Source organism: Zingiber officinale, chromosome 3B (genome assembly GCF_018446385.1).
Source record: "Zingiber officinale cultivar Zhangliang chromosome 3B, Zo_v1.1, whole genome shotgun sequence".
In the NCBI taxonomy this organism is placed as follows: Eukaryota; Viridiplantae; Streptophyta; class Magnoliopsida; order Zingiberales; family Zingiberaceae; genus Zingiber; species Zingiber officinale.
The window spans coordinates 1,585,737-1,726,190 of record NC_055991.1 but is presented as its reverse complement, the minus strand read 5'-3'; the positions used below and the strand labels follow the sequence as shown (position 1 = coordinate 1,726,190).

Genomic DNA, 140,454 nt, shown 5'->3' with positions numbered 1-140,454 from the left:
GAGATAATTTCGTCACCACGCTCTAAAATTATTGTGCAGAAACTGCTATAGTTCAGGCGACAGAAATTCGATCTGCAAAAGCAAAAAATATAGAATATAGAAGAAACGCGATTGTTAGCAGATAGCTATTGCAGAACATAAGCATCAACAATATATTACTTATTGTTAGAAAAGCAAGGAAGAGAAATATTAGCAAGCAGGTACTCATGGGATAATAAAAAACATTAGGTATTTCCAACTACTAAAAGGGTGGGCACTGAAGCATTGTAAGAATGAAGAGGCAGCAGGTAGGAGCGGTGCTGAGGTTTCTAAAATTAACTATCCAATTTGCATTAGATAAACAAAAAATCTATCAGCTGATTAGTAATCAAGACAAAGACAGGGCAATATCTAGGGCTGTAATGAAGCAAATCTTCATGAACCAACAGGGTAAAAGCTCATTAAACTATATTAAACAAAGAAAAGGTGTAAGAAATGCTCATTAAACTCAACAGGACGTGAGTTTGGCTTGTTCATGATTGTGAACAAATATTGTTTAGAATGCCTATTTTTCAATTCACAATTTTCCCATGAAAAATAAGGAGGTGTCATATAAGAAGTATCATGCATTGAATTACTAAGAAAGGTGTAAGAAATGCTTACCCACAGTTATAGACAGCATTATGAATCAGATTAAAACCACTTCTCTGGTCAACAATTGGCAGAAAGCACTCATCCAGAATGGCTAGAGCAATAGCAATCTTCAAGTTGCATTCTGCCATTTGATGCAACTCCAACTTATATATGGAAGGATTCTCATCAAATCGCCTAATAATGCTCCATGAAAATCCTGCTCCCAAGTCATTCTTGGTCCCCCAAATCTTCTGCAATCCTTCAAAAACCTGCAGTTAAAAAAGGCAGTGCCAGATAATTTATTAGAGCAGCTAAAGCTTGGTAGATAAGAATGAGAGATTAACTTTTGTAACCTCAAAATTTGACTTTTTTTTATAATCTCGGTTGGTCATACATACCAACAAAAGTTTATGTGAAATATAATCCCGTTAAACAGATGTTGCAAATCAATCACCACTCATAGATTTGCATTTAGTAAAAAACATAAACAGAAAATTTCCATAATGCATTTCAGCTTGCAAAAGCAAGAATTGGAACTAAACCATTGTTTCTTACAGAAGAAGACAACAGTAAGGAAAAGAAAGTGGGTAGGGAAAAACTCCTAGGAAAAAGGAAAAGGATTGCAAAATATTTTCTGTCTGATTGCTTACTTGGAGGGAAGGAAAGAGAAATGAATCTTAAAATTTTATTTGTTAAAATCATTAAAAAAACATTGGCAAAAAATAGATTTGGAAAAAAAATTTGACTTTTTAAAGGTTAGATTTAAGCTTCATTACACGTGAAGATAAATTTTCTGTCCAAATCAATGAAAGCAATATAGAGGAATACTAAGCAATTATCTTCCTAATCTTTTCCTGTCAAAGGAAACAAAGGAAAAGTGTCATTGGGAAATCTTTTATGTCACCCTATATCCTACCTAGTTTTTTTTCCCTTGTAGAAAACACACCTTAAATATTTTCACATGAGCAGCTTAATTGTCGAGCTAGGTATAATTATCAACATCCTTGTAAATTGTTGAGGCATTGTAAAAAATATATACAACAACAGATGAATGATTTATGCAGACATAAATCTGAAAGGTCAGGCCTATTTTCTCCAAGCCCTCTAGAAATGTTTTGCAAAGCACCAATACCTAGATTGTAACTGAGCAATACAAGATGAAGAAATTGTCATATTTTATCCTATATGGAAATGTAATGATATGGTAGGTTGATCTAAAATATCCTTCATTCAATAGAAAATGCACAATACTGATATGCTTGTAAAAGAAAACTATGTTTGACAACAAAAAGGGTATTCTCCAATGGATGAATAATCAGGTCTGTTACAACAAATATTTCATAAGATCACATTATTGTTCATAAGTAGGCAAATATTGTGTTACTGTAAATTTTGAATACATGTCATTCTTCAAGATTTGAGCTATTACAACAACTACCTTAAAAATCAAAACAAGATAAATTATCAAAACTCAATATAAAATCCATTGTATACCTTCTTGCAACTTTGGGTACAAAAAGAACTGCTCGGGTTTGATGAAATGGAAGAAACTGATTCAGGTTGAACAACACAATCCTGGTGATCTGCAAAATTCAAGTGACCAATCACCAAGTTTCACTCTTTGAATGTTACTAAAGTAAAATATGAGAAATATTAGAATTTGCTGATTCCGTACATTTTGCCTCACACTGGTTGCATGACAGTAACGAAGAATCAATTCCATTGTTTTTTTGAGTAGCATCTGCACAAATTTCACCACAGAACCTGCAGCGACAGTGTTTACAGTGCCACACTCCATGAGGAAGCACCTATGAATAAGACAATAGGAAATTGGTCAAATAGGTATGTGTGAACCATATGACTACTACTTACCAGTTCAAAGAAGAGTAAGGTTTAATCTTGCTTGTCGTACCTCCATACCCAAACAACTGAGATGGGATGTTGAAAGACAATCATTGCAACAAATCAATTCACCATCACCACCACCACACATAGCACAAGTATCATCATGGGGGTGATCGCCACATACGTCCACACTGCAAAATCCTTGTTGTCCCAACTCTTCATGTTTTTTCCATGCTTCCAATTGACATTGTAAGAGGGAAATTCCTCTGTCCACCAAATATATATTTTGTGATGGCTTGAGAAGTTTGCTCCCAGCATGAAGCTCAAACTTTGATGCAGAAACAATTTTAGTACAGCAGATGCACTTAATGCCATCTCTTGTTATCCAGCCTTTCAATTTTGTTTCATTTCTCTGGTTCATGTATTTCACTTTTCCATTTACAGACAGGATTCCAAGATCTATCATCCATGAGAAAACTGTCCTCTTCCATTTATATGGAACAAAATCATTGGCTTCAATTTCTGCGTCCTGATAGCATCTACGAGCTAATAGAGCACATACTCTATGCTTGTTTTTTTCTATTGGGAAGTGATTATGAGCTACAAAACCAACTATTGTTTTTGAGTCTAAATCCAAGGAGCTGTTTAAGTTCTTTCTTCCCATAAGTTCATCAGGCATCTCTGTGGTTTCCTTAATTCTAGGTTGCCTCCTAGTGTCAAACATTTTCTCTGATTTCTTCTTTTCAAAACTTTGGACTTCTTCAGGTGCTTCCTTCCTTTTTCTCTTGTTAACAACATTTCTTTTCAGTACATTTAGGGAGTCCATTGGTATATTATAAGCACTACCAAGAGATGCTTTAGACTGCCTTTCAAAAGCACCCTTGGTCTTCCCATTGCATTCCCTATTCAGTCCTTCCTGATACGCAGCATAAGCCTTTGTGATTGACCAATAACTACCTCGTCCTTTAGGAGGTATGTAAACAGAATCTACATATTTGCTGCCTTTCCTTGGCCTTAGGTCTATTGTCCAACCAGCATTTATAAGTATTTCTTTTAGCTGATCTTTCAATTCCCTTTTATGAATGTTCGAATTGGTAAAATCCCTTAATTTAGAATCAGTCTTCCTGTTTTGCATCTTTGTTCTCCTTTTTTCTCTTTTCAGAGGTAAAATCTCCGACTCTGGCATTTGCTCACTGAATCTGCTTTCCACACTTATATCAGTGTTTCCCTCCCTCAATGTAGCTCCCGCACTTGATCTTTGCTCATAAATATTATTGGAACAGAGACGTTCAAGTCGATCCGCTTTCTTATTGAGGAAGACCCTCAAGACACCACCCTTTCCTTGCACCCTCAAAACACCACCTTCGTGTTGAGAAATGTCAGTATGCACGTTATTATCAGCAACAGCTGATTCTCTACTCTTCCCCGCCAAATCTGGTTCAATCGCTTCTCTCATGTCAGTGTCCAAGATTTCACATTGCTTCGCAGCATGGTCCCTCGAAACACTGTTCCTTTTTTTCTCTACTGAAACAAATCCATAACTGTCACCACATTGCGTCCTTTCCCCTTTCTGCACATCACGAGCCGCCCTCCCCTGCTCAGCGTAACAATCATCCGAATTGGAATCGGTCACGTCCAACCTCACCTTTTCGTCAACCTCCCCGCTTCCTTTCCTGTTCTTCATGCCACCTCTCTCCTCCGCACCAGGTATAACAGCGAAACCCCAATCCGCCAACGATCAAACCGACTCCAAATCCAATGCGAACCAATCGCATCGGCGACGAGGAACCCCGAACGACGACCACTTCCTCCCTCCTCGATCAAAGATAAACACCGGAACGATTCTGGAAAACAAACATCCACTTTAATAGAGATACAAAACTCACCTCCAATAGAAGAGCAGAAAAATCAATAACCAACCAATGCGAATCGCAACAAAGCATTGTTGAGGAATCGGGGGTGCGATTGGGATTCAGAGGCGGCATCGACGAGGAGACGGATGGCAAGCCCTCGAGGAGACGAAGTAGGAGTTCGATAGCGATAGATTAGGGATTTGTGACAAGATCTTAACCTTTTTCTCCGCTCTCTCCTCTCTCTCTCCTCTCTCTCTCGTGTTCTGTTTGCCTACAACGCCTCGGCCCTCGGTGTGGATTTATCATGCCGTTTATCATTTATTTGGATTTGGAAATTTTCGTAACTGAAATTACGCCGAAACCTACCAGGCAGATGAGTTGGCAAATTCGTGGGCCCCGGAAATCCAAACCCAGTGTTTCCGGATGACAGCTGAACGCTTCGTAAACTAACCGTTTGCTATATACATCGAAGTTCACCTGACGCCTTACTTTAGTTTAAACTACTGGGGCCCGGAATGCTGATGAGTCGTGTTACGGGTAAAGTGGCGATCGAGGGAGATATTAACGTGTAAAAGTTTAGTTAAAATAAGAAGGACTATTTTCGGGGTAGGGCCGTAAATGAGTTGAATTGAGTTGAATTTGAAGGTGTTCAAATTTATTTAATAAGGTAATCAAGGTAAATTGAGCTAAGCTTAAAATGAATTAAACTTTTGAAATGATTGTTTAAGTTTGGCTTAGTTTATTTTTTTAGAGCTTTAGTTTGTTTGAAGCTTGGCTTGTTTAGATGTTATCGAGCTCTGAATTCAAGTTTAACTTGAGCTTGGTTCGAGCTTAGCTTGAGATTGGTTCAAGTTTTATTTGTTTAGATGTTATCGAACACTCAATTCAAGCTTGTTTAATTATTTGAAAATTTTAGTTGTTTAATTATTTGAAAATTTTAGTTGTTTGAATGGTTATTTGAGTTTGATAATTTAAATTTATCTTTTTACTTTATTTTATTTTATTATTTATTTAGTGATACGGTGTGTGAGAAGAGGGTCCGGCGGATGACGTGGTCAAAGGTCAAGCCCATGGAATAATCAGAAGTTTAGCCCATGTGGAGATCAGAAGTCAAGCTTGCGTGGCCATGATCAGAGTCTCAGCTTGCATGGCTATGGTCAGAAGTCAAGCTTGCGTGACCATAGTCAAAGTCTCAGCTGACGGGGCAGTCAAAGGATAGGATTACAAGTTGGACAAGATCCAGCCTCGATAGCAATCAAGGGCAGGGCTCACAGGCCAAGTATAGCAGAAGACGTCACGTGTCACCCACCGCTAGACAAAGCCTGACATCTGACGTTCCCTGACACCCGTCAGAGTCCAAAAGAATCTGTGGCGATATAAAAAGGGATGCTTTGTCCCTTACGCAGATATGCTCACTCGTCACTCCTTACTCGTCTTTACTTTTCATCATTTCTTTGTGTTTCTGGGAAAAAAGTACCTGACTTGAGTATCGGAGGGTCTGACCCAGGGCCTTTTTCCCTAGTTTCTGATCTCTAACGACTCGTGGGCTCGTCTGAGTGTGCGCAGAGTTCTAGCGTCATCATCCCGGTCATCACCCTTAGTCATCCGCCCGTGTGAACCCTTCCGGGGAGTGCCAGGTAGATCAGACGCTGCAACGACTTTCTGTCAACCTCCAGTACATCGAGGTTCGTCTTCATCCGACTCAGCTTCTAGACGGGATCATTTAGTAATATTGAATTGAGTTTTATTAATAAATATGATTTGTGAACATTATTTACTAACGTTAACGAGCTGAACACATATGTGTTCAAGTTTATTTGTTTAGTTTAATGAGTTGTTTAAATTTGTTTATTTAAGTAATTTTATGTATATTGAATGAACATAAACAAGCTCTTACCAAGCTGAACACCAAGCTTATTCACGAACGCTTGGTTCATTTACAATCTTAATTTTCAGAATTTGAACATGTAACCTTTTGATCATAAAATAATAATTTTATAATTACGTCAAAACTCTCTTTTAAAATTTGTTATACAGATAAGATAAATAAACGGGATAAAATAATTTTTAAATGCTAATTTTTATCACTATTTATTAAACCAAACTGAATTTTTAATTTCTAATTAAAGAATTTTAATTAATTTAATTTTTGATAAATTAATTAATATTTTATTAGTTGGATTTATTTATTTGTTATTAAAAAAGTTAATTGATTTAGTTAATTTAAAAAAAAAACAACTCAATTTTATTAGTTTGATTCGATTTTAATAAAATACTTATCCATATTTACCAATTGTCCATACATTTTATTTTAAGAAATAAATGTTTATTATAAATTAATATGAAAATATATAGAAAATATGAAAAATTATTATTAAATTAATATAACTTAAACTTTTATTTCTCTTGTTTTTTTTTACTGATTTTAAACTTTTTTTTTTTAATCAATTGATTGTGAACTTCTAATATTTATCTATATTATTAGGAGAAAGTAAAATAAATACTACATAGACTCTCATATGAGTGGATATTTTTCACCTTTCCCCGGTATTCTCACCGTCCTTGTCTCCCGCCACGTCTTCGCTCCTCGTACCGTTACGGCTCACCGCCCTACACTTTACAGTGAATAATCTCCACCTGTCAATTTCCTATTGGCTTGACTCAGACCGTACTCCACCACCATTTTCTTTTGTCCTCCTCTTCATCCTCTTTCCCTTTCTAGGGTAGGGTTAGGGCTGGCGTCGCCCTTCTCCTCTTCGATTTGTCTTTCGCCTGCGCCATCGACCGCGAAAGTTGAGGCCTTTGAGATCGATATGGCATCGGAGGCGGTGTCCGCCACCCCCGCTTCCCTTGTGCAGCAGAGCTTCGCGGAGCTGGACAAGCAGCGGGAGCTCATTACATGCTGCACTCAGCTATGGAAGGAGCTCTCCGATCACTTCTCCACCCTTGAGCGACGGCTCGAGAAGAAGTCCGAGGCTCTTAGGTCCAAGCGTCAGTCGCTCGATGCTTCCTCCCGCCGCACCCTCAGCGTCCTCCGACGCCGCGAACTCACCATCGATGCCTCCGTCGAAGTTGCTCTCTCCAAGCTCGACGCTGTCAAGGCGATCCAGGTCGTCTCTTCTGCAGCGGAGGGCGACGAGCTCGATCTCACCTCAAAGCTACGATCTTTCTGCACTAAAGTGGATTTCCATGGATTCTTCGACCTCGTAGTTGCTAAAAGGAAGGAGGTGGAGTTGCTTCGGTCTGAGCTCCCAGTGGCCCTCGCAGACTGTATTGATCCGGGCAAGTTCGTCATTGACGCGTTATCTGGGATCTTCCCCGTCGACCGGAGGCCCGTGAAGTCGCCAAATGATCTCGGTTGGGCATGTGTGCTAGTGTTGGAGTCATTGGTGCCAATCCTTGCAGATCCTGAGCTGGGGCCAGCGAGGCCGTTGGTGACTCGAACCATAAGGGAGCGTGCTCAGGACATGGCAAAGGAGTGGAAAGAGAGTCTAGAGCTGCGTGGAGGGATTGAGAACGTGAAGCCACCTGATGCGCACACATTTCTCCAACATGTGGTGACCTTTGGAATCGTAGAGAAGGATGACAAAGAGCTATACCGAAGACTTGTTGTAACTTTCGCTTGGCGAAGGCAAATGCCCAAGCTTGCTATTTCATTAGGACTTGAGGATAAAATCGAAGGTATTGCTTTCTTCTCCTGTTTGTCCATTTTGGTAACTTGTGTGGTGTTCTAGCTTATATGGTAATTTCTGATAATTTAATATAAGGCTAAATCTGTTATCCATTTCAAGAGCTCAATGTTCTTATACTATAAATCAGAACATTTCTAATGATCCTAGCATTGGAATCCTATAAGCGGTTAAAATGTCAGCTCTATTTTGTTTGCCAAAAGAAATTTCTCATCGTCCGTCCAGCTTTTATATGGATTGGATGAGTCATTTACTTCTGCATTCAAGTAATTGAGTTCTCAAAGCCAATTCTTTTTTCCCTTCTTCTTTGAGTTCGATATCATGGCATGCATCTTTGTAATAAGAGTTGGTATGTCTATACATTGAGTAGTATTGAAGTTCTTTTAAAAAATTGTCTTTATTGTGGAGGACCAATAATGATTTAGGGTGAATGCTCGAGTTAGGAGCTAATATGTGTTAACTTTTACCCCGAGGCTAGATAGGAGTCGTTAGATGAGTGATAGAAGAGTTGTTTTCTCCCTTATACAGATATCATCGAGGAATTGATCAACAATGGACATCAGCTAGATGCAATAAGCTTTGCTCATGAAGCTGGTCTGCAGGAGAAGTTCCCTCCAGTTCAATTGCTAAAATCCTTCCTTGAAGACTCAAAGATAGCAACTTCAACTGCAGAAGACAGCAACAACAGTGGGCAAACTGCAGTATGTCAACTCATTCTGGATTTCATTCTTCTGTAAAGCTTTAACTCATTGAAAATGCATAAAGTGAATAATTAATAGTTCTGTAATACTTAAAGTATTGTGTCTATAATGTTCAATGTGAATGCTACCATTTGTTACAGAATACCACAAGCCGCAAGGAACAGTCAGTTATTCGTGCCGCTATCAAGTGTATTCAAGAACATAAGCTTGAAGCTGAGTTTCCCATGGAGAGCCTTCAGAAGCGACTCGAGCATTTGGAGAAGGCCAAGGTGGAGAAAAAAAAGACGTCCGGTGGCAGTCCTACCAATGACCGGCCTAATAGCCCAGCCAACAAGCGAACACGAGCCAACAATGGGGGACCGATGCCTCCTGCCAAGGCCGGCCGGCTGACGAACAATGCCTACGTGTCCTCCTTCCCTGCTCATCATACCTTTGTACGATCACCTTTGGTCCACACCACATGCCCCGGAACATCTCCTTATCCTTATGACAGCCCACCAGGACATGGGGTCTATGGTAGCAGGAGTCCACCAGCTATCAGAGATGCTTATGGATACCCAACTGAAGCCACCCCTGCTCCACTTGCTGCATCATATCCCTCGCCACCAATGAGCTACCCACCATACGGAAATTACAACAATGGCATGGTAGGCTACCACAATGTATTGGCACCAGTGTATCAGCCAGCTTACTACAGGTAGGATGGATTCACTTCAACTCTGAAACTAGTAGATCTGGCTGGGCGATATCTATATCCAAGTGCTCAAAATATACAGTTTGTTGTTTCATGCCCTACTTTGCAGTAACTGACTAAAAAGTAAAGACATAGGATGTGTGTACTAGATGGTATGCTGTAGTTTCTGTTTAGATCAGCTCTATTCTGTGTTGTCCTGCTGCAGTGTAAATTTAATCGGATGTTATGTCGAAAATGTTTATGTTTAAGTGATGTATGTGATACTTTGTTGTTCAATTTGACTTGCTATCTCGGTAATTCGATGAACTCGTCTGCTGAACATGGAGGATATGTTTTTGCATCTTGCATCTGTAGTGTGTGTTCTTTTCAGTTTACTGGGGAACCGAACATGCTTTCTGAACTCACATGCTTTTTCTGATTCATTGGCATACTGCCATGATGCAAGCTGTTTGAGTTAAGTTTATCACTGATTGCAGTATTGATTATATACTAGGCTTAATTGTAGTTTTAGCTCGAAAAATACTTAATTTGAATGTGTATGATATGTAGACATTTGTAGTTTTAAATAAAAGAATTGTACATGTACAATAACTAATCTACTCAGTGAGGTTAAGTAATCTACTCAGTGAGGAAAAACGAGAACAGTTCTTGTCTGCCCTTTAGCTATTGGCCACCATTAGGTACAAAGACTATGGTCGATTTTTTTTTGGAATGTACATAAATTGTATTCCAAATTTACCGGTATGCGAATAAAAAAGAAGTTCGTTTATCTCCAGTTGGGTTTGTATGATACTCAAGTCATTCAAAAACATAACAACCATAAAAAGGGCCGCTAGGGTTATTAATGAACTAAAAATTTGTAAACAAGTTTAGTATTCAGTTGAATAAGAACTTGTTTATGTTCATTCAATATATATGAGATCAATTAAATAATTAAGTTTGAATAGTTCGTTAAACTAAATAAATAAACTTAAACACATATGTATTCATTTCGTTAATGTTCCTGAAACATATTCATTAATAAAAATGATATACTAAATAAACAATAAAATAAAATAAATAAATAATTTTGAATTATCAAATTCAATAACCAATCAAACAACCAAATAAGTTTAAATTGAGAGTTCGAACCAAACTAAAATCAAGCTTGAATTGAAAGCTTGATAACATCCAAACGAACTAAGCTTCAAACAAACTCAAGCTCATAAAAAATAAATCAAACTAAATTTGAACAATCATTTCAGAAGCTTAATTTATTTTAAACTCGGCTCAACTTAACTCAGTTACCTTATCAAATAAGTTTGAACATTTTAAATTTTGGCTCAGCACAGCTTATTTACAGGCCTATACATAGCTCGATAGTTGGGCCAAAGTGGCCCAATAAGGTAGAAGAGGCAATGAATTGGGAGCTAGTCAATGGATCATTAAAAAGGCCGATTTAGTGGACCAGTCCAATATTGCCATGTAATGGACCGAAGCTTGATTCAAGCTCGACAATCCGAACCCGAAATGCTATGTAACCCTGGTTTCCTTTTAATTAAGCCGACCGAGCGAGTCAGATGCAACTCGTACTGCCGAGAAGAAGAGGGATAGCCATGGCGGCGGCGGCACTCTTCTGAATGGATGCCCCAATCTCCAAGGGCCGGCATGGCCGGGATATTCTTCTTCAACCAGTTGTGGTTCAACACTTCCCCCCTCGACCTCAAACTCGTCTTCGATTACTTCGCCTCTCTACCTTTACGATTCGTCCTGTGGCAACGAGCAGCTTCGATCTCGATCTGTCCACATCCTCGACCTTCCCCAACTTTCGTACGATGAGATCGCCTTCCGGCTTCATTTATTTTTTTTTCTTTGATCTAAAGGTCTCGTATTTGAGCTGTTCGTGTATATGCGTGTGCGAGCAGGAAGACGACGGATACGGAGTACGCGCTGGGCGAGGTGATGGAGCCGCACCTGTTCTTGATCCGGAAGCAGAAGCGGAACTGGCAGGAGAAGATCACTCTCATACTCGCACACTACATCCTTGGCGGGTCCATCTACCCGGCGCCGCAGCTTGCTAGTGGATTCGCGTCACGGATTGTGGGTTCTTCTTTTCTTCTCTTTCGCCCTTTACATTCTTCGTCATATTAGGCTCAAATTTACCTTTTTTGCTGAAGGAAGGGCGCTTTATCATATATCGAAAGCCTCAATACTGCATCCTTGAAATCGGAGAAGATTGGTTATGGTATTTCACTGAGTAACCATGCTTTCTGCTCTTTTACGAAATTTTAATTATAGACAACTTGATCTACTCTGGCTACAACTATAAGAGCTATTCGAAACCCTAGCTACAAGTACAAGAACAATTGTTTAACACCTTAACTATAAATGTGCCAGTTACAAGCAACGAAGACCATTCAATTGAGTTACATACTACAACATGCCCTCTTGCAATATGCTAATAATCTTCATGCATGTCTATTTTACATTAACCTTATAAATATTTGAATTTTTCAGTCATGTATGTTCTTGTTAGTTATTCTATAAGAAATATCATGTTTGTCTCCTTCATGTTCTATGTTTTATTATTATTATTTTTTCGTATAAATGTTATCTAGCATGTCATCGATAGTAAAGAACACAGCTACTATCTTCTAGGTTATAATGCCTTTATCTCATACACAGAGGTTGAGGGAGGGGTGGCTCTAGAAGCGGTGGATCATGGATCGATGAAGAAAAATCCACCTTGCTTCAAGCAGTATCTAACATCAATTCATGATTCCCTTGGTAGTTTACAATATGAGTTCCTCTATCCATTGCTCGAGCCTCAACATTTATTGCTAGAGACTTAAATATAATACACCTTTGGCTTGTTTGCAAAGGTTGTGGGAGGGGCAGCTCTATATATAAGCCATGGATCATGGATCGATGAAGAAAAACTATCTTACTCCAAGCAATATCTGATGTCAATTCATGATGCATCTGATAGTTTTCAATCTGAGTTCCATGATCCGTTGCTCGAGCTTCTACCTTCATTCGGCCTTAGCACCCATAGAGACTGATATAATACGTCTTTGGCTTGTTAATAAAGATTGAGGGGTCGCTCTAGAAGCGGTGGATGATGGATCAATGAGGAAAGAACACATTACTCCAAGCGGTATCTGACATCAGTTCATGATGCCTTTGATAGTTTTCAATCTGAGTTCCTCAATCCATTGCTCGAGCTTCTACCTCTTTCTAATCTCACAATGTGGAAGTGATTTTTCACAATTTATCTCCAAAGGCCTTGAAATTTCTCTTTTATCCATCATGATTTGAACAATTTTCTCATAATAAACACTAGTTCTTGGAGTGATCCCCTCTTTTCTGCTCGTAATGATGGCTCAGCTATGATATAGATATGAAAATGCATTACTCTTGAAAATCTAGGCAAGTTAATTGTCACGGTGTCATAATTGTTGCCTTAAAGCCTTTGATTCCTTCACTATTTTTCCTTTTTCTTTTATTATTTTGTCTATTTTCATGTGGTTTGATTTAGAATCTTCTCTTGTTTTCTTTCCTTTTTTCAGGTTTTGATTTTATTTCGATTAGTGATGAAGACCTTGCTCATATCCTGTGAACAAATTTAGAAGTGACTCTTCACAAAGATAATATATTTTCTTTTGTTTCATGCAGTAAGGGTGTGTCTAGTTGGATGCATGGATAGAATGTTTGAGCAAAGCAACATAAACTGCACATGAGGTAAAGAGCTTTTTGTGTAATTTATTAAGAGTCTCGCTACCCTCCTCTCCATAAAGTTAGTGTGTCCATGCTGTCATGAACCTCTCGATTCTTAGTTATGGCACACTAATATTTTTCTCTCGTAGAATAATAAATTTGGTCGATGAGAAACTTTCGTGAGACCTAATGATCTCAAGATTAGTCGACTCGAAGGGCTGAATACCTGATGCTAGCTTTTTAGAAGAAACTAAATGGTGTTATCATTTTTTTTTTTTGGTAATTTAGGTATCTAGCTCTTCGAACTAACTAATTTTAGAGGTGACCTATCCTGTCCTACTGAAAATTTTTTATTAGTTTCCACGTAAATTGGAAAGTGCTTACGGAGGCTCATCCTAATGGTCAACGTTTTTAGATTTGTCATCTGAGAAAAATTCCTGCATTGTCCCGCAAGTGGGATTCGAACTTTAGATGTCTAATTAATTGTTTGGATGGTCCTCCTACCTATCGGGGCAAATGATATTATCATTGTAGTAAAAAGAAGAAAAAAAGTGATTATGCTCGCCCTCAGCGTCCCTCATATTTCGTTCTCAGGTTATATGAAGGGGAATACATCACGGGATCAGCTTATAGCCAACCGCCAAGTAGTTAAGGGGGTGAGAGGACTTTTTATCCGAGGGCATGCGCTCGTCGGGAATTGATCCTGCAAATGATGCTATCATTGTAGCGAAAGGTTATTATGCCTCAAGCGCCCCTCACAGCCCATCCCTAGGTTATGTGAAAGGAGGTAAATAACGGGGTCAATTTATAGCCGACCGTCAAGTGGCTAGGTGGTGAGAAAAGTTTTTTTTCCTGAGGGTATGATGTTATCATTATAACAAAAGATGATTACGCTTACCACAAACGTCACTGAGTTCGTTCTCAGGTTATGTGAAGGCATGATGTTATCATTGTTCTTCATGTATAATGCTTATTGACAAATAATGGAGTTAGGAATCTTCATCATGATCTAAACCTGCATTTCTTGTTCTTTTATTCGTAGATTGTGCAAGAAAATGTCTTATATTCTCCGGTTTTTCTGTTATCTTGGGGGAAAAGGCAATAGCCTTGGGCTAGTTCTTTCCTCTTTTCAAAGAAAATACAGGATTTTTTTTTCTCTCGATCATTTTTCTTGAGGTTAGGTTGTGTGATTTGCTTCTCTTATTATGAGAATTAACAATTTCCTTTAATTGTTAATACAAGAATAATTAGAATGTCGTGGTGCTTTCAGAGGATCAATTCATTCCATCATCAACTGCAGCTTCATGGCAAGCATTGCGACCGTGAACATTGTGCTACAAGGGCCACAGCCATGTGATCCTGAAGGAACAAGATCTGCATTCTTGTGAATGACAACATTCGCCAGAAAGATGTTGTCTTGATTAATGCTGACTTGGAGCCATATGATGCTTTAGGTGCTACTGGTAGACAAGGCGAACTGTGCAAATTGGTTGCAGGCAGGTAGGTCGCATGGAATTATGTCAGTGACTTTCATGGAAGCATTACTGCCTGTGTTTTTTTTGGTTTTTTTTAATATATAATTGACACCGGGTATTCAAAACTGTGTTCAACTTCACAGAATCACAGGAATGAAAAATGAGAGGGAGAAGAAGGAAAAGAATAAGAGATGGAAGCAACTCGAGTAGCTTCCTTGTTAAATTGTGTGATATTTATATTGAAAATTTGGTTAAAAAACTCGGCAAGTTAACTTTGACACCGCACATGTGAATCATTTCCATCTTTGTGCTTAGTTTTTGACAATCACTTTTTGGTGTTTACTTTTGTCTTCCATGGCGGTCCATCTTCTCCTATGCTAAAAGAGAGCTTTCATGTTGTAAAAGGTGATTCGTTCGTCTCCGACGTCCTGTCAATCTGTCTCTAGGTCAATATGGAGGAGGTAAATCACGAGTGACTACTAGCCATTAGTGCAAATGACCAAGATATGGAGGAGGTTATGTTTGGTCATGCCGAGTTTCGACCCCAAGACCTCATGTGACAACATCCCATGTCTTAACCATCGCACCGCCCCGAGGGGACTAAAAGAGAGCTTCCATACCACAAGCCTGAGTGGGCTTAATTGTTCGACTCGGGTATGTCATTGACAATGTAATGAATTCATACAATAAAGGAAATAATAAAGGAAAAGACTGATACTTAGGGAATGATCCGGTAGTAAGAGTGGAGTCCCGTGCGGGATAGCGGTCAATGACACGTGTTAATTGTCCGACTCGGGGTATGTCATTGACAATGTAATGAATTGATACAATAAAGGAAATAATAAAGGAAAAGACGGATACTTAGGGAATGATCCGGTAGTAAGAGTGGAGTCCCGTGCGGGATAGCGGTCAATGATACGTGGAGGTCAAAACCAAAATAGTCAACCTAAAGGTGTGGCCGATCGGAAGGCCACCTGGCTGATCGGTCGCAATCGCGCTCGATGCGGTACAGAAACAGCTCGGCCGCGGGCCGGGTTTCCGACGCTCATGAGTCCGTCTAGAAAAGTTGAGCCACCGAGCGGCCTGGTCGCTCGGACGAGTTGCGAATCAACGAAGACACTCCAGTCCAAGTATGTGGCCAAGCGGCCTTTTCGCTCGGACCAATACATGTCCCCTTCCGAACTGCAGTGGGCCCCTGCATCCCTCTCAGTCAAGCTAGTAACAGACAAAAGGAGCAGAAGAGGATAAAAGGGGCAACCGGTGATATTCTTCTCGAGACATGTGTCATCGACGAATAGCATGGTTGGCGGTCGGATCGGACAGAGAATCGTACGGTGGAAGTTTCCACTGTCATATCAGAGATATGCTCGGACGGTTGAGGTATGGCGTCAGACACACTTTTTTGACATGATCATTTTTAGGTATGCTTTGAGGAGCGTGCACGCCTCGAAGAACGTGCACGCGCCTCCTGGGAGCCCTATAAAAGGGCCCCCAATCTTCGACGGAGGTATGCATTCTCATCTACTGTAGCTCTTGGCCTCGTTACGCTGTTTCGATTTCCTCTCACCTGACTTGAGCGTCGCAGGGTCGTTGCCAGGATCTCCTTCCTGGCTCGGTTTTGTTGCAGGTTCACCGAAGACCACGTCATCCTGGAGTCTACGCGGAGTCAACAAAGAGCGCCACGCCTCCAGCGTCCATCGACTCAACTCTCGGACAAGATCAGAGAAGAAAAAATAAAAGAGAACACTTCATCTATCATTGAATATGGAGAAACAAAGACAAAAATACTTTCTATTTACAATTAATATCTTTAAATAAGGGCATTTGAAGGTGTATAAAAGAGTATAATAGGTATGAAGAAAGGTAAGATTGATCTTTGTCTCTAGTGTTTTTATTTTCTCTTCTTCTGTTTCTAACTTGAGCGTCAGAGGGTCAATACCAAGGACTCGTTCCCTGATTTAGTTTTGTTTTGCAGGGAGAAGCGAGGTCGTCATCCAGCTTTCCAGCTTCTCGTTCTCATATAAGAATAAAATTATCACTTGTTTGATTGGTTATTGAGTTTGATAATTTAAATTTATTTATTTATTTTAAAATTTGATTTGTTTATTTAGAATATTCATAAAATTTTTATTAAGGAACATGGTTTAAGAATATGATACATAGATTCAAACTTATTTATTTACTTTAACAAATTATTCAAGTATTTTTAATTAATAAATCTTATATGTTTACTCCGCTAATACTAAATTTATTCACAAAAGTCCCGTTATTTACCGTCCTAATTAAAGTGATATTATTCTTTAAATATATTATTATAATGATATTGTTCTTTGATCAACGGAAAAGATAAAATATAAAATAAGTGTGATTATTGATAAATTTGAAAGATAAAAACGCCATTTAAAAACTATGTAACTTTGCTGTAAATTCTATGAAAAATCTTCCAGCTACACTCATGATTCATTATTCCACACGTTCCTAACCAAACTTTGACTATGACAAACCTCTTTCCATTGTGGCCTCAGTATTGACTAGTTGAGAGCGATACTAAACGATTGATTGACAATTCAATTAATAATAATAATAATAATTTATAATTGTCAGGTTGGTAAAAGACGTAATTTACATCCTCCGAATTCATCTAGGATGAATTGACGGAGATACTAAAGATAAAGTATTCATCATGATTAGAATGAAAAGTATAGAATTTAGCTTAAAAAAATTCATAATTACCAACGATTTTTTTAAGTAATTATATAAACTTAACAAAATCTAAGCATAGGAATTACAACAGTAGAAGTACACAATGATAAATGTACATAATGCTCATGAGTCATGATAACTACGATATTGTTCTTGCATAATTAAGCATTTGCGGTTCGAAATTACTACTCTAATCCAAATTCCAAAGTAATTATTTACTGCCGCAGGGACTGAATGTCTGTGGAAGGATCCGGCGGCACCGCCACCGGGACTCCTCCCTCCAGCATCCGCACCACCGCCGATATCGACGGCCTTAACCCTGGATCCTCCTGTATGCACCAGATGGCCACCGTCACGAACCTCTCCATCCGCTCCCTATCATCCTCCCCGTCCCTCAGCAGCAGATCCAACCTCCCTACCCTGTAGCAATCGTAGGCCCAATACACCAGCACCGCGTCCTCCGCCACCTCCTCCGTCTCCGTCTCCGTCTCAAGATTCCTCCGGCAGCTAACGATCTCCAGCAACATCACGCCGAAGCTGTACACATCCACTTTCTTCGTGATCGCCATGCTCTTGAACCACTCCGGCGCCACGTACCCCTTCGTTCCCCTTATCCCGGTGTTGGTCCGCGTCTGGTCCGTCCGGAGCAGCTTCGCGAGTCCGAAGTCGGCGATCCTCGCGACGAGGTTGTCGTCGAGGAGAACGTTCTTTGGCTTGATGTCGCAGTGGATGATCGGGACGCTGCACTCCTCGTGGAGGTACATGAGCCCCCTCGCGATTCCCATCGCGATCGAAGCCCTCTGCTCCCACGGCGGCCGCTCGCCGCCGAAGAGGAACTCCTGCAACGACCCTCTGCTCATGTACTCGTACACCAGCAGCCGCTGCGATTCCTCGTGGCAGTAGCCGATCAGCTTCACCAAGTTCTTGTGGTGCATCTGCCCGATCGATCTCACCTCATTAGTGAACTCTTTCTCGCTGTCGTCGTCGATCCTCTTCCCCAGCCTGTCCAATCTCTTCACGGCGACGAGTTTCGTGCTCCCGCTCGATGATGGCAATTCCCCTTTGAATTCTAGGCCTATTTCTCTCAGTAAGATAACTCCCGGTCAACCAACTCTAAGTCGGCTCTTGGATGATCTCTCTACAGCTCCCGGCTCCCCAAGGTTTAAGCTAAGTGTTATACCCGATAGATCACGAGCTGCCATATTCATACCCGGTCAAGACAGAAGACACTACATGACAACAAGGTCAAAGAATCGTAACCGCCTGTCAGAGAATAACTGCTGAGTGTCAGGGAATATTTCAACGGTTTCCGGTCATTTATGAATGGAACCTTCCTTTAGCCTATAAGAGGATATCACGTGTCCTCCATCACTCGACAGAATCTGACACCCGACATTCTCTGACATCGGTCAACCTCCAGAGGTACGTACTGTCATATAAAAAGGGAGGTCCTCTCCCTTGCGCAGAGACGTTCTCTCCCACATTCACACTTGTCTTTTACTTCTCTTTCTCCTTTGTACACTATTCTTCCGGGGGAAAAGTATTTGACTTAAGTGTCAGAGGGCTTGCTCCAGGGACTTTTTCCTTGGGTTCTAGCCTTTAACGTCCCGTGTGCTTGTCTAAGTATGCGCGGAGTTCGACTATCACCGGTGCAGTCATCGGCGCTCGTCAGCACCAATTGGGAGTCCCTTCTTGCAGGCGCATATGAGAGCGGTGTCTCAGTCACCCCTCCGTCAACACCAGCAATAGCTCATCCGACCTTCATCTGACTCAGATTTCGGACAGGATCAGTGGCATCTACCGTCAGGGGACAGAGCTACTCTAACATCACTCGCGGAACCACCCTCATTGCCGGCAACTCGCCCAGTTCCTGGCTCTCCCCCTCCGGTGACTTCACCTTCGGTTTCTTTCCGGCAGATTCCAATCGCCCCAGCTTAATCCTCGTTGTCTGGTTCACCACCACTTCTCCCCAATCGATCATCTGGTCTGCCAACTGCGGCGCTTCTCAGCTCCAACCGAGCGCCATTGTGCGACTCACCGGCGACGGCCACCTCTCCCTCCTCCACGAGACCGGCACCGAGACGTGGAGCCCGAATGTAATCGACGCTGTCTCTGCCTCGATACTCGCCACTGGCAACCTCGTTCTCGCAGGCGCCACCGGTGTCTTGTGGGGGAGCTTCGCAAAGCCCACTGATACGTTGCTTCTGGGTCAGGTTCTACCGGCAGGTGCTTCCCTGCGCTCCCATCTTACCGACAAAGACTTCTCAGAGGGGTGGTTCAAGCTCGTCGTGCAATCCTACGACAACCTCATGCTTTACCCTATAGTGATTCCTAGTGGGAACCAGTACAAAGCCTACTGGGTCCACTGACAGCTCCAGTGTCGGCGTCGAGCTCATCTACAACAACAACGGAAGGATTTACTACAACCTAGTAAACGACAACATGGCAACACGACAACACTGTGGTTATAAACCATGGGTTCAATTACTCCCCAACGAACTTTTACCAACGCGTGAGGCTCGACCCCGACGGATATTTAATTATCTGTTGCTAATAGCGACGGATTAAAAATGCGCCGCTATTTAATCCATCGCTATATTTGGCATATTACGGCTTGCCTACGACCGATCTTACCTTATTATTCTTCGGTTTCTCTAGCGATTTTCTCCTCCGGCTTAAGGTATATGACTTCCGATGTATCTGATGTAATTCTGTGAATGCGCCACCGGATGTATCTGATGATTTTCTCCTCCGGCTTAAGGTAAAAATGCGCCACCGGATGTATCTGTCGAAATTCCGTCGGTATATGACTTTACCGACAGATTACCTACGGAATTATAGTCGTCAGTAACCGATCTGTTGGAAACGGACTTACCGACGGAATTAGCAAATTCCGTCGATAATATTATATTGACGGACCTTAATTCTGTGAATGTCGAGTTACCGAAGGAAACAGAGTTTTCCATCGGTAATCTATCGAGATACCAACGGAATTGTTGATTTCCGTCGGTAATTTTTTACAATAGATACCAACGGAACGTGTTTTCACACTTTCCATATGTACAATTTTCAAATATCCAAACCATCACAGACGATGACATTATAATCCATTACATACAATCCACACATACATCATGTATATAATAATCATATATAAACAATCACATTTACACAATCCACACTTAAACAATCATATAACATTCTAACAATTCATTTATACTTCTTCATATAAACATATAATCCACACATACATTATATATATAACAATCACATTACACAATACACACTTAAACAATCACAATATCCTAACAATGCCTACTAGAATTGCTTAGGCGTCTCAGCCTAGGGCAGAGGGAGAGGGGTCACAACCTCTTTCCACCGATGCAGTTAATGACATTTATTATAATGTCGTCGATGGAAAGAAGAAGACGTCCCCTCAACAGGCTTGACTCTCAGGCCAAAGTTATGTATGAGTAGAAGAGGACTTCATGGGTCGTCCTACTTCCTCGTCCCCATCTAATGAAGTATGAGAATTGTGGGAGGAAAATGAGGAATTGCGGACTCGACTATCGTCATTAGAGCAGACGATGGCTAGGAGGAACACAGAGATAAGGGATATGCGGTAGCGACAAACTTAAACTGAGGCAATAGTTCGCCATATGCAATCATTTGCAGCAATGTTCTTTCTGGTTCGTTTGAAGTCCCAAGACACCTAGGATCCTGATGATTCACCTACGGAGTAGATTATTTTGAGACATGCATCATTTATTTTAACTTTTAATTTCAGTCAAAAAATAATATTTTTTTATAATTATATGCATATATGATTGTATTATACATTTTCATAATCATTTTCAGATTTGACATATTTTTATTATAGGGATGCAGGTATGCATTTTTAGAGAATGTCCGCTAGCTAAACTACTTATTAGTTTAAGATAAGTAGTTATATTTTTCGTAGTTTAATGTCGCATTTTCTATTCAACTAATCTCAATGAAATTTCATGCATGACGCAAAAATGATTTTGTTTGTTATTTTGATTATGATGTATTGTATTGGACAAACTTTATCTTATATTAGATTCGGATCTGTGTTTGTATTTACTATTATGTATCTAGTTCATTTTAGTTCAACTAGATTTTTGTGTTATATGTGATGTGTTGGGTGTTTGTTATGTTGTAATTGTTGATGTGCAGTGAGTTTATTGTGAATTTTGTTATTAAGTATCGCTTGTGATGATTGGAGTGATTTAGATTTATATGTAAACAGGAAAAATAGAAAATTAAAAAAAGAATTAGCAAACTATAAAATAGATTAGCGAATGATGTTTAATTTTCTATTGATCCTAATATTAACGAATATTTTTTAAAACCGTCGTTATTAGTGACGGATTTTTCAAATATCCGTCGCTATTAGCAACGGAAAATCAAATGTTTATCGTTATTATCACGATTGTGATATCTTTTACGATACGTTTCGATATATAAAACAAGAAATTAACGACGGATATTTAAATATCCGTCTTTAATAGCGATGGGTGTTTAAATTTTCCGTTGCTAATAGCGACGGATATTTAAATTTTCCGTTGTAAATACTTTAACAAATATTTTTATTCTATTTGGCTAGTAGCGATGGAAATTTAAACATTCATTATTATATATAACGATGAAATACAAATATCCGTCGCTACAGTATTAACGAGTATCAACAATTGAAATATGCATGACGAGATACTTTCCATTAGTATTTGGTGGCAATATGTATTTATCGACGGATAAATTTCGTCTCTATTTTTTTATTTTTTACAGTACCTCAAGTGCTCGTCCGTTGGCAACTAGCTGCCTACAATTGTAGGCGCATGCCGTGTAACATAACTTCACCCTATCTATATATACCTTATAAAATTACCATATTCTCTACTTTTACAAGTCTTCGTATATTTACTACTATACAAGTCTTCAGTTAATAGTGATTATCTATGAATATAGGCAAATTGTATAACGAAATAATGGCAATCCAAATGCTAACTTGAATCCAAATCTAATGTCATTGTCCCGATTGTTGTCACTGAATGTACTTGCGAATGCAACTGAAGGTCTTCTGCAGGAGGTAAGCGATAACCAAAAACCTCGTCTCAATGCATGGGAAAGAGAAGAAGAAGCTCTAATTTTAGCATGCCAAAAAGAAATTAGCCTTAATTCTCTTCCTATCCAAACCCATCCGGCAAGGACGATTTCCTTATTTAGCCCATAATCAGTTAACAACTCATTAATATTAACGAACCGAGTTATTAAGTTTTACTTGTACAATCCACGCTCATAAAAGAAGGCAACGAGACCCCACGGGTCATTCGAGATGGTAAATGAGAATTCGTTTGCCATTTGAGAACGAGAAGTCGAATCGTAGAGCTGTCGGGGCGTAATTTCTCTGACACTGTGCACCTCACCCTATCCTCACTTGCCCTCTCACTGCCATGATTTACGGCATGGAGTCGGGTGTGATGAGGGCATTGGGGACGAACGATTTTACCTTTTACCACATAAATAAAGGCAACAGGCTCCACACTAAAACGTCCGACGATTCGTGTATACTAGGCAACGGGCTCCACACTAAAACGTCCGACGATTCGCGTATACTAGGCAACGGGCTCCACACTAACCCTCTTAAGTCTACCATTATTTTTCTTTATAGAAATTTACATTGAATAAGACATTATTTTGAAAAATAAAAATAAGCTAAACATCTAGAACAAGACTCTCAATTATTTGGTAAGACAATAGCCATCCGATAATTAAAATTAAAATAAAAATTAGACAGATTTGATGTTTATACGAATTTTTTAAAAGAAAGTTCAATTAGAAATGTGAGGTTAAAAAAACTGAGAATGAAGTTTCTCTACAATTCTCTTTCATCTGACTCCTACTTGACAAATATTCAATGTGCATTTACTTGAGTAATGTCGACGTGTCGTTTTAGTATGAAAAAGAAAGATCTTACCCAGCTAAATTTAATTTAATACTTTTAGATTATGTTTGATAAGGTGTAATCATCTTATAATATAATCGAGATTATATTATAAAATTAATTATTTTAGTTAATATAATTTTAAAATTATAATGTAATATAATATGGATTATAAAGTAAATATTATGTAATCTGATTATATGAAGTCATCATTTAACTAAAATTTAAATGATAAATATACCTTTAGTTCAATTTTGGTATCAATCGATCGTCGAGAGTCTCTACCGTCGTCGATCGTCGACCGACCACCTCCGGACACCATCGTCGGCCAAGACCGTCGAACACCGCCTCCGGTAAAGGTACGACGACGACAGGAGGTCGAATGATATTTTTATCATTTTATAATAATACAAATTACATTACTTATAAAAAATATTAGACATCAAACACAATCACTCTTATAATCAAATATTACGTTACATTACATTATCAAACATAGTAATATAATTAAGATTACATTATATTATATTACAAAATTTATTATATTACAAACTTAATTATATTACCCCAACCAAACCTAATCTTAATTTTTCATCCTACATAATTAAAATCTCTTGTTATTAATCATTCAAGAAATACATGACAAAGCATTTATTGAGATGGTAACTATATAAATTTAATTTTTAATTAGATCTTATGCTTATGTTGCTATGAGTGTTGTTAATTATTTTATTTCATCGCATAGATAGAGGTGGTCGTCGCCATGGAGCACACGGCGGGCAAAGATGACCAGTTGCAACGAAGTAGTGACGAACCATTTACGATTGAAAAACTTATTCGAAATTTGACAAGATAATAATCATCTAATAATTTATAATCACTACTATTATTTTTTTTAAAAGACCAATTCCTCAACAATTTAGGACAGCGAAATCTAATTCCTCATCAATTTGAATGAATTTGTTGATTATTCATTTCATATAACAATCTCCCGTGCCAATTTCAGTGACTGTTACTACTATTTCAAAACCGGTCCGGTATAATTAAACCGGGCTTACTCGGCCCGGTTCACGAAACGCGTTTTATGAAAAAAAAATAAACCCCCTAAAAAACTAATAAAAATAGAGAAATTATAGTCAAAGTCAACACATAATAGTCAAAGTCGACGAAGAGCGTTGATATGCAAGAACACCGAACACAGACTATAAACCGCAACTTAACGCCACAACACAAGCGCCGACTCCATCCTCTCCGATCATGTTCGGCAGCATGCCGACTCCATTCCTCCTCCGTCTTCTCGTCCTTTTCTTCCTCGCCTTGGCCACCACCTCCGGTGGGCAGAGCTACTCTAACATCACTAGCGATACCGTCCTCACTGCCGGCGGCTCACGCCAATCCTGGCCCTCCCCCTCCGGCGACTTCGCCTTTGGCTTCTTCCCCGCCGACTCCAACCACTTCCTCCTTGCCATCTGGTTCAATTATACGTCGCCCAAGTCGGTCGTCTGGTCCGCCAATCGCAACGCTCTGCTAGCATCGGGCGCCACCGTGAACCTCACTGCCGACGGCCGCCTCTCCCTCCGCGATGAGAACGGCACCGAGGCGTGGACCACCCCTGGCGGAATGAACGCTGTCGCCGCCTCCGTGCTTGACACTGGCAACCTCGTCCTCGCCGACGCCACCGGCGGCATCCTGTGGCAGAGCTTCGAGCACCCCACTGACACGTTGCTCCCCGGCCAGGTCCTACCGGTGAACTCCTCTCTGCGCTCCCAGATCACCGTCACCGACTTCTCCGAGGGCCGGTTCAGTCTCGTGGCCCAGAACGATGGCAAGCTCGTGCTCTGCCCTTTGGCGCTTCCCATCGGGAACCAGTACCCCGCCTACTGGTCCGTTAACTTCTCTGGCGCCGGCAACGAGCTTGTCTACAACGCCAACGGGAGCATCTACTACAGTCTAGGAAACGGCACCACCGTGCCTATAATCCCGGGACTCAATTACCCCCCACAGAGCGTCTATCAACGCGCGAGGCTCGACCCCGACGGCGTCTTCCGGCAGTACGTTTACCCAAAAAACAACTCCACATGGAACGTGACCGCGAGAGTTCCTGAAGATATCTGCAGGACCCTTGTAGCCGACAACGCCGGCAGCGGTGTCTGCGGCTACAACAGCTATTGCTCGTCGGGCGATGGGCAAAGCCAGATCAACTGCACGTGCCTTCCGCAATACAGCTTCATCGATCCCGATTACGAGTACCAGGGCTGCAAGCCAAATTTTACGCAGACTTGCGATCGCTATGATCCCAACTCCTTCATGATGCATCCGGTGGACGACCTCGACTCGTGGTACTTCGATTACGAGTACTACGGCAACGTCGATGAAGGCCGGTGTCGCGATCTCTGTTTGGGGGATTGTTTTTGTGCATTGGCAGTATATTGGGATGGCGATAGCAACAGCTCAAGTGGGTGTTTTAAAAAGAAGCTGCCGCTGACTTATGGCCATTCGGGGAGCTACGTCAACCGCCTGGCGCTCATCAAAGTCCCAAATAACAACTCTGTTTTAGCTCCATTTGATAGGGTCCTTGAGCGGCAGAGGCCGATGAGTGTAGCGGGAAGGTTTCTTCTGGGGAGCTCCGGCTCTCTCAACCTGATCCTAATCGGATCGCTCATCGCGGTCCTCGCTTATCATCGGAGAAACAGAGCCCAGTACAGTGTCGGGAAACGAAGGAGCTTGGAGGAGCTAAATCTGAGAGCTTTCTCCTACAAGGAGCTCGAGCAGGCAACGAAAGAATTCAAAGAAGAGCTCGGCAGAGGCTCCTTTGGCGTCGTATATAAAGGGGAATTGCCGTCGTCGAGCGGGAGTGCGATGCTCGTCGCCGTGAAGAGATTGGACAGGCTGCGGAATGTGATCGACGACGACGGCGATAAAGAGTTCACCAATGAGGTGAGATCGATCGGGAAGACGTACCATAAGAACTTGGTGAGGCTGATCGGCTACTGCCACGAGGAATCGCAGCGACTGCTAGTATACGAGTACATGAGCAGAGGGTCGTTGCAGGGGTTCCTCTTCGGCGGCGAGCGACCGCCGTGGGAGCAGAGGGCTTCGATTGCGATCGGGATCGCAAGGGGGCTCATGTACCTCCACGAGGAATGCAGCGCCCCGATCATCCACTGCGACATCAAGCCACAGAACGTTCTCCTCGACGACAACCTCACTGCCAGGATCTCCGACTTCGGCCTCGCGAAGCTGCTCCGGACGGACCAGACGCGGACCAACACGGGGATACGGGGAACGAGGGGGTACGTGGCGCCGGAGTGGTTCAAGAGCGTAGCGATCACGAAGAAGGTGGACGTGTACAGCTTCGGCGTGATGTTGCTGGAGATCGTGAGTTGCCGGAAGAATCTGGAGATGGAGAAGGAGGAGGTGGGGGAGGCGATTTTGGTGGATTGGGCCTACGATTGCTACAGAGATGGGAAGCTGGAACTGCTGCTGAGGGACGACGAGGATGATAGGCAGAGGGCAGAGAGGTTCGCGACGGTGGCGCTCTGGTGCATTCAGGAGGATCCAGCCTTGAGGCCGTCGATCTCGGCAGTCGTGCAAATGCTGGATGGAGCGATTCCGGTAGCGGTGCCGCCGGATCCTTCCACCGCCGTCAGCTCTCGGCAGTAATCAGTAACTAATAACTAATATTGGATGAATAATTGGCGAGAGTCAGCATTATATATCTAGATTTTATTTTTTTTACTGAAATTATGCTCTTCCATGTTCACTCTTTTTCAGAGAAAAGCAATTATATTGTCATATAAAACCAAATCTTCATCACAATAATTAGTATTAATTAATTATTCAAGAAAATATCTTTTTTTTGAGATGATAACTACGTGAATTGAATTCTTAACTAACAGTTTATGAAAGCTCCAATAAAGAAGACCAGCCGAATCAATTAAATACAGTAATTATGTCTAAGAGCCGAGACGATGGATATTAAGAGTATAGTGCTCTTGTTGATCATGGGTAAACTTTTCATCAGTAAAATATATAACCATAACAATGTCAGTATCGAGCCAGGGAGGGGTTCTCTGATGATAGTCCTCCGACGTTCAAGTCAACCACTGACGATGTAAAAGAAGCGAGAAAGTAAAATGACAGAGTAACTGTAGCTATAGTAAAGAATATGCATACCTTCATCGAAGTCTGTGGGTCTTTATATAAGACTCCCAGGGAGCGCGTGCATGCTTTTCGAGACTCGCACACTCCTCAAAGCATATCCTGAAGAGACGTGTCAGAAAAGTGTTCTTGACACCATATCTTAACGACCCGAGCATATCTCTGATAAGACAGCGGAAGCTTCAGTCGTACGCTCTTCTACCTGACATGCCGTCAAGCATACCGTCTGTCGACGGCACAGGTTCCCAGAAGGATATCCTCTTATCCTCCTTTAGTCTGTTACAGGCCGAGCGGAAGAGTCGCTCGGCCAGCTATCGCTCGTCCGAGCGATCTTGTCCTCGGGTCGAGCAGAATGGCCGCTCGGCCAACATCCCACTATTCGAGCTCCGCTGCTATGCAGAACGAAGCTGTGTCTGAATGTAGTCTGCTTAATCGTCACTATTTTACCGATATGAGTCCGAGCGGACTGGCTGCTCGACACATACCTTTTCTGTTTGATCGCCAGAAGCTCGGTACATGAACGAGTTGTGCTAATATCTACTTCATGCAGGCTCGACGATTCTTACTCTCGGTCGAGAAAGGAGATTGCTCGATCGAACGATAATACCGAGACGTTGATCAACTTGACTTTGACCTCCACCATGTCATTGACCACCATACTGATCGGACCCCTCCTCATCACTGGATCAGTATTCTCTCTACATTATAGCCACCTTCCATGCCATCCACTCTTCTTTCAATTCGAATGAACACCACAGGTGACCTCATTCCTAGTGTATGCACAATCAAACTGATGATGCCATTTTTATAAAATAGTAACATTTTGTGAACTTGTGAATGTCTTATAAAACTATCAAATTCTCTACTTTTACAAGTCTTCAGATATTTACTACGAGTCTTCAGTTAAAATACAACATCTTTGTTTCCCTAGTTGAAGAGATATTCTTCAAATATGCTAATGTCACAGAAGCAACATCAGATCATTTGCCACTGGAGCACTATCACCTTTTTACGTAGGAAGATATCTTTTCACCCCCATGCATGTGTACTACTACGAACTCCTTCCTTTGATTTTGCAGTAAAATCCATTCTCAGCACGCTTATAAATCAAGGCAATTGGCTCCCTGTCTACACTTGAAACGTTGGGGCAGATGGCCAACCAACAACGCCCCAAATCCCTGCTCTTCAAGAGCCTCCTCAAGTCGCAGCTCCTCGGACAAGCCCAGCACGTGGCCAGAAGCCTGAGCAACGCTAAGTCCATGGTCATGCAGTTCGTAAACAAGAAGAAAACAGAGCAGAAGTTGAAGAAGAAGCTCAATCGGCACTCCTCTGCTGTAACTTACAGATTCACTGAAAGGGAGGAGTGCGAGATGACTGAAAGTGAGCATAATTCAGAGGAGGAAGACGACTCTGAAAGGGACGAGGAGGATGAGCGCGAGATCGACTGGCTCGCGGAGAAGTTCATTACGAGCTGCCACGAGAAGTTTAGGCTGGAGAAGCAGGAGTCCTTCCGCAGGTACCAGGAGATGCTAGCTAGAAGCATATGAGAGTGGATTGTTATGAACAGTTTGTGTATCTGTAAGGAAGATTTTGTATTTGTTTCTTAGATTCAAGGTTGAGCTCCTTCTCCAGGTAGTCGATTAGGGACGATGAGTTTTTTTTTTTTTTGTTTTCCTTCCGGCTTCTTAAGACGAGCGAATGCTCGAGTTGTGCGAACCGGACCGGGCTCATGTGATGCTCACGTGACGTGCAGGCCGAAGCCCATCGGAGCTCCGACCCGCATCGAGCCTGGAACTTAAAACAGTTCAAATTTCCTCTATAAAACCCGTTGGGGTCCGTCCTTTTGCGTCTTTTCCTGCGTCTCGATCCCTCTTCTGATCGCCTCTGCCCCTCCCTCGCTCTCTGCCCCGCACGCCAGCTCCTCTCGCTCCCTCTCGATCTCCTCCCCGGTTCCACGCTCTCCGTCCGGATTGCCGATCAGATTCTCTTCCGCATGCTCGAATTGGGCTGTTTCTTGGTCGCCGGTAACGGGAATCGATGATGCTGAAGCTGCTGATTGGGTCGCAGTGAGGGGAAATCGCTCTCTTGTTGAACTCGACGGGTTGGGGGGTTTATAGGCCGTTTAGGCACCGGTTATTTGGTGACCAAGGGATTCCCGGCATGGAATTCGATCCTTCCGATAGTAGTGGTAAGCGTTCTTTGGCATTTGTTTCTCTGAACGGTGATAATCTCATGATTTAGGGTTTTTTTCTCTGGTAATTATTTTCTCGAAGTTCATTGAGAATCATAGTGGGTATAAGGATTTGCTCGAAGATGGTGCTTCCGTAGGCAGAAGCATGGTTGGGAAACTAGGGTTAGTAGGGCCGGGACAAGATTGTGCTCGTTTATCTGGGCTTTTAGCTATTATGGAAATGAACGGGTGACAGGATGCTCTCCTTTTTTGAGCAAGGGGATGAAATCTCATCCAATTGCTCGGGATGGTTTGACAAGCTTAGGCTTAGAGTTATATGAATCGTACTCTTTTCACTAGAGAAGGTAATGCTGAATAAACAATAATACTTTCCTGAAGCTTAGGCTGAAAGGTATATAAGTTGCATTCCTTCTTCCAGAGAAGGTAATGGCAAATAAACAATAGAACTTACCCTGTTTCTACTCTTCATCATCCTACTCTGACCTAACTAGGGTATTAACTCACTCTTTCATAAAATCTCTCAAAATTTTAGGCCCTCAACACTATAAATATCATATACTTTATAGACATATAATAGCATATACATTATATACTATAAACATTATAATAAAGGGCAGCTTGGTACACGAACTCCTAGCAATGCGGGGTCCTAGAGAAAGGTCAGGTCATATTACATTCTATTGAATGTAGTCTTACCCTGCATTGTAAGAGACTATTTCCGCGACTTGAATCTGTGACCACAAGGTCACATGAAATCAACTATAAGGTCATGACTATAAGCATTATAATACTCTATAAAATTTATGATATAATGGTATATACATTATATACAAAATATATGATATACATTAATATTTATAATTTAGAGATTCTTTGTGTTCCTATACCTATTCTAAATTTGGACAATTTTTATGAGACCTGTGTGGCCACTTGAAAAAAAAAATCACATGTCAGGTGTTTGGATCCATATACGTATCACATACCCTATTCAAGTTCGAGTAACATATCCTATCATATGATGTGAATCGTAGAGTCTTCAATTTGGGTTGAGTCTGTTGGTTCCCCCCCCCCCCCCCCCCAAAAAAAAAAAAATCAAAAGAAAATTTAACAGGTTGGGCTGAAATTTTATCAACTCATTTAAAGGCGTGTCCAGGTGGGCCAATCACCCACGTGGGTTGGCCAACGGGTTTTGGAAAAAAAATCTCAACTTAAAATTGAAGTGAAAAATTCAATGGACTCGTGCGTTTGATGGTTAGTGGGTTTGAAGCCCTATCATATGATGTGAATCGTAGAGCCTTCAATTTTTGTTGGAGCCTGTCGGATTAACCCCCCAGTAAGCAGATTGGGTTGAAATTTTATCAATCCATTTAAATGCACGTCCAGGTGGGCCAATCACCCACGTGGGTTGGCCTGCGACGAGCTTGGGTTGGCCTGCGGCGAGCTTGGGTTGACCCACGGGTTGAGGGAAAAAATTTCTCTAAAACTTAAACTGAAGTGGAAATTTCAATGGACTTGTGCGTTTGATGGCTAGTGGGTTCGAAGGCAACTTCATCAGCTTATGGGTTTAACAACCATCAATGTTTTTATCCCAGAGCATATCCACTAAAACAAACATATTGTAATAATAAACAAGTTGAAAAAGTCTGTCACAAACATTGAGTGCATTATGGTGCAAATGATGCAATGGAATGCAACCAAATTGACTAAGATACAAGGAAACTGATGGGAGTATTCTTTCTTTTCCAAAGTATCATCCAATTTGCCTAATCCGTAACCCAAACATAAAAATTTTAATCTTTTCTATATATATATTTTTTAATTTTTTTGGTGGGCTCGTGGGTTGGCCTGCCTAACTTGCTACCCGCCTTGGGTTGGGAATTTCCCAACTCTCCAAGATGACGAGCCAGCCTGTCTGATAGCTCTAGTGAATTGTGAAACATATGACTCCTAGAACTATGATTGATAGTCTTTTCTTGTGGAATTGTAGTCATTTTTACTACTGGGAGATTTGTGGTCTAGATGCCTTTTTGGATCTCAAGTTCTTAACTATTAATTTCTATTGATGTTATGATGATGATGGGGTCATGCTTTGTGTTAGCCGGAAAGAATTTTATTTTAGCTTAATATTTGCATCTTCTTATTTCCATAATGATGAATTCCCATATATTATTAGTAAAAAATCATCAATTATGCATCAAAATCTCAGCTTCATTAACACATTTTATTTACATGTATGCTTGCTGTATGATGGTATTGCGCGGATGCAGGAACTGATGATGATCTTCCACCACCCCATCAGAACAGGGGTGTAAGAGGGCATATGACAGGTAATGGGAGGACCATTGTTGGTGCAATTCCATATGCTAGGGTGCAAAATGATATGGAAATCCAAATACACCGACTTGAGCAAGAAGCATACAGTTCGGTTCTTCGAGCATTTAAGGCTCAATCTGATGCCATTACATGGGTAATTGTCCTCTTGAATCATCATAGCTACTTCATTATTGGGGGTTCTTCATATTGAATGCCTGATGGAGCAATTTTTTCAGGAAAAAGAAAGTCTAATAACTGAACTAAGAAAGGAGCTCAGAGTGTCAGATGAAGAACATAGAGAACTATTAAATAGGGTGAACGCAGATGACATTATTCGAAGAATAAGGTATGCTAATGAATCAGACCCAGTTTAATGTATTTTGTTATATTTATCAACTTTACATAGGGAATGGAGACAAGAAGGTGGACACCAGTCTGGGGTTTTTAGTAATGTTCAATCAGATGTTCCTGCACCCAGTCCTACCATTTCCGCCTCTCGAAAGCGGCAACGAACACAGCCTGTTCCATCATTGTCTTTGGATGTACCATCTACTGGTTTGCACTCACAGGCTGTTGCAGCTCCCATGCAGCCATCATCATCAACTGCCAAAAGGGGAGCTACAACAGGAGCCAAAGGCAAGAAGCCTAAGACAGTAAGTTACCTGGTTGATAAAAACGTACTATAGTTATTTGTGTTTTAGACATCATATATATAATATACATATGCATCCTTCATCTTTGATCAAAGTGATACAGAAATTTCAGGGTCAGGCAGTACCTGGTGCTTCTTCAATAAAGTCTATGCAGTATCCTTCTTCGGGTCCTGGTGGAAGAGGCCATATGGCAAATAAGAATTCTTCTGGCGCACCTGCTCCAGCTGAACTAGCTAAAACAGCACCATATGACCCACTAATTGGGCGTAAAGTGAGGACTAGATGGCCTGAAGATAATAGCTTTTATGAAGCTGTTATTCTTGATTATAATCCGGTGGAAGTAAGTCCTTGCAATGCTTTTAGTTTCCTCTTGTTAATGCATTGTCAACTCTTGAATATTCTGGTCACAGGGTCTGCATGCACTTGTTTATGATGTTGGCATGGAGCATGAGACATGGGAATGGGTTAATCTGAAGGAGGTAAATTGATTGTTTCTTGTATTTTAAAACTTCCTGATTCATGTTTTGCTCTTCAACTGTTTCTAAATTCACTTGTAAACAAAATTATCACAATCATATTCCAGCCATGGAATCACATTATCCTAAGGTCCAAATCATGCACAATGATTAGAAACACAGACTAGATCAGAAATGAGATGGAATCTGGTTCCCACCAACAAGATCAGTTGGATTGGGAACCTAGCTGAATCAAATCTGTGAGGTGGAAGAGGGGTCAGGCTGATGCAAGCGAGGGTTTGAACAAAGGTCGTCCATGTTTCCTTCTTATTTTCACACCGCTGCTTATAAGCATCAATTGTTCTAGCAATCTAAAGATCTGGGACAGCAGTCAAAAAGTTCCCATTTTTGGCAGCTCTTCTCACCTTCTCTCTCTTTTAGATGGGTTGCTTATGATTTTTAAAATGCATTTATTAATAGAAAATAATAATGTTAGAAGAAAATTGTAAATTATGCACAAAGCATAAGCTACAAAATATATACAAAAAATTTAATAATCATGAAATGCTTATAGGATATGATGATCAATAATCTTCAAATTTTGACCCAGCAATGATTCCAAGTTACTTTAGCACAATTGTGGACATGCCACATTCTTGGTTGCTTTGTAAATAGGTATCCATGCCGGTGAATGCCTCAATTAATACGATGGATTGAACCATTGTAATTGAATTGGAGCTAATTGACAACAGGACGGATAGAAGTTTCTTTAATATGAATCAGGCTTCTTCTGCTCATGCAGGAGTTGATAAATATGATATAACTTTTTGAGGTTAGGTTACAAAGTAGATATAAGGCTTGCTTATTTACCAAGAATTAATTTTACATAATGATGTTGTGCTAATTGTGATTTTAGCATTGAGCTTTGCCTTTTGCACTGGCTTTGGGTGTGATTGTCCACTTCGTGACTTGCTTTCTTTAGTTGACAATTACAGCAGAGTTATTGTAGGAAATTTTAATTATAGTCAGAGACATGTGAATTTGGATGACTTACGAGTACTGGTGCAGTAGTGGTTAAGACACCTTCGATCACTACATGGTTGCTAAAGGTGTCCATCTCGACCTTAGAGAGTTGTTTTTTGCAGTAGTCATTTGTTGAATCAGAAATTGATAAATAGGTAGATCTGCTATAGGGGTGTTTGCATGGTTTTAGCTGTTGTGACACAATCTCTTGGATGTTTAAAACTATCACTCCCAGTGACTTATAACAATGTGGATTATTCCTTCAAATTGGCTCAAAATATTGTTTTTCTTATGATTTAATAGCTTTGCAATTGGTCTTTTACTTGATATATTATTTTTTAGCATTTCTTTTGATTCTTATCTTGGGGACAAATGAACAAGATAGTATGATGCATGTGAAAAAGAATGCCTCTCTTATTAATCTAATGCTGGAGATACATGTTCATACCGTTGGCACATCAAGTTTCTCTCATTTCAATTTCATCTTTTTTACATTTCCTTGCTAGCCCATACCATTTTCTGAAATTAAAGTTGGAGACCCATTTGTATTAATTACCGCCCACAGACAAAACTGGAGTTTTGATTTATCAAGTTTGGCTATGATTTGATAAATTTGTCATAACTCACCAGTTAGCTATTTGATACACTTTTTGAGTAGCAAGTGAGTATAACTAAATGTTCTCAGATTTAAGTTATTAATACGTCATTCATCAACTCATGTCACTCCCAACTATTTTGGGGCAACTTCTAGGTTTTTTGTACACTACTAATAAATGTCATATTAGCAACTTATTTGTGCTTGATAACATTTTTGGTGTGTCAGTTAATGCCATCTCTGAGCTTCTTAACATATTTAAGTGGCCTTCTTTTTCTTCCATTTTAATATACCTTGATTCTTTTTGCTTTTTTTCCTGGACCTTGGCGGATTCAGTGTTGACATCAAGGGGAATAGTGATTTATCATTTAACTGTTTAATATCAATTACTGTTTCTTAATCATATAATTTCGTAACACTACTTAAATCATCGATATGCAGATTCCCCCTGAAGATTTAAGATGGGATGGTGAGGATCCAGGAATCAGTCATCATCCTGGTCCGGGTGCACCTGAACGTGGAGTTAAAAAAACCTCGGGTCGTGGCGGTGCAATTCCAGGAGCAGGAAGAGGTAGAGGATCAATGAAAAATCAAGCAAAGAAAGATTTTCAACCACCCCAAAACGGCATTGGCAAGAAGAGCACCGGTGACATTGAGATTTTTGACACGGAGATACTTATTAAAGAAGTATGCTCTGTAAAATTTCACTGTGCTTTTGCCAGACAAGTACTTATTAACACAATGCACCTTTCGATCAGGTGGAGAAGGTTTTTAGCGCAAGCCATCCTGATCCTAAGGATATGGAGGATGCCAAGAACTTGTTGAAAGTATGAAAATTTTGCCCATTTCATGTATTTTGCATGATATGCACACGAATTAATGTTGAGGTCTATTCTCGCAGGTTCAAGAACAATCACTGATTGCTGCAATTGCGAGGCTTGCAGATGTATCAGATGGTGAAAGTGGTAAATCAATCAACTGAAAAAATCCTTTGTGCGATTGGTTTTGTGCCATTACACACTTATTCTCTCAGGATTTTTATTTCCAACTAATTTGCTCTCTTTTTCCTTGGCAGAAGAAGGGGAGCACCAGTATTCGCATGGGCAATCCATGGAGCGGGATCGTGGATGGAGAAACCGAATGATTGCTGGGGTCGGAGGACGAGAGGGCTATGATGGCGATCACTTAGGTGGGGATGACGATGACGATGACACATAACTTGGCCGAAACCGCCGTCTCCATTTTTATATGTGCTGGCACCTTGCCCCTGCTATAACTTAGCTAATGTTAAATTGTTACTTGGCGAATGGCCGTGCACCTATCTACTCAGAAGCTACAATGCCGATCAAATACTCACCTCCTACATTGAGTTACATTGTTCTATTACGTTGTAGGTGTGTAGCATAGGGTTCGAGTTCTCAGTAACCTTGTGTATCGTTCGTCGTTACAACTCTCAAGCTCGAGGAATGTATGCAGCAATGTAGAAAGATTAATGACCGTGGTGGTTTCCATGGACGTCAGTTCATGAAATCATGTAACGTTTATTGTTGTTGGTGAATCCATCCAGGGCGGCGATTAAATTACATATATTTAAGCCTCAATTTCAGATGATCCTTTCACTGCAGCAGCATTGTCTTTCTCTAAGCCTCAAATTAATTCACAAATTTAGCATCGTACTTTGCCTGTTAATTAAATCGGTATACAATTTAATTTAAGACTGGAAATAGAAATCTTCCTCCGAAAACACACTGCCACAACTAAATTATGTCGACTTAAATTGGAATAAAAAAGTTAGTTGATTTCTTCAGAACTACTCAAACAGCCGACTTGCTAAATTCTGTTCCTAAAAAAGGGGGAAAAAAATCTATGAGAAAATACCTCGCGAGATTTTTTTCCTAAAATTTCAGCACCCGCCAAAAATAAAGAAAAAGAAAATTATACTAAATTTGATACCTTTTTTTTACTTCTCAATTCAATCTAGCTTAACTAATTCGGTCAAATTAATTGAGACTAATATCGCCTCAATCTTATCAAATTTGAAACTAAAAAATCTAACAAACTTCTCGGATTTAGTTCCTAACGAATAGGAATCTATATGTTTTACCAAAAATCAAGGAAATCTAGTTAATTCTTTCCTAAAAAACAGGAAGAATCTTCCACCCGCCAATATTTACACTGTCTGTATAAATATACATCTATCTATTGTTTCCAACGTAACAAATCAATCTATTTGCTTCTTTCTCTGATTGGAGCATCCACAAGCTTTGGAAGTTGGAAGGAGAACAGAGATCATAGTCGCCGGCCGCCATGACAACTACAGGGAACGTCAGCGTCACCTCCCTTCCCCACGACCTCACCGTGGAGTTGTTCGTCCGTGTCGCGTCCACTTCCTCCACGCCGCGCAGAGACTTGAAGCGCCTACGGGAATCGTAAGTCAATTGTATAAACGTGTAGGGTTTATAATTTGTTGATTGATCGAGTTAATGTGATTGTACTCGACTTAATTATTTTCAGGTGTAAAGATTTTCACGAGGCCTCGAGAGCGAAGAAAGTGGGGAAATTCATGCATGTGAGGAGGGAGCTTGAGCTCTGTCTCAACTGGTTTGATCGGAAAGAGTACCTGGAGCTGCTTCGTGGTTGCGCCCGCTGCGACAACCTCGATGCCTGTTTCATCCTCGGCCTCGTAAGTTGATTTGATTCCAATTAACTATGATCAATCGTTCGATTTATTTTTCTCACGTTCATGTTGATTGTCGCAGGAAGAGATCTTCAACTCGAAGGAGAAGACGGTGGGATTGAGCCACTTGCAGAAGGCGAAGATGGGCGAGCACCCTGTTGCGGCGTACGTGCTCGGCATGCTGCTGTTTTCTGAGCCGGAGACGCGGCCGCTAGCGGTGCGAGTGTTGAGCGAGCTGGCGGCCGCGGAGAAGACGGGCGGTGCGGCGACGTCGCTTGGTGGCTGCGGCTTGATTCGAGAATGCAGAAGGGAGGCGGCGGCGACCATGAGGGACATGACTTGGGTCAGGCCGGAGAGAGTCGAGTTGGTGTGCCCGAATCGACAGTGTGGGAGAGCATTCGGCACCCACGACTGGGACCTATGGCTGCACGGTGAAAATCGGAGCTTCTGTAGCAACGTGTGTAGATGGAGACACGAGGCGAATTTGTTCGCTAATTCTTAATATAAAATCTTTAATGAACGACAACTATGTTCTTTATGATTTAGTATAACAAAATATTGAGATATCTTGAGAGAGATTTGCAGATCAAATTGGATTGACTGTGTTTGAACACTTCCTACAAAAAAGATCTTAGAACTCATAATGAATAAAAAAAAAATATTGATTTTTGTAATTAACTGATCTCACATGATTTTTTTGTACCTTATGGTCCTCTGTTCTCTCACCTTTAAATATACTTGAAGTAAAGTTCTAATAAAGAGAAGAATGATCGAAGATTTTCACATGATTGATTTTTTTTTTCACGAGAAAACAGATCAAATGCTGTTTTATAACATAAATTATGCTTAAGGGTGTTTTGTGGAAAAGGAAATGTTTTTCTGAGTGTTCTTTTTAGGGTGAGCAATTAACTCGTCAAATCGACCAATCCGCTTATACCAATTCGAACCGAATCGAAAAAAAAATTTACCGGATATAGAATCCTGATATTGTATTATCCGATTTAATAAGGCCGGATAATTTTTTATCCTAATAACCGAACCAACCCGATTTACGATCATCTTTACTTGTAGCAACTACTATTGATAAGTTGTTATACGTTGTAGTAGTTACTGCCGATAAGCTACTACATGTTGTAGTAGCTACTGGTGATTTACTGCTATAACATGTAATGAATAATATCTATTATCATTTTAAAATATTTTATTTTTTTGTTATTTTATATTTATATTTTATATTTAATTGGATATAGAGTCGGATATCTAAATAATTAACAATTCGTCGGATATCTGATACATAATAACCGTCGGATATAGGACCGGATTAGGTACTGATATTGTATTATCTGATCTAGTAAGGTCGGATAATTTTTTACCCTAATAATCGAACCAACTTGATTCACGATCATCCCTATTTTTTTATTTTTTTTTTGTTTGTATGTAGTTTCAATTGTTAGAAGGGTGTTTTAGTAAATTATCGATTATGATTTAGTATTTGTCCCGAGACGCAGCCCGTTCACTGAGCTAACAGAAGACCGAAGACCAAACACACCGCAGTGGTGGACGACGGCGGCGGCGGCGGCGACGGAGAGGGAAAAAAGGCTCAGAAATCATCCTTTCAAGATCTAACTCTCCCATTTGTTACGTTCCACGTCCAAACGCGGTGAGAGTCTTCGCTTTCTCGAGAGTCGAGACCTCCTCTACGAAAGCGCGCTCCTTTGGGGGATTTCTTTCCTTTAGTTTCCTGCGACTCTTGGCGCCGGCTCCGAATTGGTGCCCAGATTGCTGAACGAGGGTTCGTCCGTCGGGTTCGGTTGTTGTCGGTTCCCATTGCGTCGGTTGGAGTCGCGTCTCTGCGGAAGTCTGCTCCTTTTAATTTTTCTGCCTTTTGTTCACCTTGGAATTTTCATTCATCGTGTAGTTGGGCTTGGCAGGTTCTGTGCTGAAAGGGTTTAGGTTCATAAGTTGATGACATTTTGGATTTGTTGCTTGGTTTGTTTATTGGACTTTGAAAGCCACCCCTGGTCACTACAATGCCATAAAATTAAGATTTTTGACTGGAAAACATGTTGCTTCTTTGCTCCAACAAGTTCCTATCAAGATATGAACTGTTTCTATGAGCAAGAAAGATGGTGTTCTTGCGCTTTTGAATTTTCTCCCTTTTTTCCCTCGATTTCCTGAGTAAACAAACCTGGTTGTTTCAATTTGATCAGATTTATATTAGACAATTATCTAGGTTCAGTCTCCTGTTGCTGTAATTGCATCTTTGATTATTATGGAACTTCGATTCTGTTGGCCTTTTATTCTAAATTGGAAGTGAAAATTGGTGGCAGTTGCCCTACATATTCATTTTTCAGCCATAACTAATTTTGCTTCATCCTACTAACCATGGTTCAAGATCCTTTTCATTTCTTCACGCAGCAGCTGAGGCAACTATCACAGCCCAAGTCCTTTTCGCGATAAGCAACACTTGCCTCTTCTGCCTGTACATTGGACAGTTTGCATTGAAAAATATAGTCTTTTGATAGTGCAGGTGTTGGTGGAATTGTACATGGCAGTCACAGATACACTAAAGCCATTGTTAGTTGAAACCACATGTGGGTCGTTGCTGCAACAGCTACAGGTACCTCATGTTCTTATTCCTGATGCATGGAGTTATTTGGAGTTGAATCAATCACTGTCCCTTCGATTTAGATAATATGGGATGAGGTTGGTGAGAACGAAGAAGAACGTGACAGGATGCTCCTTCAGCTAGAACTGGAGTGCTTAGAGGTTTATAAGAAGAAAGTTGAACAAGCTTCAAAGACAAGGTCACTGCTTCTCCAGTCATTAGCTGATTCGAAAGCTGAGCTTGCTGGACTTCTTTCTGCCCTTGGGGAGAAATCTTTTATCAGCTTTGTGAGTCACATTGTTAAATCTTCCATTTTGCTTAACGATACGTATCTGTGGAAGCCAATATGTTGCTAAGTTTATTCGTGTGCATGCTAGACTACTAGTTAGAAATAGCTATGCTAAACATGATACCACCATTATATTCAATCATTGTTACTTCTTCCCCAATTACCTTCACATAATGTGAGATGGAAAATAGACTATGCTGTATGCTACATGGATATGAAGTCTGTTCCTTTACTTTGTAGGCAAAGTTGGCAATAATCCATGAATGCCTTCCTCTAGTTCATTTTTTAAATCAAAATATCACCATTGTATCAACCTCAGAAACCTTTATATATCGATTTGTCATGGTCTATAGAAAGTGTTGACTAGAAGCACAGTTCATCTTAGTGGAAGGAGTTTCTGACGAATGGTAATTTTCGCTGAAATGTGCTTGTTGTAGTCAAACATGGTTGTGGAGTTTTGTGGGAATGCATCAGTTGTTTATTAAAAATTACAGGATTAACCATAATATAAATTTATTGTTGTTGATTATTACTTTCAGTTAGGTTTTTTGTAATAGTATTTTTATTTGATCTTGTCAGCCTAACAAGTCCTCTGGTACAATCAAAGAGCAACTTTCAGATACAGCTCCACTTCTGGAACAATTGTCCCAGAAGAAAAAGGATAGGATAAGAGAATTTGCTTGTGTGCAATTGGAAATTGAGAAAATTCGAGGAGAAATTACCGGAACATTAAAGATTAGTGAGCAAACGGAGTCACCTAGAGTGGATGAAGACGATTTATCATCGAAGAAGCTGGATGAGTACCATGCACAGCTGCAACAACTTCAGGAATAAAAGGTTCCTTATCCTAGTATTATGACCTAGTTTAATTAGCAAGCATAAATCATGTGTTAACATCTAAATCTCTATCTTTGCAGAGTGATAGATTGCACAAGGTCCTTGATCTCGTTAGCACAGCGCACGACCTCTGTGCCGTTCTGGGTTTGGATTTCTTCAGTACCATAATGGAGGTTCATCCCAGCCTAAATGATTCCATTGGTGTACAATCAACAAGCATCAGTGATATCACTTTATCCAAGCTGTCTGCAAGGGTCCTAGCACTTAAAGAGGATAAGAAAACAAGGCTGCAAAAGGTTTTTTTTTTTCCTTCAAGTATCTCCTGTTTTATGCTAGTGAGAATATGCACGGCCAATATGTAGCTGTCAATGTGCACCATTTCGATTGAACATTCAGATAAAGTGGATGTTGATATATGGTCATGCCTTCCCTCCTCTCTCGTTCATGCTTTCTCATCTCTTATCTAGCTTATAATTTTTGTGCAATCTCCCTTGTCTTCTAATTTTTCCCATGCCTACAATTCATCCAGCTTTTGTCTCAGAAGTTGAAAAAGCATCTCAAGGGTATTAATAACTCCAAATGCTCAACGAGTATAAAATGGTTTCTTTGAATGAACTTTTGTTCATTCAACGAGCAATTTGCATGGATAAATCTAGTTAAGAATATTTTACTCTAGTTGTATTGTCCTTTTTCCCTAACATATCACTACACATTTTGTCAACTAACAAAATCAATCAAATACATGTATTTCCATGTGCTAGTTCTGAGTTCTGCTCAATTCATTTTCAGCTGCAAGAGTTAGCTTCTCAGCTTACTGATCTTTGGAATCTTATGGATACTCCAACCGAAGAGCAGAGTCTGTTTGATCATGTAACATGCAATATCTCTGCCACAGTCAAGAGGTTACTGCTCCCGGGGCTGTTGCTCTAGACTTGATTGAGCAGGTTAGTCATTGATGGAGTTTCGACACTTTTCCTTTCAAATTTAAGATCGGGTTTTTCCAGTGTTTTTCTATGTTTCTTGCTCTCTTACTGTGTCAAGGCTGAAGCAGAAGTTGAAAGATTAGATCAGCTTAAGGCAAGCAAGATGATGGAAATAGCTTTCAAGAAACAAACTGAACTCGAAGTCATTTACGCTCGCACTCACATAGAGATAGATTCTGTGGGTGCCAGGGATAAAATATTGGCTTTAGTTGACTCTGGGACAGTTGAACCTTCCGAACTACTAGCAGAAATCGATAATCAGATACTGAGAGCTAAAGAGGAAGCAATCAGCAGAGAGGAAATCTTGGAAAAGGTTGAAAAATGGATCTCAGCATGCCAAGAAGAAAGCTGGCTCGAAGAATACAATATGGTACTGTTAAATGTTCTTCCACTTTCAACACTTTATTGTCCATTTCCAACAATAGAATCTAGTATATCTCTGGTTTCTGGTCAAGATTCTTTGTTGATAGGAGGTAGTTAAAGACTTTTTCTTAATAGAGGTAGTACAAAACATTCTGTTCATTCATGTTAAACTCCCAGACAGTCTGACTTCTGGGGCATACGTACCGTTTTAGGATGAGAACAGATACAACTCGAGTAGAGGAGCACATTTAAATCTCAAGCGCGCAGAAAAAGCTCGTGTGTTGGTTAACAAAACTCCAGGTATCTCTGCACAGCCTTGTCGGAGTTGCCCTTTTCGATGTTTTTATACAATATATTTTGTGAAACAAGATTTGCACATACACGAACGAGAAATTTGTTTCTGAACCACATAAGTATGATTGGGTAATAGCAAGTTTCATAACCCTGATCCATTTATAATTCTTGTTTTCAACAGCTTGCCAGTTCTCTTGTTCATTAATATTTTTCTGGTACTGACACTGACAACTATTTGGTGGTCTAGCTCTTGTTGATATGCTGATTGCCAAGACTCGGGCATGGGAAGATGATCGAGGCATACCGTTCATATATGATGGAATTTCGCTGCTTGCTATGCTCGATGAATACACCGTGTTAAGGCAGGAAAGGGACGTGATGAAACGAAGGCAGAGGGTACTCTTTGTCTAGTCCTAATCCTTATATGTGAACATTCAAACTCACAAAGTTCATAATTCAATATCAGGACCAAAAGCGCATTCACGAGCAACAGCTACTAGCCACTGAACAAGAAATTGTGTTTGGTTCAAGGCCAACTCCAGCTCTTTCACTCAGTCCAAGAAAGATCGTCGGCCTTCAAGCAAATGGAAATGCAACTCCTAATCGGCGATCATCCCTCAACAGCTCTACATCAATGAGCAGGGACGGAAAGAGAGACGGTACCGGTAGATCAGCAGCTCCAGGGAACTACATTGTCATTTCAGAGGAGGATGTAGCTTCACAAGAGTCTTTTGCAGACCTGTCTTTGGCTTCTCCATGACATGAGTTGCAATAGTCAGTATCGATAAGTTGGCACTTGCTTGAGGAAGTCACATACTCAATAATTTGGCATGTTTAGTTCCTGCTATATTGTTTTTGATACAAACAATTGTTTTGAAAGCAAGGCATGAATTTTATTTCGATTAGGAAATTCAGTGTCTTTTAACTTTTAACTCAAGGCTCGACAAAGTTTCATGAGATCCTTTAGTTTAAAGAAGTGTTACTTGAATAATCCTGAGTTTAGATAAAAGTGGAGAGTTACATTAGGTTGTCAATATTAAATTATGATAAATATTTAATAAATGAATCTATTAAATTATTACTCTTACCATCAAACTCAAGTTTGAATTTATAAAGTTGAGTCGTATTTGGTTCACGAATCTTTTATTTATTATTTTTTTTTAAAAAAAAGAAATTAAAATAAAAATATTTGAGTCAATTTTGATATTATTTGAAAGGAAATATATAAAAACTAAAATTTTCTAATAAATATATTTTATAAAATTAAAAATTTGAAAATATTAACAAATGATATATGTGCAATTCTGATTTAAGTGTCAATTTGGATAGATTGGATCGAGTTAATTTTTTTTAAAAAAATCTAATCTAAATTCGATCCGAACTTGAATTCAATCTGAAATCCTTAAATTCGAATATGACCAATCCGATCAACCGAAAACCTGATTCAGATAATCTGAAAATCCGATTCAAAATGATTTTTTTTTTTTACTGTTTTCCTTATAATTTTTTATTATTATAATACTAACATTGATATTAATATATACAAGAACATCTTAATTTTCAAAATAAAATTTAATTTAATCCTTAAGAAAACTTATTAAACCTTATATTTAGATCCATCCGAATAAATCTGAACTCAACGTAAAAAATTTTCAACTTAAAAATGTTCCAACCTGAATCTGAAAATGTTTAATCCGAATCTTATTTTTTAATTTTTTTGGGCGATTTAATTTTTGACACCCCTGCCCGACTGCTCCTCCTCACAGATCTGGACCACTTTTTTGTGGTCCAGGAGATGTGTCACTCATATTTGCGGCCGGATCGTGACCGCGATTCGGTCGCAAATTATTGCAATCCCTTCTTGAGTTCACCGTCTCCATCAGATTATAGTTTTTGTTTGGAGCAGGTGATCATATGTGACCAGATTACTGGGCGCCGCCGCGCCGAGCTAGGGTGTCCTCCGGGCGGCCACTCCAAACAAAAATTATAACTTAATGGAGACGGTAAATTCAAGAAAAGATCGCAACCATTTACGATCGGATCATGATTATGATCCAACCACATATACGAGTGGCACATACCCTACACTGTAAAAAATAGTCAAGAGAACCTGCCTCCCACGTCCTCCTCTTCCAGAGTTATAGTTTCATGGCTATGGAAGGAGCAGAGCTTTAAGCTTAGCATGGAGAAGAAGACAGAGGGCGACAGCCTTTGGCATGTGTCCCATACGCAAACCCTGAGAAATCCTCCCGCAGTGCCTTCCACTCCTCCGCTTCCCTTTATTCTGCCCTCCCACCGCGGATTCGTTCCTTACCGTGCTCGATTCCGGCTTCACCCCTTAAAGCTTCCGTCTTGATGCAATGGGACGCACGGAGGTGGCGGTGGTTGCTGACTTGCTGGGTTGGATGATCGCAGAGTGCGATGGCTGGAGATGGTACGACCGAAACCCTCGAGCAGACCCCGACTTGGGTGGTCGCAGTGGTCTGTACTGTCATCGTCTTCATCTCCCTCGCCGTTGAGCGGTCGCTGCATTACCTTGGAAAGGCAAGCTTTTTGCACTTAGTTTATCCTACTTATTCTCCCTTCTTCGTTGTTTGTTGATCGAAACACGTCTTATTTGTCCGAGTCCTCCTGGATTGTTTGGATTCAACTATCATGAACAATTTTCAGGTTCCTTCATTCCCTTTGGTTCTTTGAATATTAATTGCGCTAATTCTCCTTTTGTGTTTGCTTTACTATTATCTATTGCAATCATTCATGAAAACTAACTCATACTGAATTTTCATCTGATAGTTCCGCAATGATCCCTTTTTGACAAGTTATGATGGCTACTAAACTAATTGTGTTGTATATTACTCCACTACCAAACCTTTTCCATTAGACAATTATTTTCAGCATTTAATTCCACTTCCAAATTAAATTCTTGATTTGAGCACTTTTACTGATATTAAGAATGTGTTTGAAGAATTTTCTCCAAGTTTATCATTTGCCTATATTGCATCATTTGCCTATGAGTAATGGTAGTGCCAGTGTCTTGAACACCGTCAATGCTTGACCCAACTTGGATGATGAAGATGGAGGGTTGGTTGCATTAGGCCTTCTAGTGAGTGTGCAAAAACTTGTCATCAACCTCATGCAGATAAATCATAACTGTAAATTTTGTCAGGCTAGATTGTCACCATAATATGCCGCTAAATAGAGTTTGATGGTGGGATAATATCCAATTAGCTAATACAAAATATTTAGGACAAACTTTTTTTTTTTTTGTTGTTGTTAGGATGGAAGTGTCTTCTTCAAGGCCACATAGAAGGTGGGCTATGTGGCTGCCCATAAAAGTGAATCCATTATGATAAACCAAAAAGCAACTTCAGATGCAGAAAAATTACAGTTGGTACCTATGATCATTAGGATGAGAATAAACATAATATGCATTATCAGAAAAACAAAGACTATATTGGTTCCTCTTCGAATGCATCTTCTTTGTTTTTTCTATACTTTGTCGCGTCAATCTCATCTTTTATTGGTTGATTACTAGACTTTGAAGAGGAAAAAAAAGATGATGATAGACTATATTTGTTTTTTGATTTTTAAGAGCTAAAGACCTAACCATCTAAGAACAACTCTTTGCACATTGTATCAATTTGATTTTTGGTGTCTCTTCTTTGTTTTTTCTATACATTATTGTGTCAGATCTCATGTTCTATCAATTGATTTCTAGACTCTGAAGAGGAAAAAACAAGATGCACTCTTTCATGCATTGGAGAAGTTGAAAGAAGGTTTGCATCAAATTCTTGCTATTGCTGTGGATGTTTGATTGTTTTGTCACTTTTTTGCTGGTTGCTAGTTGATTATGTGTATCTTTTGTACTCTTGCACTGCTTCTTGTTTCATAGCTTCTTATATTAGGTTGCTAGTTGATTATGTGTATCTTTCGTACTCTTGCACTGCTTCTTGTTTCATAGCTTCTTATATTAGGTTGCTAGTTGATTATTAGCTACTTTTGTACTTTTTCTTGCTATTTACTGTATTTTATTTTATTTTTTATTTAGTTAGAGTCATTCATACTTCACTATCAAAGTTTCATGTCACTGTGCTCATTGAGATTCCTCACAGGAATGCATAAACTATATGTTTGTTGTTAAAACATATGGTGAGAAGCAATTGTTTTTCCTTTATGTTGTTTTATACGGTAAGTGTTACGCTCTTTCTTTGGGATTTGTGTCAACTATATGTTCGACTCTTGCTACTAAAAGTGGCTTTTGGATCTAAAAATATAATTTGGTTTCTATCAAAATGTTTAACAAATTTTTTACTTTGTATATGTGTTTACTTTGTATCTTTTGTCTAATTAACAAGATTGTGGCTAAGTGGCATTTTCCTTTTGCAGAGTTAATGCTTCTTGGTTTTATCTCCCTTTTGTTGACGGTCTTTCAAAACCTTATTAGTAACATATGTATACCAAGAAGTTATTCATATCACATGCTTCCATGTAAATTGGAGAGCTCTGCCAAAGAACACGAAAGTTATCCTTGGATGGACTATAATTATGGACGGAGACTTTTGTCCAGTGGTTCTAGTTCCCACTGCACTGCTAAGGTATACGCTTCACAAAATTGCTCATTTCTTAACTTCAATAGCATGGAAGATTTGGAGTCTAAAAAAAAATGAAAACATGAATGTTGACATTGAAGGTGTAAATTTGAATGAAATAAAACAAAAAGTAGAAACATAGATTCAATGTATATTTTCCCCAATATTGTTTCCTTGATGCCTAACAAATACTATGACCTACAAAAGCTTACTATTGAAAGAATAAAAACGGGAAAAAAATAAAAAAGTAGAATCAATTTACAATTCCCCCATTTTATTCCCTGATGAGTAGGGGGTGTCAATTCAGGTGACTCAGATGAGGTCGGGTTGGGTCGGGTCGAAGCAAGAATATTAAAAAGCAAGAACTTTACGTGATGCATTGTAAATGGTTATGCCAAAGAATGGAATATGTAACTTCATGTACTGGTCATGAAAGTTGCTCCTAACGAATATTCAGGACTAGCAAACAGATTTACACATACTCTGGTGAAAGAGTATGCTTATGGAAACTTCCCAACTACTAGTGGAAGGTTACATAGAATTAGATTTACCTTATTTTATTTCTACGCTGATATAAGCCTTTGTGCATTAGAAGACATGAGCCTGGTCCTTTAGTTCTTTGACGTAGATTGGTATAGTTTGACTTCTTGGTTTCAAATATAAGCTGAACTAGGAAAACTGATTTATTTGGTCCCAGGGCAAGGTTCCATTGCTGTCTCTGGAAGCGTTGCATCAGTTGCATATCTTTATATTCGTGCTTGCAGTCGTACATGTTGCGTTCTCTGCTTCTACAATGGTACTGGGAGGAGCTAAGGTAATGCTACATTGCATGAGTATTCTCTTTTATTCATGTTCTTGTTTGCTTGCTTGGATCTTAATACTATATATCAACTCCTTTCTCTGCTTTTGCAGATCAGACAGTGGAAACATTGGGAGGTTGCAATTCAAAAAGAAACAACCAATCAAGGAAAAAGTACTGTGTTTAGCCTTCTAAATGTCCATGCATAGGCATATAGATACACACATAAATCTGGAGCAGAAAATTACACAATATCTCTTTGCTTTGCCAGATAATAACCAGGTTGACGATGCACATCACTCTGATTTTGTTACTGGACGAGCAAGGAGTAGTTGGAAAAATTTAGCTGTGATAATCTGGATGGTAAGTTGTGGCTCTTATTTATTTTTTGGTGAATCAGCTTGAAGAAATAACTCTAGTTCTTTCATTTTTTTAGGTGATATTTACTTTCATTATAAGTAGTAAAACTTTTGAAACATGGTATTGCTTTTGATCACTACTTTGATATTGCAAACACATTAACCTTAGAGGTATGTCCTATTTTAGTGGTTGAACTCTTGGATTTACGTCACATACATGGCTGTAGGTCTCATTCTTCAAACAGTTTCATGCATCAGTAACAAAATCAGATTATAAAGCATTGAGGGCAGGATTCATCAATGTAAGTATTTGTCTTTAGATGCATCATTTATTCATTATATTATCTATTGATTATGCTACACTGCAATGATGGACTTCTCTAGAGACACTGTCCTTCTAATAAACAATATGATTTTCACAAATACATGTTGCGTACGCTTGAGGACGATTTTAAAAGAGTTGTTGGCATAAGGTACTTCTCTTTCCTGTGATTTTTTCCTTTTTTTAATTGTTATCTATCATCACTTAGCTTATTATATTGTAAACTTGATTTCATGCAGTTGGTATCTTTGGCTCTTTGTTGTCCTATTTTTGCTGCTGAATATACATGGTATGTTGAAAGTGCTAGTCCTCGTCAACTTTCGCTTTGCGTTTCTATAACTGTATGTGTCTTCCAATTCCTATGAAAAAAATGAAGGACTAGTTGAGTTAAGAATAAGAGGTAATCCAATCTCCTAATTTAACTGTGTAATTCTTTAGAGAAAAGTATCAAGTTTATTTAAATTTCTGGCTCATCATTGAAAATAGTATTCATGAAACTTTTTAGGTTATGTGGTATTTGATATAATTTAATGCAGTAAGCAGAATAAGATTAGGAATGGAATGGAATGGAATACAATGAAAAAGAGACTATAATCCATTCTATTCTTTGATTGTAATAATGCAGTGCAAAGGTTCATTCAATATTTGAACCATTTGATTCGTTCAGTTCTTCTAGTCAATATGATCATTTGGCGGTGTCCGTCCTATTTTTGGTCCATTTGCCCAACATGCTGTTTCTAAGAGTTCTTTTGTGCACATCGGTTTAGCTGTTCTGTTCGGCTTGCCCATCTTGTCGAGTCCATCTTGCCTACCCAACCTACCTTAACTTGGTATGTGAAAATAGGGGAATGAAGCTTTTCACCTCTTGAAGTAGGAATAAATGAAATAAAATAATTCCTTGGAATCGATTATTCCACCTCAGACCATTCATCCAAACATGAAAAATAGATTCATAGAAAAAATAAACCATTCGACCCCTTCGATTTCACTTTACCATCAAAAATAGTCTTCTAATTCAGATTGTTGTTGCAGGATGGCACACCTACTTCTGGCTCTCTTTCCTGCCGCTTGTTGTAAGCCCATTGAACTATGCCACTGTCTAAGGAAATTCGTAACCGAAATCAACTAATTGCATTTGCATGATTCTAAGTTCTCATTTAGTTTCTATCCACCTTTCTCCGTGATCTAAAAGTCAGTTAGGTAAATCACAGCTTCTACTTGCTGTTGGTGCAAAGCTAGAGCACATAATTACTAAGCTGGCCATAGAACTATCCGAAGAAATGTATCCTCAAAATCAGAATGAAGTTAACCGGGTGAAGCCATCGGACGAGCATTTTTGGTTCAACAAACCTGGAATCATTCTTTACCTAATCCAATTCATATTATTCCAAAACTCTTTCGAGATTGCCTTCTTCTTCTGGATTTGGGTGAGTCAATCATGCAGATCTTCTAACATTCTCCTTGAATGTCGTATCTTGTTACTTACTGGCTGTAAAATATCTAGACCACCTATGGATTCGACTCCTGCATCATGGAGAGTATCGGCTACCTCATTCCAAGACTTGTTATAGGGTAATTATTTTACACTCTTGGGCTTCGTTTTTTACGTTGTTGTGGCTACAAAAGCAATCGCGAGAAATCTTTGTATTTTTCAAACCATTTGCATTTTTGTTTGTTTGTTCAGTGTTATCATTCAAGTCCTGTGCAGCTACAGCACTCTTCCTCTATATGCTATTGTCTCCCAGGTAAACTAAACAAATCATAATTGTTGCTCCTTCTCAGACCTGTTTTGCCTTGTAATCTCATTCACAACTGAAACTCTTTGGTGTTTAGATGGGTGACATGTTCAAGCAATCGATATTTCATGAGAATATGCAACTTACACTACACGGCTGGGCGGCAGAACATGCCAAGAAAAGAAAAGAAAAATTTGGTTTTTCATCACTCCTACACTTTGGCAAGAAAAAGAAAGGTGAAAGTGAGATTCAGATGCAGAGTAATGTAACATCGAGAGCCTCCGGGAGTTCTCAAGACGCACAGCGATCAGATCCCTCGGAAGGGATTGTATCCGTGAGGATCGAAAGCCCGCAACCTCCAGCTCCATAGCTTATTGGCAAGCTTTCGAAATGAATTTAGCAGCCCATAGATGGCTATCGAGAAACTTGTGTTCATTTTCAAAGGGGATTTGCTTCTTGCACTTTGTTGTTCATAATTCATTTGTTGCTTTAAAAAGAACAGCCATATGTTTCTTTCAGTTATATTGGTATTAATAAAATCATCGAAATGACTCTATTGTTTCTAATTTTCTTAATCTCTTTGGCATAATTTTAAACTTATGTTGAGATCTTCTAACTTGTTTGTAGCATCTATTTCATTATCTTTTTTTATCTCATTAATAGAATTTCTCCCAAATAGTCTGTGTGCTTAATGAAAATATATTGATATTCAAAATTCTTTCTCTTGGTACAACAGCTATTTTTATAAACCAACAGAAGCTTTTCCAAGTTTGGATGAAATGGATTATAGGTCATTTATATTCAAATTTTATCAAATTGAGATCTCAAAGACTAAAATTTATCTACTCATTCAAACTCACTCGACTGGATTAAGAACAATGTCATATCGAAGACCACTATATTAACAGATCAACAAAACAACCGCGTGAAACAACAATCATCTTACACAAAACAAACAAAATCCTGAGGATTTTTTCTTGATGATGACTTTGGATTCAATCTAAATTTTTAAATGTCTATAAACAAAAAACAGTGGAGAAAAAAAGGGGGGAAATCTTACCATTATATTACATAAGAGTTACCATGTCGGTAACACACTGCGTTATAGATATCAGAAATGCATGGCAATTAAATCATCTGAAGCACTTTTGAGAATTCACTGTCCTCATCATCTTCACTTTGAGCTGTAGCATGTATCTTTTGGCAAAACTAGTTGCTCTCGAATCCAAAAATTCGAAAAATACCTAGAAGATTGAACATTATTTACAATGAAATAAGCTGAAAAGGAACTAAATACAGCGGTAGAGGTATTGGCATGTGGCTGAGATATCATAGAGCTTGTTTGTTTTGGGTTGCTTGGTTTAAAACTAAAATTCTTCCTTCATGATGAAAGACAAACTGCACATAGAGAATGATTGATTCCAAAAAACAACAACAAAAAGTCACTAGAAGCTAGTTTATAGATGGAGTCAACAGAAAAATGCCATCTTTTATGGTAGAAATTGTTAGGATACTTGATCTGGCACCAACATTATGATAACAATAGATTAGGCAGGAACATTCTTTCTTCTATTTTTTATTATTATTGATCCTGTCCGAATCGTTGAACCAAGGGACACTGCGCACGCGGCACGCTCCCAATCGTTGGAGTGAACTTCCGGCTAGTCGAACGAAGCTCCGGCGATCCTGCACAAAAGTCTAGCCGGGAGGGGTTCCCGGCGACGACCCTCCGACGCTCAAGTCAGGTAAGTGGTGGAGAAAGTGGCTGCCAAATTTGTATTATGCGTACCTTCGGCGAAGTAATAGCCTCTTTATATAGGATGGAGAAGGAACTGATGCACGTCTACCGAGGCGCGTACGTGTCAGCAGCCCATACCATGGTATGCACTTGTCAGAGAGCTTACCTGACACCATGCTGCCACAGTCGAGCATGTTCTTTGATGTGACGGCAGGACCACCCGTTGTCAGACTAGAAGTATGGCATAGCCATACGACTTGACGGCTGTCAGCAGATATCCCCGTCTTTTACCCACTGTCTGACTGGGGTGCCCGGCCCGCCGAGCGGGCGATGAACGTCGTCCGGACGAGCTTGATTCTTTGCGCCGTCCAGGCGGCACTTCCTTCCGCTCGGTCCTTACGCACTGTTTTATTTGAGCGTCGGAACCCTGGTCCCTACCAGGGTGCCTTTTACTATCAGATTTCCCTTTCTTCTGAGTCCGGTCGGCTTGCCCTTTTCCGGCGAACCACTAGATCCTTTGACCTACCCTCAGCGTTGACTCCTTATGGGATTCCGGATTTTTACTACCGGATCACTTGCCTTCCTATCGAGTCTAGTCGAAGGAGGCAATGTCCGACTGACTGGACCGTCGATCTGTCGAACAATGATCATTGCCTTAGGCCGCTCGGTCATGCATAAGGATGCTCCTCCGAGCGGCGATATCGGTCCGTTCGGCGATACTTTGTCCGTGCCTTGTATTTTCTTGGAATCGATGTCCGTTGTTCTCCCACACTACCCATCACGTGCTCTGCGCACGGTAAGAGGAGCTCATTAAATGCGGCTAGTAACCGGCTGACACGTGGCGACCGTGCATTTGTCAGAGTATGGCGGTTGCGTCACTTCCGATGGGACAGCCGCCGTTTGAAACGGACGATCCGATGACAACCTCGATATCGATGACCTGGATCGGACGGTGGGAATCGTTTCCGGGCGGCGATATAAGACCCTTGACTCCGTTTCCGCCGCATTTCGTCTTCTTCGTTTCCAGATTCCTGTCACTCCTCCCTTCGCCGGCGACTTCATGCTCAGATTTTCCGACGATCGCTCGGCAACTTCCGATCATCTCCCGCGTTTGTAAGATCCTTTTTCTCGCTCCAGACGCATTCCTCTTTCTGTTAATCATCCTTGTCAGTCGGTTTTCTCCCATCGCTTGAACCATTTTCTTCTATCCTGCATTCTGGCCTTTCGATCATGACCAGTACCTCGCAGTCAACCGGCGGTGTTCCGGGTCTTTGGTACTCGAACATGGAAAGTCGGTTCGACGAGGAAGACGCCATGCGACTTACTCGAGCATATGACCTACCGACCGACCACGAAATAGTGTTAGCCACGCCTTCCGATCGGCCTAATGATCCTCCGTCCGGCACTGTTGTCTTCTTTCGTGATCAATTCCTGGCCGGACTACGTTTTCCTCCTCACAAATTCTTCTTAGAAGTTTGCAACTATTTCCGCATTCCGCTCGGCCAAGTAGTTCCCAATTCTATTAGATTGCTGAGCGGAGTGGTAGTTTTGTTCAAACTGAACGGCATTCCCTTAACCCCAAAAATCTTCCACTACTTCTACTATCCCAAGCAAGCCGAGTGGGGCACCTTTGTTTTCCAATCTAGGATAGGCTTCGTCCTTTTCGATAATATGCCGAGCTCCAACAAACACTGGAAGGAGCATTTTTTCTACATACGCTTTCCCGAGCGGCCCACTTTCCGCACCAAGTGGCAGACGGCTATGCCTGCGCAACCGGAGCTCGGCAAGTTTAGAGGTGACGCAGACTATCTCCACGCAGCCGAACAGCTAGTCGGTCAGCGCTATCACATTGACAAGATGCTTCTCCCAGGAGTAATGCATATATTCGGCTTGTCTTCTACACCAGCCGATCTGCCTTGTAGCATGAGTAAGCTTCCCTATCTCCCCCTTTATTTTGTTCTAACTGATTTATTCTCTGCTTCTGCAGCTGAGGTCATGTGGAAGGCCAGAGCCACCGAGAAGCTCAAACTGAAGGCCGCTCGGATTGAGGCGGTGACGAGCAAGGAGGCCGCCGAACGGAGTCTTGCTCCGGCTGATCCGGCCGGCGAAGAAGGTGAGGGGACGCCAACGGTCCCAGAAGCCCCGGACGCCCCCGCCCCTCCTGATGAGGCCATGGGCAATACAGAACCTGCGAGTGAAGCTGAAGTAGAGGGCCGTTCGGCCGATGATGTGCCGCTGCGCACTCGGAAACGCCGGCGACCGGAATCCGCACCTGCCTCTACACTTGATGAGCCGCAACCTGAGCAGGGTGTAGATGCGCAGGTGCTGTCCGGAACAGTTTCCGTCGAGAGTACCCCTACCCCTCAGGATTCTCCGAGGGCCAGCTTGGAAGTTCCGCCGTCCGGCCCTTCGATGACTCGACGACGTCTCAGGCGTTTAGGCGAGCTACCCACCTCTTCTGCTGGCGGGCCATCTCAGAGCGGGCCGAGCGGCCAGAATCTACTTAAAACCGTTCTGCGCCTCCCTTCAGAGGCGTACATGGCTGCCGCCGATCGGCCGGTGTTTCCTGAGCAGATGATCACCCTGACGGGTCCTCTCGCGCAAGCTTGGATAGATGCTCGGAGTCGTATAGCCAAGTTGACTCCCGGGCAGCTCGGCGACAGCAACCTTCAATCAGCTACTGGGGTATGGCCCCTCCCCTTCCTTTCTCTCATATTTGAAGTTTTTAACCTGCTCGTGTTTGCTAGCAGAACTGGGTGGAGCAGATCGCCATTAGCGATCGGTTGGCCGAGCTGGAGGAGGAACTGAAGAAACAAAAAACGGCGGGGGATGCCAGGCAGTCGACGGCCGCTCTGGAGAAGGCCAAGAAATCGCTAGAAGCCGAGCGAAAACGAGCTGCTGATCTGGCGAGCAAGGTCGTTCGGCTCGAAGCAATGATTAAACAACGAGACAAGGAGATCCGGACGGTGACCACTCGGAAGCAACAGGCCATCAACGATATGGACCACATGAAGGTGGAGATCCGGGGGCTGGAGCAACGCATCAAGGACCTCGACGCTCTGCTGGCCACCGAAAAAGAGAGCCGCTCGGCTGATCTCCAAAGATTCGATGGGGACTTGAAGGATCTCCAAGCTGCTAGCGACGCTGCCCACGCCGCGCTCAAAGAATATCAAGAGGGGGAGTCGGCCCGCTCGGACGAAGTGAGGAAGGCGTTCCTCCGCTCAGAAGACTTCGGAGAGAAGTTTACCGACAAGATATCCCTCACGTTCGAGGAGGCCATTAAGGCGGCGGTGGGCTATCTGAAGACCAAAGGTCATCTGCCTGCCGAGCTGACCATCCCCGACGAGGACCTGGCGAGCGTGATGGACAACATCCCCGACGCTCTTTTTGATTTTGATGTGTGAGGAGCGTTTCTGTTTAACTTCTTTTTGAATTCCCGCCGTTCGGCCCCGATTATCTGTGTAATGACCTTTTCGGCTTGCATATTAGACAATCTTCGGTTCCTTCCTATTTTAGCGAGAAATTTTTCCCTCGTCCCAACTTTTAAGTGTTTCTTAAAACTCTTCCGCTCGGCACCATTGATGGCGCTCGTTCACTTGTTCGCCTTTTTTAATTCTGATTAACCGTCTATTACTTCGCGCCTCGCCTCAAAGGGGTTTTTGCTGGATTTTCGCCTGGCTTCCCGCTCGGACATTTATAGACGTCGGCTCGTCTTCCGATCTTTATCGTCGGAGCTCGACGGCGCGGGTATTTATAGCCGGTCGGCGCGGCTCTCGATTTTTAACGACGGGGCTCGTCGACGCGTCCGCGCGGATTATTTATAGACGCCGGCTCGTCTCTCGATATTTATCGTCGGAGCTCGACGGCGCGGTTTTTATAGCCGGTCGGCGCGGCTCTCGATTTTTAACGACGGGGCTCGTCGACGCGTCCGCTCGGATTATTTATAGACGCCGGCTCGTCTCTCGATATTTATCGTCGACGGCGCGGATATTTATAGCCGGTCGGCGCGGCTCTCGATTTTTAACGACGGGGCTCGTCGACGCGTCCGCTCGGATTATTTATAGACGCCGGCTCGTCTCTCGATATTTATCGTCGGAGCTCGACGGCGCGGTTTTTATAGCCGGTCGGCGCGGCTCTCGATTTTTAACGACGGGGCTCGTCGGCGCGTCCGCTCGGATTAATTATAGACGCCGGCTCGTCTCTCGATATTTATCGTCGGAGCTCGACGGCGCGGTTTTTATAGCCGGTCGGCGCGGCTCTCGATTTTTAACGACGGGGCTCGTCGACGCGTCCGCTCGGATTAATTATAGACGCCGGCTCGTCTCTCGATATTTATCGTCGGAGCTCGACGGCGCGGTTTTTATAGCCGGTCGGCGCGGCTCTCGATTTTTAACGACGGGGCTCGTCGACGCGTCCGCTCGGATTAATTATAGACGCCGGCTCGTCTCTCGATATTTATCGTCGGAGCTCGACGGCGCGGTTTTTATAGCCGGTCGGCGCGGCTCTCGATTTTTAACGACGGGGCTCGTCGACGCGTCCCAGTGAGACTACACACCTGGCCGAACGGCTCAGGCCTTCGTTCCAGGCAATAACCTCCCGCTATCACCCTGATCAGCGCAGGGTTTTGGTTTTTCTTTCTGCCACCCTAGTATGCAGCCCGGCCGAATAGCTCGGGGTCTTCAAGTTCGAACGATGCTTATATTCTATACGCAGCCCGGCCGAGCGGCCTGGGGTCTTCGAGTCCAAGCTCCCGGCTCGGATATGAACCTTACGGCCGAACGGTGAACCGTTCATCGGAGAATGCTCAATGTGTTTTTATCTTTTTGCTTCCTGCATCGCAAGCATATAGGCGACGAAAAAGTATATACATTTATATTTAGCGCACCTGTCACCCAGCGCGGAGAACGTACTCCCGACCGAACGGCTCATGGTCTATTTCGTCGAGCATTTTGGCTCAGATAATTTACCTCCGTTCGAACGGTACGGGGCCCCCGATTTTCGAGCGCTTGGCTCGACCCATATACCTCCGGCCGAGCGGCACGGGGCCTTCGTTTTTTGATGATAATGCCTTATTTTCGCTCTTTTGACTTTTCATTTCTGCATTTTCAGTAATCAGTCGAAAAATGTACACATGGTGATTTACAGTGATACACCTTTCACCCCGCCCGGTAAGGCTGGAGGTGGTTCGCACTCCACGGTCTATCTAACTGCCGACCGTCTTCATCCTCCAGATAATACGCGCCCGAGCGGAGCTTTTCGATGATTTTGAAAGGACCTGCCCATGGAGCTTCAAGCTTGCCGACGTCACCGACCGGCTTGATCTTCTTCCACACAAGATCGCCGACCTGGAATGATCGGGGAATGACGCGCCGGTTGTAGTTTTGCTTCATCCGCTGACGGTATGCCATCAGCCGAACGGACGCCTTCGCCCTCTCCTCTTCTACCAAGTCCAGCTCCATGTTTCTTCGTTCGGCGTTGTCATCATCGTAGCTCTGGATCCGGGTTGACTCAACTCCAACTTCGACCGGAATGACAGCCTCACCGCCATATACCAAATGGAACGGTGTGACTCCTGTTCCTTCTTTCGGCGTCGTTCGGATGGCCCACAGGACGCTCGGCACTTCATCTGGCCAACTCCCTCCCAAATGGTCGAGCAGAATACGAAGAATTTCCCGGTTGGCGACTTCGGCTTGACCGTTGCTCTGAGGATAGGCCACGGATGTGAAATGTTGCTCAATGCCGTAGCTCTTGCACCAATCCTCTAACATCTTCCCTGTGAATTGCCACCCGTTGTCGGACACTAGTCGAACCGACAAATGATGTGTTGCCAGATGAATTTTTTAACCATTTGTTCAGTAATCTTTGCGAGCGGCTCGGCCTCCACCCACTTGGAGAAGTAATCCACCGCCACTAGTAAGAATTTCCTCTGCCCGGTCGCCATCGGAAATGGACCCACAATATCCATTCCCCATTGATCGAACGGACATGAGATGGTTGATGCCTTCATCTCCTCTGCCGGTCGGTGAGAGAAGTTGTGATACTTCTGGCATGAAAGGCAAGTAGATACTATCCGAGCGGCATCTGTTTGTAAAGTTGGCCAAAAGTATCCGGCTAAGAGGATCTTTTTGGCTAACGAGCGTCCTCCCGGATGACCTCCGCATGATCCTTGATGTACTTCCTGGAGGATGTAAGCTGAGTCCTCCGAGCTTACACATTTCAGCAGAGGACGCGAGAAAGCTTTCTTGTAAAGCTGATCTCCGATGAGTGTAAATCGACCGGCTCTTCTTCTGAGGAGCCGGGCTGCATATTCATCGGATGGTGTGGTGCCCGAACTGAGAAATTCTATAATAGGTGTCCTCCAGTCTCTTGGAAATGTGAGGCCTTGCATCCGGTCGACATGCGCCACCAGCAGCGTTTTTTCAATTGGTTGCTGAATGGCGACCGGTGTTATTGAGCTCGCGAGTTTGGCTAACTCATCGGCCGCCTGGTTCTCCGTTCGGGGAATCTTCTGAATAAGCACCTCTCGGAAAGTAGCTTTGAGTTTTTCAAAGGCCTCAGCGTAGAGCTTAAGCCGAACACAGTTGATTTCAAAGGTGCCGGAGAGTTGCTGAGCGGCTAACAGTGAATCCGAATAAAGTGTCACCCGACCGGCCCCCACATGCCGAGCGGCCTGCAATCCGGCTATAAGGGCCTCGTACTCGGCTTCATTGTTAGTCGCTTTGTAATCTAGCCGGATGGATAAGTGCATCTTTTCCTCCTGAGGTGAGAGTAGTAATATTCCGATCCCACTTCCGAGCCGGGTGGAGGATCCATCCACATATATTCTCCACATAGCCTCCGGCTCTGGTCTTTGCACTTCGGTCACAAAATCAGCCAAGGATTGGGCTTTAATCGCCGAGCGGGGCTGATATTGGATGTCAAATTCACTTAATTCTGTCCACTTGATAAGCCGTCCGGACGCTTCTGGATTCAACAGCACCCTTCCGAGTGGACTGTTCGTTCGGACAATGATGGTGTGAGCCAAGAAATACGGTCGAAGGCGCCGAGCGGCTAGAACCAAAGCTAAGGCCAACTTCTCGAGCCCAGTGTAACGAGATTCAGCGTCTTTTAAAATGTGGCTTAGAAAATACACCGGCTGCTCCTCGCCGCTCGCCCTCACAAGTGCTGAGCCTACAGCATGCTCAGTTGACGACAGATACATATACAGTGACTCACCCACGATCGGCTTGGCCAGCACAGGCAGAGAATTTAGATATGTCTTCAACTCTTCAAATGCTTGGTCACACTCTTCATCCCACTGGAACTTAGTAGCCTTGCGCAGGATCTTGAAGAATGGCAGGCTCCGGTCGGCGGTTTTGGAGATGAATCTGGATAAAGCAATTATCCGGCCGGTCAACCTTTGCACTTCTCTTGTATTTCTTGGGGGCGGCATGTCTTGCAGTGCTTTCACCTTGCTGGGATTTGCTTCGATTCCCCGCTCGGTCACTATATACCCCAAGAAACGCCCTCCTTTAGCTCCGAACAGGCACTTCTGGGGATTTAGCTTGACTCCATATTTGCGCAGCGTTCGGAAGGTTTCTTCCATATCCTTGAAAAGATCGGCCGCTCGGACGGATTTGATAAGAATGTCGTCCACATAAACTTCCAGATTCCGCCCGATTTGCTCCTTGAACACCTTGTTCATCAAGCGTTGATAGGTGGCCCCGGCATTCTTCAATCCGAACGGCATCACTTTGTAGCAATATGTGTCGTCGGCCGTTACGAAGCTTACTTTTTCTTGATCCTCCCAGGCGAGCGGCACTTGATGATATCCTTGGTAGGCGTCAAGCATGCAAATTAATTCGCAGCCGGCCGTAGAGTCCACCAGCTGATCTATCCGGGGCAGAGGATAAAAGTCCTTGGGGCATGCTTTGTTTAGGTCTCGAAAGTCGATGCAGACCCTCCACTTGCCGCCCGGCTTGGAGACCAATACTACGTTGGCCAGCCAGCTCGGGAACTGCACCTCGCGTATGTGGCCGGCCTTCAGAAGTTTTTCTACTTCCGCTCGGATGATGGCATTTTGTTCGGCACTGAAGTCCCTTTTTCTCTGCTTCACTGGCCGAGCGTCCGGTCGGACATGCAACTCATGCTGCGTCAGGCTTGGCGAAATTCCGGGCAACTCATGTGTCGACCAGACAAAGACATCATGATTTCGCTGGAGGCATTGGATCAGCTTCTCCTTCTGCTCTTCCTCCAGATCCGAGGCGATAAAAGTCGTGGCCTCCGGTTGGGTCGGATGGATCTGAACTTCCTCCTTTTCATCATAAATTAAAGCAGGAGGTTTCTCGGTTATGGCATTTACCTCGATTCGGGGCGCCTTCCGAGCGGAGCAAGCTTCTGCTCGGATCATCTCTATATAACACCGCCGAGCTGCTAGCTGATCTCCACTCACTTCTCCTACTTTGTCCTCCACGGGGAACTTTATCTTCTGGTGGAAGGTTGAGACAACCGCTCGGAATTCGCCGAGCGCCGGTCGTCCCAAAATGACGTTGTAGGATGATGGAGAGTCGACCACCACGAAGTTTATTGTCCTGGTCCTCCTGAGCGGCTCCTCTCCCAGTGAGGTGGCTAGCCGGATCTGTCCGACCGGCTGAACTTCGTTGCCCGTAAACCCGTAGAGCGGGGTCGTCATGGGCAGCAGCTCAGCTCGATCAATTTGCAGCTGATCGAACGCCTTCTTGAATATGATGTTGACCGAGCTCCCTGTGTCAACAAATATGCGGTGAATGGTATAATTTGCTACTACCGCTTTAATGAGCAGCGCGTCGTCGTGGGGCACTTCTACTCCTTCCAAGTCCTCGGGTCCGAAAGTGATTTTCGGTCCACTTGCCCGCTCTTGGCTACAGCCGACCGCGTGGATCTGCAGCTGTCGGACGCCCGCCTTTCTGGCTCGATTGGAGTCTCCTCCGGTCGGTCCGCCGGCAATAACGCTGATTTCGCCCCGGGAAGTATTGTTCCGGTTTTCCTCTTCCCGAGCGGACGGTCGTGACCGTTCTCTGGACGCCCGGCGATTCTCCTGCCTTGGAGATCGGTGCCGCTCGGGTGTCTGCTGATGTCGTCTCTCGGTGCGGGTCCGGTCCGTTTCATGGGTCCTATGTCTCCTGTCGATGGGAGGAGATCGTCGTTCGGCTTTCCTGGGAACAGGATTGGATACAAAGGGAAGGCTTCGGCAATCCCTCGTGTTGTGCGTATCCGTCTGATGGAGGGTGCAGAACATAGGGGTCCACCTCTTCTTTGGCTTGGGCCGAGCGGCAGCCACCTCTTGTACATGAGATCTGGCATGGGGGGATCGGATTGCATCGGCCCTCGGTCCTCTAGGGGGCTGCTGAGCGGTGTGCTGTTTCCGCTCGGCATGAGTAGATGCCCGCTTGGCTGGAGCTTCCTTTTTCCGAGCGGCTTGCGCTTCTTCCACATTTATATATTCGTTGGCTCGATGTAGCATGTGATCATAATCTCGGGGCGGCTTTCGGATGAGCGACCGGAAGAAGTCCCCATCCGCAAGGCCTTGTGTGAAGGCGTTCATCATCGTCTCCGAAGTGGCCGTTGGGATGTCCATCGCCACTTGGTTGAATCGCTGAATGTAAGCTCGAAGCGATTCTCTCGGCTCTTGCTTGATGGCGAACAAGCTGACACTTGTCTTTTGATACCGCCGACTACTGGCGAAGTGGTGGAGGAAGGCCGTTCGGAATTCCTTGAAGCTCGTGATGGATCCGTCCGGCAACCTCCGGAACCACCGTTGAGCCGATCCCGAGAGAGTGGTAAGAAAGACGCGGCATTTCACTCCATCGGTGTATTGATGGAGCGTGGCTGTGTTGTCAAACTTACCCAGATGGTCATCCGGGTCCGTTGTTCCATTGTACTCGCCTATCGTCGGAGGCACGTAGTGCTTGGGTAGAGGGTCTCGTAGAATAGCCTCCGAGAATTGGCGATTGGTCCGCTCGGGAGATGAATCCGCCCGGTGAGCTTTCCCTTTTCTGTCATCTCGCCTTGGCATTTCGTCTGAAGAAGAGTCTCTATCTCTCCGAGCTGGTCCGGCTTCAGGGGTGCGAAATAAGGCCCGGTGGAATGCGACGGTGGCTGGAGGTGCTTCCGCTCGGCCACCCGACGCAGATGTTGCTTGTTGCTCAGGCCGTTCGGCCGCTGCTTTCTGTTTTTGTTCAACAATTTTGGCGGCCCTTATCTCGACCAGAGCGTCGAGTTCTTCCCTAGAAAGCGTCACCGTGTGTTGTCGTCCAGCCTCGTCCATTGTTTCTGATCGGATGCAGGAGCGTTCCCACAGACGGCGCCAATTTGATCCTGTCCGAATCGCTGAACCAAGGGACACTGGGCACGCGGCACGCTCCCAATCGTTGGAGTGAACTTCCGGCTAGTCGAACGAAGCTCCGGTGATCCTGCACAAAAGTCTAGCCGGGAGGGGTTCCCGGCGACGACCCTCCGACGCTCAAGTCAGGTAAGTGGTGGAGAAAGTGGCTGCCAAATTTGTATTATGCGTACCTTCGGCGAAGTAATAGCCTCTTTATATAGGATGGAGAAGGAACTGATGCACGTCTACCGAGGCGCGTACGTGTCAGCAGCCCATACTATGGTATGCACTTGTCAGAGAGCTTACCTGACACCATGCTGCCACAGTCGAGCGTGTTCTTTGATGTGACGGCAGGACCACCCGTTGTCAGACTAGAAGTATGGCATAGCCATACGACTTGACGGCTGTCAGCAGATATCCCCGTCTTTTACCCACCGTCTGACTGGGGTGCCCGGCCCGCCGAGCGGGCGATGAACGTCGTCCGGACGAGCTTGATTCTTTGCGCCGTCCAGGCGGCACTTCCTTCCGCTCGGTCCTTACTCACTGTTTTATTTGAGCGTCGGAACCCTGGTCCCTACCAGGGTGCCTTTTACTATCAGATTTCCCTTTCTTCTGAGTCCGGTCGGCTTGCCCTTTTCCGGCGAACCACTAGATCCTTTGACCTACCCTCAGCGTTGACTCCTTATGGGATTCCGGATTTTTACTACCGGATCAATTATATTTATGAAATAAGTGGAAAGAGAGAGATTGAGTAGAATGAGAGAGATTAAAAATAAATATTATTTTATTTTTAGGGTAGAGATTTCATTCCTTAAATTTAGAGAATCACTATTCATCAAATCTAAATTTAGAGAATGGATAGGGTAACTGATGCAGAGGATTTTTAGTTAACCTATCCAAAATTCAGGATAAAATTTTTGAATAGGGTAACTGATGTGGATGCTCAACATTGGTCCATTGTTGATTCTTACTCTAGTTCGGTGAATGTTCGAATGCAGAAAATATCTAAGACGCCCCACGGGCACCAATGTTCGGTCACCACGTGGTGAAATTATCAAATCAAGCAAGGGTTGATTCTCGACGAAACTGGGAGAAATACCCTCTCATATGGTGGCCTGCTATTTACCACTTTATAAATGATTGTGGAACCGGCCGTATAAGACGCTCGGGGTCAGCATATGACCTTTTGCCAAATGCCAAATTAGGTATAAATATGTCCAAAAAAAAAAAACTATTGCTCGGTTGGCACTACAATGATTTTGGGCTTAAAGAAATTACTGAAATAAGGAAATGTAGATGCATTAAGAAAGACAAAAATAAACAAAGAGGTAAAACCAAGAGTCTTAATCAGTAAATCCTGGTGTGTAAACACCACCATTTGATTATAACAATAAAAAAATCAGGGCTGATAGGAGCAAGTTGCAACTCATCAAATGACAAAAAGAAGGTAACAACCAATTTACCAACACAAAACAACTATACTGTAGCAATTTCTACTCTAGTTTGAAGAGTGAAGCTCATAATTGTGACACTTTTCTAGCCAATGAATAAAAAAAAGTAGTAGGAAAAAAAGACATGATAAAGTCCAAACTTTTTTTCCTAGTATTTTGAAAACATTAGAACATAAATGATCTATTTATCCGTATTCCTACAACATCCTTTAGTAATCCAATATGAACAACTTGCTCAATCCATCTCAAATAGCCAAGCTTCATATTCATCAAACAAGGAAGACAGCACTACTCTATTGTATAATGCTCTAATCATACACATACATGCAGACATGATCAAAATGAACCATAGTAACCAACAAATTGTTATGAATTATTACATCTGAATAGATCTACATTCAATTTGGAAAATAGATATCAATGCCAAAGACACACATAAGAAGCCAGGAGCTTAGACTTCTATTTCTTATTTTCCCACTCATTTAACATGTTATTAATTAGAGAATTTTAGAAAGTGAAGCCTAACAAAGAAAGAGTAATTTACTCTGAGCATCCCAAAACCAAACAGTCTTGTCCCCTGCTGCAGTTGCTACAACATCAGGATGCTTTGGGTCCCCAGCATAGCTGATCAACATTGTCTGTATGACCTTTCAACTCAATATCTTTGACTTTTCCCTGCATATGTAGTGATGGAATATGTAAATGGTGCAACAAAAAACTGTATCCACAAATTTATTTTTAGATGAATAGGCACACTTGCATTGCATGGCTTCACAATGTTAAACTAATCCTGATGATAATTTTGTAAGAAAATATATATATATATATTTAAATCTGGTCCAAAGAGACCAAAAGGCTGCCAGAACTACATTAGATGAGTTGACTATGGATAAAAACTAACATATTAAACTGTGAATATCCACATCTGAAAAACACTAATGAATTAAACAGCTAGAACATCCACAAGTAGAAATTTCTGCTAGGACAAACAAGTGCAGGCTTCTCTAGGATAGTGAACCTCAAACTGTGTATACATCTTGTCAATTGTTTTTCCATCTATTCCAACTTGCCAAATATTGTGTTATCCCATGGTCAAAGAACTTAATCAAGTATATTATTGTCCATAAAAAAATCTACCTTGGATTTATTAGATAAGTTCTTTAAATTATACTCCATGGACTAGCAGATATTTGACATTAGAGCATAAAAGAAAACCATCTACTGAATGAGGGAAGGAAATTTTAGGTGAAGTCAATCTTCAAGTTAGGTAAAATACAATCAAGCACAACCACAAGTTTAAAGTAAAAATAATTGAAGATAACAACTGTAGTTTCAGAGTGGAAACATGGAAATAAAAGGAAGAAGTACTTGAACTAGCAACAGAACAATGGAAAAAAAATGAAAAAGGGAAGGGAACATGATAGAGAACTAGAGACATGAAAATAACATTAGAGTAGCTCCAAGAAAATTAAGAAACAACGTTGCAGTAGCTCCAAGAGAATAAAGGGAGGAAAAGAAGGTAGAACAACGTAAGGTCAGTAAAAACAAGAGGAAACAACACAAAATCAGTAGTAATAGAGGATAGCCAAAAGAAAGTTGATAAAAAAATGTAATGGTAATGTAACACTGTAAAAAGAGAAATGGCAATAGATTATAGAGACGTGGCCCCAGAAGTGACATTGCAGAAAGAGCATCTTAACTTCAGAGAATGAAAAAGTGACAGAAGTATCTCACTGCCAATGCCTCTCCTCTCACAACATGGGCAAGGTTTCCAAATACCAGAGGATAAATCCCTCATTTGTGTATGATGGCTCATTTCCACTTTCAGATATAGATATGCCAAGATGAGAAAAAAGCAAAAGAAAAAAAGTAATTTATTAACATATTCCAGCTTTTCGCCTTCTCAGTCCAGTCAGTAAAAATAACCAGCACAGCGAGGCAGTAGGATTACATGGCCATGAGCATCGATATCCCAAACACGAGCAGTCTGATCGACAGACCCGGATGCAAGCTTCGTTCCCAGACAATTCCAGGCCACCGAATGGACCTGGCATCACAAGTATCAGCAAAACACATGGAAAACATTGTACGGCGTCCTACAAAACAAAGAACAGGTAAAGAGGGCATTTTTTTTATTAGTAAATATTTATTTATTTTTTAATTATTAAAAAAATTATTATTATTAAAAAATACTTATTTATTTTCTAATTATTAGAGAATAATTATTATTAGAAAATATTTATTTATTTTATAGTATTTTATGTGTTTTCTTATTTTTCACTTTGTAATGGTATTTATATATCACATATTATCATTAATAAAGTGTATGAATTCTATCGTCAACGTGGTATCAGAGCACTAACCTTAACAACAATCTTTTTTCTTTTCTCCATAATATCCACCAGTCGCCTTCTATAATGGCTGTCGCCGACGACATCACTCGCCGACTATCTCTCACAAATACTCCTGATTCACCTTCCACCCTTGTGGTTCTCAACGTTAATGCTTAAGCACCGTTGAAACTCACCACCTCCAATTACTCTGCTTGGTGCTTGCAGTTCACGTCTCTTCTATTCGGATATGACTTATTAGGTTTTGTTGATGGCTCACATCCCTGCCCCATGCGCAGATAACGCCTACAGACGTCACGCTCCGTCAGGAGAAACCTGATCATATTCTCTGGCTCCGTTAGGATCAACTTCTCCTCAACGCTATTATATGTTCGATGTCTCCTACTCTTGTGCAGTTTATTTCTTCATTGACTTCATCTTGAGACGCATGGCAGACGCTGGAGAGAACCTATGTTGCTCCCTCACGTGGCAGGATTATGACTCATCGTCAAAATCATGTCAGCCCTCAACAAGGTAACAGATCTATCATTGATTATATGCAGGACATCAAACGAAATATTGACGCTCTTGCGCTTATGAATGTCAAAGTTGATTTTGATGAGCTCTCTATTCGTGTCCCGAATAGTCTTAGCCAAGATTACTGCAATATCTCACATGCTCTGCAAGTTCGTGACGTCCATATTACCTTTGATGAGCTATTCGAACAACTCCTCAGCTATGAAGCTCAATTAAAAGTCTCAACACCATCTCCATCTTTGACGCCAATAACTACTCTTGTGACTCCAATAGGGAATTCTCGTAATCAATATTCAAACTATCGTGGTGGTCGCCAGTAGGTTCCGTCGATGTCCCATCAGCTTCACCTATCTACTCCTGGGCTATTTGCGTGTCCTCCTGCACATCCTGTTGTGTCCAATCCCAATTGTTATCTTGGGCACTGTCAGATCTGTGATATTCAAGGTCACTTTGCTCGCCAATGTGGTCATATGATTGCCTCGATGTTTGCTCTACTTCCGTCGACTCCTTTGCATGCTCCATATCCAGCGTATAGTGCACCGTTTGCGCACACTGCTGTTCATTTTACACCTCCATCTGATTCTCGGGAATGGGTGGTTGACTCTGGCACCTCTCATCATATCACCATTGATCTCACTACTCTTTTGTTGCATGAGTCTTACTCTGGGAATGATAGCGTCGTCATTGGTGATAGTTCTAGACTATCCATTACACATACGAGTTCTTTCTCTTTCTCCACTCCATCTTTCCCTTTAGTTTTCTCTAGTATTTTATTTGTGTTATCTATGTCAAAAAATTTGATTTCTGTCGTTGCACTTTGTGCTACTAATCCTATTACATTTCTTTTCTTTGATTCCTATTTTCAGGTGTTGGATCGTCGTACGAGAGTGACACTGGTCAGCGGGGTCCATAGAGATGGTGTCTATTACTGGCCAAAATTTACGTCTCCGCTATCATCCTCTTCCGCCTTTTCTGTGTCTGTTTCATCATCTATTTCCTTATGGCATAGTCGTTTAGGTCATCCATCATTTGATGTTTTGCAACGTTTTTTGTTATCCTTGGGTCTTTCATTTCATTGGGATACTTTGTCTAATTTTTCATGCATTTCGTGCAATATTAATAAGAATCATAAATTGCCCTTTCATAAATCTAGTATTTTATCTCGTGCTCCTTTGGATATTATCTTTTTTGATGTTTGGATATCTCCTATATCATCATTTGATGGACTCAAGTATTATGTTATCTTTGTTATTCATTTTACAAAGTATATATGTCTTTATCTCTTATGCAAAAAATCGGATGTATACTCTACCTTTATTGCATTCAAAACTCTTGTTGAAATCGATTTTCGATGATTATCAAAACACTCTTCACTGACAATGGAGGTGAATTCGTAGCTCTTCGCTCCTTTCTTACTACTCATGGTATCAGTCACCTTACCACTCCTCCACACACTTCTGAACACAATTGATACTCTGAACGTTGTCATCGTCATATTGTCGAAACTGGTCTCACTTTATTGCACAAAGCGTCTATTTCACTCACTTTTTGCCCTTATGTCTTTGCCGCGACAGTCTATTTGATTAACCGCATGCCTAAGGTCAGTCTTTCCCACATGTCCTCTTTTGAAAAATTGTTCACCATCGTTCCTGATCTTTCTAAGCTTCGAGTTTTCAGGTGTCTATACTTTTCGTGGTTGCGCCCCTACTCTCACCACAAGCTTGATCCCAAGTCAACCACTCGTGCCTTCTCTCACCCAGAGTGTCTTCCTGTGCTATGATGTCACTCTCAAAAGAGTTTTTGTATCTCGTCATGTTAAGTTTGTGAAGCATGTTTTTCCATTTACCATCACCTCCTCCTTGGATTCCATAGAAATAGACATTGATTCTGAGCTCTCTGCTACACCAGTTCTCTCGTGGGATCCTTTGGCACCGGTTCCGCAACCTGCCATTAGCCGTAGCCACCCGCAACTGACTTCTTCACCGCTGTCATCGCTGCCGCCATCACCGTCTCTTGTTGTCGGGTCGTCCACATTGCCTGGTGGTGACCGACCCTTTAGCCCACCGCCTCTCTATCCCCTCTCGCTTCTCAAAACCAACATCTCATGCAAACTCGCTCCAAAAATGTCATCTACAAACCTAATTCAAAGTATCTTCTTCATACTAGCCTTCCACAACCCTGTGAACCCTCCTCTGTCACATATGCGCTCAAAGATCAGAATTGGGTACAGGTCATGCACGAGAGTATGATGCTCTTCTCTGTAATCAGACTTAGTCTCTTGTCCTGCCTTCGCCAGATCAAAATCTTATGGGTAACAGGTGAGTGTTTCGCATTAAGCGTAATTATGATGACTCAATTGATCGGTATAAGACTCTCCTTATTGCCACGGGTTTTCATTAGCATCCTGGTGTTAACTTTCATGATACATTCAACCCTATTATTAATCCAGTAACAATGCGTATTGTTCTTAGTCTAGCTGTGAATCGGGGGTGGTGTCTTCGCCAACTTGATGTCAACAATGTGTTTCTTAATATTCACATTGAAGAGGAGGTTTATATGGTGCAACCTTCGGGTATGCACAGTGCTGAGTTTCCGGATCATGTGTGTCGTTTGCATAAGGTGCTTTATGGCCTGAAGCAGGCTCCGCGCGCTTGGTATTTGGAGTTTCGCGCTTTCTTGGTCTCTCTTGGCTTTGTCGTATCTTGGGTTGACACCTCTTCATTTGTTTATTTTTGGGATGATACTCTTATCTATATTCTTGTATATGTTGATGATATAATCATTAAAGGGAGTGATGCTTCTTCTGTTGACGTCATAATATGTAAACTTCATGTAAAATTTACGATTAAGGATCTTGGGACTTTTTTCCTTTTCTGCGGTGTTGAGGTTCGCCCAACCTCAAATGGTTTTCTCTTGTCTCAGCAAAAGTATGTCATTGATCTTCTCTCCAAATACCACATGTTTGACTCCATCCAAGCCGATCTCCACTCCTATTGTTGTTGTCTCTCATCTTATTTTACATAATAAGTCTTCATTTTTTGATGCGACTAAGTTCTGACAAATGGTTGGGAGCTTACAACATCTCCATATGACTCGTCCTGATATTTCCTTTACGGTCAATAAGCTCTCACAGTTTGTGCATGCTTCTTCAGAGACGCATTGGGGCGTTGTGAAGCGTCTACTTCGATATCTCAATGGTACTAGGGATCTTGACATTTATCTTCTTACGAATACACCTCTTACTCTTCATGGTTTCTCTGATGCGGACTGGATAGGAGATCCAGATGATCAATGTTCTACGGGTGCATTTATTATTTTTCTAGGTGCTAATCCGGTTTCTTGGAAATCTACCAAACAACGCATGGTTGCGCGCTCTTCGACTGAGGCTGAATATCGCGCCATTGCCTCTGCAACATCTAAGATCCAATGGATTAAGTCACTTTTGACAGACCTACTTCTTCCGGTTACCACGTCTGTTATGCTCTTCATTGATAATTTGGGTGTCACCTATCTTTCAGTTAATCTTGTTTTTTACTCTTGGATGAAACATTTGGCTATTGACTATCACTTTGTTCGTCATCTGGTGCATGCCTCCAAACTACGAGTTACTCATATTCCTGTTGAGGATCAGTTGGCTGATGCACTTACCAAGTCACTTTCTCAACCTCGACTGTTTGCTATTTGCAGAAAGATTAACATCATTTCTGGGACATCATCTTGAGGGGACGTATTAGGAAATAATTATTATTAATAAATACTTATTTGTTTCCTAATTATTAGAGAATAATTATTATTAGGAAATATTTATTTGTTTCTTAATTATTAGAGAATAATTATTATTAGAAAATATTTATTTATTTTATAGTATTTTATATGTTTTTTCTTTTATGTATTTTTTTATTTTTTTTCATTTTGTAATGATATTTATATACCATATATTATCATTAAAAAGTTGTATGAATTCTATCGTCAACACAAAATAAAAGGACAAATCACTAAATAAATCACCATATTGAAACAAAAGAGAGGAAATCTCATGAAGTCACCTTCTTTTTGTGGCCTTATACTCCCTGGAGCTTAAATTTTTGAAATTCATGGCTTTCTCCTCCATTGCCGGCTCCAAAACGACCTGATTCAATCACTACAAGTCTGCAACTCGAGAATCCAAGCCAGCCTATGTCCGCATAACCGTTTGGTGTGTGTATATAGATGTGGCAAAGATTATTGTTCTTTTGTATTTAAATATTTCAGTATTTTTTTTTTTCAAATATATATATTTTAAAGTCTTAGGGGTGCGTGATTGGATGGTATGAGAGTGAGGAATGGGTAGGACTATAAATGAGCTGAGCTGAGTCAAATTTTGAGGTGTTAAAGCTTGTTTGATAAGGTAATTAAGTTGAGTTGAGCTAAGCCGAGTTTAAAATGAACCAAGTTTTTGAAATGATTGTTCAAACTTGGCTTGATTTATTTTTTATGAGTTTGAGTTTATTTAAAGCTTGGTTTGTTTAGATATTATCGAGCTCTCAATTCAAGTTTGGCTCGAGCTTGGTTCAAGTTTGCCTCGTTTAGATGCTAACTCTCAATTTAAACTTGTTTGATTGGTTATTAAACTTGATAATTTAAACTTACTTATTTATTTTATTATTTATTTAGTATATTAAAAAGAGTTTTATTAATAAATATGATTCGTGAATATTATTCATGAATATTGTTCACGAATATTATTCACGAACATTATTCACGAACGTTGCTTACGAATGTTAACGAGTTGAATATATATATATATATATATGTTCAAATTTATTTGTTTAATTTAATAAATTATTTAAACTTATTTATTTAATTAATTTTATGTTGTTATCAAGTAAAATATCAAATTTATTCATAAATATTGTGTTCATTTATAGTCCTAGTAATATGAAAAAAAAAAAATAGAATATTAGTGCTTGAATTAGGTAACTAGTGATGGGTCCACATTGAATCTCTACGTATGAAAATTAGCTATTACTTAATAAAATGGGAAAATGAAATATTCTATTATTCGAATATATATATATTATATTTTTATTTTGACTTTAGAGAAAAACTTAAGAACCAAGTTACTTTAGTTAGTACATTTTTAAAATAAATTTAAAAAAAAGATATTTTCAATAAATTGGTTCTTCCAACAGTGGAATGCAGTGAAGGGTGTTTTACTGTTTTCCAGTTACTCCTGCCACTGCCAGTGCCAGATAAATAAAACTCAACCCCCTCCCTTTCGCTTCCCATCTCTCTCTCTCTCTATCTCTATCTCTCTCTCATTCGTCGCCGCCTCCTCTTCGTCTGTACGGCGCCGCTGCGAAATTGAGGCCGCTCTCCTGTGGGGGGATCGAGATCCTTCCGCAATCCACCGCCCGATCGCCGCGCTCTGCAGGAATCCGGAGCCGATCTCGCCGGACCGATGGATTCCGGCAGATACATGGCCTATTCGCCCTCCCCCTCCACCGTCCCCTATTCGCCCCACATCTCCGGCATGCGCACGCCTGGCGGCGCCATCGGCGAGCAGGAGAAGTAAGATTTCGCTCTTTCCGAGACCATCCATGTTGTTGGTAAAAAAAAAATCGAGTTTTGCATTTTTATTTTTGCCTTTAGGCTGTTTCTATCCGTGTCTGTTGATAAATCAAGGAGCGTGTACTCGGCGATTTTCCCGACCACGTCTCCTTGTGCTTTAAAACTTTATGGTTGGCAGTTGAGTTTCGACTTTGTTTTATCATGGAATTGCTTGACGGTGTTAGTAAATTTTACTATTGTATCTTCGTTTTCGCTAGATCATTTGGACTTTACTTTAAGATCTAGATCTTGCTTCGATCGAGACGAACTGATTCTTATTCTGTTACATTGTAATGGGTTTATAAATGATGCACGGTTGGTGAAAGACTGCAAGTCTTCGTTTTTTTTTTTTTTTTGCGTATCCATATTGTATTTTTAGAGGTTAATCGCTAAACACTCAAGGGAAGAGGATGCTTACTACCTGTTGATAAGGGCTTCGGAAGTTGCAGCCAAAGTATTGGATTAGTAGTCTGCTTTCCCAACTTGGGTGGGGGTTTATCTCTTTACTTTTCTTAAAAACAAACTCTTTTGGAAGATCTGTCGCATCTGGATGAACAAGTGAACTTGTTTTCTGTATCTGGTGGCAGTTTGGAATCTCTTTCTTTCAATTCCTTGAGGATGTTAGTTATTTGACAAATATCCTGTGAAAGTACTGAGTCGTCCATTACTTGCCAGGTACCTGACGGAATTGCTTGCGGAGCGTCAGAAACTAAATCCGTTTGTGCCAGTGCTGCCTCACAGTTTCCACTTGCTTAACCAGGGTGAGTTTTCTAATCTTTTAATGAAACCAGATTTTGTGCTCGAGCTTTGCAATTGACCTCCATGAAATGGTAATGTACGTGAGATAAATGTAGCGAGCTATAGGATAGCTGAAATCTACTTGTCAGAAGCTTGATCTTGAAAATTAAGAAATTTCTGTCTATTTATTCTAGAATCATATCAACATGAATATGAACTACACTATTCAAATTATTGGGATGACTTTTCTAATTGAACATGAATGTGATGCATGTGATAATTGTTTGTTGAACTACAATCTGTATTAAGTGAACACTTGATCTTCAATTAAGAGAAACATGTCAAATAATGAATTCCAATTGAAGGCAACAGGTTTCTGTGGGTGAAAAAAAAGAGAGGGAGAGAGAAAGCTTTTATCAATGTCGAATATGTGTGTTGCCTTGATATTAGCTTAATGAACATCAATATTCTGAGCACAATAAAGCCATGATTTGCTGCTCTTTTTAACCTGTTCAACAGTGAGATTCTTTTATCAAGCCGAACACAACCAAATATTCGTTCGCAAGAGAATGGCTATATTACTTTCCATCAGTTGTATTTGAATTCTCTAGTTCTTTAACTACTCGCTTGGTTGATTGTTATCTTGGCAGTAACAACAGTCTCTAAGTGGCTCTCTGTATCTTTTGTAGATACATTGTTTCAATTGGTTATTTTGTAGGAGTAGAATAAGCCAATTATTTTCTTAATATTTCTAGTCTGTTTCCTGTTTATACAATTGAGCATGGTTCTAATTATCCAATCATTAACCCATGACTGTCCATTTACTGCTAACTAATTCAATTAACAAAGCTAACTGGTAGTTCTTGTGCTTGAAATTGAATGTGGAGCAGAAATTTTGCGTGTAACCAAACTGTTGGAGAATGCATCTCTTTTAGATCAATCTGGTTTTGAACATGGTAGCCCACTGATCACTGGAGGATTATTTCCAAACGGAGGCATTGCTGACATGAATAGCTGGGCATCAACATTTCAATCTGAAGTACGGATACTAACCATTAACATGACTTCCTTTTTATCTAGTATACTGCTCAGTAAATTTTATCTTGCATATTCTTATACTAGGTAAAACTAACAGATTGGTTTTCTGTTTAGTGAGTCATTCCCGTGCCTTTACAATTGATTTAACATTAGATGTGGTGTCTACATCTTTTCAGCTTCCTTGCTTACTAATGTAGTTGTGCAAATCCATTTGAAGTTCTAACCTAGTCATCTGAACAACTTCCAAGTTTCAACTAGACATACTGTGCTGCTTTAGAACCTCTGCTTCTTAAAATTCACATTGTTTTCATTAGATACATGTGCTAGGTAAACTTCACATGCAGAACAACTTAATAATCTGAAGAGTGTTGGCTTCAAGGATTATGATGTTTGTCTTAATTGCATCGACAAATCAGTTCCTTGATCATGCAAGTCTTAAATGACTCAGGTGTCAAAGATTTTTGCGTATGCATATAATATAAATAACCTTGGATCTTGATCTTAGTTTGTTGCATAGGAGCATATACTGCAATAGTGTTTTTCTTTTAGTTTTAGATTTCTGCTCATTGTTTAGAAAATCCATTGCCGCAGTTGTGTTCCTAGAATGCATTTCTGTTGATGTTCTTATTTACCTCCAATGGTTTTTAATTGTTCTGCAGAGATTGGGAACATTACAGCCTTCAACTAGGAGTGGTTGGGTTGGGCCACAAGGCAACTCTTCTGGCCTTGTTATTAAGAAAACAATTAGAGTGGATATTCCTGTGGATCAGTTCCCCAATGTAAGAGGCATAATTTAGCTTTCCACTTTTTGTTTTATGAAGACATTCTCTCTAATAAGTAATATGTATTTCCCTGATTTTATAGTACAACTTTGTTGGTCGACTCCTTGGTCCGAGAGGAAACTCTCTTAAGCGGCTTGAAGCTATCACTGCTTGTCGTGTGCTAATACGGGGGCGAGGCAGTATTAAAGATCCTGCTCGGGTACCAACCCCTTTCAACTATTACTTATTCAGCTGAATTGCCTGCATGACACTGATTTCAACTCCTCTTAGACAAAACCAATATATGCACACTATAAGACAATCCAAATAGTATGGTTGCTTTGTTGCAGATGTAGGTTAATCAGGTGCATTGCCTTTTACAGATGTTATAATGTATAACATGGAGACTAGTGTTACCATGTAGTAGTGCTCTTGATGATACATTATGTTGCAAACTAAGTAAATGCAATTCAGTTGCGTGCATGTCTCATTTGATACCTAATCTGTTATGATTATGTCGTTGACTTCTCCCAAGGTAGATGCAGATCTAATCTTTGTGCTTTAACAAGAAATCCCCTTACCTCTGCATTGGTTTGTTACCTTGTAGATTGTTTGCCTTTCACATAGCCTGTGGTATGTGCATTTTGATAATAAGGCGCAAAACTAGGACAAAAATTTCACGAGAATATCTAGAAACTAGAGCAGGGAATTTCAATTCACAAAATATAGAAGGAGTGCAGTAGCACTGGGTGAGGCATGTTTAGATTCCTTGGCTCATTCCAAGGACACCTGAATGCAATATTCATGAGAACAAGTATTGCAGATATTTCGTTCTAGTTCTTTTCTTATTCTTTGCCATCTGTTCTGCTTGTGTCATATCTCTTGTTCTCTTTACTTTATGAAAATTCAAATGCATTTCTGCGTCTCTATATAATAGCTGAAGTCAGCTTCTATTTGTAGGAGGAAATGATGCGAGGGAAACCAGGTTACGAACATCTCAACGAGCCCCTTCACATTCTCGTAGAAGCAGACTTGCCAGTTGAAATTGTTGATACCCGCTTAATGCAAGCTCGCGAAGCTCTCGAGGAGATGCTGAAACCTGTGGTATGCTTTTGCCAGCCAACATCCAATTTCTGATGCCAACTTAATTCCTAACAAACTACAAGAATACTCTTAAAGGATTTAATTACCATATTCCTTTGACAAAGCTCCCATCATGCGTTTCTCAGGATGAATCAATGGACTTCCTTAAGAAGCAGCAGCTCAGAGAGCTCGCCCTACTGAACGGCACCCTCCGCGACGAAGGCTCTCACACATCGGGGTCAGTCTCCCCTTTCCATGATAGCCTTGCAATGAAGAGAGCTAAGACAAGAGGGTGAACTTTAAGATGGGCATCAGCTCTTCCTGGTGCAAGGATTGTGTCTTTGGTGGCCATTGCAGCCAAAATTCTCCATGAAGAATCGAATCAAAGTTGAACTAAAATTAGCATATCAGCTTGCTTTGGACTACTAAAGGATGCTGTGGCTCTAACTAGGGTTGTCTCAGAGTGTCTTGGTGCCGAAAAGTAGGGATCTTTGTTTGGTTATTTGGCCTAGTCAAGCTTATAAATAAATATATATGTATGTGTGCCCTATTTTAAGTGAAGTTTTGTGTGATTACAGTTTTGATAGTAAAGTGGGGATGTGAGCTATGTGTAGGGGAATCAAAAGTGCCTTCTTAAGAGTAGAACTCTTTGTACTTGATGGAGTTGAAGGTTACACTAGCATCATTTGTTCGATATGAATTTTACGGGGTCAACTTCATAAGTGTTCTTATTCGAGGTACTTTATGTTGGTATTTAATTGTTCGATGTGCAATAGAACTTTATTTAGATCGGATAAATGATCTTGTTTAATTATAAGATTTTTTATAAATTCTTTTATAATTCAACATGTAAATATTATAATATTTTATTTACAATTTAAAAAAAAGATTAAAATTATTATCGGATATCTTTTAGATCTTGAGTTTGTGTCTAAGATTTACATATCGTTGGAATTCTTTTAACATCACGATCTTCCACATCAATTCTTCAAATTAACCGATGGATAGAAGTGTCTGCTAACTCTCCTAAATATTTTCACAAAATAATTATAAAATTTTTCACAAAAGATTCTCTTTTTCTTCTTCGAAAGAGGGGATGTATTATATAGCATAAGAAAGAGGGGAACATGTATTATAAAATGGGAGAGAAAGAGGAAAAGTGTATTATAAAGTGGGAGAGAAAAACAAGAACGTGTATTATAAATTTTGTGAGAATATTTATAATATTGCCAAATATTTGATTTCTCCTTTTTATATCTAATTTGTAATCGAATTACAAATAGAATATTCCTTCTAGTTTAAATAATAAATAATTTTATTATTTAATAATTTTTGTGAGAATAAATAACTAATCAAATTAATTATTTAAAGTATTCAACGTGATTATATGAAAATGGTTTGAGGACCATGGATCTATAATTCAAGCTCCAATAAATTTAGATAAAATTAATTAAAACTCTTTAATTAATTATATAATTTATTAACTCCAATATTATTCCACAAAAGCCCAAAATTACACTTTTGAGAATTATGGAATGTGTTAACTCAAAAGATTTGAATAATCTATTGATATAATCATTACATGTCAATCAACTCTCTGTTCATAATTCACAAATAGAGCTCAATGAAATTACTATTTTATCTCCATACTTGTATCTAAAACATTAAGTACCATTGATTCACTAGTGAACAGTTAATTCATAATCTAATTATGAATTAGCGCTCAAACTGTTCAGTACTAGAATCAATACTTAAGAGAACCATTTTAGCATTGTTTTAGAAGTTACGGATTTCGTATCTATAAATTATATTTCAATGTATAATCGAGTCTCCAAAATGTAAGTATTACGTCTATTATTAAAACAGGTTTTAACAAATAAATCAAAAGACCTGTTAATACAAACAAGAAGTCTATGACTACTCAGGATTTAGATTGATCTATATATGATCATCTTAACGATGTTGATTCGAGTTTTTATAATGGTACTTTAAACATAGACATTTAAATCATATCTAGCTTTTGTCCTATATAATCATATTATATAAAATGTCGTTACTTAATGTCACTACCATATTCATAATATCAGCAAACAATAATAATTATCAATTAAATATCCATGCTTTAATCAATAATAGATATTTTAAATATATTATCTATAATTTTAATCCTCTTATATACTAAAATCATAGTTACAACAATATATTATAAATTTTATAGATATATTCATTTTTATATAAGTAAGCATAAAACAATAAAATAAATATTTTTTTATTTAATTCAACAATTAATAATAAATATATATTTTATGAATATATTCCCAACACTTCAACCGTCAGTCGGGGCTATGGTACTATGAAAGGACGTTCAATTGTTATTCAGATATTTATGATTCAATCCCTAGTTATAGTATATTTGTAAATATTTTTTTTCTTCAGAGGAGACACGCAATAAAGGGATATTAGACTTCTGAACCATTTATTATGAGCACTTTTTAATTTATTATCATAATTGATAAAAAAAATTTATAGAGGCAGACTAGTCACCGGGTTTAACATTCTCTAGTTCATTAATTTTTTTTTATTCAAAGTACTTCATCATTAAAACATGTATCTTGGACTAGTCTGCTTGATCGATCTCAATTAATGTGTGTCTATCTTTTTAAAAAAATGGCTAAATTTTTTTCCGTGGATTAAATTATATATATTTAATGAATTTATTGGCAAATGAATCAATTATCAATAAGACTCCAAATTGAAATTGTTATTATTAGAATAAATCAGTTATTATAATTAGTAAAAATTTATTAATTAGAAATTAACCGTGTCAATAATGTTAATAAATATTATAATTTTTTGATTAAGTATATTTATTTCCTCAGGTCGTTATTTTTTTTCGTACCGAACTACTCAGAGTCTCAGCTGGCTCTAGACCCTCGCGCTTCTTTTAAGCCCTCGATCCAGGTTAAACCAAGTTCACCGCGTTTCTCCGCCGGCTCTCTGTCGTGGTTGCCGTGGTTACCCTAACAAGTTCGCCGCCTTTCTCCACCGGCTCTCTTTCGTGGTTGCGGTGGTTACCCTAACAAGTTCGCCGCCTTTCTCCGCCGGCTCTCTGTCGTGGTTGCGGTGGTTACCCAAACAAGTTCGCCGCCTTTCTCCGCCGGCCCTCTTTCGTGGTTGCGGTGGTTGAAATATGTCGAAGAAGAAGGTGTCAGCTCTGGATATGCCGGACGTCCCTATGGGGCAGCTCCCGGAGCATCTTAATCTTCAGCGGACCCGCCTTCGTTGCAAGGCTGATGCCCCGATCCATGTAAGGCTTCCTTTAGCTTCTTATGTGGATTTTTTTTCTAGTTTACATGCATCTATAGAGGAATCAAACGAAAAGATTAATCTTTTAACCTTAAGAAAAAAAAATGTATAAAAAAACAATTTATCTAGATGGAAAGTGTTTCCTGTGCTCAGAGATAAATTTGAGATCTTGCTTTGCTTTCTTGTACTTTTTTTTTGATTTATTGTAGTTGTATTATTGACTTACTTTTTATGTGAACTTTGCATTCGTATCTATAGACAGAAAGTATTCAGTACTCTGGAGCTTATGCATCGATGGGAGTTGACAGCAGTGTCGACATAAAAAAATTTAACAGCAACTTTAAGGTTGAAATTGTCAGGCTCACTGAGGACGAGATTGAATTTGATATGATCGGCATTGATGCTGCATTGGCAAATGCATTCCGAAGGATCCTCATCGCTGAGGTATAAAGATAGCTTGCTCTCAATATTATTGACAAGTTTTTAAAAATTTTGAAGAATTTATATCATTTTTTTACCTTTTCTATAACACTTAGTCTTTTTGAACTTTTTCTATAACAATTTATACATACAACCGTGCCTTATTTGCATATTGTTCTATTTTTTATGTTTGTACTATCGTTAATAGCCATGCTAAAAGTTCCTATTATTTTCTAGGTTCCTACTATGGCCATCAAGAAAATCCTCATGGTCAATAACACATCTGTAATACCAGATGAGGTGCTAGCCCACAGACTTGGCCTTATTCCTCTGGATGCCGACCCAAGGGTCTTTGAATACTTGTCAGGTTTGATATATGAAGTACCTTAATGCATTTTGGATTTGTTATTTCATAGAAAATGATGAGCCAAATGAACGGAATACCATTGTCTATAAGCTGGATGTGTCCTGCAAAAAGGGTAGTCCACGTATTACAGGTACCATTCCGTCGTATTCTTAATCAATATGTAGATAGAATAGTTTTTAGTATGAACTTGCATTACATTGCAATAAGTGTTCGTCATGATTATGCATTTCGTGGATGCTTGGTATTCCCCATCCCTACTTGAATATTCTTTTTTTTTCAAAGATTGAATTCTTTATTCTTCCAGTCTGTCAATTTTTTTCTTCAGGCTTCAATTTTATTTGTCTTTCATTTTGCATCATGCTCTTATACATTTACAAGTCTGTCCAGATGCTTAGGTTCTTTATTTATCTGAATTGTATCATTTTCCCTTTTGGTAATCCTGCATTCTTTATCTTCATTTATCAGTCAAGTCAGATCAATTGAAGTGGCTACCAAATGGCAGCGAACTTGAAATAGCTACTCTTGACAAGTCTTCAAAAGTGAAAAGTTACACCTCATTCAGTTGTAGTCAAAATTCTTTGCCAGAAATATCCAAAAAACCACTTGGAGTAAAGCACGATGACATAATTCTTGCCCAACTTGGGCCGGGACAGGTATCGTTTTCATTTCATGAGATGACAGACAACCTTCTTTTATACAGTAAAGTTTTATCTTTTTTATTTTGAGATCAAACCCCATATATTTTATTTTATTATCATACATTTTTGAGACCTGTATAGTTTGTCATTGTCTAATTTATCTCTTTTTTGCCAGGAAATTGAGCTTGAGGCACATGCTGTCAAAGGCATTGGCAAAGATCATGCCAAGTGGTCTCCTGTGGCTGCAACATGGTACCGAATGCTCCCAGAGGTGAAAACGAACTCTATTATTTTTAACTATTACTAGAATTAAGGTCATCCTTATTATGGAGTATTTCCTGTTAGGTTGTACTATCTGAAGAAGTAAAAGGTCAAGATGCTGAAAAGCTCGTAAAGAAATGCCCTGTCAATGTTTTTGACATTGAAGATCTTGGAAATGGTGAGCAAGTTTTTTCTTTTTCTTGCACACATTTCAATCCATTGCAGCAACACCACATTTCAATCCAGTAGATATGAGAGGAATTTTAGTTGATTTTTCTATATGATTTGCTTTTTATTGGTTAAAATCAGAAGAAAATATAGGTAGGGATAAAATCCAGAATATTAATTGGCACCTCATGAGTTCTAGATAACTCTTGTATTTCCATCTCCTGTGTTTCTTTTCAGTTGCAGTCAATCTTTTGTTGTTATTTTAATTTCTAGCATTACATTTAGACTTCCTTATCAAAACAATCTACGATCCAGTGATTTATTTGGGACTAAGTTGTCTTAATATTTTAGTTCTTAGCATGTACTATTCAGATTGGATTGTGTCGGCATGTCTAACGTGCCACCTTGGAGCTGTCATCAAATATCAGCTTTTGAATGTTCCTGGCATCGCAAATTTGATGCTAATGGCAAAATTGGCAACGTTTCTCATTTGGAATTTTAAATGTCATTTAAGCTGCTTGTGTTGCCTCCCTTTGGAAACAATTCTCTCTCACATAAATTCACTATACTATAAATGTTTGTCTATAGATTCAAGTCTCTGTCTCCCTGATCTTATTCACTTAATATGGATAATGGATCCTCGTCCCTGTCCCTGTCATTTTAGTCGAGCTCTTATTACACTTTAATTAACGTGCGGAATGCTTGCGAACATGAAGCATGTTGTATCCTTATCCATTCATAACCCAGTTGAATGAGGAAGTTTATAGTAGTCTTTATTTTTCCTTTCCTATCAACACTTGTCCTATAATGAGTAATGGTTTAGATACTATTCTACACATCATTTGGCTTCATGTTGTTTATTGTATGCCAAATCTGTTAAATTCATCTTGCTCGTGTAGGTGACAAGAAGGCAGTCGTTGCCAACTCTCGAGCTTGTACATTATGCGGAGAATGTATCCGCGATGTGAGTGAAGGACTTGTGAAGCTGCGACATGTCGAAGATCACTTTATTTGTAAGTCTTTTGCTCATTATCTCCTGATGATTTAGCTTTTCTAATCATGATATAACCAACTAGCTCTGTTAGTCACGCTATTGTAACATGTGAAGAGACACTATTTTTCAATGCTTTCTAATATTTCAATTACTATTTAAGAGGCTTTTCATCCATTTTGTTTCTAACTGAGTTTGCTGGTATGTTTACTTCCTGCAGTCACCATTGAATCTGTTGGAGCTTTATCACCCGATGAGTTATTCATTGAGGCTGTGAAAATCTTGGAAGAGAAATGTCACCGTCAGATAGTTCAGCTATCTTAACTTTTCTTTCTTTTTTTTGTATCTTTTTTTTTATATATAAATACTCTTCTTTGTTTCTGATGTAAAATATAACAACTTCGTATCTTTGAGTAATATGATTTTAAACGTTGTGCTTAATACATAGTGCTGCCTGCCCAGGGCACGCTGCCTAGCCTCATTTGATGATTGTCTGTCTTGCTTGGTGCCCACCTGATTAAGATTGATGCTTGTCGGCTCTACACTGCACCATCTCTTTACTACCTTCAACTATCATTACCTTGCTTTGGCTGATGATCCTTGGATGTTATCTTGATGCAAAATGTGATAATGCTCACGTTAAGAGCCTTTCATCATCAATCTTATGGTGAGATGAAGGGAAGTAAATTAAGTATTAAATGTCCTCCTAAGTGGGTGCTTTGATTGGTAATCGTTTCATTGTCAATCTTACGATGAGATGAAGGGAAGTAAATCAAATACCAAATGACCTCCTAAGTGGATGCTTTGATTGGTAATCGTTGGACGTTGCTTGGCTTGTGCGACGTAACACTCAATTAATGCTGTCCTGCCTCACCAATGACTGCTTGCCCAGATTAACAAAATGCATTAAGAAAGTATTCCATATGTTGGGAGTTGCTTGACTTGTGCAACTGATGCTGTCTTGCATCACCGAAGGCACCTTACCTGCTTGATTGATGGTCACTTGGAGTTGCCTGGGCTCGAGGACAGCCGCTTGAAACAGCCTTGCGCCAATTGATGGCTGCTTGCCCAGATTGACAAAATGACATTAAGAAAGTATTCCATATGCAATCCACGATATCTAAATTTAGAGTTACAACAGCCCGCCACAATGAGAATTAAACTTTTATCTTAAATGTTATATTTTGTATAAAAAATGTCAAAATTAACTATTCTCTAAATATACATTTTATAATTAATAGTTCTCTAAATTTAATAGTATTCCTCTCTCTCCTCCCTCTAATAATAAAAAAACAAATCTCTCTCCTCTATCTAATAATAAAAAATAAAAGGAAAAAAATAAATATATATATGATAAATTATAAGAAAGTTGATACATTAAAATTGAATATCTAAATTTAATAAAATCATTTTTTACCTTAAATTTTAGATTTTGGATAAACATTCTTATATGAATGATCTAACATAATACTTTTTTCCCAACAGAACATACTACAACCACTATATGAATAAAAAAAAAGTCCATTAGCGACTAAAATGATAGGTCGTTAAACTTTTTCATCGTTAATTTTAGTAACTGATCCTGTCCAAAAGTCGGAAAGATGTCTAGCTGAGGATGTGGCTACTACATGGATGGGATGTGGATCTCACTCTACTCTGCGAGCACAAGAAATGTAACTACCGAGCCAGGGAAAGAGTTCTCGACGTTGACCCTCCGACGCTCAAGTCAGTCATCGGAAAGAGGAGACATAGGCATGAATAGTGAATAATGTGTACCTCCACTGGTGTATGGACCCTCCTTTATATGGCGTCCTGGCGATATGCACGTTCCTCGAGGCATGAGTACGTTTTCTAATTTGTCTTATGAAAGGACCTATCAGGAAAGTGCTTTTGACATCATACCTTAACAAAGCGTGCATATCCCTGACAAAACAATAGAAGTTTCCACCGTACAATCTGTCTGTTGATCATGCCTCGTGTAAACGACACTATCTCCCAAAAGGATATTGAGAGATACGACAATGATCCTGCTATTCGGTCGAGCAGGATAGCCGCTCGGCTGGGTCTCCCCTACTCGGTCAGCCTGGCTGTTCTTCATTGTGATGACTAGGTATAGTAGATTATTCCCTCCCGATCAGACAAGCGCTCCGGTCTCCTTAGCGGTCTACTGCTCTGCACTGAGCTTGCCGATCGAACGTTGACTACACAAATCGACCATTGTAGCCGACCTCCGCTCAGCCGCCATAGGTGAGCTCCTTGACACCCCGACGTTGGCCACCTTGACTTTGACCTCCACCCTGGCAGTTAATCCGTACCGGGTAGGCCCCCCTTTATCACCGCATCACAAGCCTTCCTCTCAAGTTTAGTCGAAGGAGGCTGCAAGACCGACTAATTGGACAAGTAGCGTCTTCAATGACCTCCACGTCCGATCGGACCATCTATGTTCTTGAGTTTCTGATCGGATCACATACTCTTCACTACTCGCCTTCATTTTGCTGATATGGATTTCTAGCTACCGCTCGGATCACACCTCATAAGGTTGGTGGTGGACCGGCCACTCGACTGTGTGATAATCAGGTATCTGTGTCGATTGGGACGGTTGACGACATCACTTAGCGAATTTTTCCATTTCTCCATGCTTTCTCGGATGAGCGCCCTCTCATAGTAGCTGACGTCCACTAAATTTTGGGAAAATTGCACAAATCTTGAATCATTATGGTCGAGCACGTGGCCATGCCTTTTAATTAAGTCTCATTATTGCTCCTCGTAGTTGGCTGCCACACGCCCCACTTTCTACCACCGCATGCTCGACGTGACAGGCGGATATCTACTAACGATGTGACAGACGCCTTTTCAAGTTCCATGGCCAGATTTTATCCTGGTTTTGCGCAACCCTTGATCGAACGGCTCTGGACGATCAGCCGTGAGGTTTATAAACCTTCATCTGATCACCACCATCTTCACCTTGCCTTGCGTCTTCGTCTTTGAGCGGCCTCTACAACGTTGTTCTACTCCTCTTCGTCGGCGACCTTTTTCAATAAGGCTTTTCTTTCTTCCTTTTTTCGAATCCGTGCTTTGCTTCTCCTCGATTTCTTTGTTTTCGATGGCTACCTCTCTGCAACCTCCTGTGTCCATTCCCGAACTCTGGTATACTTCCACCGAGTCTAAATTTAACGGGGATGAGATAGACCAGATGAAATCCACTTATCGTTTTCCTTCCGATTATCAGATTGTCATCCCATCCGCCTATGGTCGGCCACATTTGCCTCCCGATGGCTTTTTGCCTTTCTTTAAGGAGAAATTTTACGTCAGACTTGGTTTTCCCGTCCATCCTTTTTCTCGGTAGTTTGTAAATATTTTTGCATATACTTGCACCAATTGGTGCCTAACTCCTTTAGGTTGTTGTGCGGGGTAGTAGTTCTGTTCCGCCTGAATGACATTCCTTTAACGCCTAGGATATTCCACTACTTTTATTATCCCAAATTATCCGAGCCCGACACCTTTTTATTCCAAGCCCGAGTGGGCTCCGTCTTTTTTGATAAAATATCGACTTCCAATAAGCACTGGAGGGAGCACTATTTCTTTATTCGTTTTCCCGGTCGGTCCGACTTCCCGACCAACTGGCAGACGGAAATGATGAAGGCTCCATCATTGAACAGATATCAAAGCCGATCAGACTATCTTCAAGCAGTCGCCAGTTTGGCCGGTCAGAAGTATCACATCTATAAGCCCACTCCGAACGTAGTTGTCGTCTAGCCTAGTTATGATCTTTCTTCCTCTCATTTTTTAATCTAACTGATTTTTTTTTTCTTTTTTGCAACCCAAGTCATGTTGCGAGCATGTCTGGCCGGCAAAAGCAAACTTGTGGATGCAGAAATCAACACCGCGGTCGTTGCCGAGTTGGAGAGTTGCGGACTGCAACTGGTCGCTCACTCCAATGATCCGTTCGGCGATGCGGAAAGGACACCTACGCCAACAAAATATCTTCATTATTGACAAATAAGAATTGAAGTCCGAAGCTTATTTGTCGAAGTTGGTCTACCGTCCGCGATCGAAAGTTCTTGGAATGGTTGTCGGGCACAGCAACTTTGCAGCATAACAGGAGGACAAAGTAACAGCACTCGGAAGCCCAAATGATCGTATGGAAGCTCGTATAGAACTTGTGTTGTGAATGTTGCTTGAACAGGGCTTATATAGTCTGTGGAAGGCACCTTCAACCTCCTCCAAGTCACCTCCACAAGTAAATTTTGTTGGTATCCCAAGGTAGTTTTGATGTGATCAAACAAGTTATGTTATGTCATATTGTCTTTAATCCTGTGTCTAAGTGTGCAGGAACTTAAGAGCACAGGAAGTCGAGCAAAAGACGCAGCTAGCGAGAAGGACGACATAGGAGAGAGCCGACGGGCTCGGTGCGTCTGAGGGACGAGGTGTTGTGAAAAAGTACACCGGCGGACGAAAAGGGAGTGTGCGGTGTTTCCGAGGGACGAGAAGCCGAAGCGGAAGATTGCTCGAGGAGCAAAAGACGCAGATGTCCGAGGGACGAAAAGCTGTGGAAGAGTACGCTAGCGGACGAGAAGGAAGTACGCGGCGATTCAGAGGGACGAGAAGCCGGAGAGGAAGCTTATTCAAGGAGAAGGCCGAAAGTTGGGTTCGAGTGAGCCATATTCCAAATGACCGAAATAATCTAAGCGAGTGGAACCGAAGCGGAAGACCCGGACCGATGCAGGCGGAACCAGAGCAAGAGACCGGGACCAAAAGTCAACAAAATATTGACTTTTGGTGCTCAGGGTGCCCATACCAGTCCGGGGCGCTCGGACCAAGTCGGGGATCCTATACCAGTCCGAGGCGCCCGAGCCAGTCTAGGGCGCCCGGAGTCCGGGCGCCCGGAACCTAAGTTTTAGCCAAACTTGACATGGCATGTACTATTGCGTCAGAGCCCTGCTCCCAAAAGTTAAAAACAACAAGAAATAGTGCAACAACACTTGTAGACACTTTCTGTTTTGTTTAGCTTTCTGATTATGTGCGTTCACTGCTATAAAGAGGTTTCTCCACCTGAAGGAGATATTAATGAGCATTAATCTGCTTTGGATTAACAACCTCCCTGGTTGTAACTAAGTAAACCAGTTGTGCCTCTGTCTTTTCAGTTTATCTATTACTCATTTTATGCAAGTGTTGTTTTTGTTTAAGTTATAAGTTCGAGAAAGATTGTTTTGTTTTATTTTTATGCATGGGCTATTCACCCCCTCTAGCCGACCGTCAAGGATCCTAACAAATTTTATCCCCCTATCTTCGATGGTAATAAAATATGCAAACTGCAAGTTTTATCCTCTAGAAGGTGCCTTCAAAGCACTTCAAGACGCCTTTCACTGCTTGAAGTCACCTCCAACTGCTGGTTTAACACAACAACCTTCCGGAGGGTATAACTTTTGACTCCGAACTCGGAATCAAGCTCTGTCAGTTGCCACGCTTGTAGAATTCGAAGGTCTACGTTTATCTCTACAACATAGAGTTAGAAAAATATATGTATGAATAATTTATATAGATTTATGAGTTAGATCCTGTCTCCCTGAGATTAGGATTTAGTTAGGGTCTCAATTTAAATTTCTGAAATACACCTAAATTGTATTGATGCCTACTGTCCCCTCAAATGGGATGCGTCCTCACTGAGTCACTCCTCTAGTTGCTTACCTATTACTTACCTACCAAATATCTGGTCCTTCAGACTTGTTTGGACTTTCTGAGGCCTTGCTTAGTATCTGACCAAGGTGATCTACTAAAACTTGCTTGCAACATTAGGTTATCATAATAGAAACAAAATAGTGTTAGCATTATTAATAATTTGTCGGTCCGGTCAAACACGCGGTTGATCACATATTGCCTAGGGTTACCTTCCCCTAGGGATGCCTAACTTCACTCACTAGGACTTCCATTGCCTAGCTTCACTCACCAGAACTTCCACCACATAACTTCACTCACTAGGGCCCAACTTCACTCACCAGGACTTCCACTACTTAGCTTCACTCACTAGGTCCTGACTTTACTCACCAAGGCTTCCCTATGTCTAACCTCTAGTTGGACTAGTTACTCAGTAGACTTCTCACATGTCTATCCTTTGGTTGGGGCTTACCCTTGCTAGTCATTTAGTCCTGACTAGGCTCTTCTCTTCCAAATATCAAATCTTGTTTGAATCAAACCTTGGTCAAACTGACCAGATTAAGGTACATTGTCAAACATTGAAACCCTAGAGATCGATTGTACCAACAATCTATCCCTTTTTGATGTTTGACAATTTTCTTAAGTTAGGTTTGAGTTTTTAAGGGTTAATTCTCAAAGTTTAAGAGATTCAAAAAGTTTGGGAGATGGAGATAAGAAATATTCTTAACTTTTCTAACTTAAGATCACTCCTTTGACATACATCAAAAAGACATAACCTGAAGGTACTCTTCATTAGGTTTTGCACCAACAATAATATTTGAAAGATATAAGTAAGTGTTTCAAAAATATAATTAAGATGTAATTTTCCAGAGTAGTTATTAAAAGGGACTTTCAAAATAATTTTTTAAAGTGGTGTCGTAGACTAATTTTTAAGGTTGGTTTGCAAGACAACTTTTAAGTAACTTTTGACATTTAGTTTTCAAAACTTTTTTGAAAAAAAAAATCTTCTAGTATTTTTCAAAGACATGTTGCACACAATTTTCAAACATAAAATTTTATAAGAATTTTGTAAAATATTTTTCAAGGTATTTTCAAAGCAATATTCCAAATAATGTTAAGAGCTAAGAGTTTTGTGAAAGAGTATTTCTTAAAAGATTTTCAAAAAAAAAATTAAGCGGAGTTTCAAAGATTTGTAAAACTAATTTTTGAAAGAATTTTAAAAATTATGTTTAATTTTTAATCAGAACTCTCCCTCAACTTGACACACCCTTAGGATTCCTTGTTAACTGTAAGGAAAACTTCTTATGTGTCTAGGGGGTTGAATCCAAATTAAAAGAATGACTAAGCTATCTTTAGAATATTTTAAAAAGGTATTTCAAAATAATTTCAAAAGTTTTGAAAAAAGTATTTTTCAAATATTTTTGTTAAAGAATTTTCAAAGTAATTTTTAAAAAGAAATTTTTACAAGGATTTAAAAATATTATGTTGAGACTATTTTAATAAAATTTTAACAATAAATTATCAACATATTTTTCAAAAGTATGTAATTAAATTTGTCTTTCAAATAAGTATACTCTTAATTCGACACTTACTTAGGAAACTCTTATTAACTACCTATATGTCTGGAGGTCTACGAGTTTATGGTTGACTTTAAAGGATCAAGACACTAAGTGTTGATTAATAATCATTTTAAAGAGTGTATACTAATTATAATCATGACTCAATTTTCTTTTTCTAGCATTTCAACTATTCTAGATTTTCAAACATGTAATCTTATTTATTTAGAGAGATGCTTAATATGTATTATCTAAGGTAGACATAATTTGATTTTTTTTTTAATTCTAACTTAAATAATCAAAAATTAATCATGAATCAAATTTGATTAATTAAGATATTAAATCATTAATTAATCATGGATTATTTAGTTATTTTGAATTTAGAATAGAATTTTAGATTAATCTTGAGTTGTATTTAAGTAAAGTCTAATATTATTTTCATATCAACTGATTTAGTTAAATTAATTTTAGAGTAAATGAAATGAGTTAATAGTTGAATTTCTGATTAACTTATTAACTAGGATTAACTATAATTTAATATAATTTACTCTTAATTTGAATTAGCAAATAAGTTACAATTATTTTTGGATTAATAATAAATATTGAATTAATTATTGAAAGTAATTAATTTTATTCAGTTGATTAATTTATACTAGTATTGGTTTGATTAATTGATTAAAATGATTAAAATTCATATTATTAAATGAATTATTAAATTAGGATTAACTAATTAAAATTTGAGTTAATTGATTGTTACTTGAATTTAGATAAGTCAATAAAATGTGAAATAATTAATTAAGATAAATACTTATTGAAGTTCAAATTTTATTTATGTTTTAATTTATGTTTTATTTAATTAAGTTTAAGTTTTAAGTTTTAATTTTAAGTTTATTAAGTTTTAATTGATTTAATTATTTGTTGAATCAAGATTTAGGTTTAAGTTAATTAAATTAATTAAACTTTAAGTTTATGATTTCATTAAAGTTTTTTTAAAAATAAATTTTGGAAACAATTTTTAAATATTTTTTTAAAAAAAATTTTAAATATTTTTGTTAAATAATTTTTTTTTTTAAAAAAATCCACATATCTGCAAGAACTCCATCAAGTAAATTGTAACATGGATGTGATCGGGATACTCAAATGTAATAAACACGATTCATATGAAGAGGAGGTTAATAGGAAATACTCTAGAATGATGTGTAGATGAGTCTTTGTCTTGATGGACCCAAGATATTTCACGATGTTTTTGTGATTGAGATTCTGCAAGCAAAAAAGCAAACTTAGATCACTTGCAACTAGATTGTGAAGACCCAATTTATTATGAATTTGTGGGCTAACAAAGAAGATTTATAAGGCTTATGAATCTACTATTATTAACTTGGACTAAGCATTTCAGCTCTTGGAACAAATCAAATTAAATGGACAATTCTCTCAAGTAAGTCAACTGGTTGTGACCATGTAGCATTGCGACAGACTTGATGATCCTAAGCTTGATGAGATCATCATCTATAATGGTGAGTTTATCATTAGCTTTAATTACGTACCACCAACCAGGAATTTTAAACCTTAAGGAGATCATCAAGCCTTAAGTGGAATATATTGTCATAACCCAAGTTAATCTTGAACCACAAATTGTGGACTAGTTAAGTTGATTTATAAATCATAGATGAAATTGCTACACAAGAATATATAGGGTTAGGTATTTAGACAAGTGGTTTGAGCCAGTGAAGTTAATGGGACAAGACCCTCATCAATGTTGAGTTATGACAAAAAAAATAGAATTAGAGTTCTGAGGCTTAATGAGATGATCCAATTAGAAAGGGTTGCATATGACGGTGCATGGAACCACATGCAAGCCTTTAGAAGCAATGGTAAAAATACAGATCAATCATATATTGAATAGTGTAGACTATGTTAGGGAAATTTATGAGATTTAGATACCATTAACTTGGAATCAATTAAGGCCAGTGATTTGGATTGATCAAGTTAATGGAGTACAGTCTCACCTTCAAGATGGGTAGTGACCTATTGTTTACTTGATAGAAGTTGGAGTGTATTCTTCATCCAAGTAAGAAAGAATAAACTTTTTATTCTGAATTACTGCATATATAAATAAAGGTCAACTATGAAATACAACTTCCTGAATTAATGAGATTTTTTTTTGCTTAAACAGTGTTCTTCCTAGTTATCAATGAATAAGCAGAATTGGTGATGCACCACAATAGCATTTGTGATGATTGTTGTTTGAACTACAGCAGTAATAATATAATTGTACCAAAATAGTAGTAAGCATGTAATAATTAGATAAATGAAAGAGTAAGGTTAAGTAATTGGTATCTCTGGTTGAAGCGTCGGCGTGCCGACTTTCTTTAGAAAATTTATTACCGCCCACGGTGCAGAGGTTTTTCGGCAAAATTCTCTCAAGATCCGACAACCACTCGCGTCGTTCGTAGGTGCACTCAAAAACGAACGGCGCACTCGGACTCAATCTCAGATCGCGCAGAACCAAGCCTCAGAACAAAGGAAAAAGAAGAAGAAGCACGCACTAGAGAGGGAAGAAGAGAGCAGAATACTTTGGGTGTGTTGAACAAGGAATAGAGGAAATGTATTTATACACTTGAAGCAGTGCAAGAAGCAAAGCGTGCGTCGCTTCTGCTTCCTCACGCGCGGGTGCGCTGTTTCGCTTCCTCATGCGGACAGAACCGAACAGGTGTCGTCGCGCTGGTTCGATTCCTCACGCGAACAGAACCGAACCACCAGGTGCGAGGGACAGAACCAAACCGGACCAACAAAAATAAACCAGGTCGCCCGCAAACGCGAGGCCCACGAGTTGGGGATTTGCAAACGCAATGATCGTGTGCGTCGCGCCGGGTTTATGGATTTCCGGCTCGAATCCCCTGAAACCATCTGATTTGGACTTGGCCCGCGCATGCGTGTAGGTCCCCTTAATTTTGCTAAGCTAGCATGGAAGGGTTCCATATATAAGGACTTCCAAACTTCTTAGCTTAGTAATATAGGACTAAACAAAAGGAATTGAATTAAAACTCAACAATGATTACTATCCAAATTTTTTCTACTTATTTGTCTAAACTTACACAATATGCGAGAATCTATTCAGCTGGATAATTATGTGAATTTTCATGGAAGTGTCATCACTTGATACAAGAATAAAGATGACAAATTCATATCTCTGTGCCATATATTAAACCAAGTTAGGCTTTACAAATAGATACTGTCCACTACCAGGGTTATACTAGGCTAGCAACTATAATACATACTGTACTCATTCCCCAAGTCTCAAAAAATGCAAATTTTGCTGCATTGGCATAACGTAATTAGGAAGAGCTAACGGCCTATAGATGGCAAGAGAATGATGCAAGGAACCGATGATGAAACTGACTCATGAGCAATAAATGCCAAAAAATTCCAAGACCAGATATATATAATTCCAAGACCTGATATTACTGTTTTTCTTCGTCAATGTTTTAAAAAGGTAGATTACTTAGTACTACTGGTAATTATGGCAGACACTTATTTCAGCTGCATGGTTTATCCTCTGTTTTGTAACAGTATTTGAATTTTTTTTTCTGGATGCAATGCAGAGACCAGACGCTAAAACACTGTTATGGCACCCATGGATCCAAAACTCAAGGCCTGCTTTGCACTCCTCACTACGACAAACAAGTGGATCATTAAAGTAAGAGTGCTATTTATTAAGTTCATGGCCTATTTCCAACTTGTGATTTGACAATCTCTATACTTGATACTCAGTGTTTGTATTCTTGTAATAGGTGACTGAATTTGAAACAATTCAATTTAATGGATAATACAGTCTTAGATTAAGTTCACTAATTATAACTTGTGCACAATGAGATGGATTATTTCAGAAAGATAACACAATCAATTGGGTGTGTGGTCATTGAGAATTATACCTTTTTTAAAAAAATCTATTTCAGCTTGAATAGAATGGGCTCAATAGAAGCTAATCCAAAACTTGATTATTATTGGTGTTTCTTCTAGTTTCAATGCACCATAATTGCTTATCAAGGCATTCATATGTTTTTGGTTTTTGGAATGAAATTCACAAAGGAGATGGACTAACTATTCTACCTCCAACTTCTTACACTAGTGCCTTCGTTATTATTGTATCAAATCCAAGGTTTAGAATTTCGATATTGGTCTTCATAGTCAATTGATTTAAAATTTCATAGAAACAAATTTAAAAAAGCATAACAAACATCTAATGTCATACATGTTGGAATCTCTACTAATACCTTAATCATTACCTTGCTTGAATGAGAACATTGGTTTGTACAACATTCAAATGAAATTAATACCGTAGTTCTTTATCATCCTGATTAAATACTACTCCCTAGATCTTTTCTATTTATATTTGTTAAGTCCATGTCTGCCATTATATTTGCTTGACAACTTAATTAACTTTTGACTTGCATAAGTACAACTGGAGCAAACACATGCACATGTTTTGAATATAAGGTAGTTCCATTGATGGCCATCTGATATGCCGAAACGATAATAGTAGGAAGTTTGTGAGTGCAATGAACTTCATTTCTAGAGCGCTCATGCTTTTGTTGATTTCTTATTGTAATATAATTATTATCATATCCAAGCCTTTAATCAACTCAAATTGTATGTTCAGTTGAGTAATTATTTGGAGTTGGGTCTAAATTAGTTTTAAATGACTTAAAACTGGTCAGTTTATATTACAATTGTAAATACTAGAGACAACAATCTATTATTACCATCAACCATAAAAAGCACACCTGGTAAAACCTTTCAAAATGATTTGAAGACTTTTATTGTCTACCTATGTGCCAGCATCATGATGCATCATCTCCCTTAGAAACCCAGTGAGGTCGGTCACTATAAGCTAGGTCATAATCACCTCTGACCCTTTAAAGAGTCTTCTACTATGTAAGTCTTCTTATAAGTCCCTCATTATCATTTTAGGCAACAAACTGTCCCTACACTTCAAATGCAATAAAAGCATATGTACGAGATGGTCACCTAAAGTTGTGTTGTATGTGCATTAATGTTGGTCTTGAAACTTTGTAATTGAAAAAGAAGATGTGCTCCTTGCAATTATCCTCTATCACCCACCATCCTTGCAAAATGCCTTTACAAGATGTACTCAGGAGACTTTAGTTATACACTCAGAACACTTTTTAACAGCATATATTCATAGGGCTATCTTGAAGTCATCCTTTGAGGGAAACATTTGTTGATCAATCAAGTTAAATTCTTTTCCAATAAATCATAAATACAAACCTAGCAAATCAGCAATATGAGACCGACATAAAGGTCCTTGCAGGGTGGGTTAATAGGACTTACAGCAACTATTGTTGGTTTGAAAAAAGATAACCCTCGACATCTGAGAATAAGACTTGCATGTTATATTTTCAAAGTTTCTTAATTAGTATATTTTATACAAATTTATTGTTAACATATTTTTTTTATAATATCAATGCAAATTGTACTACCAATTCTTGAATGTTCTATTGACCAAGATAACAGATCAGGTCAATATTATGCTTGTGAAGCATTGTTTGCTATTGCAAAGGTGATTAATTATGAATGTATTTGTCTTGTTTATCTCGCAGAATTTTTTGGGTCTTCTTCATTAATGGTTTGTAGCAATAATTACTTTATTATATCATTGTATAGACGTTCTCAAAGAAGATTTTATGATTTTCTTCAAAGGGATATTTGATAGAGCTCGTATGATTCCATCAAGTTCTGATTCTATTTTGCAACATACGATTCAGTTTTTAAACCATCTCATAGAGGTAAAATTTAAGTTAAATGATTTTTTTTCTATAAACAATTGGTGACTATGAATAATCTTGAGTTAATGTCCTCATCAGGACATTGTGATAGGGAGTAATGAACACTGGTATATTATTTTGACCTATTTTATTTTAGTTTTGTTTTCTTTATGATTACACATATATTCATGAAATGTGTTGATGATTATTATTTTCCTTTTAAAGCATAAAAGAACTTATACCACCGGCCTATGAATGGACTCCATCCTCCTCATGTGAAAGTTTTGATTGGGTGGATAACGATGTGTGGTGAGATGTTTCAAATGCTCTTGGCGGTAATCTACTTTCAAAACCAAATCATATTTTATATTTGGGTTGCATTATGTGATTACATATGGTGATTATTCTTTCACAAGTTTATTCGACATGTTAAGTGATCCCAACAAGAAATACAGCGACATATTGATTCTAAACTATCAGAGTTACTTCAAGATATAAAAAAATAGTTTTGTAAATTTCAATTAATTCAGCTAGTTGTGCAACTGCAAGACTATTTGATATTTTATATATATTTAAAAATAACTCTGAACATTGAATATTGTCAACTTTAGATCATTATAATTATTCTATTTTTTTTTAATTTGAGGTTTTCTTTATGAAGGGTGCAGACTATGATTGTATGACCCAAATATTAATTCTACTGATGAACTGACTCGAGGGAGAGCTATCACATGGGTATGTTATCTTATTATTTTCTTTAATTGTTTGGAATTGAATTATGACAATCGTCTCATTCTTATTGATTGTTGACAAACATAATGGCATTTTCTCTAAAATTTTCTATTGAAGCATATATTTTGATTGCCCGTCTTCTATATAGCCTCACTATAATTGAGTATATGTAATTGATTGGCTAATATTTTATTCTTCAGATAAATGAGTTTGTGAAACTTGGTGTGGAGAAACTTGAGCCTTACTATATATGCTGAAATTCTAGGTGTCATATCCTCTTGCATGTCTGACGAGAAAGAAGAGATAACAGTGATGAGTATAATGCACACTTTGTCCAACTTCTACCTACACTTTTTTCATTAAGTATCATATTATAATTTGCATCTTTTATGAACAGGCTGCATGTGAGACGCTAGGTAACATTTATGGTAATCCAGCTGATGGATGCAAAAAAGATGATGATTAAGCTAGGATGACAAACTAGACTTTGATGGTTGTCTGATACTTTGCTTCAAGCATTTGGTTCAATTTGGTAGACATGTAAGAAGAGCATTTGGTTAGATGTGTGTGATGGTGAGTATTCGGTTAATTCGGTATATGAATTAATTGAAAATCGATTTAATGTTGACTAATCGAATCGAATCAAAGTTTTGTTAAAACCGGATTAATCGAATTAAATTGAAAAATATATTATATCGGTTAACACAAAATTATCTAAATTTGTTTAAAAAATTTTAAAAAAATTATACACAATTAATATCAAATTAACCGAATTAACCAAATATTGACAACTTCATTTTTTTTTTTTTGTTGTTGCTGTTTTTAAGATCTCTAAGAACTTAATTCTCATTTACTTTTCATTACTCTCCAAATTAAATGCTGGTGGTGGATTACAGTACAAAGATCCACCAATTTTGATTTTTGTCAGACTCAAACTTTCTATGCATATAATATGTTTGGTTTTACAAAAGTAATTGGTAGTTGTATAGTTATTCTTCTACATAAAGCAAAGAAGCACTAGAATAGAAATATGTATTATATTCTTTAGTTTGGTTTATGAAATAATGTTTCCAAAACATATTAGAACAATATTTCTGGGATTGATGAGATGAATAGCTAATAGAAATATGTATTCTTTGGTTAGAGGCCACATTGAAACCAATTGATTTTTTCACTGTGAAAGTTAGTAGCAGGTAGTTCCAAATAAGAGTTTTCTCTGTAGTTTCTAGCCGGGATTACTAGATGGTAGGACATTTTACTTGTCACTTGATATTAAATCTCTATTAATATATAAATATGATCGATATTATTAAAATATTCTTGATAATGATTTATAAAATATATTCTGATTGATCAGATTCTAACCATTTAATATTATCATATTAATAACTCCACCTATAAGTTCAATTAATTAGAGAACAAATTAAATACATGTTCCTAATTTAGTTTTACGGGAAAAGCATAAAAAACTATTAATAGTTTTGCAAAAGTTAACAAGTACATTTTCAAACTCTTTTGCATGCATACAAGGTAAATGATCGAATCTCTATTTTTATCTAATCTCCAAAAAGATGTCAAACAAACATACACTAAAGACTAAAGTCATAATACTTGAAAACAGTGGACAAAACCTGTCTCTGACTTCTAGCCAACTAAAATCACTCAAAACAGTAAGATTAATCAGTCGAGAGATAAGTACATAAGCAAAAACAATAATCATGAACTGAATAATAAATGATATATCTAGAGAAGAAACAAAATAGAGTTATATTATTACTGCTATATATCTATCTCATTAAAGTCAGTAAACTTTTTAAACCATTGCAATTTGAACCTAAGAAACCATTGACAAATCACTCATGATCAACAAGACCAAACAAGTGTTGCAAATATGGGCTCTTCTTGTCCATTCATCATGTTCCTTAGCAAATTGTGTATATATCAAAAATAAATTATACTGTAAGAATAAATATATATATATATATATATATATTGCATTCATATATGTTTTATACGCAGCGTATTATTAAGTCGTTTTTTTTAAAAAAAAAACAGTTTTATTGATTGTTTTCTATATTAACAGAATAGTAAAAGCTAATAAAAATTGATACGAAATTAAGAGGGGAAAAAATAACGGAATACTAAACCTTAATAAAACCCATCCATCGACCCCAACAATTCCCCAGATCGCCTCCTCCGCCGACAGCCTCCTGCGTCTTCTCTTCTCGATCCCGCGCCTTGTCTTTTTCGATCCGCGTCTCGAAGCTGCTTCGCCATTTCCGTTCTTCCCTTCCGTTTTTCGAAAATATTTGATTTGGGGGCTGAGTCTGCCACGCGGGTGTTGATAATGGGATCAAAGTCGAAGCCCGACTACGAGGCGCTGCGAGACCTCTTCCGCCCGCACGTTGAGTCCTTTGATTACTTTCTCGATGAGGGTCTTCAAAAAATATTTTTTGCAATACGGCCCGTAGAAATCGTCGACCGCGTAACTGGAGTCAAGCTCAGGAATATCCTTTATACAGTTGTTCACTTTGTTTGTTCCTATTGTTTCATTACAGTCGTTCCCTACCTTCCTCGTTCGTTTTGATAATCTATTTTTTCTTAACCGACTTGAATACTTTCCTTAGAGGGTCCGCAGGTACTTCCTCCAACGAAAGACGGGCGTCTAAACGAACCTTTGTATCCTCATGAGGTTGGTGTTCCTGTTTTAAAAATTAAATCTATAGTATATTGATTTATTTTTCTACTGATTCTGACCTATCTTACAAACAAAAAAAAAAACAGTGTAGACAAGCCAGAACAACTTATAAAGGAGATTTCAAGGCGTTATTGTGTTTTCAGTATGATGATGGAGTCATTGTTAGAGAATCTATCAACTTGGGCCATCTGCCAATAATGCTGAAGGTCGATGATTCACTGTTCTGTGTTTTATGTTTTATATTTCCTTTTTAATTTTATATGTTACTATATATAATATTATAACACGTCCCCTCTGAGAAAGTAAGTCTTTGAGGTTTTTAACTGTCGATAGAAGAAGGTTGACACAATTTATCGTATATCAGGTAACATAACACAAACTAGATCTCGCTAATGATTATTTCTGGATCATATTTGTATTTTCTGCTTGTGCAATAAAAGTCTTATTTGTTAGTTTAGTTTGAGAAGTATGCGAGGAAATTCAAGTACTGCATTGATGAGACATGGGTTTGAGACCTTAGAATCATGCAGACTGAAAAAATCCCATGTGTGTTAAATTATTAAGAGGTGGATATTTAGCTGCATTCTCCAAGTACAGGAAAAATGCAAGTATGTTGTTGTAGTGGGTTATAATGGCCAGTCATTCAGGGGAAACACAGGTTCCATGTTTTGAATTATTGCAAACAACTGTTGTGGTCTGCTTTTTGATGTTTATAAGCTGCATTGTTCATGAAATAATAATCTTGGTTGTAAAATATCATTGTTGAAATGTGCTATTGATGGATTATACCATAAGACCATTTGATACCTTGGGTAGACGGGAGTTTCCTTAATAAACTTTAAGAGATTGATATTTTTTAATTTTTGGCATTATAAAAATCAGGCAGAAACAGCTGTGCATAACTTATGAAATCTTGCTGTTAGAAGGTAAGCTGCTTCATGAATTTTTTTGACATATCTCCATAACTATTGGAATGAAATATATATATATATATATATATATATATTCAAGATAATACCATGGCTATTGCGTATATATGTTTCTGGCTATGGTTATAATGAATAAATTGACTATTACATTAAGGAAGATCTTAGCTAATTGCATTTTTGTCTTTTCAGTCTATTAAGTGCTTGTTTTGTTCTATATAATGATTGTTTAGTTTTTTACTTTGTGTCATTCAACAATGTTTTAAATGGTTTCAGTCAAAACTCTGCCACTTGAGAGGTGCTGACCCTCAAAAGCTTGTTTTCCACAAAGAGGAGGCAACAGAAATGGGTGGGTACGTGAACATTTCAATCACTAGCTACATTCTCTTTTTGTATTTCATTAAACTTATTTGATGTCTATATAATAACATTTTTTTTGGTTGAGAAATTAATCTTTTAACTTCCTGGAAATGTTGAACATTATATTGCTCACATACCATGACACAATTATATTATATGCAATAGATACTTCGATCTAACACTCAATTTGATGAATGATGCTAGAAAGTTTTATGTAATTTAATCATATACAACGAGTGACTGTCTATTAGACGACATTTCATGTTAGTTTGTAGAAGGGAGAATGCAAAATCTGTAATAGTCAGTGCATCTTTGGAAGATGAAGTAAACACAACTTTAATAAGCACTGAGATAAAGGAGCTAGACTCTTGAATTTCTCCTATACTGACTGCCGGTGTATAAATGAACATTACAACTCAAAAATCTCTCTCTCCCTTTTTTTTTTTTTTGTCTCTCTTAGGTTTTTTGCATTCATCTCCCAATGGAAAGCTAATTATCAGAGACCTTGTGTCTCTCTTCTACAAACAAACAATAACTATCATCACCAATGGGATTCATAGAATCATATTTTGTTATTGATTGAATTAAATATATATTGAATCTACCTCTGAAATCAATCTAATTTAAACATGATTAAATTTTTTCTTATAAAACAAAGTACCCATCAAATTCATAGAACCTTGTTTCTGTATCAATTGAATTCAATATGAATCCAATCTTGAGTTGAGATGAATCAAATTTGAACATGATTGAATTTCTTCTGTTAAAACAAAATAAAGATTTGACATTTGTTTATACCTTCTTAGGTACTTCATTTGCGATGGAATGGAGCGACTTGCACGACTTTTAATTATTCAAAAGCGTAACTATGTGAGATGCTTGTTGTAACTCCTATCTTACTCATTCTCTGCTTTTGACGGTTTTCCCTAGTTTGCTGATGTAAATGTACCTTGTGTGATTTAGCCAATAAGCATGGTGCGCAAATCATTTAATAACCGTGGACCTGGCTACAGTGACAAAGCAGTGGTTATAAGGTGTTTTCATTTGTTCTACTCTTTTGTGGATACATGTCAAAAGTTTTTTCTTTCTTGTGGCGCTATGAAGTATCATTGATTTACTTTCAGTTAGCACCTTTATGTTTCACTTTTCTTGCTTTTAGGTTATTACAACTACAATACATAGTTCTGCATCACTATGGCTTTCATGAAAACTTCAGAAATGTTATTATAAGCTATCTTACCAAGCAACTCAAGGGTTGGAATATCCAAAATTGAAATAATATTTTGTGAGGCTTGTGATCTTCTGTTGACACTCATGGGAGGAAATATAAGAGATTAGAGGGGCATAATTGGATTCCTTGGGTTTGGAGAACTTTCATACAAAATACAAATGAAGGCAAATGGAGACTAAAATATTTCCCCTCCATGTCTCTCTTAAATTGATCTTGTAAAACTAAGGAGCCCTAATTAACAATCAGAACGCTACCTAGCATAAAGATATTAAATGTGTTACCTAAATATGTTGACCAAAGTTATCTTTGGAAGTACTATGAAATATTTGGTGCATTTACTTTTAAAATTATAAAATTTCACACACTATCCTCTGTTAATGTACTAAAGAACTGGTGTAATACTGTATTTTACCAAACTCTTATTTCCTATAGATGTGCTCGAGACGACCAAACTTCTGTCACTCTCAAGTTATACTACCTTGAAAATGGAAGTGCAAGGCTTGGATTCTGGTAGTATTACATATTTAATTTGCTCCATAACTCATTCAGCTTCTGGATTTTCAAAATGTAATGTATTATACAACCTTCTAGGATAAGAGGAAGAGAGTTTCTGCTTCCAGTTGGTATTATTTTGAAGGTGTGTTATCCTAAACTTGAAATACTTAATAAGCTTTTTTTATGCTTTAAGTTGCTAAGTTTTGGTATAGAATGAAGACTGCTTGTCGATTCACTGCAAATCATTTAAGGGATATTGTTGTTTTTAGGAGTTTTTTATTCTGTGTCTTGAGAAACCTTGAGTGTTGTTGTGCTTCCGTTTGATATACCTTGCTGATAGTCTTGTAATTTAACATACAATTGTAGTAGTAAATATGTGTATTCTCAAGTATAGTGTTCTCATCATAGGGAAGAACATGCAATGTATCATTTGGGTGGGGTAGTTCAACAATGGTTTGCCACTGTTTCTAGTCTGGATCTGCTTAGATCCTATATCTGTGTAGAGTATGTCCGTTGAGCTTGTGGTCTGTACCAAGAGTAGTGTGATGCTAAATTGCAAATCCAGCGGAGATATGTAGATTGACTGACGATGTGGATCCTTAGTCAACAATCTGGAATTGATTAAAAGCTACTCATATTCATTTAGAAATATCATCTTAAAACTTTCAGTTGCTGTATAACCTCATGTGTTCATCAGCAGTTTTAGTCATCAAGTGAAGCCTAAGGTAAATTTTAATTCTTTTGATCGTTGAACATAGACAAAAGTATCTATGTGATTCTCAGGGACATGATTAAAATATTGGCAACATCTTCTGCAATCAAGAATTAAAAGCAATATCTCAAGAAAGAAAAATAATCTTTTTTCTAATCCAACTCCATACCATTTGACAATTTGATTATAAGTTCTGTACTTGTTTGTAAATGAAAATAATGTTAATGCTTATCATAGTTGGAAGAGCAACACCTTCTCGGATAATGTCATTACCAACATCAACAACAACCAAGCCTTTTCCCACTAGGTGGGGTCGGCTGAATGTCATTACCAACATGCATTTAAAAAATCCACCAAAAACCACAAAGGACCCTCTAGTACTCTGCATGTCCTTGTACTCTTTTTTCCTCCTTGTTTCTTTTAGAATCTTCTTCCTACCCAACGGAAAAATTTGTTTGACTGTTAGTTAGCAGTTCAATGAGCAAATCATGAAGTCATTTGATGTGAACTCACCCTGTTTGTGGGTCACATAAAAAGTATTATTTATATGCTCAGATATGCAGTATAAGTTTGTAGGATATCTCCTGGTTTAGTCAATAACTTCTTAATGCATGCCTTACTATGTGAACCCTCCCTGTTTCTCTTTCTTTCTTGCTTTTTAATTTGGATAGTTAACAGTAAAATAGTCTTTACAGGCTCTTATTGACACAAGTGATCACGAAATCTTTGTGAGCTTGACATGTTATTATAATGAGAGATACCAAAGAGAAAAAGGTGCTGTTGGTACTCAACTTATTGGTGAAAGGGCTCAAATTCTTCTTGATGAAGTCAGAGATTTGTCGCTTTTTACTCGCCATCAGTGCTTGAAGCATATTGGTATTCCTTGATATTGGTGCTTTTGTTGATGTTGATCGTGCATTGCAGTAATCTGTGTCTTTAATCTGTAGGAGAGTACTTCAGACCTGTCATGGATGGATTTGAGACTGAGAGTTATACAAATGTAAGTTATACTCCATAAACATGATTCATGAATATGTATGCTTCTTTCCTTTTGAAAAATGAATTCTTCTTACCGACACTGTGTATTTGATCGGCACCTATAATATTATGTCCTGTAGGTTGCAGAAGCTGTTCTTGAAGACTATATCTTTATTCATCTTGGGAGCAATCATGACAAGTTCAATTTGCTAATGTCAGTTCTTTTTATCGCATATAATCATATTAGTTTCTCTCTCCCTCTCCCTTTCTCTCTCTCTCTCATATATATATAGATCAGTAAGACAGAATATATATATATATATATATATATATATATATATATATATATTCTGTCTTACTGATCTATGTCATTTTTGTACATGAGACTGTCTTGAATATCCTGCTTAATCCTCTGCTCTTTCAGTTTTATGCTGCAGAAACTTTATGCACTTGTAGATCAAACTGCTGCCCCTGATAATCCTGATACACTTCAAAATCAGGAAGTTCTGTTGCCTGGACACTTGATAGCCATTTATCTTAAGGTATTATGTTTATGCATTCATGATTTATACCTGATTAATGAGTATTTAGACATTTAACAACGTAACTCTTGTTTTATTATTTCATGTTTTTGTTGCTGTGTAATATTCTCTTTTGGTCACCAAACATGATTTGGTTTGCTTCTGTCATGATTTTCGCCTTGTGTGCATGAGCTATCCAATCCGTGACTCTTTATCTGTCACAAAATGATACCGGCCTTCTTAAGCAGCCTTCTTAAATGTGTATATATTTTACCCCAATATAAAACTTTTAAAATGAGAAAGAACCCAAGTGGAGCTTGCTTTCTTCATAAGCCATAGGGGATATTTCAGCTGCGTATTATATGAGGGGTTTGAATTTTATAGTTTCTTAGGGTCTCATCTTAGTGTTTTGGCAAGATAGGATTGCAAATATTTTCCTTTTGTTGAGCAGATAAATCACTGATTAAATCACAAGATTTTTATGCAATGATGACTGAAATGGCGAAAACCTACATCTGATAGATGCTACAATGATACAAGGATTTTATCCCTCCATTGAGCCATATGTAAAATTATATTATTAGTTATAGTTAAATCAATTTAATCATAGTTGATTTATATTAACTAAATTTTTCTTTGGTCTTCCTCTATCCCTTTCACTTATGATTCTGATTGAACAAATCAGGTTTTATGATTCTTGTGGGATAAATTTAGTTGGATCTTGTTTGAGGCCAACCATAGGATCTTAAATATTACATTGGTCGAGATTTTTTTTGCCCCAACTAAGTATTTGTTGGAAACTAATCTCTTAACTGTTAATATGTGACACTTGAAGTAGGCTATATGTCCAAGGAATGGAAATCGAGATGATGAACAATGTTAAAAGAGCAACACTAAATTGGATCCAACCATGGGGTGGGATGTTGATTGAGTTAACTGTGATGACATTGATAAAACCCAAGGTGGATGTGAAGTCCTTTGCAGGTGGGAAGATCAAGCAAGAATGATCTTTGTTCCACCTCAATACCTTGTGTCTAATGGACACCGTGCATGAACAATGCATTTTCCTGATTTCTAGTGTTAGACCTCAAAGCTTGGCGGACCTCAAAGCTTGGTGGAAATAATTTTGACATCCAACTCTTCTGTTGCCAGTTGGATCAACATTTCCTTTACTCATGCGATATATCTTTGAATGTTTTGATGAATTCACTTGACTGATGAATGTGGGGCTCTCTTTTTTCTTAGGACATTTATCATGCGTATGCTGTGGGTGAACTTATTGTCCTTCATATTCATTATTTTAGGAAAAACTTCAAGTGTGGCTGACGAAGGCAAGACAACAGCTTTTTGATGAGCTAGCAAAGAAGGAAAGGACCTTTGACATAAAAAGTGGTATAAATATCTTTCAATTTCTTAGACCATAATATATTGTTGTATATTCAAACTATTGAAACAGTTTATTATTTAAAAGATAAGTTATCTCACCGAAATTTTTTCACTGTTAATGGAGCCAGTCTAAACACTTGAAAATCATGAACCTAGTCTAATTTTGATAACTAATTAATGAATGCAGTTTGTTGTCTAGGTCATATTTAGTTCTCTCTTGTTTGTGTGGCTATCAGCCATTAACATTGCTATAGTAGTTGGAATCGATCCCAAATGGATCAACAAACTTAACTAAGAATAAGAATAAATCAAACTACCTAAATCAAGATGCCAGTTTTTGTTTTTATTTTAGTAAGAAAAATCAAACTACCTAAATCAAGTTCGGAAAGTGTCATGTCTTGGCTAGGTTGAGCAATTTATCTTTCAAAGATCCTTTCCTTTTGCTTCACGATATATCATAATAAAAGTGAACTCTATTTCGACATAGAAGTTGTCACCGTTGATAGATATTCTCACCCATAAGGTTTTAAAGCTAGATTCATTTAGTAGATACTTCCCATTTTCATTTATCTATTTATTTCACCATCCTTTCATACTTTGTTATCACTTATCAACACATCAACTCTCAACATTTTGTCATGATGTTTTGTAATTCTATGAACAGTAACACAGGTGAAGAAGATTGTAGGCAAGAATTCTACAAATTTTGGGAGAGTCATTGAGAACATGATAAAAGTTGGAAGATTGAACACACAATCAGGTCTAGACTTGCCTCAGGTGATTACTTTTTTACTCCCCTAATGCAACTTATTTTGTTAATATCAATCTTTTACACTAAAATTGTCACTTAAGCTATTCCTAATATAACTTTATTAAGTTTATTTTACATGTGTTTTTGTGATTCTTTGAACTCTAACCCATTAAATGCATTTGTTTCTACAATTCAACACTGAGGGTGTATTTCTTATGGAGAAAATTAACTGAGGAGAGAAACCTTTCCTTGGACGGAAAGGAGAGGGAAGAAGTTTAACTTGTTTAAAATTGATTTGCTATAGATCTTTTACTTGTTTGGGTTATGTAGAGAGATGGGATGACCATTCAAGCAGAGAGGCTCAATTTCTTACGTTATCTATCGCATTTTCGTTCTGTACATAGAGGTGCTGCTTTTGCAAAGATGCGGACGACAAGTGTACGAAAATTGCTGCCAGAGTATGTCATCTCACTTTATCTTTTTTGAATGGCTTACAAGTTTGCTAGATGTTCATATGTTCATTAATTTCCCACTGTCGTTACAGATCTTGGGGCTTCCTTTGCCCTGTCAATACGCCTGATGGGGAGCCTTGTGGCTTGCTGAACCATATGACTTGTTCCTGCCGTAAGTTCAGAATCTATAACTAAAATTGTTAATCAGGGTTTGTACATTTCAAGGTTTTGCAAACTCCTATCACTTCCTGAGTACCTTTGTTTCCTTGTAGAATAGATTTTATTAAAATAGTAGCAGTCAAATGCTGTGGTTACTTTTGTTTTATGTTTGTTCAAGTATCTGTTTCCATATCATTGCATGTTAAACATAATCAGTTATTGGAAAACCAAGATTAATATATCCTTTGTATTGCATGGTCAAAATATCCACCTAATGTTGCTGCCTGATTATTAGGTTACTTTAAAATTTTATATAATCTAGCATGTTTGCTCTCCTACTTCAGGTATTTCATCTTCCTATGATTCGGAAGGAAAAACTAAAGACACTCTCAAGATAAGAATGTCAATGCTCTCTGTCTTAGTTGCGATTGGAATGACCCCATTGCTTCCGAAGCTTGAGAGTGCTGGCCCTCCTGAAATTCTTCATGTTCTCTTGGATGGATGTGTTGTAGGCTCTATAGCTTCTCATCAAATAGAGGAAGCAGTTGCACATATCCGGAGCCTGAAGCTTTCTGCCTTATCAGGGGTATTTCTTCTTGGATTTCGTTCTTTTATCTCCATTCAATTTCTAACAATTGTACCTGGGTCATGATCACTGCAGGTTCCTGAAGATTTAGAGGTCGGATATATACCCTTAAGTTTTGGTGGGGCATATCCTGGATTGTACCTATTTACTAATCCTTCCAGATTTATTCGACCTGTCAGAAATCTTGCCCATGTCAATGATGGAGGCAATGATATCGAACTTATTGGGCCGTTTGAGCAGGTAAGGATATGATCTATGATTTACTTATGCAAATTCTTGAGAATGACCTTTGGTGTTAGATGTCTGCCTTCTGAACAAAATTCTTTTGTTGTCTATAGGTATTTATGGAAATAAGATGCCCTGATGGTGGAGATGGTGGAAGAAGAGATTTCTTTCCTGCGACACATGAAGAAATACACCCAACTGGAATACTTAGTGTAGTTGCCAATCTCACTCCCTGGTCTGATCACAATCAGAGCCCACGAAACATGTACCAGTGCCAGGTTGGCTTTGTTTTATGTCATGTTAAATTTTTGTTTGTTGATAAATATGCTACTAAGACCATCCCTTCATTTTGTGTTTTTTGCATGTTAGATGGCCAAACAAACAATGGGGTTTTCTGGCCAAGCCTTGCAACATCGTGCAGATTTGAAGACATATCATCTCCAGGTATGTCCATAAAGTATTTCCTAACTAATGTGTATTGCTAATATTTTAGTTCTACTTGTTAGATTCTTCTTCTGTAGTTATTCTCATTGAAGCTTCCATTTTATGGTATGTTGTGGTTGGATTTGGTTCACAAGACACCTTTGACAGCAAAATAGTCGAGAATATCCGAAGGAAAAAACTATCTATTAGTGTCTGTCTTCTGATGCATAGACTATAGAAGGCTACAACCCTTTCTTATGAACTAACTTTCTTGACATGTCTACGGTTTCAAATTTCTAATATATATGAAAAGGTATTTTGCAGTATGACATCAAGACAATGTTTTTATCCTGAACTGTTAGCCATTAGATTATATATTCATTGATCTGTGCATGAACATATTTCAAATTTGTCTTTAATAGTTAGACACCCAAAATATCCTTTGCAGACTCCTCAATCTCCAATCGTCCGGACTGCTTCATATACTAAATATTGCATGGATGAGTTCCCAACAGGCACAAATGCAATTGTCGCAGTTTTATCTTACACAGGGTACATTAAAACTAATTATGACGTGTTGGTATTTTGCTACTGGTATGCTAATGTTCAAGCTATTCCTTCCCCCCTTTTTGCAGTTATGACATGGAAGATGCCATGATTTTGAACAAGATGTCTGTGGAGCGTGGGTTTGGTCGTGGGCATATTTACCAGGTGTCTTATTATATGCATGTATTTTCATGGTTCATATATAACTATGTTATGGTGCTTTACTAATGTCATTGTCGTCTCTATGTTCATTCTAACTATTTGGGGTTAGCAACCTTAATCTTACCTATTGAGCTTTATACAAACAACATTACTAGTAATATTTGAATAATTAAATTATTTTTCAATACATTGGACAATGCTTTCTGTAGTCATGCTTTTGTAATAATATTTATGTTCACATAATTCTTTCTAGTTTTGGTGAATATAGATGAAGCTAATGTTATTTGTGTTCATTGTGATATGCTGGTTATATTTTCTATAAGCTAATTACTATTATTCTTTCTGGCAATGATTGTACATTTGCTGAAGTTCATATCACTATGATCTGTTTTTTTAAAATGTGTTTTGATGTCCTTGGACCATCGAGAAGTAGTGATAGGAAAAAATAGAAATAATTAGCCTGAACTAGGAAAGTGAAGTAACATGACCTGAAAATTCAGTTTTTTTTTTTCAGGTTTAGGATGGAGCTTCACAAATGAGAGATGGAATGTTTTAGGGTCGGGTCGTTTTCTTATATAAAACTCGTTTGAACAGATTGGATATTTATTATTTCATAATACATGCAAATATATTATTATATACTACATTTGTTACTTATAAAGTGGTAAAGAAGCTCCAAACATATTGTATTTACCCACATTATTTTGCAATCATAAAATTAAAAAAAAATAACTGAATAAATCCACAAAATCCCCAAGAAATCAGAACCCTGCAAAACTGAGCCAAAATGGGACCTGAACTGTCCCAAAAGTTTCAGGTTCCATTTTTTTTTAAAATAAAAAAAACTGAGCTGTGTTTGGTTTCTGGGATTTTTTGATACCTAGTGTGAACCTTGCTCGCCCCTACCAAGAAGAATGGATAGGAAGGAAATAAATCATGGTTTTGTTGGAAAAAATGTAGGGAAAGAAAAGTGGGAGGGAGAAAACAGCAACGAATAGTCGGGGGGAGAAAAGAAGAATAGCTTTTTTATCCTTTTGTGGTTTCCACCATATTTAAAGCAAGTAGAGGAAAACATCACATATGGTTCTTCCCTTTCCTTTCTCACTGTTGATCAGTATCAGTCAATCCTATTATGCCTCTGTGTCATTTGGGCCTTAATCATACATTTGGTGAAGGAAGAAAAAACTTTGTGACTTGTAATACTGAAATGAACTTAATAAAACAAGTAGGGATATGGTGGACCCAACAACACAGCCTTTTAAGAATCCTCCAGGAGGGAGAGCTGTTAATGATCATTCTAATAGGAAAAGAAAGTTCTTCATTATTGTTTATGGAATCAGTGTAGCGTGATGCTGGAATAGAAGCAAAGAACTGAAAGGAAAAATTCTCTGTTGAAACCATTGTCTAGGATGAAACACACAAAAATAGTTAGCCTTCTTTATCTTTATTAGCATAATAATAGCTAGATGCCTTGGCTCCCTGCAACTGCTATTGAGGAAATGTTGAGGGCCCTATAGAAGATTCATATTGCAATGAAAATAGTTTGCTTCCAAAGATTCTCCCCTTGTGCATGTGTTAGAGAGAGCAGACTTGCACATGCACAGCAAGATCATTGGCTTTTGCTTTATTAATTATTAATTGTGCTCGACCTTGAATGTTTACTTTTCTTTCTGGATGTTTTTCATTTACAATTCACCACCATTTTTTATGCAGACAGAGTCAATTGACTTGAAAAAGAAGCATGAGTCAGACCGGGTTCAAGAAATATTTGCTAGGAGCAACACTGATAGAAACATGATGTCTTCAATTGACTCAGATGGCCTACCTTACGTTGGACAGGTTATTTTACTCAAGTAATGCATCTATGATTGTTGGCTATAATAGTAAAACATCAAACATATTTTTGCAGATAGTGCATCCACATGAGCCAATATATAGCACATACAATACCTTAACAAGCACAACGAAACCAACTTATTCAAAAGGTTCAGAAGATGCCATCATTGACTATGTCTCTGTTGATGGTACTGGCTCAAAGAACTACCTGCAAAAGGTTTGATTCATCTTGTTATTTCACTATTTCTAATATAATATGCATCTTCAGATTTGCTTTGTTGAATTGAAATTTTTTGATGTATCAGAATCACAGATTTAGGTTTTTATAATTTTCCTCTGTGCCTTTGATATTGATAAATGATAATAATATGTGCAGTGGTGATCAATAAGATTTTGAATGGTTTATAAGGTTAATTAGGCATCTAAATTGCAACCAATCCCATCTAAATTTCATTCTTGATGTTTATGAGAAAACATAATCCAAGTTGTGAAATCAATTTCTTCCACATTTCTTGGATGAATATGCAAGTGAACATGGAAAACCTATAATAAACAAACAAACTTTCTTTTGGAACAAACTGTTTCCATTATTCATTAGGCTTTAAATGGTGAGTAAAGATGCTTAATGCAATAATTAACCTTTTCAGGTTAATATTCGCACTCGACGCACCAGATATCCTATTATTGGTGATAAGTTTAGCAGCCGGCATGGGCAGAAGGGTGTTTGCTCTCAGCTATGGCCTTCTGAAGACATGCCATTTTCTGAAGTTACTGGGATGCAACCAGATTTAATAATTAATTCTCATGCGTTTCCTTCGAGAATGACTATTGCAATGCTTTTGGAGTCGATTGCAGCTAAGGTCACTCTTGAGTTCTTTGTTCTTTACTCTTTTGCTTATTACAGTAGAATTTTGCTTTGTCTAAGTAAACCTGGTTTTGATTAGAAAACTGGTCATCAATGCACCTAGGCATTTCAGTTTCCTAACTCTCTTTTGGACTCTTTTTTATCCTATGACAAGTCTTAGTGGTAGCAAATTCTGCATTTCTTTTCTAACCTTTGCAGGGAGGAAGCCTGCATGGAAAATTTGTTGATGCAACTCCTTTCACCAGGTCAAATTGCGGCAAAGAAGATGAAGAAGAGGTCCCAGTGGTTGATGAACTAGGTCAAATGTTGATTGCTTATGGTTTCAACTATTATGGAGAAGAGGCACTGTACAGTGGAGTTTATGGAATAAGGTTTCCTTTTAAGATTTTTATTGGACCTGTTTATTACCAGCGGCTCCGCCACATGGTTTCTGACAAATTTCAGGTGATCTTTCTCCATTTCCTGTTTATTTGTTAAATTCTGGTTTGAAAAATAAAATACTAATATTTGAGTGAAGCAGTTACGTACGTGGATGAAATCCTGTTTTTTCATCCTCTAAATGGTAGATTTTTGACATGATTCTGGGGTAATTTCACCATGCTCTAGTGTTAATCATCATCTTCCTGTTTAAAATGATCCTGTGAACACCTGCTAAGGCCCCTTACAATGAAAAATCCACATTTCCAGCCTAACCTATATGAAAATGCCCAAATCATTGCCCACTCAGCTCATTGCACCAAAAAACCTTCACATTAGATCAAGATTCTTACCAAACAATCTGACAAGCTGTTTGGTGAAATAGCCTGATAGACTATATTTGGCAAAATTAATGTTTGCTAATTTTTGTTTAAAGACAAAGATCACATTCAGTGGGTATTTCCTTTGTTTTTTTTTAGATTGATATATTGAAATTCAAGCTAATTTGGGTATCTTCAAACAAGAGCACTTGTTCTTGGAATTCTTTGTTATCAAGGGTGGATTATAGTTCTTTTCCTTTTGCTTAATCTGTTTTGTTGAACTTTAGTTGTACTGTATTCTGTAACTGCATTTGCTTCTCCTTTCAGTGTCTTATTGACTGTTCTGGGTCATAACATGTTTACAACATAAATATGTAATTTTTATGAAAAAAACTTAATCTGCACCTATAAAGATATTTTATTATATATTTTGATTCCCATGTCCTTGTGCCATTTCGTAATGGTTTGTGCCTTTGGCTTCTACTCCTTAGGAATTGTGATGGCTTGTGATCTTTCTGTTGAGCTCGATTAACACTTAATGATTCAGGTGCGCTCTACGGGAACTGTTGATCAGATCACCAGGCAACCCATTGGAGGAAGGAAACGAGGTGGTGGTATTAGGTTTGGAGAAATGGAACGTGATGCAGTTCTTGCCCATGGAGCTGCCTACCTTTTACATGACAGACTCCACACCAGCTCTGACTACCACATAGCTCATGTATGCTCCGACTGTGGCAGTCTTCTCGCGGCCACTACTAAACAACCCCAGAAGAAAAGTCTCCCACCTGCCGGAACTCCCAAGAGCTATATATGCCAAGCTTGCAAAACAGGCAAAGAAATGGAAACTGTGGCGATGCCTTACGTGTCCATATATTTGGGTTCGGTATGTGGAGCAGTGAACGTAAAAATGACGGTTCAGTTAAGAAGCCAAGCAAGCTAATGGCACATTCTCAAACTCTAGGCAAAGTGCTTGTTCGACTTTCCAGCATGCAACCCAAGCACCGAAGCACATGAGGCAAAGATTTGGGGTTTGGTGCACTCTCTAGAGATTCAATCTGTGAATCACATGGATGAGAGTTTTGTTGTTTCTCCAGGTTTAGATTTTCTTGTGGTAGTTTATAGTTGAGAATTTTTGTTTTCCTATGTAATGGTAAAAAGAAATGATTTATACAAGATAATCATTCTATTTAACAAGAATCCGTTTTCTCTGATAAATTAGGAAATTTATAACACTCTTTGAAGTTTATGGTTGTTTTATGTATTAATGTTGTCATTGCAATAAAAATGTCATTTTACTCCATCAGATGACTTGCTAAGGTGCATGCCTCATAGCTCAACTGTTCCCCATGTCACCACGAAGCTAATTGATTCTGTTCGAAAATTAGTGTCGAATTGGAAAAGGGGTCCGTAGCATTGGCCCTATGAAAAAGATATTGCTGGATATCAAAGGGAGTGTACTGCTAGGCCGAGCGGGTTGGCCGCTCGACTGGAATTTAGCTGCTCTAGTGGGTTGTCCGGTCGATCCGAACCTCGCTACTCCTGCACGTGTGTCCGCTTGACCGAAGGTCTACCTTGCCACTGCCGAGACCTGTTGTCAAGCCGAGCGGGATAGTCGCTTGGTCGAAGTTGAACTCTACCCATATGAAGCTCTGCTATTTGGCCGAGCGAGGTAGTCGCCCAGCTCAGTTTCTGCACCTCGTCTCCTCCTCCGTTCGGCGTCCAATAATCCTTTGAGCGTCGGTCTTTTGACTCCTCCCCGTGTTGAGATGGCAACGGATCAAAGCCTTCTCCCTGGTCGAGGCATGTTTCGCCTAACTTGCCGATGTCATCATAGTAGCAGGGTGAGATCCCTCATTATCACCGTATCACTAATCCTTCGTTGTCTTGGATTTATAAGTTCGGTTTGATTAATGTAGAAATTTATTTTTTCTAAAAAAAAAAATATAAGTTAATTCGGATAATTCAATTTAGTCTCAATTTTAAAAAGTCTAAATTTGATTAGACTGATTAATAGAAAATTTAGCAGTCGAAATGATATAACCGACTACCAATAAATAGAATTAAATATTACTAGTGATAAGCTTTGATTATATACCTATGTAGTCATTCCCAGTGGATATGGAGTTTGTTATTCACTTTAGAGCTTAAATAACTTCACAAAGCATGATTTGAATTAAATTAAATATTTCAATTACCTAAAATCTCGATTAGTTTATTAGTTAATGTTGCCATTTCTTCTTACTAATTAGTTTGCCTCAGCCTTAACTTTACAATAGAATTATAATCTCATTCCCTTGATAATAAGTTTTTGCTTCCTGGCCACTTTCCTTTAGTTACTAGACATTGTCCCTTGGATCATAATAATACTGTAATCGAATATTTAATCTCGGTAAGATAAATATCTCTTTTATGTGCTAGTCACTATTCCAAAGACTAGTAGCTACTCGTGGTTTACCTCCTCCGTGTTGACCTTGGGACGGATTGGAGGGGGCGCTAGGGGCGACTGGTGACCGGCTGGCACCCGACGGCGGCGGCGGCCGGCGACCGGCGGCGATCGTAAACTCCGACATAGATGTAGCGCTCACCGGTAGAGGTTGTAGGATATTTTTGTCATTTTATAATAATACGAATTACATTTCTTATAAAAAATAATGGACACCAAACAAAAGAATATAATAGATTACATACATTACATTACCAAATATAGTAATATAATTAGGATTATATTACATTACAAATTTGATTATATTACAAGCTCAATTACATTACACGTTTAGTAATTATATTACAAGCTCAATTACAAGCTCAATTACATTACACGTAACTAAACGTAGCCTCAGTGAGCTTGCTCTACTATTGTTTATTTATTTATTTTTTAAATAAAGTTATTATATAATTGGATATAAATGTCAATGTCATAAGGTCATTAAGCCTGATTTAATGTACGTGAACCCAGTAAAATTAAATTGGACCGGGCCCACTTCTGAAACAATTATTAACAACGAAGTTTATATATATAATGATTTCTTTTCTATAAATAATTTCAGCATGAAAATCATTATTAAAATCCAAAGCCAAATAACATACTTTATTTTTAAAAATTGGTCGACAAGGGTAGTGATTGTATAAAATATTCGAAAAGGGAAAGACATCCTCTATTTCACCTTAGACATCCAAAGGGCTCTGTATAGTTTGATCTGTTCTTCTTCTCCAAAGGACCTTACTCGAAACTTTCTCAGATCAATCCAGTTCCGGTTTAATATTAGCAAGTCATAAGCGACTGGAGGATTGAATCAACCAGGTCGTATGGTTGTACATCCAAATTTAATAGAAGGAAACCATGATTTCATTTTATTTTTGTCTCAGCTATAAGATCACACCCCTTTTTATTCAACCAGCTTACTAACAATACCAACATTGATGACCTTGTCATGGCAGCAAGAGATCTGATACACCGTCTCAGAATTATTCTTCAGACCAAATAATGCCTCAGCATCTAAAGGTTGAACATCACTTTTATGGCATCTCCGCCGCGAGCGCTGACTTCGAATGCTTCCACCACCTCCTCCTGCGAGAACCCGAATCTGTGTGTTATCAGAGGCTTGACGTCGATTTTTCCACTCCTCAGGAACTCGATACACAATGGCCAAGTATCTTTGTATCGGAAGATGCCGACGACATCAACTTCTCTGTAAACAAAGGAACAGTCATCAGTCATCAAGTGGAAGTTCAGGTTATTTCTAGCTTCCAACTCTTCAGCAATGAGGTAGAGACCTTGCTGCTGCAGGAGTAAGGGGGACAGTCATCTCATTGTGGCCCATGCCAACAAGGCAAACTTTACCACCTGGCCTGGTGGCATTCAGGGCGGTCGACATTGTTTTGCTAAACCCAGCGCAATCGAAGCTCACATCGATATCACTGCCCATTGCCTTTTGTATCTCAAGAACCTCCTCATCAAGATCCTGTAGATGAATTGTATCAAAGAAAGAAAGAAGCCACAAAGCTCTACCACAGTGGTTAAATATCACACAAGCAGGATGTTACGATGTCATAAACAGATGGATCTTATTTTGTTCTTCAAGTACATTTAACAATCTTATCAAACAGAAGTTGTTAGAACACTGAAACTTACTAGTTTTAGTATGTTGACTAAACAAACACAAAAATCAAGAGCTAAACATCTTTCTCAAACTTCTTTTATATATCACCATCACACAAATGCCGATCTCACTTAGTGGGATAAAATTTAGTGGTGGCGGTTGTTGTATATCGCCATCAAAAAAACATTATTCATATATTGAATTGTGCAATATCCGTTATTGTTATACAAACAACTTTTATATAGATCTATATAAATCTCTAACCACTAGCAAATCCCAACAATCAAAAGCATAATAGCTGAAATAGAATGAATGATTTGATATCAAATGTATGCAACTTTTTTTTGCATCTTATGAATATTAAGAGTTAGGCAAAGACCTGAGTGCTTGTAGAAACTTTCACAAACTCATCTGCACCAAGAGATTTAGCAACCGATAGCCGGTATCCATCAACATCCACTATGACAATTCTTGGTGCACCAAAAGCACGAGCCGCAAGCATTGTGACTAGCCCGATAGGGCCAGCGCCCATAATTAGCACAGTAGTCTCTGGACCTACATTGGCTCGACGGCAAGCATGGATACCGACACTTAGGGGCTCACACATTGCCCCTTCCTCCAAACTCACATTGTCAGGAAGCTTAAAGCATAAATCTGCAGGATGAACCACCTGGAAATCCAAACCAAGTGTATTGGCAAGGTTAATGTCTGAAATAACAAATCAAAAGGTGAAAAAGATAAATACTTGAGAATTGCTACTTTGTTTGTCTATGGAAAATCATGATTGAGGATTGATTTCAGTTAATTTGCAAAGTTCATCAAATTACGCCAACTAGAAGACGTATGCATCAGATAACACGAACAATTTGAAGGAAAGAAAAAACTCCCAAATAGATATTGTTAGGGAGAAAAGAGTCTGAGATTGATCACCTGGTTAGCTAGGGATCCATGAACAGGAGGGGTAGCAAAGAATTTCATATCAGGGCAAAGGTTGTACCGGCCACCTTTGCAGAATTTGCACCGCCAGCAGCTGATGCCGGGCTCTAACGCCACGCGATCACCCGAAACCAGGGATTTGACTTCGCTTCCCACCTCTTGTACGACCCCAGCACATTCATGCCCGATCACCATCGGTTCTCTAACAACGAAATGGGCGCACCTCAGTGTCTGCGGCACGCAGATGAGGGGAAAAAGGCATCACTTGGTTCGTCCTTCCATGGTCCAACTAGATAAGATCAACAGTGTTACAAGGAAGCCTAACCTTAAGATAGTGAACATCGCTGCCACAAATGCCGACGGCCTTCATCCTCACACGAACATCGTGAGGCCCTAGAGAAAATCAATTTGGATCAACAATCGCACCCCCAATGACAAATCGGAACCAAAAGGGAATAAAAACCCTGATTATTCAAGACGAACCGAGCGGCGGGAGATGGAAAGGCTGGATCTTGAGAGTGTTGACGGAGACCAACCAAGCCGCCATGTTCTCTTCTGCCTTCCCGGCATCTCCGCCTCCTTCGCCGCCTTTCCCCATCTCCTTCTCGCACTGCGTGGATCAACTCCTTGATGATTTGATGGAGGAAGAGGAGGCTCTGGAGATTGATGAGCGACCGCCGAAGGAAGGTTGATCCCCAAGGTCAAACTCATGATGGATCCTTATCCAGTATTTATTAAGGCTGCAAGGATATTTCAAAATTTAGAGATTTTTTTACATTATTTTAGTTTTTAAAAATAGTTAAAATCATGTGAATCTGATTTATTTACTTATAAGATTTATTTGAATCATTTTATTGTCATTTTCTTTAAATATTATATAAAATATGAGCAAATATCAAAATCGGATGTATCTTTTAATTTTCACTATTTTGATGTGATCGATTCCACAATTTTAATAGGTCCATAAAAAAGTATATTAATATTAGTGGATGGTGACGTAAAAACGATGGTTAATATTTTTTAATTTTTACTATTAAGTGATGTAAACTAAACCAACTTTATAACACACACAATTACATTTTTGAACAATGGAGTAAGAATATATAAGATTGTTAGGCAACATTACATTTCACGAACAAATATAAGTTCAATAATTTCTCATTAAAAAAAATTCCAGCTAAGGATTTTGGCTGGAAACAACAAGCGACGTTATCTTCTCAATTCCTCTGGGAAAAATTGTTCCAACCTCCCCCACCGCGACCTCTTCCACGATTGCCTCGGCCAGAGAATCTGTTACCACCACCCCTACCGCCATAGAATCCACCTCTGCCGCCGGAGAAACCACCCCCACCACGGCCGAACCTTCCTCGCCCTGAGTTGGTGCCTCTGTTTTGTCTATCTTGTAGTGGAGGCAATGTTTCCAGCACCTCAATACTAAAATTGCTGCTGGTCTTGCCCTGAACTGTGAAAAAGAGAAATTTGTAGAGAAATGTTATGGCTTGATAACATTACATGATGCACAAAATGAAGAAACAAACTCATTTATAAAAGCAGTCCAAAACCTATCGTTTTACCACCAAAAAGCATGGGAAATAAGCTTTGAGAGTGCACAAGGGCAGGGACACGTTTTCATCACAACCTAGGCCGTCTCGGCATGATTTTCACTACCTCTTAAAATCTTCCATATCGCAAAGGAGCATACAAAAAAAGCTCAAGAAGGTACAAAGGCTAACCATCCAGACTCAGAGATAATATAGATGGGGCAGAAATAAGACATGTATTTTATCCCATGGCATGTTTTGCCTCGGCCTTTATGAGGGGAAAAAAAGTAAGGAATACTTCATTTTAACCTCTCCAAATCCTGCCCTGCTTCTAGCTCGCACAAGCAGCAGCGGAGGATGGAAAGTTAAATCATTACTCATTTTGATACGCAAGTTAAAACCAATTCAAAGCAGTGTTCTCCGTGCCCAACAGGAAAAACTAGTCAATGAAAAGTCAAGCTGAGCTTTCAGATCTATACCTTCAAGAAATGCATCGACATCATCAGCCCGCACATCAAACACTGCACCATAACCATCCTCAGTAAGAGAGACGTTTTCGAGATTTTGGATCTTCTCTTCAGGGAAATGTCTCCCTAAGACGCTGAAAACAAACCTGAAAAATCAATGGAGGCAATAGGTTAGTTATGCATCTACATTAACAAATTTATTTGTACCGATAGCACGATAGGCAAACATGCAATAGCTAAAGGCTGTTCGTCTAACTATTGAATATCCAACCACTACAATTTTTTTTAAAAAAAAAAGAGAGACGCTCACGATGGTGAATAGATAGTGTTTCCTGTCTGAAGAATCACTGTCACGTAGTTCTCCAAAGAAGAGAGCAGTGACCTCTTTTTTATATCCAAAAACCCCTGCAATAGAGATGACCATTAAAATAGAAGATCACTAAATACAACAATGTATTGCTTCAATACTAAATGTGCAACTTACAGCAGCCTTAGCAAGTGCTTTTGCTAGTAAATCTACAGGCGATAGTCCTGAAGTGCTCAAGAGCTGTTCTGCTTGTGAACGAAAAACTGGAATAACACTGCAAAATAAACAACTTCATAGTTAGAATATTACCAAATTAAACAATTTCCAAAAAAAAAAAAAGGAAGAAACATCAGCTTACCTGTCGGAGACATTTGAAATAGCACTGGCTGCTTCAGATCCAACTAATTCAGCAATCTCAGCAGGCTGAGGTGCAGATATGTACTCAAACTTAACACCCGATTCCTTTTCAATTCTGGAAACACTAAACTTATATCTGGGTTCATAAAGGAGAATTGCAACACCAGTATTGCCTGAAAGAGATGTCTCTTATAGCACTTGTCACACACACACAAAAAAAACTAAAAATTACATGATGAAAGTTTCAAGAAAAATTACCAGCCCTTCCAGTTCGCCCAGACCGATGGATGTAAGCTTCAACATCGCGTGGGGGCTCACACTGAAAATGTAATTGAGTCAAATAATGCTTTAGAATTTGTTATTTAAAATGGTTAATTGCTCCCAGGAGATAAAGATGCACCTGAATAATCAGCTGCACATCATTGATGTCTAGCCCACGCGCTGCAACATTTGTTGCAACCAAAACCAAAAACTTGCCTGACCTAAATCCGGTTAGTATAACCTGCATAATTTCAAATCCCAGATATTAATGGAAGAAGTTCATTTGGACAAGATATAGATTATGTAGTAATCAGTAATCATAAAGTGCATACTTCTCGTTGTTGTTGCATTACATCTCCATGCAATGCTCTTGACCCAGGTAATAATCCTGCAAGCTCAGATGCAGATTCTTTTGTCTCAGTGAAAATAATGGTTCGACCACCGCTGTGAATAGAAAAACAAATATGTACTTTAGGAACCAGATCATAACAAAGAAAATTAATCAAACAATAAAGTGAAATCATAAAATTACAAACCTGCTATAGCAACGAATAATATCAGGAATAATTTGCTGTCTTGTTGATTTTAAACAAGAAAGAGCAAGATGTCTAACAGTAGCACTCGCCTTCAGTTTCTCATTGCAAACAAGATCAGCTGTTTTCTTATCTTCCTTGAGAAATCTTGCTGAAATCTGGGAACGTTAGAAAAGTATTATGTGGAAGAATATTGAAGAATAAAATAGCATTTAGAAAATTAGGCATTCATGTGCTAATGTTCATGGTGAGCTTATAACAAGGTTCACCATTATACAATTGAACTCGTGTATCACGAAGGCATGCCACAACATATACAAAATCGCTTGTGCCTCTTTGTAAAATTTACTCAAATGAGAAGAATTCATGATTATGAATCTATACCTGCTTCACCCAATCAGGTAAGGTAGCACTGAAGAGAAGTGTTTGAACTTTGTTAGCATCCTCAACCTTACCTGCAAAACATTAAAGGAAAAAACTCAGTAAATATTGACTATGTGAAGCATCATTAAGCAATGAAAATGACATATATAATATATTACAACTAGGCCAGATTAAACTACATCTAGAGAAGGTCTAACACAAAACATCAACTATGATAAATGTATCTCTGAGATCCTTTTGCCTGGATATAAATTATCAATAACCAACGAAAAAGCCCTGAAGATTACTCGTACCGAGAATTAGCTCCACGTCTTCCACAAAACCCATTCTCAACATTTCATCTGCTTCATCAAGGACCCGGAAGTTTAAAGCTCTCAGGTCAAGAGTTCCTCTCTCTATATGATCCTGTTAACAAATACAAAAATAAGAAACTGACTTCACTGAGCCAAGCAGGATTTATGAACATATAGTCAAACAGATTACTTTTACACGTCCTGGTGTTCCAACAAGGATATCAACCCCTCTCTTTATGGACATTTCTTGAGCACGATAAGGAGACCCGCCATATACACAGCACGACGATAACCCCACTACCCCACCATAAACTTCAAATTCTGAGTGTACCTGGATTAATTGTCACGACAATCAAGTTTCAGCACAAAGAATCATGAAATAGTTTCATAGTAAACATATTTAACCTCTAATTTGGAGTACCTGAATAGCAAGTTCTCGAGTTGGAAGTAGTACCAAAACACTTGGAGGCCTTTTATAACCAGTTCTCTTTGATGCCTTGAGCCTTCCATTTGTCAGCGATTCCAATATAGGCAATACAAAAGCCAAGGTTTTACCCTATGAATAAGGTCATATATATAACAGACCATCATAAACAGAACAGTCCATGAACATCAGGAGGAACAACTATTGAGAGAGAAACAACATAAATGCATAGAAACACAAAAGCTACGTAGTTGTTTGTTTTTTTTTTCAATAAAAGAAGAAAAAAAAACATCTTGTGCCGCCCTCTAGTTGGCTATATTACTAGCACGAACCAGAACAGCTAAAATAGTAAAATATCTGAAGTACGCAATGGAAAGGAGAACGAAAAGGAAGAAAGCACCAACCTGACCAGTCCGAGCTCTACCCACTAAATCAAACCCATCAAGTACGAGATCAAACGTCATGGCCTGGATGGGGAACAGGGCCTTTATGCCCTTCGAGTTCAAGGCCTCTACCAAGGCCTTCGAGATCCTGAAATTTGACAAGGCATTCGGGTCATCCACATCACTACCGCTCTCCGGCTCATCCGTCTCCTCTTCCTTCTCCTTCAGCTTCATCTTCTTCGGCGAAGGACCATTAGCATCCGCCTTCTTCTTTTTCTTCTTCTTCTTCTCAGGGACCTCCGATGAGTACTCGGACGTGGTGTCGCTCTTATCCTCCTCCTCCTCCTCGGCCTTCCTCTTCTTATCCTTCTTGCTCTTCTCAGAGACCTTCGCCTTCTTCGATCCCTTAAGCTCCTCAGGGGAGAGAGGGTCGGAGAGAAGAGCAGGCATGTCGGCAGTCGAGGGCTTTCGCTTGCGTCGTAGGAAGGAAGGGTTAAGCGTGTAAGCGCGGCGACGAAGGAGGCAACCAAGAGCGGTGAGAGCGTTCGCGGAGGGCTCGGAAATTTATACACGACAAAACCTAGCCAACAATGACACGAAATCTGTAACGGGTTAAGTCACGACTACAACCAAATAATTATAAGGTTAAATATTTGGAGTTAATTGGAAAAATCCTCTGCCTTCTCCGTTGACTGACGAACCACCGCCGCCATTGATGGGCGAGCGAGAGAGAGATAAGAAGGAATCGAGATCAGCGAGGAGAGGCTACGAAGAGGGCATCCATGGCGGCATCCGCGAGACCTATCATTGGACTGGCGTTGGCGTTGTCCATGATGGCCGTCGTCCCTTCTGTTCGCGCCGAGATCCGCCAGATGGAGGTCCGATCTGACTCGCGATCCATCATCCCCTTGGACGACTTCGGCTTCACACGGCGTGGCGGTCTCGAGCTCAATGTCTCCGGCATCTCCTTCTCCAGCAAAGCCGACCTCGCCCTTTCCCAGCTCGGCTTCTTCCTCTGCACCCCCGAAGCATGGCTGCGCGTCCTCCGCCAGATCCGCGACCTCGACATCACCTGCGCCCTCCAGTCCAGCGACCCCGACGTCCACGTCGTCTATGAATTTGACCGCCTCCATCCCCCTCCCAACCCCTCCGGCGTCCCCGTCGCCAGATCCACCTCCTTCGGCGTCGCCGAAAACCTCACCGACCAATCCGGCCAGTTCACTCTCCTCTTCGCCAACTGTCTCCCCAATCTCCGCGTCTCCATGTCCGTCCGATCCGCCATGTTTAACTTCCCTGAACCCTCCCGCCGCGCCTTCCTCTCTGCCGGCGCCGCGCCGCTGCCCTTCATATATTCCCTCCTCTTTTTCGCCTACGCCGCCCTCGCCATCGCTTGGGCTGCCGTCCTCTTCCGCCGCCGTGCCGCCGTCTTCGGCATTCATTACTTCATGCTCGCGGTAATCGTTCTCAAAGCCCTAAATCTCCTCTGCGAGGCCGAGGACAAATCCTACATCGAGCGCACCGGATCCGCCCACGGCTGGGACGTGCTTTTCTACATCTTCAGCTTCCTCAAGGGGATTTCCCTCTTCACCCTCCTTGTCCTCATCGGCACCGGCTGGTCCTTCCTCAAACCCTACCTCCAGGACCGCGAGAAGAAGGTGCTCATGGCGATCATCCCCCTCCAGGTGGTGGCCAACATCGCCCAGGTCGCCATCGATGAATCCGGCCGCTATTCCAGCGACTGGGTCACCTGGAAGCAGGTCTTCCTCCTCGTCGACGTCGTCTGCTGCTGCGCCGTCCTTTTCCCCATCGTCTGGTCCATCAAGAACCTACGGGAGGCCGCCAGGACCAACGGGAAGGCCGCCGTGAACCTTATGAAGCTCACCCTTTTCCGCCAGTACTACATCGTCGTCATCTGCTACATCTACTTCACCAGGGTGGGAGTCTACGCGCTCAGCAACTTCATCTCCTACCGTTACCTGTGGACCAGCGTCGTCGCCGGCGAGCTCGCCACGCTCGCCTTCTACGTCTTCACCGGGTATAAGTTCAGGCCGGCGGCGCACAACCCCTACTTAACCATCGACGACGAGGAGGAGGAGGCTGCTGCGGAGGCGCTAAAGCTCGACGATGATGCGTTCGAATTGTGATGCCGATTCCATTTTTGGCTCCAATTGCTCAGAAGCTGAAAAAACAAGAGGTTAGATTTTGTCTTCATACTCCATAGGAAATTGATAGTCGCAATTTAATAGTGCAATAAAAGAATCATCTCTCTGTTCGTTTGGTATAAATTAAGATATCAATCGTTTGAAAATTCTGTGAATTGTCTTCTATTTGCCACTGATTTATCTTGTTCATTTTCTCAATCATGTTGCTGGTAGAAATTCAGCATTCGTTCTCTTGTCTATCGGTGATTCTTCTACTCGAGATCTTCGTGGTGGTTTAATTATGTCCTTTGAGATTTGATGTATCTTTCTGAACAACCATTCTATAGATAATGCAATGTTCTGTGATTCTTAATTCTCGTGTATTATGATTTTCTTCGTCGAATATATTACATCTTTTGCCGGTGTACAAATTCTGTTCTTTATATATATTTGATCCCTCTTTTCGAACATAAAATCCTATTAGAGCATTAAATCCGATTTGCTACGCGTTTATAATTAGCGAGTAAGACTATTGACCGTGCAATCATCTTTTACTGGTTCGATGAGGGAGACTTGACTTACATTGGCTTGTTGACGGTCCGCGTCTTGTACATGTTCCGACACGCTGACGCCATCCTAAAATCCTTGAGTTATTAATGAAATGAGGACCTGCTTTCAATTATTTATATTACTTGATCCTGTTCAGAAATAATAGTGGAGATGTAGTTATCACGTTCATTGAATATAGACTTTAATTCACTCTAAAATATAAAAAAATATCAATCTCGAATCAGGAAGGGGATCCTCGATGGGAAAGAGAAAAAGGTTGGAGCAACTGTAGATATAGATGTGAATAATGAATAATACGTATCTCTATTGGTGTATGGATCCCTTTATATAATGCCCTGGTGTGTGCGTTTCTCTCGTGACGTTGACATATTCTCTAATTTGTCTTGTGAAAGGACGTATTAGGAAAGTATCTCTACCACTATACTTTAACAGGATATGCATATCCTTGACAAGATAATAGAAGTTTCCGTCATACAATCCGTTCGTTGACCAAGTCTTGTGTCAACGGCGCTATCTCCCCAAAGGATACGTCAGTGATCCATTTGCTTGGACGAATGGGATAGTCGCTCGGTTGAGTATTCATCCGCTCGACTGCTCCTCCGCGTGTGCACGCTCCTCTACTTTGTGATGACCGTCTGATGGTCTTGGCTAAACAAACGTTTCGCTTGGACCGACCCTTTGTCTATCGGGCAAATACATACTCGGTTGACCACTGCTGGAGAGATCTGCTTGGCACCTTAACGTCCAACCTTTTGTAGTTGATCTCCTTAACTTCGACCTCTACGTGGACTACTACGTCGTTTGATCAGTATATAGTGAGTTCTTTTTATCACCGCATAATTGTTAAAAAAAAAAGAAAAAAGAAAAAAAAGTAAACTTCTAGTTTTTCAACTATTAAAATAATATTTTATCCACAATTTAAAATTCAAAATATTTTTTTATATTAAAATTGCACCATTTTAAAATTAATTCAAAAGCGATCCAACTGATCATAAAAGTTGCTCATTTCATAAAATATTTTATTTTTATCTTAATAGTAGACGATTAGTCTCACTTTGATTCTTACCGTCCGTCCTCAGGAGATAAATTATCATCTAAGTATATAAGAATGAAGGGGGTTTTTTCATCGAGTATGTACATATAGGTAATTGATCCTTATCCTAATATAATAAGTCTGTTACTTTCTAATTAATTGGACATTCTGTAAAGATAGAAATAATAAATCAGATAACATCGAGTTTGGAGCGATTAATCTTATTTCACAGAAGTTTTTTATATGTCACTAGGCTAAATTGGGAACGCTCACAGTGAGCGGCGTAAAACCCCAACATCCCATGATTGTGCATCTCGTTTGGAAAAAAAAAATCTCTACACATGCGGTGTAACTGAAGATCGAATCACAAGTATCTGAGTGTACAATTTAACATCCTTTCACTATACGTAGTCTTGAACACATATCTTTCAAAAATAAAATTTATCGTGACAAAAATGATGAACCAAATAACACTGAGCTTAGAACGATTGGTTCAATCTTACTAAAATTTTCATCAACTGCTAGGATAAATTAGGAATGGTTCATGATGGACGGTGCAGAAGTTAAACATCCTGAGATTGTATGTTTTATTTAGGAAAAAAAATACTTATAAATATATTATAATTGAGAATCGAATTATGAATATTTAGATGATAATTTAATATTTTCCCATTCACCTTATATGGAGGATAAAAATGATAAATCATATGACACGGCATGAGGGACAACCAGATTATGAAGTATAGTGGATATTAAGATATTAAATTATTGGTGAAATATTATTTTAATACTTAATAAAAAAAAGCAATATTCTTTTAATTGTTTTAGCTTTTTACCCTTTATAAAAACATCCACTTACTTTTTTCATTATAAAAGTACTCTTATTTATTTTCTTATAAACCGAACATGAAACAGATTGAAATTTCTACTCGCTCTGAAATCTTAAAAATAAAAACCTCTAATTAAGAATCTAATATTTCTAGATTTAATCAAACAACGCATCTTCGAGGTTCGTTCAAGCTTCGAAATTCATCCTCCGGCGTTCTCTGACTATGAAATCCTCCGCCTTCCAGTCGACGTCGGCGATCCACCACCCCTCCCCTTCCTTCCACTGCCCTACCTCTTCCTCCTCCGGCCGAGCCACACGGTGAGACCTGGAGCTGGAGAAGCAACTTCCCATGCTTTAATAGCTAGTTGATGCGGAGCGCTCACTACTGTTCTCGATCGGCGTAGGCGTTCTCTGTTTTGCTCTGCAGTGGGAGAAGAAGCTCTGCCCTGCTGTTGCTGAAGGCCGAATCGCTCCCAGATGATGATGCACGAGGGCTGTTCAAATTAACATGAACGGTTTGATGCGTAATTCTTGAGAGGAGAGTCGATTCCATTCTCTGCTTCTTTATCCGTAGGCTTCCGGGAAGAAACCCAACTGTTTCAGGATTCCTTGGCCCAGTTTGACTTGACTATTGACTGCATTGGTCCGTTCATCTTCGGCGTTCGTAAGCGGCGGCGTTAATTAAAGATTTGATAAAAATTATGGATTTAAAAGAATATATGATATTTTTATTAATTTGAAATCTTTAGAGTATAATTTAAAAATAAAGTCATAGATAAAGTCATAAGACATATTATTGTAGAGATATATTAATATTATTTTGGACATAACAAATAATATCATAGTCATAATTAGGATTAGATGTTATATATGATGGCCTTGAACAAGTTGCGGGGAGATTCGGAGTATATCAGGATGACTGGATACTTGCGGAGAAACTCATAATAGGTCAAGAGTGACTGGATGTTCGTAGGCAAGATCCGAAGTAGGTCAGGATGACCAGATGCTCACAGGAAATATTCGGAATAGGTTAAGAGTCACTAGATGCGAATGCTCGTGAGGAGACTCGGAGTTGGTCAGGATAACTGGATGCTTGTGGGGAGGATCAAAGCATGTCAGGATGACTGGATGCTTGTAGGGACAATCGAAGCAAGTCAGTATAACCGGATATTTGCGGGGAGGCTCGAATCAGGTTAGGGTAACCGCATGGTGACTGGATGCTCGTGTAGAGGCTCGAAGTAAGTCAAGAGTGATCATATGCTTACGGGAGGCTTAGAGCAGGTCAAAGTGATTGGATGTTTGTCAGAATGGCCTAGTGCAAGTCAGGGGGAGCCCCAGAAACAAATCCGGAGCAAGTAAAGAGTGATCAAATGCTCACGGGGAGGCCCAGAACAGGTCAGGATGATCGGATGCAAATACTTACGGGGAGACCTGGAACAAGTCAGGATGACCAAATGCTCGTAGAAAGATCCGGAGCAGGTTAGGATAACTGGATATAGATGCTTGCGGGGAGATTCGAACTAGATTATGATGATCAAATGCTCATGTGGAGGCTCAGATCATAAAAGTAATTATGATCATTTATTTGAAGGGAGAATTATTACGAATTTAATCAAAGTCCTATGTTAGAAAGATTTAAAAATGATTGTTAGTTTGAAATGATGTATGATACTTCTATTGATATTTGTATTGGTATGTATAAAATTTTTTTGATAGAACTTAAAAATAAAGTCATGAAAATTTAAGTCCAAAATGAATAATATTATATTAGTATAGAAATATGTGAATTTATTTATTTTTTTCACGATGGTTAGTAATGAATTAAAGGTCGATGAACAAATATGAGATTGAATTTAATAAGAGCTATTCGTTCAGTATATTTCTAAAAAAAAATTAATGTATAAGTTTGAATAATTTATTAAATTAAATTAAATGAGAATGTTCACGAGCTTTGAACTATATTAATTAACAAAATTTTTATCATATACTAAATAAAGATAATTTTGTAGTTATAAATACATTTATATTATTAAGTTTAATAATCAGTTCAATAGATTTAAAATTATAAAATGTTCTAACAATTAAATAAGTTTAAATTCGTTAAAGCGTAGACAAATAAAATTCAAATTCATAAATAAAACAAAAAAAAAATCAAGTCATCCTTCAATAAGGATTTTAATAGCTTAATTTATTTTAAATTTCATTTGATCCAACTCGAGTATCTTATTAAATAAGTATGAACATAGAGCACTAAAACTTAGCAAGTAAGAATCATTGACCGGTTTGATTAGGGAGACTTGACCAGGTCAATGAACATATGATACTGCTGACGTCATGTACTGATGATGTCATGTTCCATTTCAGAAACCTTACAATAATGAAGAAGCATAAACACGTGAAGGAGTATCCATTCATATATTCACCTGAAGATAAATATTGAACCAAATTTAAACTTAAAAAAAAAAAAAAGTTAAAGTTGAATAACCATTTGATTTTATTTATTTTCGGCTCAAGTTGATTTGGCTGGGCTTCCCAAAACCAATCAAGTAAGATTATCGACCTGTTTGATTTGGAAGACTTATCAGGTCAATGGTCAACATCTGGTACTCCTGACGTCTTGTACTTATTACGTCATCATAATTTCTTTAATTATTAATGAAATGAGAAGGTGCCCACCTTTAATTATTTATCTATTGTAAAAAAGTAAATTTCGCTTTTAAAAATGAGTAAAATAGTATTTTATCCGTAGTTTAATATTTAAACTATCTTTTATATTATATTTTAAAATAATTATAATTAAAGTTGGACGTAATTTTAAGTTAAAATTAATTTAAAATATAAAATTTGGTTCAGCTCTTAAAATAATTTATCTCCAACTTATAAGTAAATTGTTTTAAATTATTAGTGCTTTAAAATAATATATCTCTATCTTAGAGTAACTACTTTAATATACTATAATTTATTATAGATTAAAATTATTTTACGAGGAAAGGTATAAATAAAATGTTCTTTTAAATATATAAATAATAAATAAAATGTTTTTACTTATTTTTTTCTTTTTATTAGACTCTATGTTTAAAAAATATTAAAAACATCCACTATTTTTTCATTATAAAATACTCTTATTTATTTCTTATAAACCGAACGAGAAACAGAGTAAAATACATTTCTCACTACAAGAAGATCTCAATCTCCTCCCTGATTTTTTTTTTCTTTTTGCAATTCCTACTCGCTGAAATCTTAAACATAAAAATCTAATATTTATAGATTTAGTTCAAGCTTCAAAATTCATCCTCCGGCGTTCTTTGTGTATGAAATCTGCCGCCTTCCCGTCGACGTCGGCGACCCACCTCCCCTTCCACGGCGCCACTTCTTCCTCCTCCGCTTCATCGTACCTCCTCCTCGGCCGTGGCCGTGAAGCCTCCGGCGGCGCCCCGCGGTGAGACTTGGAGTTGGAGAAGCAACTTCCCATGCTTTACTAGTTGAAGGCTTGATGCAGAGCGCTCCCTGTTCTCGGCTTAGGCGTGCTCTGTTTTGCTATGCACTGGGAGAAGAAGCTCTGGTGTTGCAATTTTATAGCAGCTGCAGAAGGCCAAATCGCTTGCCGATGATGATGACTTGGGTCGTTCAAATCAATATGAACAGTTTGATGATTCTTGAGTGAACCGACCATTCCCTTCGTTCTCCGCGGCTTGGAGGAAGAAGACCAACCGTTTGAGGAATCCTTGACCCGTTTGACTTTGACAGTTGACGCCTTTGGCCGGTTCGTCTTCGGGCCGACTAGTTATTCTGTTCGACCGGTTTGTCCAGAAATCAAAGCTCAACATTGTACAACGTAATTAGCCAGCCTATGGATATCACGGTTAATTCGATCCTGTATGGGTCTCACCATCTCATTGTGAGAGATTGGGATAATACCTGTACAAACGGGTGAAATTTACCGGATATCACCACCATTCCCCAAGACTCCGAATTTGACGAGGTCTGGTTGGCTGGTAAAGCGATGTTATTTTTTGATTTTTCTATATTTTAAAATCTTACATATCAACATTCGTGTAATTTTAATATTAAAAATAATTCAATCCTTCCGGATGAAATATTATTGGATTTTCAAAAATATATTTAATGCATATATGAGAACATTCCGATTTGAAATCATCTTTTCAAAGTTGTTGAGACTAGTAATTATTTCTTTTAGCTTCATATGTAGTTGTGTCATCGTCTCTCCCTTCTCAAGTCAGAGATGAGTAAGTTGATTTCTTAGCAAATATTTCTCACCAACCTTATTTCTGAGGTTCTCTTATAAAATTTTAGGAGTTTTTCCTAAAGGTCTTTGACCGAGTCGTAGACGTTGATCCAGTTGAGCTCTTATACTGGTAACACATAAGAGGATATAACTCTGCCTTACCATTTGTTATGAACTCGTCTCGTTGTTTTTCGTTCTATCATTATTCATCGATTTCAAAATCATATTTTATACAAACCATAATTTCAAAATTAGTTTTTAAAAGTACCTTTATTTTCTTTTTCCATATTATGAACTCGCCCTCGAACTTAGGTGGATGGATGTTTGATCCGGTCATTTCTTGATCCCTTAGTTAATTGCAAAGCTAGCGGTTAGTCATTCTAAACGGTCTGACTTTGATTCCAATTGTTAGTAGAGTGGAAGCCGTTTGAATCACTAGAGGGGAGGGGGGACTAGTGACCTGTAAATTAAAAACAGCTATTTCCCATGCAATAATTTAGCAAGGACACCCACATTAAAAATAAAAAATAATTATAAAAGAAAGATGGCACTAAGTTGACTTATTACACCCCTGGGTTGTTAGTCCAAGAACTATAAAAGTACCACTATCTTCTCCTTCTTTGGAAATCGTTTCGGAGGTAAAGAAGCATTTTACAACAATATAGCACAAGCATGGATCATAAATAAATTATAGAACATAAATAGAAGTATTCAAATTGTGTGTTGTTTTAAACTTCGAGCTTCATCCCTTTATTTATAGTCGGTCTTTAATATGATTGTTTACTAATGTGACACTCTTTGACTATCTAGAAGCGCTTCGAGCATCTGTAATCATCAAACTGATCAATCCACACTAGCAGCGGTTATCTATTGGCTTTGGATGACTCCTCACATTCTTAGTGCCTAGAAGTGCTCCAGACGCTTGGATTCTACTGTTGCAGATGTCGTCCTGATTCGTTTCATCAATCGCTCTACTAACATGGTGAGAGCATCCGAACTCCTAGAGAGGTTTCGGGTGCTTGGACTCCGAGCTCCTAGAAGTGATTTTGGGCGCTAGGAATGGTCAACTTCCGGACATGATCATTTGTTGTCTTTCGATCGCCTCTATGTCAACTTGGTCGCCTGGACTTACTTCATCTCAATTGTTGCCTTACGTAATCTTCCTTCCAACTTCTTGTCCCTCGAATGCACAAAACCCTTCCGACTTGATCTCGTGCATTCTTCTTGTTGGATCGTGAGAGGGGAGGGGGTAAATCACGTTCGTCAACAATCACGAGTTGAATGGAGTTACACAGCGAATAAAATTAAAGAAGGACAACATGTTGGTCCCTTTGGAGGCCGACAAGAGGGGAGGGATGAATTACCCTGCAAGCTAAAACAAGTTCTTTCTCGAATTTTCAACTAAAACACTTGCATAAACAGAGTGAACAAAATAGAATAGAAAAAACGAGGCTCACAATTTACTTGGTTACAACCGGAGAGATTATTAATCCAAGGCAGATGAAAAGCGTACTAAAAAATCTCCTCTGGGTGGAGAAGCCTCTTACAACATTGGCGCACAAGAAATGGAAGCTTAACTCTAAAATGAAGTGTACAAGTGCTGGAATTGAATTACTTGAGATTGTTGAAAAGTTTCTGGACCAAGACTGTATTTATAGCTTTAGTCGGGGCGCCCCTAAGGGGTTCTGGGCACCCTAAGGGGGATAAAACTTTATCCCCAACGCACGGATCGTGGTTTAACCGTGATCTGGAAAAGGTCCAACTCCGAGCGCTCGAAATGGATCCGGGCGCCTGGACTACTAAGTCAACCAAGTTGACTTTCTGGTCCGGGCCTTCTACTCCGGTGTTGCTCGCCTCGGTCCGAGTCTTCCGCTCCGACTCTGCTTGCTTGGGTGACTTCTGCCATCCGGAATAGGGTTCACTCGAACCCAACTTCTGGCTTTCTCCTCGAGCAGTCTTCCTCCCCGGTTTCTCGTCCCTTGAACGTCGCATATGTTCTTATCGTTCACCGGTGTACTCTTTCACGGTCATCTCATCCCTCGGACGCACCGAGCCCGTCGACTCTCTCCCCGTGCCATCATTCTCGCTAGTCCCGTCTTCCGCTCGACTTCCTGTGTTTCTAAGCTCCTGCACACTCAGACACAAGGGTTAAACAAAACAGGATCTAATTTAACTTGTTTGATAACATCAAAACACCTTGGGGTTCCAACACAACATACAAGGAAAATTCAGTTGATTTTACTTGGTTTGGAGCCTTCGGCGACTCTTACTTCAAGACCCTGATTCTACGAACCTATCGATGGGTAATCTACTAAACGCCTCTTCCGGAACTGCCAGAAGAGGTAATCAAATACAAAATAGGGATAGTGTAATAGCCTAGTTCCGGAAGAGGTAATCAAATACAAAATAGGGATAGTGTAATAGCCTATACTTCCTTTTAAAAGAAGTAGTATGAAAAATTTGCAACACAATTAAAGTTATCAACAATTTGGACACGCTCGTGTGTTGCTGTCGATCTGTCGGAGATGATCGGTTGACTCGGAAGCGTAGCTCAATGGCAGACAGACTTCTTTGAAGTAGCAGGAGGAAGCCGAAGCAGTCTGAAGCCTAATCAGAAGTGCAGAATCTCGTATTAGTGATAGATATGATGATTTGGGCGAGCACTCCTTTTATTGAGAATGGAAGGTGCCTTCCAAAGCCTTGAAGACACCTCTAATGTGGCAAATCTAATGCTGGACAACCTGTTCCTTTTCTGCGAGGAAATTTGAATTTTATTTTATGGAAGGCGTCTTCTATAGCCTCAAAGGCACCTTGCTTGAACAATGTGTAGGTGCCTTCTAAAGCTTGAAGGCGCCTCGGGTACTGTTCACCCTAGGTCTTTTGTGCTCCTTTTTCCCTGCAAAAAATGTTAATCCAGTAACTTGCAAGACAAGTGTTAACACAATAATAATGAGTAGTAATTAGTCTCTATCTCCCTGAAACCAAAATCTAATTAAGGTCTCAGTTTAGAGATCTAAAATGGACGTAAATTGGACTGAAGTCTACTGTCCTTTAATCGGGACGCGTTTTCACAGAGTCACTCTACTTCAATGACTTACCTTCACTTACCAACTTGTAGTCGGTTGAGTAGCTTCTTAACCCACCATGTCTTCATGCCAATTGTCAGATTTACAGACCCAACTGGCAGATTCAGATTGTCCTTGATAGTGTTCTCAGAATCTGATTAGACGGGCCTTATGGACTAGTTATTCTGTTCGCCCTATTTGTTCAGGAATCAAAGTCCAACATTGTTCAATGTAATTAGCCAGTCTATGGATATCACCACCATTCCCCATCTATCCAACTCTAAATTTGACTCGGTCTACTTGGCTTGTAATGCGATGTTATTGTTTGACTTTTCTATATCTTTAAATCTTGTACATCAAGATTCATGTAATTTCAATATTGAAACTAATTCTTCTAAAGTATTTGCCTCCAAATCCTTCAAGATGTAATAAGAATTCACTATTGATGTCTATTATTGGGTTCTCAGAAATGCATTTAATGCATATTTGAGAGCATTACGATTTGAAACCATCTCTCCAAGGTTATTGAGATTAGTAATTATTTCTTTTAGCTTCGCATATAGTTGCGCCATAATCTCTCCCTTCTCTAGTCGGAGATGAGTCAGTTGATTTCTCAGCAAACCTTTCTGACTAACTTTATTTATGAGGTTCCCTCGTGAATTTTTATAAACTTTTCCTAGAGATCTTTAACCGAGTCATAGATGCTGATCCAGTTGAACTTTTATACTGGTAACACATAAGAAGATATGACTTTGTCTTACCATTTGTCATGAACTCGTCTCGTTGCTTTTTTGTTCCATTGTTATTTTTCGATTTCTACTCTATCGTCGTTCCTAGGCATTTTGAAACTATATTTTATACAAACCATAATTTCAAAGCTAATTTTAAAAAGTACCTCTATTTTCTTTTTTCCACATTTTTAACTTGCCCTCGAACTTAGGTTGGTGGATGTTTGATTTGACCATTTTTGATCTCTTAGTCTAGTTGATAAGTTGGCAGTTAGTCATTCTGAGCGGTCTGACTTTAATACCAATTGTTGGTGCAACGGAAGCAATTTGAATCGCTAGAGGGGAGGGGTGAATAACAACCTACAAATTAAAAACGACTATTTCTCTTGCTAACTATTTAGCAAGTACACACAATAAAAACAAAAAACAGTTATAAAAGAAAGAGGACACTGGTACAACCTTGGGTTGTTATGAAAGCTTCATTATCTTCCCCTTCTTCGGAAATCAATTCAGAGACAGAGAAACCTCTTATAGCAATGTAGCATAAGCATAGATTGTAAAGAAACCAGAGAACATAAATAGAAGTATTCGAATTGTGTGTTGTTTTAAACTTCGAACTTCATCCCTCAATTTATAACTTGTATCTTTAATATGACCATTTACTAATGTGAGACACTCTCCGACCGCCCAGATGCGCTTCGGACATTTGTATTCGTCAAAATCAATCGACACTAGCAGCGGTTATCTAACAGCTTTGGATGACTCCTCACTTTCCTAGTGCCTGAAAGTGCTCCGGGCACTTGGATTCTGCTGTTGTGGATGCCGTCTTGATTCGTTTCGTCAATGAATATTGCTAACATGGCGAGGGCATTCGAGCTCCTAAAGAGCTTTCAGGTGTTTGGACTCCAAGCTCCTATAAGTGATTCGGGCACCTTGAATTGTCAACTTCCGGACTTGACCATTTGTTGTCTTTCGATCACCTGTATGTCGACTTAGTCACCTGGACAAACTTCGTCTCGATTGCCACTTTGCGCAGTTTTCCTTTCAACTTCTCATCCCTCGAATGCACTAAGCCCTTCCGGCTTGCTCTCGTGCATCATTCTCGCTCCGTTGGAGTATTCTTCCGTAGCTTCTAGTACCTTGGAACAGAGTCCGTCGCCTCCTTTTTAGTGTCATCCTTTCTACTCGCTTGCGTCTTCTGCCATGGCTAGCTGTTTCCGATGCTCCTTAGTCATTGTGTACATGTGTGTTTGCCTAAGTTCTTATACACTTAGACACATATTAAATCTCTCAAGGACCTAACTTAAATCGTACTTGAGGTTTTAACAGACTGTTGGGTGAGGAGTCGCTTGCGCTTCCAGATTTGACTGGTAGTTGATTTGTGGGGCAGTGTCATCCACTTCTAAGATTAATTGGACCGAAAGATCAGATAATTAGATTATCAAAAAAGAAATGAATAATATTCACTAACAAAGTTAGTAAACTATATATTCATTAGTAAAGCTTATTATACTATGATATAATGTCTCTCGTAATTTATTTACCTATATATCTTACTGTTGGACTGATAATATTAAGTCATTTGTGGTAAGTAATATCATTTTTTTACTCTAATAAAACTCTTATCAATATAATAAATAAATAGAAAAACTTTAGATAAGAAAATAAAATCATATTATTTAATAGTTTTAAAATTATAAAATATTATTTAAATTTGATAACATATAAATGAACTAACCTTAAATTCATATAAAAAAATCAAGTGGAATAATTATTTTAATGATTTAATTTATTTTAAATCCGAATTGACCAACTTATTTATCTTATCAAATAAAATTGAATAGGGTGGAGTTTGGTTCGGCTTAACCCTAATCCGCGTGGACCGACACTTAGCAAGTAAGATTAAGATTATTGATCGGTTCGATCAGGGAGACTTGATCAACTGATAGATCAATAGTCAACGTTTGGACTGCTGACGTCTTGTTCTGATGCCGTCATCATAAAATTCATTAGTTATTAATGGAATATGAAGGACCCCGCTTTTAATTGTTTATAATGTTAAAAAAGTAGATTTTCTTTTAAAAATAATTAAAACAATATTTTATCCATAATTTAATAGTAAATTATCTTTTTATATTAGATTTTAAAATAATTATAATTAAAGTTGCCCGTAGATTTGCTTTAAATTAATTAAAAATGTAAAATTTGATCATGATCGTGCTCTTAAAATAATTTATCTCTAACTTAAAGTAAATTTGATCAAATTTATTAGTGCTCTTAAAATAAAATATCTCTATCTTTAAGATAAAATTCTGATTTTGACCTTTTTTATTTCAAAAATGTTATTTTAACTACATAAATAATAAATAAAATATTTTTTTTTACGTTTTTTAGACTTTATATTTAAAAAATATTAAAAACATCCACTCTTTTTTCAGTATAAAATACTCTTATTAATTTTCTTATAAACCGAACGAGAAACAGAGTAAAATACATTTCTCACTACAGAAAGATCTAAATCTCCTCCCTGTATTTTTTTTTTCTTTTTGCAATTCCTACTCACTGAAATCTTAAACATAAAAAATCTAATATTTATAGATTTAGTTCAAGCTTCAAAATTCATCCTCCGGCGTTCTTTGTGTATGAAATCCGCTGCCTTACCGTCGACGTCGGCGACCCACCTCCCCTTCCACGGCGCCACTTCTTCCTCCTCCGCTTCATCGTACCTCCTCCTCGGCCGTGGCCGTGAAGCCTCCGGCGGCGCCCCGCGGTGAGACTTGGAGTTGGAGAAGCAACTTCCCATGAGCGCTCTGTTTTGCTCTACAGTGGGAGAAGAAGCTCTGGTGTTGCAATTTTATAGGCAGTTGCAGAAGGCCGAATCGCTTGCCGATGATGATGACGTTGGTCGTTCAAATCAATATGAACGGTTTGATGATTCTTGAGTGAACCGACCATTCTCTTCGTTCTCCGTCGCTTCGTGGAAGAAGACCGACTGTTTGAGGATTCCTTGACCGCTTTAACTTTGACAGTTGACGCCTTTGGCCGGTTCGTCTTCGGGGCACAAGGATGTGAGGGTTTGGAAATTGAGAAAGTTGGAGCTTGCAGGTTCAAATTGATCAAGTGTTCTCATAATCTGATTAGACGAGTTTTATGGACTAGTTATTCTGTTCGATCTGTTTGTTTAGGAATCAAAGTTTAACATTTTTCAATGTAATTTGCCAGCCTATGGATATCACCATCATTCTCCATCTATTGAAGACTCTGAATTTGACTAGGTCTAGTTGGCTTGTAAAGCTGTGTTATTGTTTGACTTTTTTATATTTTTAAATCTTAAACATTAAGATTAAGATTCATGTAATTTTAATATTAAAAATATTTTTTCTAAAATATTTACCTCCTAATCCTTCCCATGTAATATTATTGATTCTCAAAATTGTATTTAATGCATATATGAGAATATTTCGATTTGAAACCATCTCTCTAAGGTTCTTGAGACTAGTAATTATTTCTTTTAGCTTTGCATATAGATGCGTCATCGTCTCTCCCTTCTCTGGTTAGAGATAGTCAGTTGATTTCTTAGCAAATATTTCTGACCAACTTTATTTTCAAGGTTCCCTCATGAACTTCTAAGAACTTTTTCTAGTGGTCTTTGATCGAGTCATAGACGCTGATCCAGTTGAGCTCTTATACTGGTAACACATAAGAAGATATAACTCTGTCTTACCATTTGTTATGAACTTATCTCGTTGTTTTTTGTTCTATCATTATATTGTTCATCGATTTCTACTCTATCCTCATTCCTAGGCAATTCAAAATCATATTTTATACAAAACATAATTTCAAAATCAATTTTTAAAAGTACCTTCATTTTCTTTTTCCACATTATGAACTCGCACTAGAACTTAGGTGGATGAATATTTGATCCGGTCATTTCTTGATCCCTTAGTTAGTTGCAAAGTTGGCGGTTAGTCACTCTAAGCAGTTTGACTCTGATTCCATTTGTTAGTACAACGGAAATAGTTTGAATCACTAGAGAGGAGGAGTGAATAGCGACCTGTAAATTAAAAACAACTATTTCCCTTGTAATTATTTAGCAAGGACGCACACATTAAAAATAAAACATAATTATAAAAGAAAGAGGACACTAAGTTTACTAGTTGAGCTCTCATACTGGTAACACATAAGAAGATATAACTCTGCATTACCATTTGTTATGAACTTGTCTCGTTGTTTTTCATTCTATCATTATTCATCGATTTCTACTTTATCCTCATTCCTAGGTATTTCAAAATCATATTTTATACAAATCATAATTTCAAAATCAGTTTTTAAAAGTACCTTCATTTTCTTTTTCCATATTGTGAACTCGCCCTCGAACTTAGGTGGATGGATGTTTGATCCGGCAATTTCTTGATCCCTTAGTTAGTTGCAAAGTTGGCGGTTAGTCATTTTGAACGATATAACTTTGATTCCAATTGTTAGTACAACGAAAACCGTTTGAATCGCTAGAGGGGAGGGATGGATAACGACCTGTAAATTAAAAACAACTATTTCCCTTGCAACAATTTAGCAATTAAAAATAAAAAATAATTATAAAAGAAAGAGGACACCAAGTTTACTCATTACAATCCTGGGTTGTTAGTCTAAGAACTATAAAAGCACCACTATCTTCTCCTTCTTTGGAAGTCGATTCGGAGGTAGAGAAGCCTCTTACAACAATGTACCACAAGCATAGATCCTAAAGAAACTATAGAACAGAAACAAAAATATTCGAATTGTGTGTTGTTTTAAACTTCAAGATTCATCCCTCTATTTATAATCTGTCTTTAATCTAATCGTTTACTAATGTGACACACTTTGACCGCCTAGAAGCGCTTCGAGCATCTGTAATCATCAAACTCAATCCACACTAGCAGCGATTATGTAATGGCTTTGGATGACTCCTCACATTCCTAGTGCTTGGAAGTGCTCCAGGCGTTTGGATTCTACTGTTGTGGATGCCGTCCTAATTCATTTCGTCAATGGCTTTGCTGACATGGTGAGAGCATCCGAACGCCTAGAGAGGTTTTGGGTGCTTGGACTCCGAGCTCCTAGAAGTGATTCGGGTGTCTGGAATGGTTAACTTCTGAACTTGACCATTTGTTGTCTTTCGATTGCCTGTATGTCAACTTGGTCGCCCAGACATACTTCATCTCAATTGTCGTCTTGCGCAGTCTTTCTTCCAACTTCTTATCCCTCGAATGAACAAAGCCTTTCCGACTTCATCTCGTGCATCCTTCTTGTTGGATCGTGAGAGGGGAGGGGAGTAAATCACGTTCATCAACAATCGCGAGTTGAATGGAGTTACGCAGTGAAAAAATTAAAGAAGTACAACATACAAGGAAAATTCAATCGATTTTACTTGGTTCGGAGCCTTCAGCGACTCCTATTTCAAGACCCAGGTTCTACGGACCTATTGATGGGTAATCCACTAAACGCCTCTTCCGAAACCGCCGAGAGGTAATCAAATACAAAATAGGAATAGTGTAATAGCCTATACTTCCTTTTAAAAGCAGTAGTATGAAAGATTTGCAACACAATTAAAGTTATCAACAATTTCGGCATGCTCGTGTGTTGCTGTCGGTCTGCCAGAGATGATCGATTGACTCGGAAGTGTAGCTTAGTGACAGACAGACTTCTTTAAAGTAGTAGGAGGAAGCCGGAGCAATTGGAAGCCCAATTAGAAGCGCAAAAGCTTATATTAGTGATAGATATGATGGTTTGAGTGAGCACGCCTTTTATTGAGAATGGAAGACCCCTTCCAAAGCCTTCAAGGTATCTCCAATGTCACAAATCCGAAC

The 140,454-nt window shown here is 39.1% G+C and overlaps 13 protein-coding genes and 2 pseudogenes across 20 annotated transcripts in view; 11 read left to right on the top strand and 4 right to left on the bottom strand.

The window, feature by feature from the left end:
* The window catches only part of LOC122055457 (increased DNA methylation 1-like), a 6,718-nt gene extending 2,124 nt beyond the window's left edge, over positions 1-4,594 (bottom strand). The window contains exons 1-6 of the mRNA XM_042616907.1: positions 4,378-4,594; positions 2,525-4,301; positions 2,288-2,420; positions 2,107-2,195; positions 643-881; positions 1-72 (exon numbers count right to left, since the gene is read on the bottom strand). The exon at positions 1-72 is cut by the window's left edge and continues 15 nt beyond it. Of these exons, the coding sequence (XP_042472841.1) occupies positions 1-72; positions 643-881; positions 2,107-2,195; positions 2,288-2,420; positions 2,525-4,141 (2,150 nt within the window). The 5' untranslated portion in view covers positions 4,142-4,301; positions 4,378-4,594. The remainder of the gene's footprint in view (positions 73-642; positions 882-2,106; positions 2,196-2,287; positions 2,421-2,524; positions 4,302-4,377) is intronic.
* A 2,416-nt stretch (positions 4,595-7,010) lies between these two features.
* LOC122055456 (FRIGIDA-like protein 4a) lies at positions 7,011-9,670 on the top strand. The gene is made up of 3 exons (XM_042616906.1): positions 7,011-7,991; positions 8,528-8,700; positions 8,841-9,670. Exons 1-3 carry the CDS (start codon positions 7,124-7,126, stop codon positions 9,399-9,401), a joined length of 1,602 nt encoding a protein of 533 aa, XP_042472840.1. The 5' UTR covers positions 7,011-7,123; the 3' UTR covers positions 9,402-9,670.
* Positions 9,671-10,943: 1,273 nt separating this feature from the next.
* Positions 10,944-14,850, top strand: LOC122055455 (annotated as a pseudogene).
* Positions 14,851-17,349: 2,499 nt separating this feature from the next.
* Positions 17,350-18,470, bottom strand: LOC121967945 (G-type lectin S-receptor-like serine/threonine-protein kinase LECRK4). The gene is made up of 2 exons (XM_042518482.1): positions 18,449-18,470; positions 17,350-18,343 (listed from the first exon to the last, which is right to left on the bottom strand). Exons 1-2 carry the CDS (start codon positions 18,468-18,470, stop codon positions 17,484-17,486), a joined length of 882 nt encoding a protein of 293 aa, XP_042374416.1. The 3' UTR covers positions 17,350-17,483.
* Positions 18,471-24,481: 6,011 nt separating this feature from the next.
* LOC122055454 (G-type lectin S-receptor-like serine/threonine-protein kinase LECRK1) lies at positions 24,482-27,040 on the top strand. Its single transcript, XM_042616905.1, has one exon. The coding sequence runs from the start codon at positions 24,491-24,493 to the stop codon at positions 26,894-26,896; it is 2,406 nt and encodes an 801-aa protein (XP_042472839.1). The 5' UTR covers positions 24,482-24,490; the 3' UTR covers positions 26,897-27,040.
* A 1,505-nt stretch (positions 27,041-28,545) lies between these two features.
* Positions 28,546-29,038, top strand: LOC121967944. The gene is made up of 2 exons (XM_042518481.1): positions 28,546-28,910; positions 29,002-29,038. Exons 1-2 carry the CDS (start codon positions 28,546-28,548, stop codon positions 29,036-29,038), a joined length of 402 nt encoding a protein of 133 aa, XP_042374415.1.
* A 197-nt stretch (positions 29,039-29,235) lies between these two features.
* Positions 29,236-36,207, top strand: LOC122055453 (protein EMSY-LIKE 3-like). Of its 3 annotated transcripts, none has more exons than XM_042616903.1 (10): positions 29,236-29,582; positions 31,853-32,052; positions 32,135-32,244; positions 32,305-32,551; positions 32,655-32,891; positions 32,962-33,030; positions 35,066-35,311; positions 35,383-35,451; positions 35,526-35,589; positions 35,703-36,207. In XM_042616903.1, exons 1-10 carry the CDS (start codon positions 29,555-29,557, stop codon positions 35,840-35,842), a joined length of 1,410 nt encoding a protein of 469 aa, XP_042472837.1. In that variant the 5' UTR covers positions 29,236-29,554; the 3' UTR covers positions 35,843-36,207. The 3 variants fall into 3 exon arrangements, with proteins under 3 accessions (XP_042472837.1, XP_042472838.1, XP_042472836.1); XM_042616904.1 differs by having other exon boundaries at positions 29,237-29,582; positions 32,664-32,891; positions 35,700-36,207; XM_042616902.1 differs by having other exon boundaries at positions 29,237-29,582; positions 35,700-36,207.
* A 2,618-nt stretch (positions 36,208-38,825) lies between these two features.
* On the top strand, positions 38,826-43,666 carry LOC122055452 (annotated as a pseudogene).
* A 1,123-nt stretch (positions 43,667-44,789) lies between these two features.
* Positions 44,790-51,028, top strand: LOC122055450 (MLO-like protein 13). 3 transcript variants are annotated; one of them, XM_042616899.1, is made up of 14 exons: positions 44,790-45,219; positions 46,394-46,451; positions 47,062-47,270; positions 47,962-48,078; positions 48,177-48,237; positions 48,335-48,426; positions 48,650-48,724; positions 48,807-48,895; positions 48,984-49,033; positions 49,777-49,817; positions 49,956-50,171; positions 50,249-50,316; positions 50,429-50,489; positions 50,578-51,028. In XM_042616899.1, the coding sequence occupies exons 1-14, from the start codon at positions 45,097-45,099 to the stop codon at positions 50,848-50,850; spliced, it is 1,533 nt and encodes a 510-aa protein (XP_042472833.1). In that variant the 5' UTR covers positions 44,790-45,096; the 3' UTR covers positions 50,851-51,028. The 3 variants fall into 3 exon arrangements, with proteins under 3 accessions (XP_042472833.1, XP_042472834.1, XP_042472835.1); XM_042616900.1 differs by lacking the exons at positions 50,429-50,489; positions 50,578-51,028 and having other exon boundaries at positions 50,249-50,320; XM_042616901.1 differs by lacking the exons at positions 44,790-45,219; positions 47,062-47,270 and having other exon boundaries at positions 46,392-46,451.
* Positions 51,029-72,130: 21,102 nt separating this feature from the next.
* Positions 72,131-76,809, top strand: LOC122055449 (KH domain-containing protein At5g56140-like). The gene is made up of 7 exons (XM_042616898.1): positions 72,131-72,428; positions 73,143-73,228; positions 74,096-74,244; positions 74,903-75,022; positions 75,108-75,224; positions 75,965-76,108; positions 76,234-76,809. Exons 1-7 carry the CDS (start codon positions 72,319-72,321, stop codon positions 76,381-76,383), a joined length of 876 nt encoding a protein of 291 aa, XP_042472832.1. The 5' UTR covers positions 72,131-72,318; the 3' UTR covers positions 76,384-76,809.
* A 2,179-nt stretch (positions 76,810-78,988) lies between these two features.
* On the top strand, positions 78,989-82,681 carry LOC122055448 (DNA-directed RNA polymerases I and III subunit RPAC1-like). 2 transcript variants are annotated; one of them, XM_042616896.1, is made up of 9 exons: positions 78,989-79,394; positions 79,652-79,837; positions 80,051-80,180; positions 80,230-80,310; positions 80,646-80,833; positions 80,994-81,089; positions 81,164-81,257; positions 82,147-82,260; positions 82,459-82,681. In XM_042616896.1, the coding sequence occupies exons 1-9, from the start codon at positions 79,278-79,280 to the stop codon at positions 82,560-82,562; spliced, it is 1,110 nt and encodes a 369-aa protein (XP_042472830.1). In that variant the 5' UTR covers positions 78,989-79,277; the 3' UTR covers positions 82,563-82,681. The 2 variants fall into 2 exon arrangements, with proteins under 2 accessions (XP_042472830.1, XP_042472831.1); XM_042616897.1 differs by lacking the exon at positions 80,230-80,310.
* Positions 82,682-98,123: 15,442 nt separating this feature from the next.
* On the top strand, positions 98,124-113,261 carry LOC122055447 (DNA-directed RNA polymerase I subunit 2-like). 3 transcript variants are annotated; one of them, XM_042616892.1, is made up of 27 exons: positions 98,130-98,474; positions 98,586-98,659; positions 98,752-98,871; positions 99,868-99,944; positions 100,758-100,821; positions 100,915-100,985; positions 101,615-101,692; positions 101,774-101,819; positions 103,085-103,265; positions 103,337-103,389; positions 103,508-103,581; positions 103,792-103,909; positions 105,193-105,280; positions 105,939-106,051; positions 106,356-106,483; positions 106,570-106,649; positions 106,981-107,222; positions 107,298-107,462; positions 107,561-107,725; positions 107,817-107,891; positions 108,319-108,422; positions 108,506-108,581; positions 110,292-110,417; positions 110,488-110,631; positions 111,062-111,274; positions 111,478-111,723; positions 112,564-113,261. In XM_042616892.1, the coding sequence occupies exons 1-27, from the start codon at positions 98,315-98,317 to the stop codon at positions 112,954-112,956; spliced, it is 3,474 nt and encodes a 1,157-aa protein (XP_042472826.1). In that variant the 5' UTR covers positions 98,130-98,314; the 3' UTR covers positions 112,957-113,261. The 3 variants fall into 3 exon arrangements, with proteins under 3 accessions (XP_042472829.1, XP_042472826.1, XP_042472828.1); XM_042616895.1 differs by lacking the exon at positions 112,564-113,261 and having other exon boundaries at positions 98,124-98,474; positions 111,525-111,679; XM_042616894.1 differs by lacking the exons at positions 98,130-98,474; positions 98,586-98,659 and having other exon boundaries at positions 98,813-98,871; positions 99,868-99,940; positions 112,564-113,257.
* A 2,078-nt stretch (positions 113,262-115,339) lies between these two features.
* Positions 115,340-117,766, bottom strand: LOC122055446 (sorbitol dehydrogenase-like). The gene is made up of 6 exons (XM_042616891.1): positions 117,536-117,766; positions 117,378-117,445; positions 117,047-117,283; positions 116,496-116,786; positions 115,791-115,978; positions 115,340-115,705 (listed from the first exon to the last, which is right to left on the bottom strand). The coding sequence occupies exons 1-6, from the start codon at positions 117,648-117,650 to the stop codon at positions 115,513-115,515; spliced, it is 1,092 nt and encodes a 363-aa protein (XP_042472825.1). The 5' UTR covers positions 117,651-117,766; the 3' UTR covers positions 115,340-115,512.
* A 359-nt stretch (positions 117,767-118,125) lies between these two features.
* On the bottom strand, positions 118,126-122,586 carry LOC122055443 (DEAD-box ATP-dependent RNA helicase 7-like). The gene is made up of 14 exons (XM_042616889.1): positions 122,024-122,586; positions 121,617-121,751; positions 121,386-121,526; positions 121,196-121,307; positions 120,903-120,973; positions 120,522-120,676; positions 120,318-120,429; positions 120,125-120,226; positions 119,983-120,043; positions 119,726-119,897; positions 119,545-119,641; positions 119,371-119,465; positions 119,073-119,206; positions 118,126-118,514 (listed from the first exon to the last, which is right to left on the bottom strand). The coding sequence occupies exons 1-14, from the start codon at positions 122,450-122,452 to the stop codon at positions 118,270-118,272; spliced, it is 2,061 nt and encodes a 686-aa protein (XP_042472823.1). The 5' UTR covers positions 122,453-122,586; the 3' UTR covers positions 118,126-118,269.
* An 89-nt stretch (positions 122,587-122,675) lies between these two features.
* On the top strand, positions 122,676-124,401 carry LOC122055445 (protein CANDIDATE G-PROTEIN COUPLED RECEPTOR 7-like). The gene has a single exon (XM_042616890.1). The coding sequence runs from the start codon at positions 122,785-122,787 to the stop codon at positions 124,144-124,146; it is 1,362 nt and encodes a 453-aa protein (XP_042472824.1). The 5' UTR covers positions 122,676-122,784; the 3' UTR covers positions 124,147-124,401.
* The last annotated feature ends 16,053 nt before the right edge of the window (positions 124,402-140,454 follow it).

Excerpts from the sequence above, each read along its gene's own strand:
- LOC122055456 (XM_042616906.1), top strand. The coding sequence starts at position 7,124 with ATGGCATCGGAGGCGGTGTCCGCCACCCCCGCTTCCCTTGTGCAGCAG. Across the intron at positions 7,992-8,527 it reads ACTTGAGGATAAAATCGAAG|ATATCATCGAGGAATTGATC; the intron begins GTATTGCTTTCT and ends TCCCTTATACAG. Across the intron at positions 8,701-8,840 it reads ACAACAGTGGGCAAACTGCA|AATACCACAAGCCGCAAGGA; the intron begins GTATGTCAACTC and ends CATTTGTTACAG.
- LOC121967945 (XM_042518482.1), bottom strand. The coding sequence starts at position 18,470 with ATGGCAGCTCGTGATCTATCGG. Across the intron at positions 18,344-18,448 it reads GGCAGCTCGTGATCTATCGG|GCCTAGAATTCAAAGGGGAA; the intron begins GTATAACACTTA and ends TGAGAGAAATAG.
- LOC122055454 (XM_042616905.1), top strand. The coding sequence starts at position 24,491 with ATGTTCGGCAGCATGCCGACTCCATTCCTCCTCCGTCTTCTCGTCCTT.
- LOC121967944 (XM_042518481.1), top strand. The coding sequence starts at position 28,546 with ATGGCCAACCAACAACGCCCCAAATCCCTGCTCTTCAAGAGCCTCCTC. Across the intron at positions 28,911-29,001 it reads AAGCAGGAGTCCTTCCGCAG|ATTCAAGGTTGAGCTCCTTC; the intron begins GTACCAGGAGAT and ends TTTGTTTCTTAG.
- LOC122055453 (XM_042616902.1), top strand. The coding sequence starts at position 29,555 with ATGGAATTCGATCCTTCCGATAGTAGTG. Across the intron at positions 33,031-35,065 it reads AATGGGTTAATCTGAAGGAG|ATTCCCCCTGAAGATTTAAG; the intron begins GTAAATTGATTG and ends ATCGATATGCAG. Across the intron at positions 35,452-35,525 it reads ATGCCAAGAACTTGTTGAAA|GTTCAAGAACAATCACTGAT; the intron begins GTATGAAAATTT and ends CTATTCTCGCAG.
- LOC122055450 (XM_042616899.1), top strand. The coding sequence starts at position 45,097 with ATGGCTGGAGATGGTACGACCGAAACCCTCGAGCAGACCCCGACTTGG. Across the intron at positions 45,220-46,393 it reads CGCTGCATTACCTTGGAAAG|ACTCTGAAGAGGAAAAAACA; the intron begins GCAAGCTTTTTG and ends ATTGATTTCTAG. Across the intron at positions 50,172-50,248 it reads CCTTCTTCTTCTGGATTTGG|ACCACCTATGGATTCGACTC; the intron begins GTGAGTCAATCA and ends TAAAATATCTAG.
- LOC122055449 (XM_042616898.1), top strand. The coding sequence starts at position 72,319 with ATGGATTCCGGCAGATACATGGCCTATTCGCCCTCCCCCTCCACCGTC. Across the intron at positions 73,229-74,095 it reads TTTCCACTTGCTTAACCAGG|AAATTTTGCGTGTAACCAAA; the intron begins GTGAGTTTTCTA and ends AATGTGGAGCAG. Across the intron at positions 76,109-76,233 it reads AGGAGATGCTGAAACCTGTG|GATGAATCAATGGACTTCCT; the intron begins GTATGCTTTTGC and ends TGCGTTTCTCAG.
- LOC122055448 (XM_042616896.1), top strand. The coding sequence starts at position 79,278 with ATGTCGAAGAAGAAGGTGTCAGCTCTGGATATGCCGGACGTCCCTATG. Across the intron at positions 79,838-80,050 it reads GAAGGATCCTCATCGCTGAG|GTTCCTACTATGGCCATCAA; the intron begins GTATAAAGATAG and ends ATTATTTTCTAG. Across the intron at positions 82,261-82,458 it reads TGTCGAAGATCACTTTATTT|TCACCATTGAATCTGTTGGA; the intron begins GTAAGTCTTTTG and ends TACTTCCTGCAG.
- LOC122055447 (XM_042616892.1), top strand. The coding sequence starts at position 98,315 with ATGGGATCAAAGTCGAAGCCCGACTACGAGGCGCTGCGAGACCTCTTC. Across the intron at positions 108,582-110,291 it reads GTCGTGGGCATATTTACCAG|ACAGAGTCAATTGACTTGAA; the intron begins GTGTCTTATTAT and ends TTTTTTATGCAG. Across the intron at positions 110,632-111,061 it reads CAAAGAACTACCTGCAAAAG|GTTAATATTCGCACTCGACG; the intron begins GTTTGATTCATC and ends TAACCTTTTCAG.
- LOC122055446 (XM_042616891.1), bottom strand. The coding sequence starts at position 117,650 with ATGGGGAAAGGCGGCGAAGGAGGCGGAGATGCCGGGAAGGCAGAAGAG. Across the intron at positions 117,446-117,535 it reads TTTCCATCTCCCGCCGCTCG|GGCCTCACGATGTTCGTGTG; the intron begins GTTCGTCTTGAA and ends GATTTTCTCTAG. Across the intron at positions 116,787-117,046 it reads ATGGATCCCTAGCTAACCAG|GTGGTTCATCCTGCAGATTT; the intron begins GTGATCAATCTC and ends TTGGATTTCCAG.
- LOC122055443 (XM_042616889.1), bottom strand. The coding sequence starts at position 122,452 with ATGCCTGCTCTTCTCTCCGACCCTCTCTCCCCTGAGGAGCTTAAGGGA. Across the intron at positions 120,044-120,124 it reads ATGTGCAGCTGATTATTCAG|TGTGAGCCCCCACGCGATGT; the intron begins GTGCATCTTTAT and ends TTACATTTTCAG. Across the intron at positions 119,642-119,725 it reads ATTTCAAATGTCTCCGACAG|TGTTATTCCAGTTTTTCGTT; the intron begins GTAAGCTGATGT and ends TTTATTTTGCAG.
- LOC122055445 (XM_042616890.1), top strand. The coding sequence starts at position 122,785 with ATGGCGGCATCCGCGAGACCTATCATTGGACTGGCGTTGGCGTTGTCC.